Source organism: Polyodon spathula, chromosome 1, assembly GCF_017654505.1.
Source record: "Polyodon spathula isolate WHYD16114869_AA chromosome 1, ASM1765450v1, whole genome shotgun sequence".
Lineage (NCBI taxonomy): Eukaryota > Metazoa > Chordata > Actinopteri > Acipenseriformes > Polyodontidae > Polyodon > Polyodon spathula.
Window position 1 is genome coordinate 61309867 of NC_054534.1, and position 144179 is coordinate 61454045.

The 144179-nt window shown below is 38.4% G+C and overlaps 2 protein-coding genes across 4 annotated transcripts; both read right to left on the reverse strand.

Annotated features, from left to right (window-relative positions):
• Positions 1-476: 476 nt before the first annotated feature.
• On the reverse strand, positions 477-91540 carry LOC121320546 (storkhead-box protein 2-like). 3 transcript variants are annotated; one of them, XM_041258960.1, is made up of 4 exons: positions 90537-91540; positions 22089-22241; positions 7030-9319; positions 477-956 (listed from the first exon to the last, which is right to left on the reverse strand). In XM_041258960.1, the coding sequence occupies exons 1-4, from the start codon at positions 90877-90879 to the stop codon at positions 758-760; spliced, it is 2985 nt and encodes a 994-aa protein (XP_041114894.1). In that variant the 5' UTR covers positions 90880-91540; the 3' UTR covers positions 477-757. The 3 variants fall into 3 exon arrangements, with proteins under 3 accessions (XP_041114894.1, XP_041114903.1, XP_041114912.1); XM_041258969.1 differs by lacking the exon at positions 90537-91540 and adding an exon at positions 53112-54347 and having other exon boundaries at positions 478-956; XM_041258978.1 differs by lacking the exon at positions 90537-91540 and adding an exon at positions 29688-29764 and having other exon boundaries at positions 478-956.
• Positions 91541-105552: 14012 nt separating this feature from the next.
• Positions 105553-132906, reverse strand: LOC121322301 (solute carrier family 22 member 5-like). The gene is made up of 12 exons (XM_041262127.1): positions 132086-132906; positions 131152-131319; positions 130141-130145; positions 129410-129536; positions 127461-127602; positions 125946-126046; positions 122689-122903; positions 122180-122362; positions 118851-118986; positions 118111-118184; positions 113935-113957; positions 105553-106318 (listed from the first exon to the last, which is right to left on the reverse strand). Exons 1-12 carry the CDS (start codon positions 132475-132477, stop codon positions 106268-106270), a joined length of 1617 nt encoding a protein of 538 aa, XP_041118061.1. The 5' UTR covers positions 132478-132906; the 3' UTR covers positions 105553-106267.
• Positions 132907-144179: the final 11273 nt, after the last annotated feature.

Below are 144179 nucleotides of genomic sequence, written 5' to 3' on the forward strand. Positions count from 1 at the left end.
ATCAAGTAATTCAGGCAACCTCGGCAGCAACTAGGCTGCTTTTAGCAACATGCATAGAAGCAAACCACCGATCAAACAAAAATGCCCCAGGGAGCTCATTTTAACTTTCAATGATGCATACAGATCTGTAATTTCGAGACAGCTGTCTATGGGTGCTGTAACAACAGTGAAACCACAGGAACAAAAATTCTGTGTTAAGATGCTTTTGCCTGTACTGGTCAAGGACAGTACAGTATACACAGTTGGTGTATCTTGGTCAAACTAAACTGCTACATATAGTAACCACTTGAGACCGGAGATTGCTTTTCGTTTGGTTGCGTTAAATTATATATATATAATATATATTATATATATATATATATATATATATATATATATATATATATATATATATATATATATATATATATATATATATAAAAAAAAAGGAAGCTGATTTCAGGTCCCAAAAGGTTGTTGTACATTTGCTGTACATGAAAAAAAAAAAAAAAAAAAGTTGGATCACAGTGGGTAGTGAATATGAACATTTTTCCACCAGTCTAAATGGTTTGGCATGGTTTATGAAAAACAGCTATGCTTCTATTTTATTTTTTGTTAAATCTAGGAACCTCCATCAGTTTTAGTGAGTGTGAAGATTTACCTATAACATGCTTTTCCCATACAAAAGACTTGAAGTCCTCAGTCATGTCTGGAGTAACAGTCTGCATTGTGTATGACTTAGCTTGGGTGCAACATGAATCTTGGCTGATGTCAGCTTTCAAACACTGGTAATAGAAGCTAAACAGTTTGAAGGTTTCTGCAGTTTCTCCGGTTCGGTGGTGGGAGGGTCTGCAGTGGATCGGAAGTTAAAAGCTTTAGTGCTGCTGCTTACACCGTGACCAGGGCTCAAAGCTGGATTCTGACGCCTGTTGCTTTCGACAATACTTGAGGTGTTGGAAGCCAAGCTTTCACGAGTGCTATAGGGAGATAGAAAGAAAGAAATAAAGAAAAAAAAACAGACGAAAGAAAACAACATATTTTATATCCTGAATATGTACGCCATGTCATATCAGCAAAGCTTCAGTTCTGATTGTTCACATATGTTCCGTGTAATGCTTTCCAGACACAAGGGAGATTTAAATACTCTACTCATGCACAACAGAAACCTAACTCTTCCCTTCTGGCCAAAAATGTAATAATTACACATTAGTGAAAATAAGAAAAAGTAATAACCACAGTCAGACAGTCTGTATCTTTCAATCTCACAATCTGATTACTACCATAATAGGACATAATAGAGACTTTAAATGTTTTGACCTCTGTATTAATTGTAGGCTGAAAAACCACAATGACCTGTGGTATGAGGATCTGACTAGCCCAGGGATGAGTTCTGGAAGTTTGCATTGTGTGTGAGGGCTGCTGTCTCCCTGGTGAATGCATAAGAGTGTCTCTCTCTCTCTCTCTCTCTCTCTCTCTCCTCTCTCTCTCTCTCTCTCTCTCTCTCTCTCTCTCTCTCTCTCTCTCTCTCTCTCTCTCTCTCTCTCTCTCTCTCTCTCTCTCTCTTCTCTCTCTCTCTCTCTCTCTCTCTCTCTCTCTCTCTCTCTCTCTCTCTCTCTCTCTCTCTCTCTCTCTCTCTCTCTGAATTACAAGCTGTGCAGTTTTGATAATTTACAACTGCATATTTGTGTGGTATTGCAGACTAAAACCCTGTTTTGTTTTTGTTTTTTAACTCTGAGAGGCAGAAGTCTGGTTACAGAACAGAATGAAATTGGAAATGCATTCAGTGACTTCAACCAAGTGGTAAATGAAAATCGCTGTCAGTGTCAGCAAATTTGGTCGTTTTGCCTTTAACCATAACTGTGCCTAACAAAACAGTTGTTTAGTCTTTTTGTTTACATTTGTCTTGGCGCCAATGTCAATAAATATAATATAGCTCATATTGGCTTGCATTCAATGTATTCTGTAATGGTCTTACCTTAATTAGAAAATATTTACACAAAAAATAACTTGGTCAACTAAATTGGTCCTGATCATTTACATATATTTGTTATACAGACTGAGCCACTGACTGTATTATTATAATATATATAGATAGATAGATAGATAGATAGATAGATAGATAGATAGATAGATAGATAGATAGATAGATAGATAGATAGATAGATAGATAAGGCTCCCCTATTAGAATTAAGCAGAAAGTTAGTTTTTTGTTTTTTGTCTGCATTGATGGAAGATAAACATCCTAGCATAAACACTTGCTTGCAGAAGTGACCATGTTTTTTGCACTGGAGAAAGTAAAGCCTACACATTCTGCCATCTGTTACAGTCAATATACTTTGCTGAGATATGTTTTTTCTCATAAAAGAGCCTTGTTATTTTGATGTCTTCAATACACTTGTAATATTTAGAACGTGTAGAATTTTACCTAAGCTACACTGAAGAGCTGCACTCATTTCCAGTGGGGTTCTGTATCCCCGAGTTTCATTTGGGAGGGCTGAAACCCAAAGATGTCAAACCAGGACGAAAATAAGACTCCTATTGCATAGCAGTTTCACCCATTCCAGATTTTACTACAAGCCCGCTTAGACCCAGTATATTAGTAACAAGTTCAAGTGTGTCTTATTAAACTCTAAAACCAGGAATGGATTAGGATGCTTTGCAACGGGAGTCATATTTCCATCTCTGCAGCGAGTTGGCTTAACTGGGATTTAACCCTATGAATTTTCAAGGTTCTTTGGTCTAACACATGTATTTATGCTACAAACTATGTACTGGTACACTACTTCTCAAAACAAATGTACATTCTTACCTAAATAGTAAAGGCACTTCCCAACCAGCAAATGAACCAACTGAAGTGGTGTGCGAAACTATTAAAACCAGTGATGGATTTAAGATGGATGCACATGGATGCACAAACTATGGCAGTGCCTAAATTCATTTTGAAATGCCTCACTCCCACCCAGTGGTAATTCAACAGGACCCCGCTAGAAATAAGCTGACTTTTGGGCTGTCCGAAACAAAGGGAATCAAAGAGCAAAAAAAAAAAAAAAAAAAAAAAAAAAGCATATGCAGTCTCAATAAAGCAAAGTAATGTGCAAAAGTTGATGGGTTTAAGTCATGAACAGCAAAGAAGTCAAAGCACACAAAATGTAAGCTCCCCCCCCCCCCCGAAAAAAAAAAAAAAAAACAAAAAAAACAAAAAAAAACAGACAATGGTGATCACTGATCTTCAGGTAGTAACATAGCAGTGCAAAGGTAAAAGAAGCCTACCGCAATCTAGAAATGAAATGATATCAAATTGAAGTCTAAGATCATTTTGCAAGGCAAAAATGGAAAAAGGCTATGTTACCAACCAATTGGTAATTTTTATAAAACATGGGTGGAAATAATACAAATGAGATAAATATAGCAAAATATTATTACACATGATTATTACACATAATACTGAAGCCAACCGGGTGATCACTGATCACAAGACACCGAAAAATCCAATTAACCTTGTAAGAGAAATAAACAGTTTACAAGCCAAACATTTAACATCTACAAGGTGCAAATCTAAACTTTTAAAACACCCAGTATGTTTGAATCTCCATTCAAAATAAGACTAAATTGGAACATTTCTAGAAACCAAGCAATGACATCATTAGTGTCATGCGTCACCTGGGAAACAATGAACGCTTATGTGGAAGTTAAAATTAGAAGCTTATTTTAATATGCTCAGAAGTCATCTCAGCTTATTAATTAAGCTCCTCACTTAGATAATAGCACTGCATGCTGCAATCTTTGGGAAATTTGGGAAGCGTTTTTGGCAATGGAGAAACATCCATTGCCAAAACATATACAGTAGACATGCATAATACATACTATATATTAGCTGCTTAAGGTTGTACTGTTAAACCAACATTACAACCTATTGAAGTGGTCACTGCTAGTACTAACCACTATAGCTCTAACTTTAGGATGTTAAAGAAGGTCCTTTTCAGAGTGTAGGGCCTGCTTTAGAAATTGACCAAACCCAGACACACTTCAAAATGCAGGTAAATTCATATTAAATAAATAAATAAATTTTTTATATACAAATATATATATAATATATATATATATATATATATATATATATCTATATATATAGTGTGTACCTGTGGTAAAACATTGCTATTCATGCTTTACGTTCCTTGAAAGTTTGTGTGTTTAAACAGTATCTGCGAGTCAACCCTCATTCGAACGTACCTCTCAACCTCCTGACCGGGCAAACTAGCACACCCAGAATATAATGAGCTCGCAGAATAGAACAACACACTCAGCAGACACGACACTGGGGAGAAGGTGAGGCTTAGAGAATACCTTGTTTTCATGTGTCAAAGATTCAAACAAACACATGACGAATTCCTAAATTGTCTGCAGAAGGCAGTTTTCATCACTGCTCCCACATGAATGTATGCAACCTTGATGATGTTTCGGGAAGGGGGGGGGGGGGGGGGGGGGGGGGGGGGGATGCTGGAACTGGTCTTATCCTTCAGCTGCAATAAGCTAACTAAAGGCCTGTAAGCAAGATGGCAATGTAGTGTTAGAGATCAACTAGTCAGGTGTATTTTAAATCTGTTATTATTCTAAAGTTGTACAGCAAATTGATTTTAAAATAATGTTGCTGAAAAATGTGATTCAGTAAATGTTGATACAAATCCAAACCTCCTACCCCCTCACCCTGCACACACATCTATATACTTATATCTATATACAGTCATGCATACAATTGCCACAAATAGCATTTACCGCTTTTCCAGAGTGAATAACATTTGAGGTTAATTATTGTTTCACAGTAGTCTGTTTTATGGGGAGGGAAAAAAAAAACAAAAAACAAAACACAAATTTTAGTATTTACTGAACTATTTTAAAAGAAATGTATTTATTTTGCATAGCACACAATTTAGAAATAGTTTTTACTATGAGTGTAGCTTGGAATGGAAACAGTTCAGAGGTTTTTAATATGGTGCCTCAATGTGAAGTTATAGGTCTTCTGATGTGACCACAGCAAAATTGCTCCCTGAAAACACTTAATATATATTTACTTTCAATTTCCTCAGTCTGACTTTAGGGTATTGAGTTTCAGAAGAGCCTGCATATTTAAACCATTCCATATTGGTTTTTAGTTAGTTTTCTCTTGGCTATACATCTATATTCTTCATTGTGAGGAGTGAAATCTTTAGTCAGAGCCTTTTAGTTTGAATGAAAAAAAGGATAAACCTGCAAATAAATAGGGCAGTGGTTCTGTTATTCATGTACAGAGATATGAATAAAAATGCATCAGCAACACAAAATGAAATGTTGTTGCAATGTCCGACAAAGGATTTTCGAAGCTGAGGGACTTGAGTTATTATGGATGGCTAATGCTGAACACTAGGGTTTTAGAAACCTGGAATGTATTTTATTTTTATTAGCTGCAGCAGACAGAATGTGTTTTTACCATCTTGAAGGCAGATTTAAATATCTTCCCTTGGTCTGATGTGCTGATATGCCCTATGGAACCCATTAGATGTGTTCAGCTGCATTTTTTTTTTTTTTTTTTTTTTTTTCTTACTGTGTTCAGAAATTAGGAGAGCCTTGGTTCAGATATCCCTTCTGTATTTTTGTTGTTGTTCATTGTTAACGCTAGTGTTCAACTCATAATTAAACAGTCCATTATCCTGTAATTCCGTTGTCATTCATGAGCATCAAAATTCATAACAGAACCAGGATAACTGCATTTGGGCTTTAGCATAGCACACTTTATACTCATACTGTGTGATACTCTAAATGCTAGAACTGAAACAGAAAAAAAAAGTCCTCTGTATTTTTACTTTAAAAACTAGACCCTTGGGCACTGCTTGGGTTAATGTTTGCAAAGGAAGTAAACACTGGGCATGGAAAAAGAACAGCTCATGCAGTCGTTTCTAAGGGGAAGTCTACTACATTATGGAAAGGTGCTGATCAGGTTTACTATAAAATAGGTGAGACAAACACTGTACAGGTAATTGCTAAATGTAAAAACATAGTTTTAATAGGCAGCAGTTAAACACACACTTCAAACATGTAACAGTTCACACAGTCACAAACGACATGAATATGATTCCTAGATACAAGCTAGTACTAGCAAAGTAATTACATTTTTTGTTTGTTTGTTTACATTTTCGGACAACTGTTTCCTTTTACTGTTTCCTTTTACCTCCATTTAAATAATAATAAAAAAAAAAGTTTTGGAGTCACTCCCAATGCATTTTCTTCACTAACAAATTGATCTGAGACGAATTTCCCCGTACAACTATTCTTCACACAATATACGCCACACAGAACTGAAAGCATCTGCTGAGTCGTCCCCCCCCCCAGCACAACAATGCATATTTCACTGAATGAGAGTAGCCTGACGGGCAGGTCATAAAGACCTGATAATTTTTGTAATGCCACAACTTCTGTTAACTTTTCACTTTTTCTCCATAGCAAATAATGTGTTTATCTAGTTTGCTGTGAATGGTCTGCCGTCAAAGATTTCATGCAACAGCACAAATTTGTACTGTATAGAACCTTGTGCCAGCAGGAAGAGCACTTAATAAAAAATGTTTAATAAACAAATACTAGGTTTACATGAATGGTTGAATGCTTTCGGTTCGAACTATAAAATGAATAATTAAAAAAATATATAGTAAAAATGACCTTTTCCTCCTTATTAATGTACTTGAAAACCAGAAATTGGGCTGTAGGTGATTGTATAGGGGGCTAGGGGTGTAGGTGCAAAGGAACCACCCATTTAAGAAACAATCTATGTCAACACCTGTGCAGCGCACTTAATTACTAACGCAGTAGCACTAATTAAAGATTGTGGAGCTTACTGCTTTATATAGGGCTAATTTTAAATGTGCCCTATAGGGATAACGCAACCACTCTATAATTCTTCGACTCCAACCGTTTTGTTTTATATAGAACATGAATTTTGCAGTGAAGCAGTTTCTAAGGAGGAACGTGTTTTAGTGACAGACCCCCCTTTCATGTAAACATAGTTGACTGTACTCGTCTTACCGTGGAGAGTTAAATCCACTGTCTACCGTAATGCTGCTGCTGTCCATGCTGTCCAGGCGGGCAGAATGTGCAGACTTTTGGCTGTTATTGTTGTCATTTTCCTTTGGGCTTAGAAGGGTGAGGTTCTTCTCAAACTTTCGCTGTAAATCTCTCTCTTTTTCTCGCTCAAGTAACCACTGCATTGTCCCGCCATCCTCCCTGGTCTTCTCCTCCTCTGTGTTTTTCTGCGTCGCCTCATCCGAGTCATCATCGTCCGACACGTTGTAATAGTCAAAATTGGCTTCCTGGCCCCCAGGTGGCTGCTTAGGTCCCTGTGGTGCCGAGGTGCTGGGTGAAACGGAGAGCTGACTAGGCTGCTCAAAGTGCTCACAGTTGTTGAGAACCTCTGCTGATTTCATGAGCTTAGATTTCCGCAATGTACCAGATTTCTGGTAGCTGTTCTCTACAAAACCGACAGTCAATACATTGTGTGGAGGTTTGAACAAAGTGTCCTTGCTAAAAATCTCTTTCCTTTTGTCACTGGTGGTGGGCTCAGCATTGTGTTGGTGTGTCAAATGGCCATTTGGTATTGGTTCTGGCATCGGGCTGGGCACCTGTAAACTGATGCCGTTTTGTCCCTTTGTAGTAGTGACATCTTGGAACTCACAGGAGTCTCTGGTGGGGATGGGGCTGTGACGATCAACTGGATAAACTTTTTTGACTCCATCTGACAAGGTCAAGGTGTCATGGTCATGTTTCCTTAAAGGAGAGGGAGCGGTGAGGACGGTTTCATTTGATGTATTGCACTGAAAGGAATTGTCTGCTGCTGGCTTTGGGGAGCAAGGTTTGAGCTTGCTGTTAGCCAGTAAACCGTCTCTGGGTTTGCTGTGTTCCAGCGGACTATGGACGGCAGGATCTTCCATGTTCCCCTTAACTGTATCAGGCACACATGCCTCAGCATTAATGTTAACAGCAGACAGCAAAATTCTTTGATAGCGGTGAGCCTGGGAAGGTCTCAATGTGCCATCATCAACATGGTAATGATCCTGTCCCCGATCGTCTGGGCTGCAGCCTTCTAGGTCCTCTGCTGTATCTACAGAAGCAGCCTCAAGTGGGCCCTTGGAGTTGTCCATCGAGCGCGACCTTTCCTTGGCTTTGCCCGACCTTTCATTCCGAGACTTTCTGTCCTGGGTGTGACTGTGGCTTCGATGGACCTTGGAGTGCGAAGTTCCCCTGGACGGTTCAGGGAAGGGCATTTCAGTCCTCCTTTTTGCAAGCTCTCCTGACACATCCCATTCAGGTGTGACTGGGAAGTGAGACTCAACAATATTGGGGTTGCTGTGCACAATAACATTCTCCCGGTTACGCTCCACCGAAAAGCTTCGTTCACGCGGGGATCTAACGAGGGAGGAGCTGTAAAATTCATAATCCCGTTCACCTACTAGGTCCCAATGAGAGCCCTCTGAGGGATCTCCTTTGGATGCGCGGGTTTTACTGTGTGACCGGGACTTACCGTAGGCTTTCCGGTGGCCCCGGCTTCTCTTGCTTCTGCCGCTGTGCTGAGCTGAGGATCCTGCTTTGCTTTTCTGTGCCTTCTCCTCCTCCAGTCTCTTCATCAGTGCCGTGTGCCTCATGACATTCTCCACAGTTAGGTCTGGGTTGATGCGACGGATGATCTCCATCTCCACATCCCTGGGAACTGTGGTAGGTGTATCCTCGTCTCTCAGGGGCCACTCCTCTGGGGGGAACTGTGCCGAAAAGGTGGCCAGGTGTTTCGTCTTGTCTTTTTTGAAACTCAGCCTGAACAACTTTAGACCAAACTTCTTGGGTTGCTTCTCCCCGCCGTTGCCACCTTCCTTGTGTTTTCTCAGAGTGTCAGTCTTATACGAGAAGTTCATTGTGCTCTTGCTCTTTTCTGTAGCAGGAGGTTGATACGCGGATGGAGGGCAGTAAGAGTCTTTGCAGTCCTTGGGGGACTTTCTCTGGAGGGTGGAGGCATGCATGCTGTTCATGTCGTCCCGGTAACAGTTGTAGGAGTCGCAATGGTTTTTGTGGTGAACCCGCTCCCTCACACAGCCTGAGGTGGATGGTGTAACAGTTCCAGATTGGGGAGAGGTACACTGCTGCGGTCGTTCAGGTATCCGCTCGTCCAAATGATACCATTTACTATTGGTTCTTATAAGAGAAGGAGTTATAAAATAAGTCTGTGGAGTAACAATGAAGTAACCTTCTGGAGTCGGGTAAATCTTTCTTTCCCTGACTAGCATGTTCAGCGTATGTCGTAGAATTTCTGGGCTGGGCGTGGGTACACCTGAAACAAAGGGCAAAGTTGTTAGTCTAGTAATCATACAGCACAATACAGTAATACTTAAATACCACCTTTGTACAAGTAACAAAGTCATTCATTTGCAATATTGATCAAAACAAATATATAATCCTAAAGTACTGAATAGCAACATATATATGTGTGTGTGTGTGTGTGTGTGTGTGTGTGTGTGTGTGTGTGTGTGTGTGTGTGTGTGTGTGTGTGTGTGTGTGTATAAAATTGATAAAAAATTATTTACAAGAATAAATGTAACACTGAACTTGTACTTTAACATATATCACAAACTGCATAATGCCTGGACTTGGTAGCAAAATATGTGATTTGTGTTCTGACTATACTAACTGTTGGATAGTAGGAGCTTGGTAGTGAGTAATCACATCTCACCAAAGTAAACCATGCATAGTAGACCATTAAACAACACAAGAGTGAAAAAGTTACAAATTATTTGCATGTCTAGATTTACAGCCAAGATAAATGAGAATACAACTGAGAAGTGATGGGATACAAGTATTTTTTTCTGTGAAGTCAATGCTTTCGAGATAATAGGTACAACACTATTTACAACATACAAATGTGAGCAGTTGTACAATTATTATGTACCTGAATTGACAGTTTATAAAAATCTATTCTGTGAATGTAACATTTTAATAAGTCAGCGATACCTGCTTCCAGCTGATGTTTAGGAGCAGGGTTGGTTCAAATGTCTCTCTGTCAGTTGACTTAATACAAACTAAATTTTTTGTGGTAATTCAGGATATCTGAAAGAGGCCTTTATTTTATAAAGGGATCGGGTGGGATTCATAAAGCTGAGGCCAGTCAGTGAGATTAACTAAAATTCAATTTAGAATATATCAAATTCTCTTTCGGCAGCTTAGTGTAATTAAGAATCCTGAACAGTCATATTGTAGGGAATGAAGTCTTACTGCTACCTCCTTTCTTATAGTCACCTCTGAGAACTTGCTGGCTTGTCTCCTACTATGCTAACCAAGCCTATCTGGAGGATAACATAGTGGGATAGTGATAGGAACTGGGCTATGTTAGGATTTTGCCTCAGACCAATTCAACCCTACCTTTAAAAAACAAACATTCCATTGTCCACTCTTGCCCAAACAAGCATGGATGTAGTATTACTTGCCATTACATCATAATGTCCTACTAGCTATACAAGCGTGATGCAATACTGAAAATCAGACAGCGACTTTTAGCAGACTGCTATGTAGTCTGTGTGAAGAGCAATCTCAAAAGCGATGAACCAACTTTGATGTTGATGGATTTTCACCCCAAACTTTTCTGGAGGAATTATAGACCAAAGTCACTGAGTAATGATATGTCCCCCAAAACAATGTGAACTTCTTAAATGGCCATGGTGTTCTACCTCCTATTAACAATGTTATGGCAGGTGCTCCTATTTTGTTCATTGTCCAACCTATTGTTGTAAAACTTGACGAATAATGTAAGCACTTTGATCCTGCTCAAAATGTGTAGTTTTATCTTTTTTATGACATATCCAAACAAAATACATTTACATGATACCTAGCATGTGAAGATGGTGTAGTCACTGTAGTGTATAATAAGCTTTAGCATAGAATATGTGTTAATAGAGCGGCCATTTGTGGATGTTGTTGGTACTAATTTGACGAGTACACAGTTTTAAGAAGAAAAATAAAAACACATTCAGAGTCTTCTAATAATGCAAATTCTAATAAAAAGAAAACATACTAATACTGGACATAGTACTGTTACTGCAGCGAATTAATACACATTTTCATTCAGCCCATTACACATAGATTAGGCTGCATAGAGAAGCACCAAGGGACTGGTCAGAAATGATGACAATAAGCAGAGTTGTCTAGTTCTCTAACAACCTGGCATAATAAGTATTTCTGGTTACCAATAGCAAAAATAAATAAATAAATAAAATTAATAAATTCACTTTTTTATTATTACAAAGTTGCAGTATGGTGTGCATTTACTATATTTCACTGATTCTTGAGAGCTGGGACAAAACACGCTTGCCAAATTTAAGTTTCAATTATTCTTACACGAATAATACTTGTGCAGATAACTGTATTTAAGAAAAAAAGGTATAAATACGTGTCACAGTGTATTACCATAGGTTAAAAAAAATAATAGAGCTGTTTTTAAAGGAAAACAACAACCATTCATCATTAGTATAGCTTCAGTTTTACTAGATATTTTTTGCAATGTTCATAACTCATAACTCTGTCCTAGGATCTGTGTCAACTCCATCAGATTTACAAAAATAATAATAATAATCTGTTTAAATGAGGCATCAATAGACAGATATGTTCCAAAGGTCTTTTCTGCACTTCTGGTGTTTTCTTTCTACGGCAGGACAGCACATGACCTTTTAAGTATTTTATTTTTCTTTAAAATTAACCAAGCTAACTTTTTCTGAACATTGTCATAACCATAACATCTTTCAGACTAAAACTAGAACATGATTAAGTATCATTTTATTTGCATTTTGTGTTAACCTTAAAACTCTGATAAAACAAGATGGCTGCTTTGTCTGGTGCTTTGATAAGATGTACAAATGTTTTATTTTGTCTACTCCATAAGACATCAACTCCATCAGATTCCCAATGTACCAATGGCCTGACAGAGTTGGCATCTATACTTAACGAAGTTGATAAACACTTATATGCTTTCCTGTAATCTATCCTTAATTGTTGTCATGTATTTACTCTAGCAGGTACAATATCAGAAATACACACTATTTAAATTACTTCAGTGAAATAACCACTTTTTTGCAAACTCTTATTTTTGTAATATTTGTATCTGAACCATCTAAAACCTGCACACATAATTCTTATTAGAAAACCCAACTATGACTCTGTTGTTCTTCATTCTGTGCTCTGAAGCCCTTTTATGTAACAGCACTCAAAACCACAGACCGACACATTTTTGTGTCAGTACCATGAAAATGCAGCTTTAATGATTGAGGATCTTAAATCATCTGGATCTGTGCATTCAACTAGATTAGAAGACAGCTTTCATTTAGTGTGTTGCTCTACAGCAAGTGAAGCATGTCATCTTCAAACATGTCAACATTGCTTAAACAAAGAGATGATTTTAGACCCAGAATGTGACATGGAAACAGTGGGAGAATTGAGGGAATGACACCAGAAAGACTATCAGTTAAACTCATTACAATGGTGACACACAAGGGAAGCCTTTCAAAACACATCAGGGGGTATGAGAAAAAAGCTGAAAAATGAAACACCACACTCTCAGCGTAAAGAATACAGAAATTTGCTGCAAGACTGCAATGAAGATACTGTAATTATACACGACTTTTCAGAATCATGGCAATGTAAATATGAATCTGAAATTTAGGCAGCTCATTTTGGACACAACCGGCCTCAATTAAACTTGCACACTGGGATGTACTACACAAAGAATGAGAAGAAGTCAGGTTTTTGTACAGCTATAGAATCCAAACATCAGGATGCAGCATCAATCTGGGAATATATGGAATCGTTATTAAAAAGCATCTGCGGTAAACATCCAAATATTGAAACAGTGAATTTCTGGTCATATGGTCCAAGTAAGCAATACAAGAATAAGAACAATGTCTGTTTTCTTTCTCTTGTTCCACCTACATTGGGGTTTAAAACAGCCACTTGGAATTTTTTCCAACTGCAAAAAGGAAAAGGAGCTCCTTATGGATTTGGAGGGACCATGAAAAGAACAGCTGACAGCCTTGTTCTTAAGAAGAATGCTGTGTCAAGTGCGAAAGTCTTATTTGAAAGGTCTCAATCAGTCTGCGATCTATTCAACTCTACTATGTTAAGGAAAGTGCCATTTATACATTTGACTGACTTCTGCCTTCAAATCTTCAAACTTTGCCATCAACCAAGAAAGTTCACCAAGTTGTCCCTGATGGAAATCTGTTAGACCACAGAATACTGTCATGTTTCTGCCACAAGCAATCTCTCTGCCATTGTTTAAATCCAGGTTGCACAAGTTTGCAAGTATACTCAGAGGACATCAGAATTAAACCAAGTTTAACTACAGATGCGTCTCTTTGTATGACTGAAAATAAGGAAGTCTCTGAGGCCAAGAAAGTGAGCCCTTTGGCTCAGCTGATGGAGGAAGTAGATGAAAACCCTCTGAATGGTCCAGATAGAAGAACCACAGAACTGACTCTCAACAGCCTGCAATCTGAAGACTGGCTAGCACTCATTTATGACAGTCACTGGTGGTTAGCTAAAGTCATCATGATAGATGTCGAACATCAAGACCTGAAAGGGTTATTTCTACACCCCCATGGCCCACATCCTACCTTTCAGCAAAGGAAAGGTAGAAGATGTTGTTTCTGTCCTCTCATAGACATGCTTGTTGACTGGAAATTCCTCTCCTATTCTTGCAAGCAGAGATACACAAGAGAGATATACAGCATCTCTCCAGAAGTAATGGATTTTATAGAAGATTTTATACATTGTGACAGCCACGTACCTGCTCGAGCGTGCTTGTCACGCCACGGACTTTCTCCTGGTCAGCACGGATAGTAACCACACAGAACCAAGGTTATCAATTTGAAAACAGGGCAGTATCTGTACCTTCATTACAAAATTTGTTTTCATAGGTATTATCATGATCTTGTTCACAATGAAAACAATACCACACACAAACAAACAAAACAACACCTGTGTCACTTCGGATAATACTGTTTCCCTCGCTCACCCACTGGGTAGCTAAGCTACTTATCAGTTTTTTTTTTTTTAAATCTCTTTTAGGAGGCTGTGTGGTCCAGTGGTTAAAGAAACAGGTTTATAACCAGAAGCTGCCCGGTTCAAATCCCAGTGGAGCCACTCATTGTGTGACCCTGAGCAAATCATTTAACCTTCTTGTGCTCTGTCTTTCAGGTGAGTTGTAAGTTATTGTCAACCAGCACAGCCATTTACAAAACTAACACCTGTTAATCACTTGTGGCTGTGCTGGTTTACTTTAACTGAATCCCTTGTGCTCCTGGCACTTGTAGTTTTACCTGGCGGCAGCCATTTTTGTAGGCCTGTGGCAAAGTGCCCGCCCCTGTGTGTATTTTGTGTTATCTGTTGTGTGTTAATATTGGTGTATAGTCATTGGTACACGAGGATATAAAACGGGTCTGTGTAACACGAGTGTTTAAAATGTATATTTGTATTTAGGCACGAGGATTGCACAGCACTTCACGTGCAAGTAAAATGTAATATGTGAGCACAGGGAATTGCGCTTTATTAATTCACGTGCAGTTGTACCGTGACTCCAATTGAATGATTGATCAGCAATCGAGTCTCGGTACAGCTGCATGAAAGCTGCATGTTTTCACCCACTTGGGGTGGTGTGTTCGGCGAGTGGAGAACGGGATTGGAGACAAAGTTAATAATAATAATAATAATAATAATAATAATAATAATAATAATAATAATAATCGTTAAATAGAAGCTCACCGTGTTTTGTCTGTATAGTCCGTTTTGTTTGTCTTTTTGTTTTGGCGAATGTGCTGTCTCCTGTCTCTTTGTCTTTGCAACCTTTTATTTTCTGCTTGTATAAATTATTAAATGCTGAGTGAGACCATTCGCTCAGCTCCACCAAACTCCACCCCTCTCTCTGTTTATTTTCCTGTTTCTGGTCGGACGTCACCCACTCCGGCTGTCTTTGTGACAAGGCCTTATAAACTACAACTCCCGCATGGTCTCTTGGGAGATGCAGTCTTTTGCCGTTGCAGTCTTGTATATCGTAGTATGCTAGGACCCACATATTTACTGTTCGTGACCAGACCACGTCTAGGGTCACAACATCTGCAACATGGCTTTGATAGGTTTGTCCATTTTTTGAGCTGTCATGTTTTTTTTTCCTCGTCTCTTGATTTGTATAAGACAGCAGACACCAACACACTGATCTAGATCCATTCAAACATTTTTTTCTTTGGCATTTTTGGTTTACACCAAAGTTGACGACTAGTTTAGCATTTTTTAAAAATGTATTACTCTCTATAGAAACAATAACTTTACTCTTCCAAAACTATAGCTTACCTATTTTAAAATATAAAGAAGCTTCTGAACCACAGTTGTGGCCTTATTGAATAAGAAATAACACTAATTGTAATGTTTGACTTTCTCCTTTGTTCATCTCATTTTTATAAGCTTGATCTAAACTTTCTTAATAAACTACAGTTTTAAGTGTTAATGAGAAAGTGTTCCTGCATAGTTACCTCCACTAGACATTGTGTCAATTCTGTCAAGTACATGTCAACACAGTCGTACTGCTATTAAGCAGATTTTTAGACAAAATAATTTGAAAATGTCCATTAAAATTCTGAGGTCCTGTTAATATGGTTCTTTTTTATATGCATTTTTCTGGTTTGAAAAAAAAAGCCAAAATAATATATCACACTTTTTTTTTTTTCAGCTGATTGAAAAAATAACAAAATGACATGCTTTTTATATTGTCTGAAGGAGTAGATAAAAATTTCTGTTATCAAATACATTAACTGTTTTTTATGAAAAAATACCATGGTCAGTTGGTTGAACTTTTACATAAATTATTAATTCATACTATTGTCTACTTAAAAAGCATGATCAAATTTGATCAATTTCAACTTGGTTTTAAGAAAAAACAAATCCCATTTTGTCCCTACTTTCAAGAATCAGTGATTTATTACCATAAATCAGCAAAAAACCATGTAAGCTGTTTTATTTTTTATGTTTTTTTGTTAAACGCAAAAAGCAAGATAAGTTTTAATTGTCTCACGATACTGTACCATACAAAAAGACGTTATTTTAAGCCCATACTGCACACGAACCTGCCTCGAGTTCTGCCACAGCCTTTCCAGGACCCAGTGATTAAGGCCCTGTCCACACTACATAACCGGTTTCGAGAACCGTACTCAAAAATGTTTTAATTAATCCAGCTCAGTGCGTCTGCACTAAAGTAGCATGAACATTATAGCTGTGTCTTAAAAACACAAGGTACATTTCATCATAATGTATGCGTTTTGTATGCCTTGATTTTGGCATCTGATCACGTCGCTCCATGATCCACCATTTTTACAACAAGCCTCAGAAGTTGTATACGGTACAGGAGTAATCATTCTCAACCTGTTGAGGTGCCTGTTCTTTGTATTCCAGTGTCCACACTACTGACAAACCACACTATGATGCAATCTAATTTTGAACTGGACTACACCATGAGGTGATCTCGAGGCTGGTTCTCCACTACGGTATTAAACGCTATGTATTGTGGACACTAACTGTATTTAGCACTTTTAAGCCGGTTTAAAGGGAACTAATATGGTTTAAAGGCATAGTGTGGACAGGACCTTATACGCAACTTCAAAACCAGAATGATAAACAAAAAATAATAGCCTGCAAGGATCCATTACATTTTTGTAAACAATTTCAGAATGTTCAATTTAAAACTAAATGGCTGCACAACTAAAATATCACCATCATTATTTTTCAAACTCTAAATAGTGTATAGTACAATTTTGCAATCCAAAGGAATATTACTGTGCTTATAAGCATCAGCCATATCAGGGGTGCAGTTTTGAAAATTGGTGCTACATTTTTTAAAGTTTAGCACCAGAGAGTATACTGATGCTAAATGATCAAACCCAGTGTTCTGCTGGTAACTGTGGGTGCAGGAGTGCCCCCAGAAATCTTTTGTGGTACACAAAGCCGAACCACACCAATATCCCATCTCATGCCGATAACGACTCTGCATCACCATGCTGTAAAGTGTTTCAGCCAATGAGAGTGCTGCATTGCTGTTCTTTCCTGAGTTTCACAGCACCTACACTGTCACATTAGAAAACTGCAATCAAACTGCGTCACTGTTTCCCTTTCTAAAAATGAATAAATAAAGCAAACTGTCATCAAGACAGAAAAGAAACTACAGTGACAGCCAAACAGTCCACAACAATAATAAAAGCTACAAATAAACCTATTTGAAATACAGACTTAAAAACTAGGGGGAAAACTAGCTCACAAATCTTTTATTTAAAAATCTTAAAACTAGGGGGAAAACAAGCTCACAAACCTCAATAATCTCAATAATAATAATAATAATAATAATAATAATAATAATAATATCAAGGGCTTCTGGTGGCAAGATGAATGACGAGACCAAATGTACAATTACATGCTTTTTTTTGTACACTTTGGTATACTTTATTTGTTATTTTTTTTTTTTTTAAATGCTTTTGTTTCGTCACTAAACTTTCTTTTGTTTTGGTGAATTCCTTTTGGTTACCTTAGTAAATTGAACTTTTATATTTGTGTCTCTTTAAAATACCTGTCTATGCTTCCCAGTATACCACGGAAGGTGTGCTGTTCAAATTGACAAGATACATTTTGCAGGTAATGTTGTCGAGTTGCTGTAATGGTATTTGATGAATTGTCCTGTTTTCACCATTTTCTTCTAGGTATGCGATTATATCCCTCAACATCTTTTTTTCCTGTGGCAGCATTTTAAACTTACATGTCTCTACTTCATCAGTAATATTTTTAAATCTGGCCATCATTTTCAGTTAAGATGCCCGCGCTACATGTACATAATAAACCTTATACTAACAGTACAATTCTACAATTCTGTTTCGCTTCAACTAATTGCACGAGATTACATGCGAGTCCACTTATGAAGACAGCATTTTGCAAACCAAAGGTACGCACAGTGCATACAGCTGCGGGCACCAATGGACATTTGACCCAATTGTATTAATTAAACATGTCTATTGCCGCCAGAATTGAATGTTGCTGGTGCTATACAAGGTACCCTGGTGCTAGCATCTAGAGCCATAGTGACACATTTGTACCCCTGCACATGTATCCTTGTTTAAAACGACAAATGTAGGAAGAGTAAGGCAGATATACAGCCAAAACTGTGACGTAATCCTCATGGTGGCTTTTTTTTTTTGCCGTCTACCGAGTCATTCTGAAGAAGTTTTCTGAAGTTTTTTTGTCCTAAATTCCACTGTTGATTTATCACCAATATTCAGTATGTGAATAACAATATAAAACAATTGATATGTTGAAAAATATATTTCAGCAATACGTTAGCACAGGAGACATCAATGGTAAGTAGTGTGTTTGTTGTAAACGCTAAAGCAGTGGTGTACAACTCAGGCCACGGAGGGACGGTTTCCATCCTGGTTTTTGTTCTAACCATACCCCAGATTAGTTAATTCGACCAATTAAGCTTCTAATTAGGTCCAATAAAGTACTTTAGGGTGCAGATGGAATAAAAACCTGCAGGGACTCTGGTCCTCCACTGCGCTAAAGGGTACCCTGTAACACTTTAAGACTTACTTTATTTCACTCCATTACTAAGAACGCTGTGTACTTGCCTGCAGTTAACTTTTTTTTACCCAGACAGTTAAATCAAGTAACAAATAGCTCATCTTCCCATTTAAAACATGTACATTCCTGCTGGAATTAAAATAAAAATACACAGTATAATTTACCATCAGTATCAACCAAAGTTGTATTGCATCAGCCATCCAAATTGACCGTCAGTGAAGCACATCCAGCTTTTTTTGCTACTTGACAGTTCATGGAAATCCCTCACCACCAGCCCCCCTGCCACAGACAGGCTACTCCTGCTGGGACAAGCAAAACCCAGACTGTGCTAGTCCTGGTGACAAGCACCGTGGTTGGTTAAATGTTACTTACCATTACATCATACTGTTCTAGTTGCCATGCCCACATGATGCCATTCTACAATTTGTACTGCACTTTACAACATGATGTTTTCACTAGTAATTTACTTATTACCCTCGATATAACAGACTGCTTTAATTCACATGCTGAAATATTACAAACTTCATCGTGTAGATTTGCCATACGACCCCACCTGTTATTAAAATCTCATTAAAATCAATATTATAAAGTAAAAAAATTGCAAGAATTGCATGTCCACATAGACAGGTTATGATTTATAATATAAAAAGCTTTGAACCCCAAGCCTGGAGATCTTCTGCAACACCCTGACTAAACTACGAAGAAAGACCCAGGACATAAACATGCCAGCTGTCAGCATAGGGACTCAATGTGCACAGGAAGCTGAGCAGACATGTTTACTAGGAAGGACAGGACAGCTGGGTTTCTAATAACACATGCAAAGTAGGTGCACCAGTCATTCCAAGACAGGCTTTCCTGATTTATACTCTTGTACTCTGTTTCACTGTTTAATTGAACTTTTTAATATCTGATGCATTACACGAATATCGTCTTGGATTTTAAATGCAATTTTTAGGGTTATAGATTTTCTATTCTGGGGAATAGCAGATTCCGTTCTTTCAAAAATGACCAATTCCGTTTTCCCTACTTTTTATCAATGTATTGATATTTAAACATGGCATTTGAGCATAAATATAATGAGATAGTTAGTTAGTACCCCCCCAAAGTCAAGATTTTCAATCCAACTCTTGTTGCTGGAAGACACTTACATGTCATAATGTTTAAAACCTCACTTGACTCATTGCTAGCATTAAAATAAGCAGGAACACTTAATCATATTACAACAGTTCAGAAAACAAATGTCCAGCACTAATCCTATGTACAATACCTATTTACAGTAGGAGTGTGAAATGACTCATTGCTACACAAGTTAATTGCTGTGCATCAGCCGATTGTAATTTAAATAGTTCTGCCTTGTTATTTTTGTGAAATTTAACAAGATGTCTGTCTCCAGACAGAATGGTCCTGAATATCAAAGCCTTTCCAAACGTCGAGGAAGGCTTTTGTGGGTTTTAACTTTGACTGTTTTTTGTGTTCAAAACAAAAATAAAAATGTCCAGGAAGGATAAGAACAGTCGCAAAACCCCAATTCCGACAGTATGAGGAATGTTATGCAAATTTAGTGGGTACCTAATTAACATACCTCCCATGTAAAAATCGAAAGCGTTGATGTGGTCGGAGTGAGTATTTACCATCTAAAGTGGATCAGCCTGTAGACAAGAGAGCAGACGAGAGACGTCTTGAGATAGCAAAACCGGTTAGCGGTGCAAGCGTGCAACCTTAAGGACCCTTGTGCCTAATGAAGGCATAGAGGGAAGGATCTGCCACATTAAGTCGGTAGAACCTGGTGAAAGTATGCAGGGTAGCCCAGCTAGCCACAGTACATATGTCATGCAATGAGGCTCCTCTAAAGAGGGCCCATGATGTAGCCACTCCTCTGGTAGAGTGCTCGGCCACCTGTCCATGTGGGGGTAGGCAGGCATTAGTATATGCAGTCGAAACTGTGTCCACAATCCAGTGAGACAGCCACTGCTTTGACAGCGCCTGACCCAGGGTCCATACACCATGACAGATGAACAATACATCTCAATGCCAGAACCGGGCAGAGGGAGTTTAGTCTTTGATCCTCCTCCAAAGGAAAGGGAGGGGGATGGAAAGCCTCTACCTCCATCAACTGATTTAAGTAGAAAGCTGTAACCACCTTAGGGAGGAATGCGGGGTTCATATGTAACGATACCGTTTCCGTCGTCCCAGACGCGCATACAGAGGCTGTACACAGACACAGCCTGTAGCTCACTGACCTGCTTGGTGGAGGTCATGGCTAACAAAAAGTCTGCCTTCATAGAGAGGTATTTCAGCTCTATGGAATGTATAGGCTCAAACAGGGCCTTAGTAAGAGCCTCCAGTAAAGGGCACCTAACGCCTGAATACTGAAGTGCCAGGGCAGGGAAGCACAGAGGGCACCGAAGCACTGAGGCTCTGAGGAAGCTGAGCACAGAGGACTCCGAGCATCGAGGGCGCAACCACAGAGGACAGGCGCTTAGCCTTACCCGCATGCAGTTAAACAACCCAGGGTACTGCGCAGCATATGCCGGGTGGATTCACAGGCTCGAGTGGCTGTGGTTAGGCAACAGGAGAGCAGTACAGAGAGAAGTGCACAGTGCTGCACCGGGGCGCAGCGCGGGCATTAGCCTGACCTGGACTGCATGCAGCCGCACTACCGGTGCAGCAGCATACACCAGAGTAGAGCACAGGCTCAAAGAGATGCGGTAGGCGTGGGCTAAACTGCTAAGGAAAAAAAGTACTCCCATTTTATTTATTTATTTATTTGAAGGCCCAACGCACCAAGACAGCCGGCAAAGTCTACTTAGCAATGGGGCAAGGTAGAACCAGGCCCCTGTGAAGGAAGCAAATGTTGTCTAGTTGTTGTTGTTATTATTATTATTATTATTATTTATTATTATTATTATTATTATTATTATTATTATTTATTATTCATTGGTGCAGTCATCATGTTGAGTTAAGTCACATGATGAATTGTCAAACTGGAGTTGCAAGGAGAAAACATAACACTGCAAAATTCCATCCCTAAAATACCTAATTCCATTCCCAATGCCTAATTCTGTGATAGCAGAACTTCATGGCCCACAATATCCCTAAGAGTGTGCCTTTAACAGAAGGCCTTGTACTAAAATGAACCTTTTTAATACAAACTTGAACCTACTACTGCTTTGGATAACAATAAGAACTAAAAATGTGTGCATGCCACAGAACATGCATTATGTGTGCTTTGCTCTATAATAGCTACAATAACTACAATTTCTAATTCATTTAAAAATGTTTTGTGAGGAAGACTGCAGTTAATCCCACAGTAAAGTGTTCATTATACTACATACAACTTACTGCAGTACATACTGTAGTCAACTTTGAAGGTAATATTGTAGCAAAGTGCTTATATACTACAGTACAACTGTGTATTACATTTTTTATAAGTGAATTAAGAGCAGTACCTGGAAAAGTGGTTGCTAGGTGTTCCATCAGTGCCTCTTGTGTGACCGGTTTCCTTGCAGAGTTCATTGCTGAGATGGCCAAGCAAAGGATCTCCCCCAGTGGGATAAACTGTGACTGGCTGATCGGAGACATACTGATGGGTGACACATCACCTGTAGGGAAGCAAAGATATTGCTATTTAAATGACTGTTGCTTAGGTACCTGTCACACAAACTTGCCATAATTAGCTGCTTCAGTCATTTCTGGGTTACAGCTTGTCTCATGCACTCAAGTGTCAAAAAGAAAACATACATCCTAATACAACAGAATTATACAATTGCTACATAACAATAATACAGTTGTAAGTGAAAAGGCATGTTGACATGAAATTCATTCAGAGGGAAGAAAGTAAAAGGTAAAGTATTCATAAGGTTTTGCATACTGTATGCATGTTTTGTTACAATACTTTCCAGTTTTGTAAGTGCTTACTGTAAACTTTTATAAGCAAAACCACCATTTTCTTTTTACATAATCTGTTTCTCTTCTCCTTAGCAAAACTTGCGGATGACCTCTGGTGCTGCAGGGAGTTGCATGAATGCTAACTGTAATTCACAGATTGACAACCAGGCTTGCTCCAAAGAGGGAGGAAGCTTGAGTGCCAGCAGCTGAAATTACCTTTATTGAATGTGAAGAAACTGGCATTGAATGCGAAGAAACTGGCATTCAAATTATGTGCACTGAGGGGTATGTTACGGAATGTAGTGTAGTCAGCGAACATTTTTGCTGACTCATAATGGAATTTCCTCTGTTATATGTATTGCATTTAAATTGCTCTGTTTAGGTCTTAGAGAGCAAACAGAGATGTTTGACTTACAATTCTGCTGAGGGGTGCAAGCAGTTACTAGATTCCGTTGAATAGTTTTTAAAAAATTCAAAGAGGCGAGCACACTGCCATTCATGCTTTTATTTATTTTATTTTTACCCTTTAACCCTATAGCTGTCCCTTGAAAAATGTATAACAAAAAGTCTGGCAGAAAAACAAAACAATCCTCCTTTTTAAATCTTTGCTTTGTTTCCCTGAGTTATAACAGTGCTTGAAGATATATTAATGCAGGTAATAGCAGGAGAATGTCCCAGAGCGAAGCATTCTGGTATTCTGGTTTGTGGGTGGAGCTTCATCTTGTTTAAATGTACCTTTGAGAAATATAACAAGATAAAGTAGAAACCTCAGAAGGATAAACTATAGAAATGTAGTAGAGACACAAAGTAAATAAATTGAAGTATAAAATGTAACCTGATCGTGGCACCCTGATTTTATACACCCTCTATATACTTGTATTACGTAGAAGCACATCACATTCAACACCGTCTTAAGTGTCTACAGCCGTGCACAATCACCAAAGACATAAGTGAAGCACAGGCAATTGAAAATCGCAGCAGCATATAGCTCTTGCCCACTCTAACAGTAACTGCAAGCCCTGGCAGTTATCAATGCAGAAACCCATTTTTGAGGGATGATTAAGAACAAATATCTGATTAAGAACAAATATTCTAGTAGCAGATGGATATTTTATTAAATCTTGTACCTGTTTTTGAAGATGGGGTGATTATCTACTCATAGCAATATTGACCAATATATTTAGTAAGCAAGTGGTCTGAGTGGTGTACCAGGGAATAAAGCACCACAAACCAACAAGGGTGGTCCAAAACCTTTTCCAGGACACTATAGGCTACACTTTTTCTCTCAGAAGCTTTCCATTTTTCACATGGTAGTGATTGTATTCCTCCATGTTTAAGCCCACCCCTTGGACTATGAGTAAGGGTCCCCTACTGGGCTGAGCTGTTAAGGCTCGCCGTCCTGCACTGTGGGGTACCGTAGCAATGCGTTACAGAGAATCAGGCATCTCCCGCAACAGAGGGCTCAGCTTAAGATTGAGGTGCCGCATTCTGTTGCAGGAGGAGCAAGATGACGTCCCACAATGTAGATTCAGCCATAACAAAGCAGCACAATGGGAAAACTTGAACTGTGAACTGTGAGGACTGAATTACACTTTGGAAATGATAAGGTGAACACTGTAAACCATCCCATACAGCACTACTGCATACATAAAGCACGTCTTAAAATTGCTAAGAAAAAGTTGTTTTCCATCGCTAGTTTAAAAGTCAATACTCTTCTGAAGCTTATAGTAAATCTCAACCCAATAACACTCTCCTCTCCCCATTTTCAGAACAACCCATTAACACAAGTGTGAACAGATTGTTTCTTCTCTGCAAAACACCCTGAAATCACTGCTTATGAAAAGTTGCCTGCTTTTATTTTTATATCAAGTAGAGTGTAAGCATTGCTGATCAATTCATCTGTGTTCAAAAACGAAATACATGTACAGTAAGATAGTTAGCATAGTTATAGAGGAGGAACTTTTATCTGAATGTGCCACAAGGATAGTACGTTCGCCAAAAGGTCCTTTGAATTGATGCACGTAGTATCCGTTTGGTTTCATTCCACAGTTTATAAATGGCCCAGCATATGCAAATTAAGAATAAAATCATACCAAAGAAATTCTTTGCGAACAAAAGTACAACAGATAAACAGCTTCTAGAGTTCAAAACCAGGATGAAAATTTTGCCAACATTTTGTCCAAAGAGTGCAAAAGAAAAGAATACAATAAATTAATTGGGGTACTATTTTGCTTTCAATAGGCAATTTTGCTCAGCAAATATATATATTATATATATATATACTATATTATATATATATATAATATATATATATATATATATATATATATATATATAATTGACATTGTACATGCCCATATTTGGGGCATATAAAAATAGCATTTGTTGATACAGTGTAAACATTTTTGTGTACAACTCAAGTATTGAGTTACACCAATGCCTATAACTTGTTTTGTACATCTCTCATGCCTTGCTGAGAAAATAACAATAATTAAAAAAATTTAAAAAAAGATTTCTATAAACATCAGTAGCTACCTCCTAGTTTAATTGGAGAAGATCTGGAAGTAATTGTACATTGTTACTGGCACACTGGTTCATCTCCAAACTTGTTGTACTGACATTGGAATGCTTGAATGACACAGTCACAGGTGTACTTACTTTGTTTAATTCTATACTATCACATCAAGAATGACTTAACCCTAATGACTTGTGTGTTGTGCATTTACAGCAAAGCCAACAGCAAACTTTGAGATTTGTGCACATATCTTTTGTGAATTGGAAAAAAGGTAGCATCAGATTTTAAATATATATCAGTCTGTTATTATATTATATATATATATATATATATATATATATATATATATATAATATATAATATATATATATAAAGCAACTTAATATGTCATGTCCACTAGAAACACAATGACAATTATCAGTATATGCTTACTCCTCCACCCCCTTCCCCACACACACTTGTGTAAATATTTTACTAAATTACACCTAATAAATTGCTGCCGAGTCACCTGACCAAATGAAGTCAAAAGAAGGTGAACTTAGGTGGGTTGGACAATGAAACTGCGGGTTAGAAAAACGCACTAGAGGCTCATGTGCATGGTTAGATGTTTGAATTTTATGACTTTAGTTCATAAATTCTAATAATTCCAGGCACAGTATTTAGATTCAAATTCCCTGTTTACAATTTTTGCTCTACTGAATGGTACCACAGTTGCAATAAAAGGTAGAAAAATGTGATTAACAAATACATGTTTCCCTGTTTACATAATATATAATTTCTGTCACAACAGCTTTGGACTGACAAACTGCTGGTTTAGGACAGAACATCCAAGTCTTTAGATGCACAGAATCAAACTTTGGAATCTTTTCGGAAACATACATATTCGCTTTCTGTTCGGCAAAGTTACCATAAATAATCCAAAATAGTTTCACTTTTACCATGCTACCATTTACTTCCCATCTCAGCATAATTATGTGTGCCATTTAAAATGTTTACAACATCAAAAACATTAACCTTAAGAAAAAAACATAACAGTTAACAATGATAAACTCTTTATAAAAGCCAACGTAAAAATTATTAAAAAAGGGACTCTGTATAACTGTCCGTCGCGTTGCTCTTCCTGTAATTTTTGATGCTTTCTTCCTTTGTTTTTCTTTTGCAGGTAAGAAATGTCTCAATTTCTGACTTGAGAAACAACACCAGGATAATCTGTATGTACAATACTAAACACTGAAAACAAATTCAACATAAATGCAGCCTCACCTAATAAATAACACAAAAACTGTCAAAGTATCAGTACTGTGATTGTTATTTATGTTTACCGGAACATTTACACTTGTTGTAAAAATTGTAAAGATTGTGATTCACTGATTAACGAGCTGAAAACTGCCAAGTTCTTGAGTGGCACACGGCACACTGAGCAGAGCTCTCCATAGGCAGACGTCTGCTTCATCCACCCTAATATCAGAGTGGAAATCCGCTCAGTGGAAATCATGCATGCGTACAGATGGATGATAATTTTGAAACTACAGACTGTAACCTTTGAGCTGCTAAACAAAAATGTTATATTTATTTACGGGGCTTTAGCGATAATATTTAATCCCGTAAAAAAAATCAATTCAAGATCATTATTTTATTTTACTTTAATTTTTATTTTTTCCTGCTTACCTCCTATGACCCTTAGAAGTACCTCCAGGTGTATTTATACCACCGGTTGAAAACCCCTGCTGTAATCAATCGATTTAATACACTTTAACATAATACTATGTAATTTGCTTACCTAATGACATCTACGTCTTAAATACTGCTTAACTAATTTTCATTTTACAATTCATTGTCATTTCTTATTTTATACTGTTCAGAATATATATAACTCGGCCTTGGTTAACTCGACATCCCACTAGGATGCTATTTAGTGTTGACTTATCCGAGGTTACATGAGCCATGGCATTAACCTGCATCTAAGTAACAGAACTCACACGTTTACAGTATTACAGTATTTACACTTATTTTTTATGAAAACAGTTGAAATAACTGCAGTGAACCAATCAACTACAGTACAAACTCAGTACAACTCGTATAGTTCGACTGAAATATTAATTAATAAAATACCTACAGTGTTATTTTTTACGAAAACAATCCAACCAACTGTGCACAAACTAGTGACTAAACTTTTAGTTATTGTCTTGTACACCTGAACCGTGTTCAGTGCAGTGATGGCTTTATCCAGTTTGATAGGAGGCTCTAGAAGTTCAGGTGTCGACTTATCCACTAGTCTTTTTAATAGTTTTTATCCCTTCAGTACCGGTAATAAGTGCGAAGTTACGAGTAAAGCATGCTGTCAAATTAAAAAATGAAAAGAGGCAGGATGCATATATTTTATATGGAGAAAATCTGGGACCAAGACTGTCTGTCGAATTAAGCAAAGGTGTCGAATTATCCACCAATCGAGTTACCCGATATATATATATGTGTGTGTGTGTGTGTGTGTGTGTGTGTGTGTGTGTGTCATGGTCATCTAAATCCAATCAATGGCTCTTGGTTGATTTGGTCCTGTATGTCATGGCACCTGATGACCTCTGATAACCTGACAGATGTGTTGAACCTTCTTTGCTTGTTTAACTCCCTTGCTCCAGCGATGCCTCTTTTTTTTTTTTTGCATTCCAACTGGTCACTCTTGTGGTATTCTCCTTTAGTAACTCCAGATTTCACTAGAATTTCCTGCCCACGGTTATTGCAGTGTGCGAAAATTAGTTAATTAAATTTAATTAGTTTAAGCATGTTTTTTTGTTTTCAAAGAGTAAGTAGTGGGGTTCCGAAAATTATAGCATTATATGTCCCCACGTTTTGCTACAGCTGTTTAAATAACACACCTGTAATTTTTATTTTCATTGTTAACATCTTGACAACTTTTTACACTTATAACTTTAAAGCCTGTTGCAAGGCTCCTTTAAAAATGGCCTCTCTAGTGCACTGATAGTGTAAGGATTATTGCCCACACCATCAGATAAGTAACACAGCTATCCCTGATGTGGTGGAACAGAAAAGCCAGAGCACTTGTTGTGATGTTTTTATTTTATTTTATTTATCCTGCAGTGATTTAGAGTGGACACTTTGAAAAAAAACCTTTGAAACAGACTTTAAGGTTATAAGTAGAAACATTGTCAGGATGTTAACAATGAAAAGAAAAATGACAGGTATGATAAATAGTTGTAGCGACATGCGGGGACGTTTAACACTGTATCCCGAGGATCCCTTGTGTTTGGTTTTTGTGGTCTATTTCGGACACACACACCTGAAACGCTGCTGAAATTTATTTTAGTACAGTGATCATATGGAGGTGATGTGTATTTATGGTATAGAGATTGTGTGAATACTGTATTTATAGTTAATTGAATAGTTCAAATTGTAATAAAGAGAAACAGAAGTTGATAGATCACAGTAAAACAAATCACAACCGTATTGAACTACAGGTACTGACCTGGGCTATATGGGTTATGATAATAGGGGTTATTTCTATGCAATACAGTAAACATGTCTGCAGTGACCTAACTGGGTCACAGTTCATGGGGACTATGTTTATGGATTGCCATACACACTAAAACACTAAAGGCCTTGTTTGTCTTTTAATATTTGCCCTAGTCCTATCCCATTAAAATAGCTCACTAAATGTTACAAAAGGTGCACACAATACTTATATTTATAGTACCCCTTCATTTAAAGCATTTAGATTTGTACAGCGTCAGATTCTAAGATTTAGAAAAATAGATAGGCAAGAAAAGCCTTTGCTTAAAGTCACACATACTTCATGTGAATGCCATCTGATGATGAGTGGTAGCAAACTGACTGACTTCAGAATCTCATTACAGATTTGGGTTTGCTGTGAACATGGCATGAGAATCACAAAACCAACCTGCCTTACACCGAGCGATATGCAAGCTCTTATTTTTTAAGTTGTTTCAATGAAGACATTTAAAGAGGCAGAGCACCGATCTGAAAGTGTCACAAGTTTCCTGCCACAGTGGCACAACAACATGAATAAACATCCAGAAACAGGTGAACGTATTTTTAGCATAAACGAGCTAAACTCTGCAGACAAGCACATAGAAATCACAAACAATTGTGGCCACAGCATAAATGTACATTTGCAACCTTTGCAACCACCAAACACAATTTTTTAAAAAAACATTCCTCTAACATTGTTTGAAACTTCACCCCATGCACGCACACCCACACATATATATATATATATTATATATTCTATATATATATATATATATATATATATATATATCCGTTACCGTCCTACATCTAAAATTAGAAAAAACAAGAAAATGAAGGCTGCAGATTCTTCTTCAAAAAAAAAAAAAAAAAATTTAAATGGCAGCATACTGGTTAAAAAAAGCAGCTGGTTATTTGAAATAACAGCTATCTTTATTTCATAAACATGCACCCTAAAGCAGTGAACAACTGTCTGCACAAATACTGTCTGACAGAAAAACATTTTTAAAAAGCTCTGGCCTTTGTCAGAGAACCTACAAACCCATTCCCCCTCCACCAACCCCTTTATATTTTGTAATTCATTCAGCTAGAGCTGTGTTATAGTTGCTTAATTAATGCAAAATAGAAATAAGATATTCAGTACCTTGGCCTTTTCACAGACGCCTTTGCTAATCCCAGCAGATTCAACAGCAGTTTGTTAGCTGCAGCCTTCAGACAAACTGAGCATTCACTCCTGGGTCTTACCCAGCATGCTCTACTCTACACAAAGACAACAGAGGTGTGACCAATCACATTGTGATTCTGTATGCACTGTTTTTGAAAGCTCCCTCCTAGTAGTAGTAATGCCCACTGACACACTAGCTAGTGGGCGGCCTGCTGAACTTGTTGTTATGGCAACGCATCCCAGTTGCTTTCTGCTGCAGCTTGTTACACTAGTTTTTTTCTTTCTTCACCACTCACAGCTAATTAAAAATTAAGGCCTTTGCATACTAAACTCAGCAAATGCTGCTCTTGTCATGTGCTAAAAAGTCTGACAAGCAAATGAGTGTGTACATACATTTGTTTGTGAGGCAGGGGAGTGGGGGGGGGGGGGGGGTCTATTATTATTCAATTAGGTTGAGGCCCAGCATGTGGATTCGAAACAAACAAAAAGGAAGACAGGGAAAACCAATTTCTTCTCATTATGAAATGTCAAATCCTCAAATTACACTTTATTAAACACAGTTTATAACACACTTTATTATTATTATTATTATTATTATTATTATTATTATTATTATTATTATTTATTATTATTATTATTATGTTGTGAAAAGTGCTTTTCCAAGTTATGTCCCACAGTTGCTCACAGAGCCTGCCTAGAGCTTGTGTTGAAGCAAACAATACGACAAGTGTATTAGAGTGGCTAGTCCTTAGCTGGGGGAGGGGGAGCTTTTTTCAGGACTGTTTCACAACCCAAATATTTTCTTAATTACCCAAGTTTATGCTGTTTCAATAAGTTCAGCTTTTTAATGAACCATAAAACTGATGATCCCAAGAGAATTATAGCCTGCAAACATATACAAAGCTTTATTTATCTAACAAGATTGAGGCTATAGATAAGTTTACATATATATATATATATATATATATATATATATATATATATATATATATATATATATATATATATATATATATATATATATACACACACATACAGTCACAGAAAAAAGTTGAGAAAAAAATGCAGAGATTTCTATAATTTCAAATTGCTGTATTGAAAGATATAGATTGAAGTAGAGATTCAGCTTTATAATAAAATGACAAATGTATACCATGAAAAATGACATGCAAAAACTAATTTCATACTTTTTCATATGTATCTGGGCAATCAACATATTTTGTATTAAAACCACTCATTGCTTATTATTGACAGTCAACTCTTTATACCACCAGGTAAGGGCATGGGCAAAAACAGGCAATACGAGAGTACGTACCAAGTTTTTTTAATTTTGTACTGTACTGGTCATGTGTTTGTGGCACGACTGTAAGCCTGCTGAATGATTCCATATATTAATTTTACAAAGCAATTTAAGCTCAACAGCACTCTTTTTAAAGCATTTTTAAAAAAAAATTGAATATGTACAGTCAAACACTTTTTTTTTAAATTAAAAAAATAAAAAATAAATTCTGCTGTTTACAAAACTGCAGCTTTAGTTTAACTGAGCTTTAATTCGTGCAAAATTTGCATGTAAACAAACAAATCTCTTACCATAATTTTTTTTTTTAACATTTACTGTGGTTTATAAAAGTCACTTATTTTAGATGAGCCTTTTTCAGGTTAAACAAATCGACCCGTTCCATCAAGGTATTTGTTTTTATCCATGGCAATGTTTCCAATTGTGCTTTGATTAACAGTATATGCCTCATGCAAGCGAGAAAATATTTGCAATGTCTTCCTTTCTTATTTTCAGATGCATACATGCAGATTTGTTTCTTTTGCTCTGGTGTTAAATGTAGGGTCGAGTCGCCATTTTGTACTTTCTGTTTTGCTTTGGGAGTGGGATGATGACATTGGTATGAATGTTCAGTTAACAATGAATTAGGAAAGTGAATCAAAGGGTAACTGCATAACTTTGTTGTTTTAATTGGCCATGAATATTTTACTGGCTCTACAATGAGGGAAACTACAATGCTTATATTTACGTTTGCTTGGCTGGTGAACTTGGCGGGTGGCGGACAGTGGGGTGGTGATATAACAGGTAAAAATAGCACTGTTTTTATATTGGTGACATTTGTTCAGAGAGAATAGTTGGTGGTATGCGAGGGTGGTGTTATAAAGGGTGGCGGTATAACGAGGGGCAACCGGACACAACTGAAAACCTATATAATCATCAAGTGCTGAAAAATAAACTGGACATTTGTGATTAAAAAAAAAGCAACAAAAATGGTTAAAAATAAAGAGTACATCAACAATCTCAAAATGGCAGTGATACAACTAAATGAAAAAGGAGAAACTACCAGAAAAATAGCAGAAACACTCGGTTTACCAAAAAACACTGTGTGGTCTATTATTGACAAACACAGGAGAACAGGAACTACTGCAACTAGCTCCAGGTGTGGAAGACCAAGAAAGATTTTTGCAAAATCTGAAAGAAGAATGAATCACTTGAGTAGTCTGACAAAAGATTTGACTGCAAAAGATTTGACACAAGAAGATGGTCAAGAAATTCACGAGCGAACAATTCAACGACACTTTAACAAGATGAATGTCCATGGGCGAAAACCAAGATGCAAACCTTTGTTAAAAACAATACACAAAGAAAGTGATTGGAGTTTTCCAATAAGCCTAATGATTTCTTCAACCAAAGTTTATGGTCAGACAAATACAAAATACTTTTTTTTTTCACCAATAAAGCAACAATATGTTTGGAGGAAGAGAGGAGAATTTAAAGAAAAGTTAATCATGCCAAGTGTTAAACATGGTGGAGGTTGTGTGATGGTATGGGCTTGTTTTTCTTCCTCATGCACTGGCCACCTTTGTATTGAAGAAGGATCAACAAATGCTGCAAAATATCAAGAAATTTTGCACTCTCATTTGTTACCCAATGCTAGAAGTGTTATTGGATCTAAGTTTGTATTCCAACAGGATAATGACCCTAAGCGTGAAGTCTACAAAGGAATTTCTGAAAAAAAGGATGACTACAGTTAGACTTGAATCCCATCAGAATGTTGTGGATTGACTTGAAGGCTGCTGTTGAAAAAAAGAAACCAAAGTCAAATGCAGAACTCAAAGAAGAATGGGAAAAATATCTCTGGAAAGGTGCCAGGAACTGGTTTCAAAATACAAAAAAGTCTGCAAGCTGTAAAGGAAGCAAAGGATGGGTGCACAAAGTACTAATGTTAGGGTATGAAATTAGTTTTTGCATGTTATTTTTCATTCATGTATGCTATGTAATAATTGGTTGTTTTATTATAAAGCTGAATCGCTACTTTAATTTATATTGCTCTGAACGCAGGGAGAGGGGGAAGTGGCCATGGCCCTGTGTGTGTGCCTTTATTTTACAGCAAGACCTTACAATATGTAACACGTTAAAATAGAAAAATATCCCAGGCGTAAAGAATAAGTTGTGTTGGAGTTTGTGGCAAAGTGCCCCGCCCCTAGGCTATTTGTGTTGTGTTGTACGTTACGTGTAGTGTGTTAATGTTGGTGTATAGTAATTGGTACACAGAATATAAATGGGTCTGTGTTAAATGAGTGTTTCAAATGTATATCCTTATTTAGGCACGCGGATTGCGCAGCACTTCACTATAAAATGTAATAATATGTGAGCACGGGGAATTGCACTTTATTAATTCACGTGCAGTTGTACCGAGACTCCAATTGAATGATTGTTTAGCAATCGAGTCTCGGTACAGCTGCATAAAAGCAGCATGTTTTCACTCACTCGGTGTTCGGTGAGTGGAGAATGGGTGTGGAGAGGAGAGAATTTAAAACGATAACTAAACGTAAATATATAACCGTTGTTCTGACTCACCTTGTTTGTCTGTTAGTCCACTGTTTGTTTAAGTGTTAGTCCGTTTTGTTTGTCTATTTATTTTGACGTCAGGTGCTGTGTCCTTTTTTTTGTACTGTCTTATTTTATAATAATAAACCGCGCAGCAGCGCATCCATTTATCATTTCCTCTCGCAGTACTGTGTGTTTCTTCTGGTGTGATGTCCCCGCTACAGCCGTCTTTGTCACATGTGGTGTCAGAACCAGGACAACAGCGCCTCCAAAACCTGCAAGCCAGCTTGTCCTGACTTCCTTCACGTCTTCACCCAAGGATGCCTGCCTGGCTTCGCCCAAGGATGGTTGCCAGCCGCTCTGCATCGCCTGGGGTTGCCTGACACTCTGAATTGCCAGGGGCTGCCTCTGTCTCTTGTGGAGCCACCAGTGGCAGGGTACGAGGGAGAAGCGGAGCTCCCGCTACAACCTCTATGGCCAGGGGCTCCCCTCCTGAGTTCATCTCCCGAGAGTCCGCTGCTGCCTTCGCCTGGGGCTGCCAGCAATACTTCGCCTGAGATCACCGGAACTGCTTGGCCAGGAGTCGCCGTCAGCTCTGCTTGGCCGCAGGGGTCAGTGTGGCTGGAGCCCCACCAGAGGGAGCTGCCAGCTATGAAGAAGGAGGGAGAGGTCAGGAGACCACCTTCCTCAGCAGCCTTTCCGCTGCCAGGACTGCAGCTGACAGCATTGCCCCTGGCAGTTTTACCGCTGCCAGGGGTGCAACGGAAAAGAGCAGCTTTTCCGCTGCGGGAGTGGACCACCATGCTGTCAGCCGTGGCTCTACCGGCAGGGGAGCTGACAGCATTTTCAGCCATGGGCCCAGTGAAGCCTCCTTCCCGGCCCAAGACTTTGACCTGGACTGCTGGGTTTTTAAGGGGGAAGGTGGCCGTTGAGTCCAAGTGTGCTTTGCACAAGGGGGGGGTGGGTATATGTGGCAAAGTGCCCCGCCCCTGGGCTATTTGTGTTGTGTTGTATGTTACGTGTAGTGTGTTAATGTTGGTGTATAGTAATTGGTACACGGAATATAAATGGGTCTGTGTAACACAAGTGTTTCAAATGTATATTTATATTTAGGCACGAGGATTTCTTCTGGTCTGACGTCTCCACTACAGCCATCTTTGTCACAGACTTACATTACCCCAGTGAATTAACTATAAAACAAAGGATGCCAAATAACAGTTCAAGCTAAATGTTTTGTTTATTTCTGAAATAAATAGTACATAAAGAAACTGCATTTTATTTTATTTACTTTTTTATTTTCATTCCTTGCCATTGTCGTTTCTTCACAGTAAACAGTGGCCATAAGTTACTAACATGAGGTATATTTGTGCCTTTTTGTAGCTGAACAAAACCGAACAAAAACTGAAATTTAAACACTTCAAATAAAACAAACATGGAAATGGTGTTGTAAAAGGAAGGGGGACAAAAGTCACCCTTTTGGTTCTTGTTTATTACATTCCACATGACAGAAAGTCACAACAAAAAATATATAATATGTACAAGTGAGGCATTTCAGAATGATGTGCTCACCTTTTTTCTGTGCCATGAGATTCTGCCTTGCTCTTAGGCAGCCCAATGTGTTTTTGTCCCTGACTGCTTTACATAGAGGTCACTATGCGTGCGTGCACATAATGGGGTTTGTTTACTTTTTGCTGTCTAAAACTTTTAAATAGAGGCTCAGAAGCTGCTGTGTTGGTCATGTGCTGTGGTGATCAGAGCAATATAATGGTTTTTATTACTTTTTGAAAATAAATGTTGAGTAAAAGACAAACCAAAGTCCACTTGTTTGTTGTTTGCAGAGACTGGGTGGGTCGCACGCTCAAAATGGCTCAATTGTGTCATTAATTCATTTTAGACTTGATATTCAAGAGAGTAAAAAGCAAGCAGCAATATTTTACATTTTAAAAAACTATTTTTTATTATTAAAAACACGGAACACACGAAACACAACACAACTTGACAATACGTGTCTCCATCAGATGTAGAGATTTTTGAAGACACGTATTGTCAAAAAGCAGTGTTTCCTGTTTATAATAATAAATTATTATTTTTTAGATGTAAAACATTGCTGCTCGCTTTTTAAAGATAAAAGTACTGAAAATAAAAGATTTCTTAATCTTTTAAACCTTTTGTGTACATACATTTATATATATATATATATATTCTATATATTTATATTTCTATATATATATATATATATATATATATATATATTAACTCAGAGCCAGCTGCCGAAAGTTTCGATATGTTGTACATATCTTTCTCAAGGGAGCATGTTTGAATCAAAACATTGGAGATATTTATAGATTTTTGACGGCATGACGACTTGTTTTTGTTTATATTCAAATCCATGATTTATTCTTCCATGATGTAATGGTGTTCTATATACAGCATATACTTTTCATTTAATTAAATTTCTAGTAGCAAATCCTTTAAATGTTTTTACCATCTAAAGAATAAAATGTAATCTTATATTTTAAACACAGTATGTATCAAAGAAAACAGACATGCTCTTATTTATTTACATGTTATGCTGTTCTGGCATCTAATAGTAACTAGAAATGAAAATATCACTGAATAATATATTGTCTGCAATGTACAGTGCAATACCAATATTGTAAACATTTCTAAATTAACATGTGAAAGGATTATTATGAAACATTATCATATTGCTCGTCAAATATTTTTCCCTAATTCTGTTCACTACCAAGATGTGTTTTTGGTTGCAATTGTTGATAGATTATTATCATAACTGCAAGATAAAAAAATGGATACAGACATATCAAGCAATAACAAACCCGGCTGAAATAATGGAACAGAAAATCAACAAGCAGTCCTTTTGTTTACTATTCAATTTCACTTTGGTCATCAGATCCTCACTAAACAGTACTGCAGCGCATCTCAGTAGGTAACTGGTAAAACTGACAATTACAGTATCTCTCGCAATGTTATTAACCCTTGTGTCAAGTGCTAGAAGTAAAAACACTGTATGTACCTCTAAGCTCTACATGTGTGCTTTTCAAGCACTTTCAAATGAGACTTTGGACCATATAATGCTAATGGTACACTATAATTAACTACTATATGTTCTTTGAAGTGCAAAACTATGCCTTGCGTATCGAAGATATTAAGAGGGTGTTGGGAATTTGTGTTGCTATACAGAGTAACAATGTCTAACAAGTTAGTCAAGAAAATAATTATTGCTAGGTTTTTTAAAAGTTAAAAATATTTTTGTGGTTTACTTTGCTGGCAATGCAATGAAAGTGCCATTTTGGAGGAAGCCAAAACACTAGTCACTGAAACATGCTGTTTAGATTACTATAAAAATGCAGTAACATCCTTAGAATTATTGCAATTTAGAAGAAAATAATACTTGAGTCAGCAAGTTACAGGAATACATTTACTGCAGTGTAGTAAGGTAAGAAATGCATTTTGTTCAGTTAATTGGAAAAATAAATAATATACCAAAATGTTTAGATAAGAATTAGTTGTCAGATGGGCTCCCAAGTGGCGCATCTGGTAAAGGTGCTCCGTGTGGATTGCAGGATGCACCCTATAGCCTGGAGGTCGTTAGTTTGAGTCCAGGCTATTCCACTGCCAATCGTGGACGGGAGCTCCCAGGGGGCGGCGCACAATTGGCCGAGCGCCGCCCAGGGGGGAGGGCTTAGGTTGGCCAGGGTGTCCTCGGCTCACCATGCACCAGCGACCCCTGTAGATTGGCCGGGCGCCTGCGGGCTTGCCTGTAAGCTGCCCAGGGCTGCGTTGTCCTCCGATGCTGTAGCTCTGGGTTGGCTAGATGGCAGGCCTGCAGAGTGAAAAGAAGCGGTCGGCTGACGGCACACTTTTCGGAGGACAGCATGTGTTCGTCTTTGCCACTCCCGAGTGCAGGGGTGGTAGCGGTGAGCCGAACTTAAAATACAATTATCTATTTTAAATTGGGAGAAAAAAATAAATTGGCGACTACTAAATAAAAAAAAAAATAATAATTGTTTGTCAAAGAATCTCAATATGAAAATGTATATTTGTCATGAGTGTGCGTATTAACTGGGATCACATCCTTGTGTAACATGAAAGTTAGAGCATCATAATAATTATCAGTTTGCTGGCATTGTGGTGCTTACTGTGACTCGTTTTGCTTGTTTGAACTTTGAATAACACCTTGGTGCCAACAAGCACTATAATGCTGCCAGAAAGTGATTCTACTACAATATTATAGTCTATAGGTTTTCAGATGATCATATGAACCGTGCTTTGTCTTGAGGTTTATGAAGTCTTGGAAACTCCAATCCAAAAGTTCGAAATCCCCAGAACTTAGATACACATCTCATCTCAAACATCTAGACTGGTCCATTATGGATTCCCTAAAATAAAAACAAATTCTAGCCAGATCAGTCCAAAGAAAACAATGCACTGAAAAACAAAGACAGAACAATAGATAGGGTGCGGTGAATTACAAGGTTCTGGTAACTAGAGTACATTTTCACAACGGCTTTATTTAGTGATTTGTTGTTAGGTATAATATATGGAATGCCTTTGTTAAAATGAATAGGTTTGCATTTTAAAAATCTATTCATTTTAAAGCAGGAAGCCTTTCATACTTGTTTTATATACTGGTATGTCAAAAGATTTAGATCAAAGGCAGTTTTCTTTGTTATATTTTGTTTTTCTATTTCAACAATGACTGTTTCTCTGGCATTTGAGAATCAGCCAGTACTGCCAGCAGTTTAAAAGACACACTGAAAATTTAAAAAACTGTGTTGGCAAAGTAATAATTACTTCATGTGACCATTCATCAAGAATTTACGACTTTTTGACAATAACTATGATTGGGCTTATATGATAACTTTATAAACATAACTTTATATGGTATTATAACCTTAGGGATTATAAAACTATAAAGTGAGCAAGCTGAAATACTTCTAAGTGAAAAATAAACTGTGGTATGCCTATTTCTTCTACTGTAAGATCTATTTCCTTCATATACTACTAAAATGTATAATTTAATTCCACGAATACACTACCACATGCAATCAAGAGCATATGGAAAATTGATAAAAATGTCAAAGTCCTCAAAGGTTTTCAACTATGATCTTCAAACTCTAACCAAAAGACAGCTGGCATTCATTATTACATAGGCTCATATTCTGTATCATACGCAAACCAAAAATAACATCATCTTTCATTTTTTTATCAGCATTTTCTCTATGACAAAGCACAAAAGTCTCCAGTGCTGACTGAGTTACAAAACAAATATCCAACTGAAAGTCAAAGATAATTTAGAGAAATTATCTGCGATTCCTTTATACATAAATCAACAAAACAAAATCTTCTAATTACAATTTCCAGCGTCCCAAGGTTCAAAAGTGGAGGGGGGGGAGCATCTGGCAGAGCTCATTTTAGATTCCGCCGAGATAAAAGTAACTTTATAAAACTTTATTGTGATTAAAGCTACATGACTTATGTTAGAGAAGGAGTTGAAAAAAACAGCCTCCTTGATATTTGAAAGCTGATCATTTACCTTAGGCCTCTTTAATTGCAAACCATTTGCTAACTATTTGGGCCTCTTGCCCTGAACTAAACATACCAATCTGAATTGTATTTCGCAGGCCTCCCTTGAAGACTGAGTTGGGTTTTCAGCATGCAATAAATACAAGAGTGACAAGGGCATTCTCGCTAACAAATTGGGTCATAATTTCAAAGCAATAAAACACAACAGAGACCAGCAAAGTAAGCTTAATGTTTACAGCCGAGTAATGCAGCATTAAATGAGGTAAGAGCCTTTCCTTTTTTGATACACTTTTCTAGCACTGGGGCGGATCTTTGCGCTTTGGCACACGAGGCATGTCAACTCTAGGGGATGTTGTTTCTAATTTAGTAAATCTTGCTCCCTCATCAATCAAAACAAGCCCTAACACTGCATCTCTCTTCACACACATAACAAAGCTATACACTTAACTCCTGCTTCTTTTTCTTTAGCAGATTACAATGTAATAATTTGTGAATTTAGATCAGCTCTGACAAATGACCAATTCGGGATTAATTAGCTTAACTAAATCCAACAAAATCAGAGCAGGCTGCCAGCAATTGCTGCCTGCGCCACCTTGTTCTCTTGCTTATTTAATGGAATGCATACTAAGTACAACACATCTGCCTCAGTATTATCCATATTTAATAAGGCTGTGCTTTCACAGTATGTGCTGCCATAACTTGTTTTCACAGACTGTGGTTTACTGCATGTACTAGTACCTTAATCTTAATTCTGAGGCTTCCCGGTTTGCCATGAATGTATTAATAAATATTATTAGTTATTACTTTAATATTAACACATACATTACTTCCTAAGCACATAGTTACCAGGCTTTTAGTCTATATACCAATAGAATAATTGAAATACAAATGATGTAGTAAGATATGCAAGTTTGAAAATCGTGTAGGGTGCTGTATGATACACACAACAAGATTAGGAGTGGCTGCCCAAGAATGGACTTACAGGCCGCTCTGCCCTTGAGCAGGTGAAAATCTGCTTATATTTTACACAGAACCTTATCCTATATATTTTTTTAGAATATACTGTAGAGTTAAAAAATTATAAACAGCATCATGATCTATGATATATTACCTATCAATATTTTAGCTGAACACTTTTTCAACATGTGCAATGTGAAAATATGCAGACCTCTTAAAATCAAAACACTGACAGCTATATACATTCCCAACAACAATTCTGCACAAACCTCAATATAATCAGCAAACTCAAGCAATTTACTCAAGGTCATTCACCAAGGTGTACCTCGTTTCCACTATTAAATATTCTACCTAATCCCTGTTCTGTCAAGTGTGCTCCCCTTGTTCTTGGCATGTTCATCCATCTCATTTGAGCTTCTACTAACTGCAAGTTAATCCAGTGCTTGGAAATAGAAACAATATTTGGTAGTGCAGAAAAATCCATAATAAACCATTTTCTACAGAGACAGGAGCACTGCTATATCTTTTGGATATGATGGAAGTAAAGTGGTTCTTTCACAGTTGGTTCAGATTGGTAGATTCAGCAGATTCAAGAACCACAGATTCGAATACCCATCCCCAAAAGGCTCATCATGCTCTGGTTTCCAATTCATAAACAGATAACAAATGTACTTTATCTCATGAGCTTTTTCTCACCAATTCACTGAGCTTCAAGCTACATGGATCATCTATAGATGCTATTCAATTCCCTGTCGTAGTTACTGTGAAATATAATACATCATTTAAAATTGTTTGTATTTAACGTATAAATTATCCAAACATCTTGAGCCCATTAGAGCAACTGTATTTATGTAAGCTACAGAAAACTAAGTATAACATGCAACACACGCACCTAAAAATAAATCAGTCAAACAAGCAGACAAAACAACTACGACATAAATATGCAGAGCAACATATTACTTAGGTCTAATTTGCATGGCTTGTGCTGAAAAAGACTTGTCCCGCTAAACCAGTAAATGAATAATGACAGACACCACATACCACCACCCCCATCTCCCCGGGGTGGGGGGGGGAAAAAAAAAAATTAAATTTTAAAAAATCTTTACTCACACAATGAAGCTTCGGAGGGAAGATACAGCTAGCCTGAAATCTGAATGATTTATTCGACAGCACATGCTTTTAAAAATGTAAACTGTAAGAAGGTAGATCTAAGCCTTAGCCACGTTCTCCCCGGTGACCTGCATAATCAGCTACCTGCATGTCTTCATCAGGCTGACATTAAATCAATATGTATACATTATTTTCCGTGCCTTTTTTTGGTACCTTTTTCTCCGACTGCTGTTCTGCACTAAAGCGCGAGAAACATTGAAAGAATAAGGACACAAGTCCTTCAGAAAACATTATTAATAAAACATTTTCTGTAAAACATGGTTCCCAGTTGCTTTATACTTGGACTGAACTAACTCTTTTCTTTATTCCAGCCCAAAACAAACTGAAATAGAAAGGATTATCCTGTTGAAGAATCCAGCAACTGCTGTTGAGCTGCTGACCAGCAAGAGCTGGGAATCCTGCCATATAGCTACTGGTTACATACTGTATACCCAGCTAGTAAATCAAAATGTACACAGGTTTACAACAATTACATTAATGAAAGGGTGTAAATAACAATAAATTGATTTTTGGTATTACAGTAAAGGGACTTTAAATTGATAGTTTTGAAAATTTGTATTTTTGTTGTGACAATTCGCAAGATATACATTTTTTGCAGTATGTACTAAGGGAAAATATGTTACTGAAGACAGCCGTAATATTCGAATTTAAATAACTGTTGTGTCATCTCGGTGAGATCTCTACCATTGCGAGAGTCGTGCAACATTTTTTCTAATAAATAGCGGGAAGGGAGTTGTGGTTTGCTACAGCAGAGGGTCCCAACAGTGGACACCGATGAAGATGGGAGGCAAAGAGGTGTTCAAGTGATCTGCATTTTCTTTAATAAACAGTGATGTTTAATTAACTGTTAGCCTGTTTACAAGTAAAAACAAAGTGTCCTCTGTTAGGTGTGGTGAGACAGGTGGCTCCAATTCAGTCCCCTCTATGATGTCCATAGGCATCCCGCCACATATGGCTAAATTACAGCGTATACAGCACACCACAATTATACTTCATACTGTGCTGGGCCTGTATTGAAGCACTCCTCCACTACATATATCTGCCTCATTATAACGCTCCTCCATCGGTTGGACTTAGTACAGGTGTCAGTATCCACACCTTTAAATGGTAGCCAGTGTCGCCTTAAAACAAATACATATAATCATAATCAATAATATTAAGAATGCTAATTTTTATAGCGTCTTTTATGCATCACAGTAACACATACAAATACATAAGCAAGTAATTATGCTGAAATGCCAGTGTAAAAAAATATGTTTAGTCTTGTTTTAAAAATAGTTGTTTTAGTCACCATCACAAACGCAGTATTTGAATTTAGTCAAATTAAGCCCTACATCTCAGTTTTCCTTTTCCATAAGAATGTTATAAATGCGGCTTTTTAAAAAATTTGAAAGTCATGAACTGACCCAGGATGTCACAGAAATTTGTTTTCAAGGCTTGTACATGCACACTGCTTTTAGAGAAAAATAGATATTTGGGGGTTTGCCTCAAAAATGCATTGAGCGCAACTGGCAATGCATGAGAAAAAGTGGACTGGGATGCCTGCAACAGCTGTCACAGTCCCCTGAAAGGACCCAGAGGCAGGATAATGCAGGGTGGACAATAGTTTGACCACTGCAGGGATAGCATGGCTTCTCTGGGGGACAGGCTCCAGGTCATCTTTTAAATCAGACAGCAGCTCAAGAATTATGTGGCTGCCTAGACTGCATCTTAATTTGGTCTTCATTTAAACTGAAGAGGGCAATGCGGGTACAAAATACACTTTCTCTTCTCATCCTACAAATCACTCATTCTTGCTGAAGACAATGTCTCCTTGCTGCAATCACAGTGGCCACGGGATAGTGTTTTTCATACTGCCTTTTAAAGGTCTGCTAATTATGACTGTTTAAAACATGCTTTCAAAAGTTCTTAAATTGATGCAATTGTAAGTGTTGCAATTGCCGGCAGCTTTCATACATCTCATTATAATATTTGAGAACCCTCATTTGTATTACTTCTACCCCATTTTTGGGAATTTGTGTAGGAACGCCCATAATTACATATTCATCTGAGGCTAAACTGCAAAGAAAAACTGTTGCCGCAAAGCATTCCCTAAAAAGTTGCTAACAGCAGTGTGCTTGTTTAGTATATTTCACCCTAGACTTCCGACTTGTTTCCAACTGGTTTACTACTATTTTGGCAGATGCAACACTTTAGCTGTTGCTTCAAATTGAAGGGGACACTATTCTACAGTATGTAGAAATTGTAGCTAGAATGTTGATGGTCAACACAGACAAGACAATATATAGAAGATATTTCCTATCAAAAAGTTTATTGGTGTCCATGTAATTTATCAGCATTTTTTTCAATATAATAAAATAAAGTTTATTCTTAAATATGTATTGGATTGTATTCATAATATTTACCATTATCCTCATAATTTTTGTTGGAAATGTGTTATTTTTGGCTTGAATATTTTTCTATTTTATGTGTGTGAATAAACGTGTAAATAAAACTAATTGCAAATAGAGAGAAGTTGAAATGTGATTTTGTTACAGTTTTTATATTATTTTGAACAAAATTCCTAATTGTCAGGTGATTTTTTTTCACCTTCTACAAATCAGATATCAGTAACTGTGTAACAATATTGCAAGTTGCATCTGCTGAACTGCAATGTTCAAACAGCTTTAAATAAAAAGTAAGACTCACTTTATCCATTAATATTAAGTTGTATCAAATGAAAGCCTTTATTTGAGAAAAACGATACTGAAAACACAACTTGGGAACTTAAACTTAACACACTGCTGCAGTTTAGCATGAACGCTGTAATGCTTCAGCATCGGTAACAAACCGGCTTTTTTTTTTTTTTTTTTTTTTTTTTTTTTGTAATTTCTAATTTTAGACTATACTGCCAATTGATCATTAACTACCAGGAATGGAGCGATTAACACTTATTTACTTGCCTATAAAAAAAATAATTCTGAAAAGAACCGATAAGGAGAATCTCCTTCACAATATCCCACACCGGGTCCACATTTATTTTCGCCGCATTTTTCAAAGATTTTTTCGCCAACAAAGAAGCTGGTCACATGACTTTTTACATCACTTTCATTGGCTGATTTATTCTATGACGTAATGTAACTTCTACAAAATTGATACAGTTGCTTGCAACAAAGTTGCCTGAAACTTGTAGCTTGCACATCACTTTATACAAAAAAGTAAACCTTTCTACATTTTTCTAGCAACATGTAGACTAGTGTCCCCTCAGCTTAAGCCTCTTGAGCCACCATTACAAGATAAATAGGATAACAGTCTCACAAGCCCCATTGTTTTACTGTTTCTGTTATTGTTTTTTTTTTACTTTATTTTTACTTTGCAGAGGAAGCCCATCTGCAACGCAACTGTTCCTCTGTCTATTCACTTCCTGGGTTAAAGGTAATATGAACCCACATGGCCTCACATTGTTTATCTACTGTATAGCACCCACAACACACATTATAGTGACAGTAGAAAGCTAAAGTGAGGTCTCACTACCTGTAATACAGGAAGACATATCTTTGACCTGGTTTAACAAAACCCGATTAACACTAATCTTGGACTGCCTTACCTATGATAACATTTGGCCTTCCAAGATTAGAACTAAGCATGTGAAACCAGCTATTAGTTTTGCGACAGGAAAATTGAGTCAAAGTAAAAAAATAAAGACTGGTGAAGAAAAAGTCTGACAGCAACACAGTAAGGGACTTGAACATTAGTTCTATGCTTAGTATTGGTTTTCACACCTTTCTACAGTTTCCAGATGTACAAAAATATCTCCATAGTGATATATCTGCATACCATTTATTTTTCTTTTAAATCAGTGACTAATTAAGTCTTATGTCATACTTACAACGTTCCTGCGTCAAGCTAAATTTGTTGTACTTTTCCAAAGCTAGGCTATTTCAATTATATTTCTTCTCCTCACTGCAGCAAGTCCCCACACAGCACAGACGTTCTGAGGGCGTGCGGGCATCCTCTGATCTCACATGCCTAAAACCAGAATCGCTTTCACGCCAAGCAAGCCAGAGCAGAGGTGGGCGGGCTACTGATCCCGGAGAACAGAGATCAGCCCTGCTTTTTAGCCAATCTGAATGTGCCTGGTGTCTGGCCAGTAGGGTTCACTGTTGCACGATTTCCCATCCCCCAACCCAGGAGCATCAGAGCCAATGTGATGCCCCCTTCAGACTCCCTAGCAATGTTCAGCCTCTTTGCACAGCCTGGACGCAAACCGAGGCCGACTCATCCTGCGCTCCCAGCGGCAGCACTTTAACTGGATGAGCCACTTATGAACCAGATATACACATTTTAGTCTAAATGAATACACTCAAGTCAATGAATATGCCTATGCCTTAAGGCATAACTTTGGTATTCCAGTTGCTGTTGCTGTTTGATGACTGACATGCTAAACAATTAAAAAAAAGACTTTGAAAAGTACTTGAAAGTAATGCATTCTGGGATTCAACTTTCACATGTATATTATACTAAAGTGTAGCGACATGTTAGGTATATAGCTCCTGTGTTTTTAATCATACAGCATTGTCTGATTTCTTTTACATGTCAAATGTTTGATTCAGTATTAAAAGGAGAGCTTATCAAAATCATTTCTTACCTCTTATTAACCCAAGCAATACTGTCACAGCCCCAGCCCCTCCATTTTCTTCAGTTTAAGTTCTTTGCTTGTGTTTTGTACTTCAATTTGGAATATGCATATATTTCAAAAGACACTGGACAACACTAGACCAAAGGTTGCTTCTGCTTCCTTGTACCTAATCCCTTCATGTGTTGCAATCCAGACACACTCCAATGGCATGATTGCAATCAAACCATGTGACCTACTGTACAGCAAAGACAAAACAGTTCACCTACAAGGCTATATCTGAAATATTAACCTGTCCTGGAACGTGTTAAAACCTGCAAATAACCAATCACAATAGAAGAGAGTAATAATGTTAATAAATCTAATAAAAGGTCATTGATCTAAAGGCATTGGCTAGATAAAATACACAAGAGCAGAAGTGCATGACAGACACGATTTATGTAATTATTTCACAAGCAATAACCCCCTTTAAGAATGCAGCATTAGACCAAATGAGGCCCATGAGGTCTAAAGTACAGACACTATCATCACTTTAGAGATGTTAATAAACTCCTTCTCCCCGGTCTTGTGTCTGCGGGTAACCTGTAAATACTGTATGCAAAGATGGGTTAGTGATTTCAACAGCTGGGATGTCCACAATGTGTGAAGTTATTTTTAGCCGGTACAGTAGAATGCAGCCCACAACAGCTTAAAGGCACTGCTGCAGCAATGTGTTTTTACAACTGTTACAGCAGATCAGAGCTACAGATCATGTTCTTATTCACATGCTGTCGTTCAACTAGTGCGGTTTCAGGTGCAGAAAGCCTAGTTCAGTTTGTCGTAATATGCTAGAGTGTTGCACAAAAGTGAGCTGGGAAAAGATTTTTAAATATAGCAATGATTGTTAAGTACAGTATGTGAATTTAAAACTTATGTTTCAAAATTATATTGAGGCCCTTTTTTTGTTGCTATCTGCAAGGATTCTGCAGGATATGCAGAGTTCTGAGAGATGTCCACACATTTGATGTTGCTGGTTTATTGTTCTACTCTGTGCAAGAATGTTTGGGTTGTTCTGTTCTAACCGTCTTTGTCTTTGACTTCTTTATTCCTATTAGAATCACCAAATACACACAGTAAAGGCTAGACAAACTAAATGGTCTGTACACTGGTAGGATCAAGAGCTATCTAGAGCATATCTGCTGTAAATCAGGTTTCCTTCAGTACATTTCTTCTATTGCTAGCAATGCAGTGCATGGCTCTGACCACTCTACAGACCTGTTGGCCGTTATTAAAAGTCTCAGGAGATAACAGGATCAAGAAAGTCATAGAAACTTAAAGCGTTCACAGTTCCCCCCCAAAAATGATAAAAAAAGAAAAAAAAAAACTGTTAATGTAATAAATGTAATATGGTGTTTATTTTCTCTGCGTAATCTCTTTTGGGGTTTAAGTTTTGTGTGTGGGGAGTTGGTGCTAAAGGGAGCTTTCACAAAGCCTAAAGAAAAGTGCAAGACAAACACAAGTAAGGCCACACATTAAAAGCGATTGTACAACAACTGTGCTCATTATTATTAATGAGAACAAGTCGGTTTCAGGTTTGCATGTTATTAGATACAAATCTAAGGTATAATGTTTATTTGTAAAAGTTAACCTGTTTCTCTCAGTGCATTAGACAATGGTTGCAGTTTTTTTTTTTGTCCCTCTGCCTTTTCCTGACACTGGTGTTTGTTCGATCCTGCATTTCCCTCACAGTCCAACACTCGGAAACATGTGGGTGCGGAAATTGATTCTTACACCTGGAGGTGCTTGTGGTGGTAGGGTGTTCTGGCCAAATGGCTGCTTTCTTCAAGGTATTGTCAACAGCTGTAATTGTGGGGTAAAGCTGGGGAGTGTACTTGAATTTCATGCATAGTGACATTTAAATCAGCCAAGTGAGTATACTGGGGTCTAAACTGTTACCCCCCACCCCCCTGCCAAATGGTGATTTGGTGTATTCGCCTCATTTTTCTGATGTAAAAACAGGTTTTGTTCACAGTTATGAACTTATACCCTATTACCTGTATGTGATTAATGGTCGATACAAGTGGCATTCATTGAACCAGTTTGTCAATACTTTTAATGTGTTTCGCTTTTCTACGGGCTAAGTGTACAGTTATGGTTTAGATTTCCATCGCTCGACATCCCACCCATTTTTAGATTTTTGTTTCTGTATAGCAATATTTATTTATTACAAAAAGCACTGTAACTTCTGAAAGACACCAACTGTATGTAAAGGGATGTTTTTTTTAATGTTTTTATTGTCTCATTTCAGCCTTTATATTACTTCATTTTAATGCTTTAGTTGTATATTGCTTGCGGTCCTTGACTGTTTAGTGGATTGTGTACACCTGTCTGATGTGGTGACTTCAGACTTTCAGTGTCAGTCACTAAACTTTCCAGTTAAACCTGTCTGCAACAAATAAAGCAAGCCAGCAAGCCAGCAGATAAGCAAACACCTATATGAGATAATAATACACACCATGTTTTCTAGCAGTGATGCAGTGAGCCAACTGATTCAGCTTCGACCATAAACAAAATAAATTGACCAGCATGGGTGGGAGAAAATACAACACCACCCCTGACTATTCATAAAACAAGTGCTGATTCCTTGCAGGACTACATGACACAGTAGAACCAGAGGTAAGTGCAGATGTTGACAAAGTGTCATCCACAGTAATCACGGAAGAACATAACGTGCCACCATTACTGGACAACTCTTTCTTTAGCTGTATGCAAATTAAAAGCTGCAATAATTCTGCTTGGACTGAAGTGTAATCAATACCTGCAGCAAAATACACTCCTATTGTCCATAACAATGTCCCAATTTTGGACACCTCTCCCTTACCGTGACGCATTCCCATCGTTATCGTTAAAATATATCGGATAAAAGTCAAATGCAATCGGAAATCTCTATATGAGGCTAGGAGTGTATAATTAATGCTAGTGACGCATAAGGATCCTAATTATTTAAATGAGGACCCTCAACAATCATCATGACCTACAATAACTGGTCACAAAACTGGAAAGATCAGTAGAATTAGAAAAAAAGTGTTTTTCTGCAAATATAACCTGCGTGCTGTGTGCAACTATTCAGCAACAATCATAGGAAAGCAGAGGGATCTCAGTGTCTTCACCAGAGGCCTGACAGTGACAGAGATTGACATTGAAACACACATAAAAGTGATATTAAACAGCCAGACAAATTAAAAGCAATAAACAGTGGCACCTTATAAGCAACCCTTTACTGTATGAGCTATCTCAAGATATTACCATCCAACATTGGTACCCATTATCAACCAACATTTTAGAATCTTGCCTTGTTTTGTTCCTGCACACTAAACTGCTCTTACACACTCCTCTAACCCATTGCCGGTTCATTTTGTAAATCTATGTCTCGTGTGCTGCTTATACAGAGTGTTTGGTTCATACGAGTAAAAGTGCACTATATGTATTAAAACAACACCATTGATTCGACTTTTGGCAGGGAAGGGGGTGATCTGGGGACCAGCCACAAAACAGGCCTGGCGGTTTATAATTTCAGAGGACCCTTACAATCCCCAGTATCAACCAATTGATTAAACTGTACCAGCATATCTAATCACAAGTACAGCCACATTTAAAAGGCTGTCTATAAAACGTTTAGCCTGTTAAGCCCACGTTAAAACAATAACAGGAGCGCAGTCGGTTCCTTCACTAGCTTCCTAAGCCTTTCACTTTAATAGGATTCATATCTGGCTCAGGTAAGAACTTAAATGAGTTCAGTGGCTTCAGCTCAGCCACAAGTGGACATTTGTTCACATCACAAAACCACCGCACAATCTGGCACAATCTGGCAATTTGAGTGATGCCAAGGACAGGGTAGCAGGGAGTGTTCAGGGCAGGATTTACATGCTCTTCCTGGTACTCTCCTGGGATTTTTCTAACATCATGTCTATACCATTGTCTCTCACAAATACAGTACATTAGTAATGTCATGTTTTTTCTTGTAAAATGTTATCAGTCCCCGTTTTACACAGCTTTGCTTCCTGAAAATATAGCTTGAATGTGAGTTACCTATTTGACTCACTTAGTGACAAATCTGAATGCAGGTTTCAAGTGAAGGTCGGGGAGGGGGGGGCTTTAGTTACTATAGCGTAATACCTTTACACAATGTAAACTTTATGCACAATAACTTTACAGTATAAACTTTACATGTCAACATGGCCACAGCCGAGTGCACGGAATGCTTAAGTATGGAAAAATGTAGCAAAAAGACACCAAGGAATTCCATTTCCATTTAAAATTGTACATTACTGTGAGGCACAACTTTAAGTCTATAACTATAGTATATTAAATCTTGAGAACCCAATTACATTAAGTTAAAATCAGGAGTTATGGATTATGGTTCAATACTGCCATTTGATTCTTCTGGAAAAAAAAACAAAAAAAAAAACAACATTCTTGCAAAATTAAACATCAGAAACTCTTTTGTGTGCATTTGAAAGCATGAAAGCATTCAGATGAACCACACTGTAAAAATCTGTTTTACAAACAGTTCAAATATTGAACCAAATCTAGTACTTGAAACATACATTTGCAATGACTCATCTTCAACAACACATGTTTTATTGCATGAATATAATGTTGCGTTATCCCTCTAAACATATTTAGATTTCAGAGAGGAGCTGGTGAAATAATATTCCTTTTTTAAATAAAAGATTTAATCTTTAGACATCACAGCCTTCTCATAGTGCAGTAGGGAATGGAATAGACTCAGGCTTGCTTGTCCTATGCTTACAAATAGCTTTTTTCCAGATCTGTGCCTGAATGTATATTCATTCAGCACAATGGCCACATCATTCAACCTCTGAACCCGGGAGTTGCTAGGAAACGTGAATAAACCCTGAACCAATGCAGATTTGGCGGTGCATACTGTGAGGCCATTCAACAACCTCTCTGTGGTGTCTTCAGGCTTAAAATATTCAGGATTTATTTTCTTTTTCCTTTTCTTCTTTCTTTTTTTAAGTAAACCGATTGTCCCAATTCTAATCTCTTGCAGCCCATCTCTCCTGCCCTGATTTCTAGCTGTTATCCAGCCACAGCCCATACACTTTATTTTATTTTGCAACTGAAAAGTCAGAAAGGTCAGGAAAATAAGCACTAAGGTTTCACCTGACACTTAAAAAGCACTTATGAAACTGAAATGAAATCTCTGTTTTAATGAAAAGTGCTCTAGGGTTGCATACTGCTGGGGTATCATATCCTGCATATGATTGAAAAAACCTGGAAGGTTATGATTGCACTTTGTTTCCCTAAAAACATCCAAGCCCCAAAAAAAAACAGTCCTTTCTTTTACAAAGCATACAGCTCCTCCATCCCACCCTTTTCATTTCGAGAAGCAACTCTGACCATACTAATGACAGTAAGACTTAAACCATTAGGCAGTGAGACACAGAAAGTTCTGAAAAGCCCCCTTGAGTTTGAAGACGCTGTGGCCTATTTTACACTTGCTGTTCTTTCAGAAAGTCAGTCATTCACAGCAGGGTTTTGGAAGTATAAAAACTAAACTTTTTCAAGATTTCTAAAAGATCTAGTATATACAAAAATAATTTAAAAAAATTATGACTGAAATGTGATTGACAGCTGTTAAGTGAATGGACTGATTCCAATTTAAAGCTATTTCAAACAATGACATTATAGCATTCAGTAAACTAAAACTATACGCATGGTTTAAATGCTATTAAACCGGTGTTATAACAAAAGCATATGATACTGTATTTTCATTGAGCTGCTTTAATAAACGACAAGTCAGAGCGTAAAAAGATTGGGAGAGATTGAGGAGTCTATAAACTGTAACTACCTTTCCATGAATTTAAAAGTCTACATGTTTCCCTAAAAGAGGCACTGCTCTACCCTGCAAAGAGGCTGTTCTGAAGACAAATCACCACCTGGTCATTTGAGTATGTGGATACATGATACCTGCGCTTCATCTGATTAGAGTGTTTGAACACAAAAAATGTGAATGCTGTTGTTACATATGTAGGGAGTATACATTAGGAACTACAGACCCATCTGCAAGTGGACACTGTAATCAATTTGTTCACCATAAATGCAGGAGCAAAAAAAAAAAAAAAAAAAAAAAACAGTTGAGCTTTTCTTCGCCAACCTGACTTTTAAATTATGCATGCCATGCAAAATAACTACATTTCAGAAATATGAATTCATTGCTTTAGTTTTACAGAAACTTGCCACTAAGGAAACAGATGCCAGATTTTTTTTTTTTTCTTTTTTTTCTAAAAGAGTAACATTTCACCTTGTTTCTAAATGTTGGCATGGCACACAGAAAATCAGCATGCGGTCGTGCATGTTCATTAGTCATCTGGATTAAGCTGCCAGGTTTTTTTTTTTGTGCTGAGAGGGACCATAATATTAATGTACTCACTGGCTAAAGCTATATTTCTGTGGCACCTTAAGACATTTTTCTGCAGTAATAATTATACTATCACATTTACAGATATGCTATTTTTTATCCATCTTTGTAGTATGACTATTATATAGCTGTGCTTGGTCTGAAAAGGGGTTTTCCCGTAACCATCTGCTTAGCAGTTTAAAAAGACATAAACAAAGACTGGCAAGCCAATGAAGGAAGAAGGGTATCCTAAAAACCTCATTGATATTTGACACCATTTAAATAAATATCCCACACAACATTAGCATGGCCTGTGAGGGGTTTAGCCCTAACAATGTTTTTGGGTACCTACACACAAGGGAGCTTCCTGCCTTCCCAGTCTAATGTCGTTCACTCTCTTTTTTGATTATGGTATATATACATATTTCTAGGTAAATGAGCACCCTCTCATTAATTATGGTATTCCCATTATCTCTACCCAGGAAAGACAAACCCAGAAACCTGCTGCTAGCCAGTTAACAATCAATGCATTTATTAATGCAAGAGGAAAGAAAGAATGGATGCGCTACAGAATTGGTTTCAGAACCCTAGAGATTAATTTTGTCTACTGCAAAGAAAACGTCTGATGATAATGGTTTGGATCTTACTGACAAATGTGCTACAAATACCGCGTTGAAAGGCCCTACTGGGAAACTTGCTGGGTCTAAAATGGAGGATGTATGTTTCTTTTTTTTTTTTTTTGCATTAGCCACATTTAGCCAAATTGATCCCTACCTTTTCTCATTGTCTCTGAACCCACCACACAAAATTCCACTTAAATAAAGACACCACCTTCAACACATACAAGCAGAACTTTCCCATAAAGCAGAATAACATCGAACCAACCTGATGTCATGTATCCTCGAGACCCCTGGGATATAAAAGCCGGTGGGAAATGTTTGTGCAGACGGTAGTCCTTCTCGCTGCGGGACCTCATGCGGTCAGAGGCCCGGTCAGAGAAATCAGAGCTAGGCCAGGCTCGGCGCAGGGTCGTACTCCGCGTCTTCTTCATTGTGACAGAGAGGGGCTACCTGCAGCTTAATCCCTTCGCAGCATTAGCCAGGCCCCACAGCTTTATGCTATGTTAGCCCTGGAAGATCAGAATAGAGGCATGGCGGTAGGGAAATCAAACTGGCACTCACACACACACACACACACACACACACACACACACACACACACACACACACACACACACACACACACACTACAAACACACTACGGCTGCTGGTGCTGCAACTGCATTAGACACAGAGAGAGCCGGTTTTGGATCCCCTTCCTTTTTCAATTTTACACACGTCCCACAATGCATTACACTTCATTTGCAATAAGTCCAGCTTGTGGCTTCCAGATTCATATGCAAGAGGTAAAAAAGAGGGGGGGTGGGGGGGTGGGGGGGTCCAGAGATTTGCAGCGTGAAAAGCCCAGGGATTCAAACAATAGCCCGATTCAGCACAGGAGCGTTTAGCCAACTGTGAGCTGCAACACAAAAGGCCCAAACAAATTAAAAATAAACTCAGCCTTTTGGCTTTGACCTAAAACTAGGCTCTCCAGGCCGCTGAAGGGAGGCAATGTCAATCTTTGTCGCTGTGGGATCAAGGATAAGGCTTCTTTCTGGATGCAGAGGGGTAAAAATAAAAATCCTCTTCTTCACCTGTCAAAATCCAATCAAAGAATCAATGATGCACGCTGAGCCAAGACACATTAGTCAGGAGGCAATCTTCGTTTTAACTGCCATGCAGCTGCTGCTCTTAGCACACACACAGGGTGGATGTACACTTGTGTGTGTGTGTGTGTTGGTGAGTGTGAGAGAGAGGCTCAGAAAACATGTCCTGGAAGCAATTTATTCCTGTGAGATCCAGAGCTAATGAAGTCTGGGAGCCATGGCTGAATGTTTTCTCTGCTGTCATTCGCCCTCCTCTCCTTTCAAGATATTTCTCAGACACTGGCTCTTGCTTCTGCAGGCACAGGGAAGGGCCGGATTTGAAGTGGTTACAAATGCTTGGATTAGCTCAACCGATAGGCTCCTCCGCTGCTTGCTTCTACTGCCTCTGCTGCTTCTTTTTTTTCCTGAATGACTCCCCTGCCTCTGAATACAGCGAGCAGCTAGTGAAAGGGGGCAGGAAATGAGTCAGCCACCCAGTCCCATGCTAATCAAGAAGCTGTCTTATGTTAGACACACTGATCCTGTCAGGCTTTGCATTTTTATGTAAAACACCCTTAGGCTCACTCAACCCTTGGTTGTGCCCCAGCCTATAAGCAGCATTGGTATATTTACATACAACGCTGTACACTTTTTGAACAGTCCCGCCTCCCGCTTCAAAACAAACCCTCTTATCTCCTCATTCAGAGATACACACAGCCTTTCTGTTTCTATTTTTTAGATACACGCAATCCATGTTCACACAGTCCCCAACGAAGAAAGGCAAAGTAAGGGTCACCTGGTGTAGCAGCTGCAAAGAAAATTCCACTAGAAGTCAATTAAACTGCTCCTTCCACAACAGAAAACCAGAAATAGTTTGCTGGCTACTACCAACTGGCTCTGCTACAGCCAAGGTCTGCATACTCCCTGCGGATCAAGTCTCCATAGAGCTGTTACCATCCTCATAGCCACTCATTCCGCGACAACAATGCATCATAGTGAGAAAGTGGGAACAGATGTTTTTTCAGGCTAGGCCACATACTAGCAATTTAAATAAAAAATAAAAAAAGGGGGGAGGGGGCAGTGAGATTAGGATTGTACCGTACTGCCCAGGCTGAACATGACTTAAAATGTGAAGTTTATATAAGTAACGTGTGTCAAATGGAAACAAAAAAATGTAACATAGACCATAGTACAGTAAAGTCGATATGTGCACAGTGTATGGATATATGAATGGCTTGTTGTTACATGATTTTTACTGCTTTTGAGTAGCTGTTTATAGAAATGTTTTTGTATCAAATCAAACTATATATATATATATATATATATATATAAGTATATATATATATATATATATATATATATATATATATATATCCAAAAAAAACATATTGAGTTTTTACCTACCTGCTTCATTCTAAATGTACGTTCTCTTGACGTACCCTGCTTAAAAAATAAATGTAAAAAAAAAAACATGCCTGAGGCACCTCTCCATTTAACTGCAAAGTCAAAACTCTGAGTAAAAAAACAAATCAAATATGTGGGGAGATACAATGCTACATATACTGACACTCACGTGCAGGGTAGCCACGTTCATTCAGCCCTGCTTGTATACCGTTTACTACACGGGTGAACTGCGTAGCACACAGTAATTGAGTGGCTGGTCTGAGAGTTGAATCCAGTATCTCCTGATTCCCTATCCTTATTTGTAACGTTAAGGCCACACTGTGACCATCTTCAGGCAGTGTCTTGCAAATCGTGACCTGTAATGATTAATGCTGATCAGGCATTGCTCTTCATTGAAGCAAGTGTCTATGATTCACTGAGCAAAGTAAACGTCTATCAAAGAGTTACAAATGTTAGAATGCAGCGGAACGTTTTTTCAGCTTTAAGAGGTCAGGGCTCACCAAGCTTTGATAATGTAGACCCCCACCCACGTTGCATTTTCCCACCAATTTCTTCTTCACAATGGACTTAAAAGTAAAAGTGAAGTTTAAAAGTAAAAAAAAAACAACAAAAAAAAAACTTATTTTTTGGTGGGTGTGGTGTGACTATCCATTCTACAATTGTTACGAATGGATAAACTTTCCAGCATTTTCAGATTAAGAGCCATCATTTAAAACTGGTCACTAGCAGAATGTACAATTTGGCTACCAGAAAAAAACAACCCAAGAGTTCTACAGAAGCCTTTATTGGGTGGGAGAGGTTTATCTGCTGTTCTGATTCAATACTTTATAAACTAGTCATATTCTGGTTATTAAATTAATAAATGAATGAACTCTAAACTTTGTACACACACAAACAACACATTTGGTTAACGCTATAAACACTCAAAAGTGTTACTTTCGAAATTCAAAGATTCAATGACAAATGTTCTAACTAGTCTTCTTAATTCCTTAAAAGAAACGCTTCTGATTCAATTTTGCAATGTTTCTTTTAGTAAACTGCTATAGATCATTCAATCCCTCTGTGGCAGGCTGGCGAGTGGATAGAGGCCCAGAGACAGACTGCAGTTCAAAAAAATAACTATTTTATTATAAATAAACAAAAATAAAGTGCACACGGGCAAAATAACAAATACTCAAACACAAATAAAGCAAAAACAAAACTCACAAAAATAAAGTTTCCAGGCTGGGCAATGCCTTCACTGGATTCAAGAAACACAACCAAAAAAACCAACCTGCTTCCTCAGCTCCCTCTCCCCAAATGAGAAGCTGAGGCCTCCTTTTATATCAGGTGGCTGGGCGCTGATTGATCGTTAATCAACCTAATCAACTAATCAACCCCAGCCACCTGAACATAATAAACCCAGGCAGGCAGGGGAAGTTAACCCCATCCCTGCCAATTTAAAAAGGGCAGAGCTTTGCTCTGCCACACCCTCCTTCTGATATTTAACTGGTTTTCAGAAACATTTTTAACAGGCAAGTTTAAGGTTTTAAGTGGTGTAAATTACAGACAAAAAGCAGGCTTGCACACAGAAACATATTTGTTGTGCTGAAAACTGTGCTCCTTATACATTGTTAGAAGATACAACCTGGAGTATATACTGTACCCCCCTCCCTCCCTGCTCTGCCCCAGTACTTGTTGGAGGGTAGTGTATAATTTTGGATTCCCAAATTTAAAATTAAGTAATAGTATCACTGGTTTATTTAGTTGTAGTCGAGACAGACAGGCGACGTTAAATAACTTTATAGGAAGTTGTTTTTATATAAAAAAAGGAATAAAGTCAATAGAAGTGCTGTGTAAGACATCTTATTTTGATTTACATTTACTGAAGTTAAGCTTACCAAATATTTAAATGCACACAGTTTATCACGAATTAGATTTTTTTTTTTTTTTATTGTAAGCTTGCAGAATAACTATTGTTGGACATATTTTTCTTTTGATAAACCCAATTATTTATTAAAGGTTTGACTTTATTCACAGGGGTTGGGCAGTTAATGGAGGTAATGTTGACACCAGAGATGATAAGATTAGAGCCCATGAAGTGTATTACACATTGTTAAAAACGCAAGAGCCTCTGCTTCGTTATTCAACCCCCAAAACTACTCTCTGTAGAGTCTTCTATTTTTCAATTGCAACAAGTCCTTTCAGATTTCTTCAATTTAAAAAAAAAAAAGTCTACAGGAAGTGGTAACCAAGGGGCGAAAGCAGAGGATGGGTATTTATGCGGGATAATTCAATTTTAAAGTCAAAGCACTTACATATAACAAAAAAAACAATTACAGTTTAAAATAACCTGGTACAACTGCAAACAATGTTGCATAAACCTACTTCACATAAAAAAAAAATTCCAACTGCAATCTTTATAAATCCATTCACAGGCTACATCCGAAAAGGTGTTTCTTTTTACTGCAGAACGGAAGCATGGTGGTCATTTCCAAGCAGGACTGCGGTTCCTCCTAAGATAGTTTCAGATCATATTTCTCCAGGTCATGTTTTGACACGGTAGTGAGTGACGGCAGAAGTGTTATGCTTTTGCACACCTGCTTTATTTCACAGGCAAAGATGTCCATGAGCCTGCCGCTAATGAACATCATTTTGAAAACAATCCAATAAGAGATAGAATTCTCGATTATTTAGCATCAGCCACATGTTAAATAATCCAGTGTCCATTCTTCTCTGGCGTTGCCAATTTACAATTTGAAGTCCAACTGTAAAAACAAAGTTTACTCTCTTTAGGGACAGCAGTGGGTATTTTGGAAACCAAGCTGGTTACATATATGACCTAAATGGAGATTGACCACAGGACCCCTGGTCCTAATCTGAGGGCTTTGCCTATTTTGACAGCATGGCAGCTGTTGAAATATAAGAACATTAAAAAGCATTTTAACATCCAGTTTAACAAGATGAAGTAAAGTAATGGAAACTCAAAATGGTGACAGATTTTATATACCAGGGAGGAAGGAACATCATGTTTTGTTTTCCATAAAACTGGAGACTTTGAATAACTAGTAGATTTTACTGCCTATCCAATAAATCAGTAGCTTTTGCAGTCCTCATTTTTTTGTATATGGTGTTCAGTCAAGTAAATATAATATAAAATATTTTTATTGAACTAAAAACATGAAACTTCACTTCCCCTTTGTTCTTGTCTTGGACTCAAATGTAAGAGTTGTAGCCAAACAGTCCAGTTCAGAGTTATTAATTAAGGTAACAACTAAGATTATCATTCCATTTAGTTGATTCCATAAAAGAGTAAAAATAAAATAATACAAACAATTGCCAAGATCATTCCTTACATCTGCGTATTGAAATACCAAGCTGTATAACTATTTTTGCCCCCAAATGAAACACTTCTGTGTTTTAACTGCTGTTTGAACATAACTACAGATAAGCTGTGCAAAAGCAACACAGTAATTATCATATTGCTGTATATCTGTCTGTTTTTGTATATAAATTGTGTATCTAGGCAATTACATATTTGAAAAAGACCCCTATATTTGTCTGTCTTGAAGTCCTAAACAAATCCTTAAAATTTAAATATGTATATGTGCTGCATATTTTAATTAAAATCATTTTGTCACAAAAGTATACTGTTGACATACTAAAGTTTAAACCACCAGAAAATCTATGACCTGCTTGTAACACAGCTGCTATGAGATTCCCATCTCTTTGTGGTAAACAATGCAGTTAGCGTAGAGTGGAGGAATATCATAATATTAAAAAAAACAAAAAAAAAAACATTATACAGACACATTCCCTGATATAGTGCTCATTTGCTTATTGTTTTAGGTGAGTTCTGTCAAACTCGTTAGCATTTTTGAGTGGTGTGTATTACAAAACGTGAAGGCTAGTTCATACTTCAGATGTCATCATTTCTGGCCGGAGTTGAGGGTCTCCGACCCTGTACAACAAGTCGGAATTATGTCATCTACATGCGTCTTTTTTGGAAAGTCATACAGCCTTTTCTCATGCATCTGAAAGCTGAAATTGCATGGGTCAGATGATGTGAAAAATGTCAACATTTGCTGCATGGTCGTATGTTGGTAACCATCTGGAGCGAGACTTTGAGGAAGTTTTCGCTATATCCAATTATTATTATTATTATTATTATTATTATTATTATTATTATTATTATTATTATTATTATTTATTTATTTATTTCTTAGCAGATGCTCTTATCGAGTGACTTACATTTGTTCGAAGGGAGCAGAAAGGTCAAGACAGCTGTAGGCGAGTTTTGAGTTGGATGCAAGCAGTGATAGGGAGCCAGTGCAGAGAGTGGAGCAGCGGTGTAGCGTAGGAGAAACTAGGAAGGGAAAGGAGCGGACGGATGGCAGAGGCAGGGAGGCTGGCCAGGAGGGAGTTGCAGTAGTCAAGGTCGAACAGCACCAGGGCCTGAACTAGGAGCTGAGTGAAGTAGTCGGTGAGGAAGGGGCGAATTCTGTGTATGTTGCTGAGGAAGAAGCAACAGGAGTTTGCCAGAGTAGAGATGAGGAGATGGAGGAGTAGAGGGTGACACACAGGTTCTTGGTGGATGAGGAGGGAGAGAGGGTGGTGGATTCAAGAGTAATAGACATAAGAGAGATCAGCAGTGGGGAAGGAGGAGGGGGGAAGAAAAGGATGTCTGACTTGAAGAGGTTGAGTTTGAGATGATGTGAGTGCATCAAGAAGGAGATGGCCGAGAGGCAGATTGAGATACAGGAAGAAATGTCAGGGTCAGAGGGGGGAAAGGAGAGGAAGATCTTGGTATCATCAGCACAAAGATGATACGAGAAGCCATGGGAGATGAGGAGACCGAGGGAGCGGGTGTAGAGAGAAAACAGGAGGGGTCCTAGGACTGAGCTTTAGGGGACACCTGTCGAAACAGAGCAAGAGGCTGAGGGTGAGCCACGTAAGGACACCTGGTACGTGCGATCAGCAATGGTCAAACCTTTTAACTGTCATTCTAAAATGCCTAAAATGTCTCACACTGTCACATACCCGCATCTCTCTAACTAATGTATAAAAAAATTCTCCCTTTCGGATTCTCTGCCTGTTGAGAGGACGGATACACCAACAACGTCGTTTTTGATTTTTTTTTAAACCTCTTGTATAGAGATACAAATTCAGCACATCTACTTAAATGACAATTTAGGGACCTTCAGAAAAACTCCTGTAAGACACTTGGAGGAGATATCTAGACTGAAACCCACTGGTAAAAATAAAATTCTAAAGTAGTAATGACGAACATACTTTAGCCAATTACCTACATAACAAATATATTTTAATTACAATTTTAACCCTGGGTCCCCACTTACAGTTTCACCCTGAGCTGAAGCTTTTTTTTTTTATCTGTGAGTTCTTTTCAGCTACAGTTCTTTCATTCCATTTGCACTGGGGATTGGTGATGGGGGCCAGGTTTTGAACTATGTAGCAATCTTTTCTGATTTTATCACTTGTGCTTCCTGTTTTGTTAGTAATGTGATCCCACGGTCTTCTGTACATTGTTATGATACATATGGAGCAGTGTTCACCTCAGCAACATATCAGAGCTATGTGTTTATAGTTTCATGCAGTATTTGATCCCCAGGATCAGTTTTTTCCAAAAACTATAATAATCCACACAGCTTAAGTATATGGAAACAACAAAAGCACTAGATCTTAGTGTCTCAATAGTCTCCTAGACCAGGGTTAATGTTTTTTGTTTTTTTTTTTTTTTTTTTTTTTTTTTTTTTTTTTTTATGTTCTATTTTTATATTTTTTTTTTTTTATATTTCAATCATATATATATATATATATTATATATATATATATATATATATATATATATATATATATATATATATATATATATATTATATATATATATATATATATCCTCCATTTTCAAAACACATTATAAATGAAAGGCTTTAGTGTCTCTTTTAAAGACTTGTTCCTTAAGGTGCTATTGCATGGAAGGCAGGGTCCCAGTCATGCCGAGTTGCCAATTTCCCACAGGCTGAGGAGTAATGGTCTGAGTTTGGCTGGTTCACATTTACATTCCTTCATCTGACCCTTGTGGTCATGCGTCTCGTCAAGGCCTGATAGAGACAAGTCAAGCTGAACTCTCGTCTCTAGAGTTCCGAAGCTTGGCAACATCCACTGCTGAGGTTCATCGAGTGAAAACTGGAGAAGTGTGTTACAAAGGTGACACTCACATTGAACATTTCAAATTGAGGAGAAAAAAGGAGGGGGCACTAAAGAAAATGTAGGCCTACGTGTAATACTATTCATCTACAAATACAGAAACACCATATACCAAGGAGGAGTGACTGTAAACAAATAGTATGGGCTTTCATGATGCCAACATAAAAAGATGCAAATTACAATGCAGTAGCTCAGCCTATCAGTGACCATTGTCCATACAAATGTTTAAGCAAAGTAAAGTTTCCCAAAGCTTTCATGCCAAGCCTCAACCAATAGTAAGTTAACCATTGAACAGTTCTCAGTATATGCCTAAAATACATACAGGTACTTCCACTTTATCAGTGCAGTGAGATAAGTCAAGGCTGACTAGGACTCAGTGGAGCGCTTGTTAAGCTACCATGCACTAAACCAACCTCTCAATACAGCGTGGTCAAAGGGAATCTTTAATCTGATTAGTGAAATCCTGGCTTGGCTACAGTCAAGCAATCAAAGACATGCTCATTTAATACACTGTGACGTGCTAATGGGAAATTTAAAACAAACTTTATTAAATGCACTCAGATGTGTTTTACATTTTGGGATGGGCAAGTATTAGAAGTATTAGAAGTGTCATATGCACAGTACATCGCCTGACAGATTGGTCAATGGTGATAAAAGTGGTCTGTTTAGTCTGGAAGTGCTCTGTCTATACTGAGGCCCATGAAATCATGTTAAAAGGTCACTGTCTTTGAACACAATCCAAATCATCTTTTATCAAAACGAAATAAAAACAACAGCGAGGCCATCCATTCTGTTAAATACTCAATACACAGCTGTACTAAAATAAACTTTCTGTAGTCTTCAGATTTCAACATTACAAAAGGTTTAAGAAAAATATTTGTTTTGTGGGGTCCATTCTGTTTTTTTTTATATAAAAAAGATACTCCATGACAGGATCTGCTTCTTTCGTGAACCTAGTCATGCAGCTTTGTGATTTGAGCAACGCTTCTACTGGACAACCAGCAAGGCAACTGAGCAGTCATAACTGCAATGCACTCATTTTTGATACCATATTAAAATCAGAAGCTGTAAAGGAGTCTCTGTTAATTTATAGCATCCTCCCCTCACATATGGTTTTTGTTTAAAAGCTGAGCTAAAACCTGATAAGTGTAACACATAAATTTAACCTGAGGTTTTAAAGTATACATTTAGAAGACATTTTGTTTTATGAGGCTGTAACTCAAGTGTGGAGGTGGCAGAGTTTTAATGTATACAAGTTTCACTCATGGATTACTTATATATTAGGGAAACACAGAGAAGGACAAATCACTGTTGTGACACACAGGAAACGTGTGAATTACTCCTACGAATTTGACACTGTCAACTGTTTTCTAGTATCATAGATCTCTCATCAGTCAATCTGGCTTCAATTGTAAAACCTATCAATAAAATTACAAAGTTTGTTTTAGATTTCCCATTAGCACTTCACAGTGCATTAAACAGGCATGTCTTTGATTGCTTGACTGCATATAGAAATTGTATATAGAAATATAATATAAATGCCTTGCTCTACATTACATATGTCTTTAGTAATCCAAGGCATTTATCAAGATTTTAGCACCTGTGTGCTGGAGCTTAAGCACCGATGCGATCTCTTTTCGGGGATGTGTCACGGCAATAATAAGCCGTGGGGCAATCAAATCAGTCTTTCTGAGCCTTGTCATTGAATAAGACTAGCACTAGGAACAAAAAAAATGTTATCACTACATGCCAATTTAAATGATACACTTAAAAAAACACAGACAGGAAATGTGTCTACCAGCACGTATTTTGAAGTGGAAGAGGGCAAGATGAAGAGGAGGCTTATACTTGACAGTACGTACACCACACTACATCTATTTTATTTATTTGTTTGTTTGTTTGTTTGTTTGTTTGTTTGTTTGTTTGTTTGCTTGCTTGTTTACAGTGGGGGCACATTTATTGCATCACCCCGATTACTGCTTTATGATCTCCATAGTAGTTAGTTAGTAGTTAGTACAGTAGTTGGTTGTTCTAGACATTTTATTGTTGTTATTGTTGATTTGCTGTCCGTAGTTTGTATATAAATATGATTTTTCTCTTCCTAATGCTGGATGAAGTACTTCCTGCACCTTAAAAGCGAAATCCAAACAAACAAACTAAACCAGATGCGTAGATCTCCAAATGCATGAAGTAATTAAAAGTCCAAAATAATCCACATAATGCAATATTATTGAATACTTTAATAAAAAGTTTGTTATTCTGTTGTTTATTCATATATTTCATGATTAAAAGGTTTTACATATGATTTGACAATGTACTTTGTGATATTTTGCTTAGTCTGGACTACTTCCGTAAAACAGCTGACAGTGCCTGGAAATAGGGCCGTTTTCTCATACAGACCATGGCTCGGACAAACTCTTGTAGCTCCTCAATGGCAGAAGATATTTGAAATCAGATTTTGTATTTTAAATCTTCACATTTTGCAACTGCAACTGATATTGCAACTTTCTATATTTAACTTCAAAAGGGGTCAAAATCATAACATTGCAATTATTACAACATTTACCTTGAAATCACACAGAATTTTCAACTTTCTTAATTATCAAAAAACAAATCAGGGAGAAGCCCTTGAAACCCTTCAGTTCTCTTTGTAGCACGGTGTAACTAAATGTGCCTCAACGCGATTGAAATGAACTACAATATAAAAAAACAACAGCACCAGTATCTTGAACAATAATACAAAAAAAAAAATGAACAGACTAAATTGGTATTCACTGTAATAGGTTGCCAAACCCAACAGCATGTTGGCAACAAAAGTATTAATTAAACAGTATAATTATTCTTTAATCAGCTAGTAAAATACTTTTAAATAGAGAGTTGCTGGGCTACCTCTTTTGTTTCCAAGGGAGTGGGTGTGTAACTCGTAGCAGCCTGGTACCAAGTAAACACTCCAATTCTGTTTGGCTACCTGCCATTCACACAATAATAAAACATGCACGCCTATACAGGACCAGTTTTGCATTGATCAAACACAACCAAAAAGCCCACGACAAGCCACTCAACTTACAAAAGCTCTCGATTCCCAGTACTAAATTTCATCTGCTCAAGGTTCTGTTTATAACGTTTCAAGAGAACAGACAATTAGTTGCTGTAAAACATGTACTTTGTCAAAATAAATTTTGATCACCCACAAATGTTGTTTTTTTTTTTTCATGTCAAGCTACAGTCGAAAGTGCTATATATATATATATATATATATATATATATATATATATATATATATATATATATATATATATATATAGACACACACACACACACACACACACACACACACTGAACACAGCTTGTGTCTGTACATATAAATATGACATTAAATATGCCAGTACCAACTATCTAAGCAGCTGCAACATTTGTAATACTGTTTCTGTTAAGGGTCAAGGACTCAACAGTTGCTAAATTTGACCAGACTAAACTAATATGAGTTTGATTTATTTTTTCTTTTTATGTCTTGTGTTGCGAACAACACACTGGGGTGCTGAAGTTGTATGATGTCACATTTTGTAGAGTGATGTGACACTGAACATTCAGAATCGCTGTAAATAAAATAACTGCCCACGGCAAGTTTTAAAAGGTTGTATTCGTCGATAATGCTATGTAATGCTTTGAGGCTGATGTGTGGTATTTGAAATCTAAAGCTATTGTTTTTCTAATTTTCAACACCTTGGAGCAAAGAAGATTCTTTGCTAAGTAAAATCTAAAAAACATAGCACTACTGGAAAAGTGTTGATTATTTGTAGGTGTCAGAAACAGACTGTTTTCGGCGCACAGCTGACAGAATGATAATGAGTCATGGGGAGATGTGTCAAGATCTTCAGTGCTGAAGCACTACAACTTAGGCAGTAGCTTTGAACTCTTTGCATACTTTAAAATTGAATAACAAAGTATACTGAAGTTCATACACATTACTACTAATAATGTGTGAAAAAAAGTAAAAATCACTAGTGTTGTGAGGGAATTTGAAAAGTTTTACCGTGAAATAATACCCACCTTATAAACCTTAGCATCGAGTACAGGTGACTTAGTGCTGTACAGAAGTCACTGGCAACGATAGCACTCATATAAGTGTAAGACAATCCTGACAGCTGAGTATTTAAGTAGCACAAATGCCAGCCAAGTGGTCAAATCCAGGCACAACCTTTCACTCGTTGATGTTTTAATATTCATTTTAAAGCATACTGCTCAACAGATTTACAGAAGCTTCCATATACATTCTTCAAATTCTCATCTGTTTGTAGGTTTCGTGCTTTGTTGTTGGGGTTAGTACCCGCACACCGACTTTTGTCAGTACCAGTGGCTTGCCAACTAATCTGATAAACAGGAGCGACGACATCATTTTTAAGGGCGCTATTTTTGGGGGCGTTTTGTTGTTTCGGGGTGTAAAAAATTACTCATAGATGTTGCATCCTAAAATATATCATTCACAGATTTGATTTACTCATTCAAGAGAAACTGATTAAAGTAATGCAAAGAACTCTGAGTCAGACTAATAAGACTTACTTCCATAATGCCCAGTAATACTACACATGTTAGTAGGGTTCTGTTTTTCACCTAAATGACTGTTATTAGCTATATATTATAGGCGTTGTTCAGTATTGTCCACTAGGGAGAGCACTCTCCTTATAAACCTTCTGTTTCCACACTTACATACCTGATGTTAGAAAAATAAATGCTGGTAGTACTCTTTTAAATAAATCAAGTAATTGATTTATGTATGAATTTATTATCAATATTTTGAAATGACATTTAAACACGTATTTAGAAACCTTCTTTCCAACTTACCCCAACCTGATGTGTAGCTTACCTGATTGTAAAAAACATGTTTAGTACTTTTTAAATAAATCAAGTAATTGATTTTGTATGAATTAATATTTTTGGAAATGTGACATTTACACCAAAATGTGTGTGTGAGTGTGTGTGTGTGTATATATATATATATATATATATATATATATATATATATATATATATATATATATATATAAACCCATTTAAATTAAAATCTGTTCAACATTCTGGACCACTGGATAGCACAACATTTTTAGCAAATTATTTTATATTACAAGACCACATGTACAACCAATATTACTATACACCACTATTACCGTTGACCGAGCATCAAACTACAAACTCTCCAGCCAGGGTGTTAGCAGGGCTTACCCTAGATGCAACCAAAATGTTTCTAATGTTCAAATATGCTAGTTTTACACTTTACACTATTAAAACCACACGCTGTACAGTAAGGAACACCATGCAGACAAAAATAACGTGCTGTTTTACTGCAGTGAACTCCAGAATAATTTATATTTCGCACCCTGTGAATCAAGTGCAAAGCTTGCCTTTATTTTTCTTAATTTATAAAAGTAAAATAGTTTAATTAAAAACAATAAAGTGCAAACTTTAGCTGGTTGCAGTCTAGCAGAGTATAAAATGCTGTAGTTTTTATACAGCACTGTTTTTTTGATTTTTTGAAGATTTGCTCAGTCACACATTGAACTTGTCACAACAATGACGTAGGTGTAACACATTTTTTTTGGTTTATTAAAACAGCCAGTAACTCGCTATAGTTTGTACAAAGGTTTTGAACACTATTTAACAGTTTATCAAGGCATATTCATTTATGAAAGGGCACTAAACTTCATGGTGCACGATAATTACAATTACTGTGCACATTAGTGATTTCCGTACTTACTATTGCAATTGTATTCATTATCACGCAAAACAGTGGTCATATTATGGTGCACACTAAATGTATTGTGCCATGCTATGGTAATCAGAATGAATATGTGATTTGTATGGTAATGCATGACAATGTATTTAAATGAGCATGATGAGCTGCATTCACTTGGTAATTACAAAAGAAAATGTCAATATCAGAAACGTAATATAATGGAGGAAGATTTCAATGGAAATCTCAAACAGTAAAAAAAAAGATGTCAGAGTATATAATGCTAAGCCTCAATATTTAACTTGTATTACAAAATATAACGTTTTTAACTGCACTGAAAAATAAAAGATGCTGACAAGCTGTTAAAATGTGAACTAGTAAACAGTACCGCTATGAAATGTATCTTTTTATGACTTCTGTCCAGACACTTGATAACAATGCTCGTTAGGTGTTCTAATTCTGCAACTTTTCCACATAATGCCTGTTGATGCAGAATCCAGCGTAAGAAAATTGGTACGTCTGCATTGCTTTCTTTAATTTTTTTTCCAGCACTCTATCCAATCCACCCTTTTGTCCAGTCACCCTCTGTTGTAATCCCAGTTAGTTTCTTCCAAGGTATTTCTACACTATTCATGGCTAATTGAAGTTAAAAAAAAATGTCATTTCCTGTGGTTGTGTTGTTCATGGAATCCACAACACTTTCATTTTTTCTTCTCATTTTCAGAAAAACCTTTAGTTGAGGGTCCATAACTTCTTTCATTTCCACTAAACTCAAAATACATTGCTTTGTGCAACATGTCATAGTGACGTTGTATGTTTTAATCGTTCATAATTGCAACTGTTGCTCTGCAAATCAGACATATTGCCTTGCCGTCAAAATTATCCATTGAACAAATAATCATCTGGCTAACGATTTTGGAATCTTCTGTGTTCCGCCTCCACCTTTCGTTTCCGTGTCATCTCCTCCAACTACCTTTTGGCTACTGATTTGAAATTTTACACAAAGTTAAATAAATAGCTTAAACAAGCCTTCACTTAGCTATCCTAATCAAAATGATGAGTGCTGTGTGCATGAGGAAACTGTGTGCTATTTGATTGGCTATTTTACTACCTCGGTGAGCTGCGATTGGCTGAATGGGAATGTCACATGCAATGCAGACTGCACATGTTGAATAGGCATGTTATATTAAAGAGATGGGATGTTTTAAAGAATTCCAAAAGGATACAGTACATCAGTGCAATTTTAGGGGCGGGCAGTATGCATTAAATGCGAAAGGAAAAGCCCTTTTTTTGTTTTGTTATACTCCAGACATATTCAAATTAAAAGGTAGTGCAGTTTCACTTTATGATGCCTCTGCCTGTATTCTGTGTGCTGTGTCTGCTGATTGATCATTTTCAGTCAAAGTAAGCCCCCTCCACCTTCACAATAAGCTACTCACCATTAGACACGTCTGGACTGCAGGGGCTTTTGATATCACGGTGGTCACGGGTAAGTCTCTGACATTATAGTGCACATTAAATTATCGCTCACTGTATACGTAGTGTGCACGGTATGGTATGTAAATTATCCAGATACCGTGTATGTAAATTAATGTGTTCTGTGTTTGTAAATGGGGCAGTAAATTTAAATTTATGTGTGCACTAACTCCTTTCATAAATGAGGCCTATAGTTTGAAGCAATAGCTCAACAGCAAGCCCCAGACATTGCAATGTAGGCTCTGTGCACTCATGCTAAATATATAGGTATTCTGTTGAATTTTTAGCAGGCGTGTGACTTAGATATTATTGAGTTCAAATATTGCAGCACTGCTACATAAGAAAGCGTGTGTGTGTGTGTGTCTGTCTCAAGGTGGATGTACATTTTGTAGAAGTATTGCTGTCTCTGTCTGTCATAGAAGCTGTACCTTGCAAATCATTCAACTCACAGATCTTTCCTATTTGAAAAACAAATGCAGATGGCATGATTTATGAGGGAAGTTTAAAAGAAATACATCTCTTTAACCTAGGAAAAAAAAAGAAAGGATTTCACAGTTTATAAAACCCTAAATGGCATAGATAAAGTTAACCCAGGCCACTGCTTCAAATTTAGCACAGCGAGTAAAATGAGAGGGTATAAATGAAGCTGAGTAAAAGTAAGTTTAGAACAAAAGGTAAAAAGCACATTTTTTACAAAGAGTTATAAATGAACAGAATAGCCTGCAGGTGAAGTAGCAGGATCTAAAACACTGGGAACATCTAAAAAATGACTAGATTATGTCCTATCAAATTACATTCCCCTAGTAGGGGTCAATGGTACGCTAAGAAAGAATAAGCTTCAATGGGCCGACGAAATACGCCAAACAAGATATACACTGTTAATCGTTTAATTTGTGTGATTAAATCTATGGCTCAAGTGACAGACCAGTCTACAGCCACACTGCTGTTTTTAATACACATTTGCAATTCTGTCCTTGCATTGTAAACACTGTAGGTTAAAGCCTTACCAATGCCAGTGCTGCACTGTTACAAACCAGCGAAAAGTACACTGTACGCTTACTCCAAACGGTCCATCTACACAATGCTCAAAAGGAAATAAAAAGCAACAGCACAACTCTGTGCTCTTTACATGTTAAGCAACATCTTTACTTTTTCAGCAAAGTCAACTTTCTGCCCAGTTCATAGCACTTTACAAAATGTTTGTTTAAGTTACCCACAGAGAAGCAGAGTGTTGGTACAAGGTTATGTCTTGGTACCATACATCCAGTTTTCTATGCCAGCTGGCCTGCAACCCACCCATCACTGCATTTTTTGGGTCTGCTGCATACTTGAGTGGGAGCCCCTGGCTGTACTCCTTCAATGCTTTAATGCTGTTCATAAACACTCTACACACTCCACAGGGCTCAAATTTACCACCAAGTCAACATTTTTTTATTTATGAAAGTTTTTTACAACTGTGTCAAGCTCAAAACCAAGTTATTTAATTATGGCCTGTGGTTAGATGGAGTATTTTAGCATTTATGAGGCAAAGCCAGCAAGTGAAGTATGCAAACAATACAGGAAAAACAGTATCCAATATACAGTAAACAAGTATTGTGACATGCAAATCTGTGGAAGTTAAGTTGGACCTTGGAGTTCAATGGAACATCTAAGGATCAACATTTGGCTGCACTTTGTAATACACTCATGGAAGCAATTAAGTCATAGTGTAGTAACCTTTACTTTTTAAATATATATATTTTTCATATGGTAGAACTTACAAGGAATGTCTTAATTAATACACAATTACTATCAGGGTTTATTATTTTTTTAGTTTTCTATTTTTCAGTTATTGACATTATCTGCAATGTTGAATTATATGAAAGCATTATGAAACTGTGACTTTTAAAGGTTTCCAGCAGGTGGCAGCAGACTACAAAAAAAATCAATTGCGGAAGTGTAGCTGTTCTAGTCACATTGAAATCAGTAGGGAAGACTAGTGCACCACTTGAGAAGATAATACTCATGTTTAAATGATAGAAATTACACAACAGCAGTAAAAAGGTATATAGTCAATATACAGTTTTCTAACTACATTTTTTTTTTTTTTGGTAATACAGTAGATAGCACTACAAGAAAAATGAAGTTCAACTTTATGAATCATGAAGTACATCTGTGTTAACTACACAGAGATGTAGTTAGTTTTAGTTTATGTTTTTTGTTTTTTATTGTTAAGGAAAGTCTTGGCTACAATTGCATGCATTGTTTTTATCCTTCGTATTGTAATTTACTGTAATGTTAAATATTTCCACAAGGGGGTGCTATTTCTACTTTTCAATTCAAATGAACCATGTTGCAACTTTTGTACATCAGATGAACACAGAGACTTAGAAAGTAGCATGGTCACATGTGGAAATCAATGCGGTGAAAGCATGGCACAGTAATAACCTATTTCATCCCATTATGAATTACTTGTATCATTTCATACAAAGCTGCTACTAACATGCCTCATATGAACAACTTCAAGTATGTGTTGGCAGACACACCTTGGGAGTTTCAGGGTGTCTTGCCAACAAGCAACAACTTGTACACATCACAAGGTCAATATTTAGCATACAGGTTTCATATCAGAAGTAGGAATTCGGTGACAGCTTTGTGGTCCACTGCCAACCCAGACTGCTCAAACAGCGGCTTGGATCTGATGGAACGAAAGTTAAAACTTTGGTTCATTTTAAAAGCTGCCCTAAGTATTGCTATACATTCTACCATGGAGTGTTTTATAACTGTGGGTGAACATTTACAAGTAAGATAGATTAATAGCAGCAATGGAGTCATGGTAACATATGCGTACTATAACCTTTCATTCTCTCACTCGCTTGTGTATCTGCATTCAGTTTTGTATGCAGATGGAGCAGCCTCACATTACTTTCTTAAGTGAGGACGTCAAACTTGGGCACTTGGCATTTCAATTGCAACAATAAAAAAATAAATAAAACCTTCCAGGAGACATTATCACTCAAAAGGCTAGATTCTCAAAACTCCAATTCGTCATTAGCACAAAAACATTACAATTCTAAAACAAAACTTAACACTACGGAAAATTCCCAACTTAAAAGCCTTAGTTGTTATTACCTGTTTAGTAATTTTATTACGATTTGGAGTAAATAGCTTTATAGTGATGGTACTGGTACAGTACTCTGGAAATACAAACCAATTTAATTCCCCACCCTCCAAGAACAAGCCACCATGCATTGCCTAACATTTCTTTTTTTTTGTGGTATGTTGGTATTCTCTTTTTATGTGTCTTATGTAATCTCCCTGTAACTTCCTTCCAAACATGACTAATGATTCTAAATATAAGATACAATTTGTTTTAATAGAGGTATTTATCATAATCTTACAGAGATTTTTGTACATGGATGTCAAAGGTGTTTAATCATCATTAGAATAATTAGACACCAGGGGGTGGCATGCCAGTTGTTAGATGAGTGTGTGCATGTTTTCACAAGAACAGCCGAGCCGCAGCTTCTCATGGCTCTGTTCAATTAATAAACGACCCGATGTACAAGCATATACAGGTATGTATTCTCTCACACGTGCAATTAGAAATGTATCAAACTATAACCAACTACATTTCTAATATTTTTGCTCCAGTGCAAATGTGCACCATTTGATTTCTAAAAGGCCACAAAAGCAACAACAGCTGGTAATAAGTGGGTCATATCAGCGTCAGATCTATATACCGGGGGTCAAGAAGAGCTACTTCCTTGTAATGACCCCTGGGCAACATCTCTGACAGCAAAAAACTCTTCAAATCGAACTTACCATGCAATGCTTAAGCAAAGCAATGTTGGGCTTGGTTAGTACTTGGATGGGAGACCACCTGGGAATGCTGAGTGCTGTAGGCTGCATGTTAAGCTCATACGAATATATATCTATATACTGAAAATGTAAATAGGGCCCTTTGTAGCAAAACCACTAGGGGGCAGCTGCTGTGCCCCCACAGTGTAAAGTAATATCCCCTAGAAAGTGCCCTAAGGGCATCAGATGATTCTTGCCAAGCACTCCCACCTTTCATTTCCAGAGCTCGGCAACTCTACAAAAACAAGCCACTCTGTCTCTAACCCAACCCCAACCCTAACCTTAAGCAACCCCATCCCTAAAACCCAAGCCATCACAATGCTTCCAGTTTAGAGGACAGCTTCCCGTCCTGTATTTGTGATACATGCTGCACAAAGTAAAGCCTGAAAAAGCATTCCTGAATAGGCAGACTGATTGGTTACTTGACCTTTTGCTTACTTCATCCACCGTGGAGCAGCTTCGTGGTTAGGGAAACGATGTGATGAATTAAAGTGGCTGCATGATAAATCAAGTTTAAAAGTCATCTTGGGCTGGCAATGCTATTAAAAAGCACATTAACAGAATCCTATGCAGAAACACATTCAGCTGACATGATCATAAAGGCAACTGCCTAATATTTACTGACTACTTAGACACCCCTCCTTGCCTGTTGGTGGGTTGAAAATAATTAAAAACAAAAACACAAAATGTTGAACTCACAAGCCTTTGTAAAAAACATAAACTATTCAGAATTGCAATCATCCAGTAACAAAACAGGTCATGAACTTAAACACAACTTACACAGAAGGATCATCATCAAAAACATAGCAAAGCAAAGTAAACAAACTCATCTCTCAACATCAGAGGAGTGAAGCTTGTTTCTTCATGGCCTTCATCCTATATTAAAGTTAATTTGAACCTTCTGATAATGACTTTGCAGTCAGAAAGTGACTATGAGTCCTCCTGGTTGTGACAGCTAAACAGGAGGGGGAAGCATTCAATGTGGCTTCACAGCTGAAAAGCAACTAAAAATGCAGCTTTAGTATGAAAAGAAACGATTCCAAAAAGACTTCAGCGTTCGACAGCAGTTCCAATAGACCGCTGAATATGCTTTACACCCCAAACTCTCTGGTGGTCTATTAGCCGCAACAGCACCTCCCATCACACTTCTCTGCCTTGTGCAATCACATGCTGCTGCAAGAGGTGCCACTTTGTTATACCTAGTGTCGAAACACAGGCGTGTATCGAAGGACATGCAACGACATGCATCGTCGTCTTTAATTGTCCTCCAATTATAATGTAGTTTGGTATGTTCCCTCTTTCTGCATTATGCTGGTGTCCCCCGGGAAAGAACAAATAACTGCCTCCAGCTTCAATCAGCCTACAAGCTGCAGTCACCGTCTTTGCTGTGAGACAAAACCTTACCACAACATTGTTAAACCTTTGAAGCTCGAACGACCGCTCAAGGGGCCCTCTTAGAGAGACTTCTCTATATACAGCTGATTTAACAATGGAAATATACAGTGGTTTGAAAAGCATGTGCTTCATATTGCTGCTGTTCTTATATTATTAAACTGCAGGTAGAAATCCTGCAAGCTAACCATTCAACAGGCCTAAACTTTACAATAAGAAGAAAGATAATGGGGTCAATTGAACTGATCTGAACAATGGCAATCTTCGTGGCCTCAGGCCTCATTGCTTTTAAAGTAGCTACCCTCAGTAGAGAAAAAAGGTGTGCTTACAAGGGAAGAGTCTTGATGGGCTGAAGTTTATGGAATGTGGTTCTTCAGGAAAATATCATGAACAATGTGTGCCTGGTTTAACCAAAACAGATAAATGTCTTATAATGAAGCCATTAGAATGTGACACGTTCCCTGGGAAGACAGGGACAGCTCACTTGTATTTTACAGTGAGTTAGTTACAAGCAATCCAGTGATATGTAGCACAAACATACAAATTACACACAAACAAAAAAATCATTTGGGGCACTTAACTGTCAATTGCATAGCAGGAACATTATTATTATTATTATTATTATTATTATTATTATTATTGCCAAGGTATTAACACCCTAGACTTGGAATTATATCAACATATTTGTTGTTTTCAGATTTAAGCATTAATCACGTCTTTAGAGTGGCACGGAGAGGAGGTGGAGAAGTTAGCCACACTTTAGCGGAATATGAGCTTGATCCCATGGAAATAGTCATTAAAGCAGTGCTAATCCCATACTGAATTTAATTAGCTGGGAATCAGTCGTTCATCGGTAAAGCACCTTTTGAAAAGGCACATTGTTAGTTTAGGAAAGGCAAGCGATGCTGAGGTTTTTGAGAAATGCCACAAAAAAATGTCAGAAATTAAACCAGCACTTTAAATAATCCACTCGCAAGTTTTAATCGACGAGACCCAAATCATTTTTTTAAACTAGCCTAGTTGCTTCCTATTGGCAAGGTATGTACTGTATCTCCTGTAAACAATGAGCTTTCTTTCTGGCAGCTTTGACCTTAAGTTGGCTGAAAATAAGCTTGAATCTTACAGAAACAGTAGTATAGTTCTTAAAATATCTAGGATAACAAGGATAATGAAAGTATGATATTTTTATGTCATGTTTAAGGGTCTTTTAAGGGCTCCTCATTAGAAAATAATTATTTCCATACCAAAAATGTGTACACAAAGTATAACCATGTACAGTGTAGCCGATGCGCCTATTTGACCGTGTTTAATTCAAATTTTGTTTCAGTCTTATGATATAATTGACAGAACAAGATCAAACATATGTTGTTGATGGATAGAGACTAACAGTACCACTGAGGGCTATCACTGGGGCCTTGATTAACTCCAAAGAAAACTTGTAGATTGTTATGTTAAATATTAAGGTAATTTAGGAAGTAAAGAAATATTTAATAATTGCTGAAAGTTAATTACTTGAGATAACATTTTCCTCAAGTTAACACGTGTCTTTTTTTATAGTCTTTTTCAGAAAGATGTAATCTCTGTAGATTATTACAGAAGTGGTGGTGGCAGAATGAGAAATTCTTCCCATGCTGAATTAATTAATATATTTGTCAGAATGCGTAAAAATATTTTTACTGTGGGGGCATTTAATAGTGTTAAACCGTAACAATAGTACAGCTTATTTGTACCATATTCATGGTAAAGTCAAGCAGACACAAAGTACATATACTGTATTTTAAAACTAATACGCTGGTGTATGGCCCTTTAGTCAGTGCCTGGATCAAAGACTGCTTCTGAGGGAACCAAACATATGGCAATAATAAACAATGCAAAGGCTATAAATGCAGACTTAGAGCTATCAGTATCATGAAAAAATACAGTAAAAATGCAAGTGTGACAGATGGACAGATCCCAACACCCTACCTATATCTCTAGTCTTAATAACCCTATATCTCTAGTCTTAACATCTTGTGGGAAAGAATGTGGTAACTACGTTTTATCTAATTTGGATAAGCGGTTCTCTAAAGCCCCTTTCACACTGGCTTGCTCTACCTGGGTCTGGACCCGGAGTCACATGGGTGGGCTACGTGATTTCACGCTGCTTTTTGAAGACGCTGGGTCGACTTGGATGACAGACTCAGGTACACAACATGCGTGTCAATGCCCTGGGAGCAGCCTGTTAAGGACGCTTCCATCTATAAGCTTCTCTGGATTGAACCATCGGCCAAAATGTTGATTAGAGCGGAGGTATCTTCATCCCTGCTGCAATACGGCTCATGGTGTGACTCCATCAACAAAAACAGGGCTAAACAGAATAAACAGAAATTTTTCCTACAGAAGTGAAAACTTCACACAAACATACAAACTAAAAGTAAGATTTATTACAACCAAGTTGCTGGCTCCTTTTCTTCAAACACAGCTCTGTCTCTCATCAGCTGAAAGGTCCCCAGGTCCCCAGTCCAATAATTAACACACAGCATGTCAAAAGTGTGCTGAAAGGTTAATTGCAAGAGTCCTGCAAAAACAATAATCCTCTTAAATATCACAGTTTCATTACTGCTCCTGCATGTAAGAAACAGATGCCCACTAATAGGCTTTTATAAAGAAAGAAAAAAACACCTATTCTATAGAACAGGCTCTGCCACTACAGATTTTAGCTGGAGTTTCTCTGACCTGAAAGCTGATAGGTATGACTTTGTTACCTTACACCACATTTGTAGAAACCATACCTGCTACACAACACATTCCAGTCCTGCTCTCTTCAATGGCCTTGGATGCCAACAAAAGATATGTATTGTTGAGAAGTCAAAAGGAAAAACGTACAGTAAGTAATTAAAAATCCTAAATAAACCATAACATATTCTGGTTTATGTATAGTGTACAAACATCCCTGTATTGGGACAGAAGATTTTTACTGCTGTAACAGTATAAAACAATTCTGTCCTTCCTCAGACTTCTCCATGTATAAGATATTTTCTCATGTATGGGACTGCTTGTATTCCTGGAGTATTTTTATTTGCTTTGCAAGGTTTCCGTACAGGTCTGCGCTCCTCAAATGTTCATTTGAGGGCCTTTATATGCACACACAACATGTTTCTTAAATATCAAACTGAAAAAAAAAAACATTCTTTAAATCACCCATGAGCCAAAGCTTTATGAATAGATCACATGTAGGGCTAGACAAGCAAGTCAGTAAAATTCATACCATGCCTTGGCTGTAAAATTAGAGCAAACCTTACTATGAAAAAGTAAATCAACCTCACTGACATCCATTGCATGTCCATGTAGAAAAACAGCAAAATCATTCAGATAAGAGAGCTCAGTAGAGTTGTCTTCAATTAAAAACATACACGCCCAGGAACTTTAAGAGCAAGATTAAAATGAGGCATCGCTATCCTAAAGAACACTGAAAAAAGTACATTTTAACTTATAGAGCATACAGTGGACTGAGAAAAACAGCAGCAAATCTGAAGCACCCACTTTTGCAAATGCGATTTTAATCCAATAAGACTTCCTGGTTAGATCAAGAAATAGAAGGCAAAAAGGCTGTAGAAGAAAAATGGACTCAAGTAGTTTGCAGAAGACACTAAATGCCTATTTAGGAATGTCTTACCCAAACATTAGGCCTACGTACAGGTAGCTCTTTGATTCCCTAATTGTGAAAAAGCTCACTTGATAGTAGTTTTGTCATGAGAAGAGAAATTATTATACTTGGATTTAAAGAAAAAAGGTTTTTAGACCATTAAAATAAATACACCCACACTATTTACTTTAAACTAAAGTATGTTTTCCCTTTATTAGCAGTCAACTTGAGATAAGATTTATTATTAGAAATTCACACAATATAAAGGAGCTGATGAATGGATAGGTGCAAAGTGATTTGCAGCAAAACACCCATATTGAGGTTCATAATCAGCATTTTGTATGTGCAAATCGTGTTTAGCGGCCATAAAGTGGGACTTCAGCAGCCATAAAAAATGCTGTGCATGTAAAGAATGTTTTTCACCTGCCATTCTGCACCCGCTATCAAATTTGCACTTTGCTATCATTAATCCATTTAAATGATATTGAAATGTATTCAAATGAAGAGAAGAGCATGGAATTGAGCAGGACTTGGATACTAAACGGATGCAGACATTACAATGAGATGTAAGGATTTTGCCTCGCACTTGGGCAATTGCTGACCCACCAAAAACTTTGCACCTCCTCTTACAAACTGTTGTAGAAGTGAGTAATTAAGAGCTGTATAAAAGCACACACCTTCAAGACCTTCAAAAGCACAAGACCTGTCACTGGCCTCAGGGTGGCTGCTGTGGTACACTTCCTGATGCAGTGTCCTTATTGAGGACAGGTAGGAAAACCTTTGGAAGAGAAGGGCAAGATGCAGAAGACCCCACATATTCAAACCCAGGGTCACTTTGTTTGAGATGCTGGAGGATGCGGCGGTAAGGCATTACATCGCACTCTGTGGGTCATCTTAGATTTAATTTCAATTATCATGATTGCAGCTCTTTATTTGTGCATGTTGAGCAATTTGCATTGCTCTTAAGCTTACAAAGGCCGCTGTGCAAAATAATTGCCTAGCCGCTGGGCAATTTGGATTTTGCATCCACAATTGTTTGCACTACACCTATCCTTAAGTCAGCCACAAAATATCATATTTTGCTAAATCTTCAAAACTGGTTGCAGGCGTTTCCACCTGCAAGATCCTTTATTGTCTTGTCAGACCTAAAATGTAGCAATAGCATCGCTCATAATGTAAGTATATTCCATGGAGTATAATACTTGGCTGTGACAGCAGAAAATATATGGTCTCACCAGCCTTCTTGAATTAAAGATGACAGGAAATATCTTCACGGTGTGTTGTGCCTTACTCTGCATTAGACAAGATTTATATACCCTCATGACAGCAGATACACTTGTACAGCTTGCGGAGGCACAGCCAAGGAATCCAAAAGGCATGCAGTGAATTTGAAAATGCATAGATCATTATTGTTCACAACAGAACCCAAGCATGCTTGGTTGATATTAACCCTTCAGGTGATGAAGGAATGTACAGCAACTGAGAGGGCTGTTTTTGCTGTCCGCGGAAAGTACTAGATTGACAGCATTGGGGAATGAAGTCCTCTCTATGTTTGCACAGAGCAGGGACACCACAAGCAGAGACAATGTGAGCTTTCCCAAATGCCTCAAGTGAGTCCCTTTTAGTAGATGAGTGAGCAGTTAGTTCCTGACCTGTCTTTCAGTGAATTTATACTGAATTGTGTGCTTGAAATAGACTGCATTCAGCCAGGCTTCCAGTGGTGAAAGGTGAGTACATCTATTGCACCACTGCCTGCCCCCACTACATCGAGTTGTAAAATAAATCAGAAAAAATGTAATTCCTGTTACTCTCGGAATTGCAAAGCAATAATCTACTTTAACTCTTTGCGGTCCTGCGTCGGACCAGGTCCGGCATTATAACTTTCCCTTTCCAGTCCGATGTCAGACCCTGTCCGACATCATCAAGAAGTAGTAAAGCACAGGTCTCTAGTCGTTTTTGCTCCAGAAAAAGCCCCGAAAACCTTTCAATGGCCAAGTGAGACTGATAGGAGACGAATGAAGCTTGAAAAAAAAGGCTGTATCTGACCAATACAGATAGCCCTTGCACCACAGAGATAACACGGACATAAACAAAGACAAAGCTTCCGCATCCAGCGCTCAGAGAATATCACAGACACTTGCAGAGCTTTTTGATAAAATACAGGTGAACCTCGACGTACAACTCTTCAACTTACGACGCACGGCACTTCCGACTATTTGGCATTATTACCCTGCTTCGACTTTACGACATCGAGGCGGCATTTACGGCACGGCGAGACCTGAGCCATGCGTCATGTGCGTATGCTTGGTGTCCGAACTGCAGTATCTGCCGTGGTCGCCCTGACTTAGTGTAGCATTGTTTTTTTTTTTTTTTTTTTTTTTTTATGCATGTAACTGTTTTTTGCATTTTTTTTTATTTATTTGCCGTTAACAATGTCTGATAATGTCTGACTCAAAATGAAACCTAAGCTGTGAACTCTGTCACATGACGAGGGGCTTAACTTCAGGCGATCGTATTTTCTGCTAGGAGTACCACATACACACACTGAATACGTCATTGGAAAGCCCCGAGTCTGTACTTTTAAACAAGCCAGGTAGTTGTCTGAGTAATATGTCCGTAACCACCGAGCTGAGTGTAAAGAGTTAAATAAATATTTGCATAAGTACAATATAACGGGTCTTTTTTGTAAAACGATATTATCTGGCTAAAGAGTCAGGAACGTAACCCCAATTTATAACATTGTTCCTTTGGGAAAATGTGCTTTGACTTCCGACGCTTCGAATTGCAATGCGACTTTTAGGAACCAATTGTGTCATAAGTGCGAGGACTGCCTGTAATGACTTGGATCGCATTATTGAGGAGTTTGGTGATAAAACAAGTGACCAGGAGAGGATTTATCAGTATGCACGTCTATAAAGAGGTATGTGAAAAATACAGCGAACAAGGGGTGGGGCTTGGCTGGATATGCAGTACTGACGTCTTTTGCAATGCAGGGCTTTTTAAACCTGTTTTATTCTGAAAAAAAAAAAAAATTAAACAGCGCACGTAAAATAAACAGCGTGTGTGAAAATAAATTGGACAAGCGCTGAAAAAGTGGACTGCAAAGAGTTAAAGATACAAGGTACTAAGCAAAGTTAAGCTTTTTGAGTGAGCCCATTACAAGTATTTACTGTACATCTAATATCATTCTGCTTCCCCGTTATGAAGTCTATAGACATCATTTTACCATTTTATAACACCTGCTTTATAGTGTCCATTGTGCTAATGACAAGAGACCTCACCAAGCATTTTTATTAGAGACATATTATACAGACAGCAAAAAGGAATTGCTTACGTGCAACCACTTGATAGACAAAAACAAACAAGAAAATGTGTCCTAGAGCACTGATACCTTGTAGTTACTGCAATATTTAGTAATTGCAACTCACATGTTACAAATCTAAACAAATCAAATCATACCAAAACAGTATCTTAGACAATTGTGTTTTAGGGAATAAAAGATCTAAACAATGATGCGCCTCCGTCTCTTTCTCCTTTTGTTTTCATAGAACGCTTTTCAAACTTATCTTTCATAGGGGGTTGGAACACATTATTCCCACCACCTGCTATATGGTATAGGCACAGTGGGTAGTAAATCTGAGGGCTGGAGCTTTCACTGGAGGCTTTATCACTGCCCCTCGCTTTCTCTTCCCCCATCTAATACTCATCATTGTGAGCTACAACAGCAAGGCTATAAAAAGCCTGCTGACCAAGTTCAAAGGCCCATTTTTTTTCACTAAAGAAACTCTTGGTGGTCCTACATTAACAAGAGCATATTCAATTTCCCTCAATTATCTGCAGATCTCACACCCTTTCCTCCCAGTTCTGAGAAAAAAAAAAAAAACTGGGCTGGACTTTCCTTGACAACAAAACCTTCCTGAAATCGATGGCCCGTTTCCTTCCCTGTGGAAACTTTCCACCACAACACACTTCCACAGGGAACCTGCAGAGCTTGAACTGAAACACCAAACCCTGCTTTGAAACTCAGAAGTTTAAATAATTTGTTGGCCTAAGTATTTTCTGAATGCATACAAAATGAAGTTGTGCATTACTGCCAGGCATTACTTTGTGCGTGTTTTTATTAGCTCAGTTATGCCACTTACAAAGCTAAGGAAGTTTTCTAAGGAATGTGTGTCAAGTTCTTGTGCAACAGAGCATAGCCAGGGACCAGAGAAGGGAGTGGCATTTGGTTAGCTATGAGTGTTTTCAAAGGTAATGCAGATAAGCAAGTAAACTGTCCACTTATCAATGTCAAAGATTTTACTGAAATAGCTACAGTATATAAAACACAATATTAGGGTTCAGGATTGACCAGTACAAACAAAGTACTTGTAGAGGTGATAGAATTGAAACCAAGTTTGAATCATATCAGAATATTATTCATTTTCTAGTAACCTAAGGCACTCACAAGTACCAGAAACACCAGGCTATTGTTATCATTACACATTTTTTTAAGAACAGTTCAGTCTGTATCAACAGGATGGGCTTAACACTGCAGCACATCTGGGTTTAAGACAAAACAGCTATGGTTCCATTTCACTTGTTTTTCTCGTTTAGCTACATTGAAGGTGTCGGCTTTAGTACTTGTTTAAGATACAGACTGTTCTCAAAGTTTAAGCAGCAGTAATGCATTGATTTTGAATTAAATCAGTAACCAATCCATATCTACACAGCTGCACTCATATACAACATGTGCTCTGTAGCACTGAAGCAAACAGTATGTAATTATTTAAAGACCATGCTGTTACTTACAAGCTAGCAGCCATTGGAAAGGCAGTATTTCATTTTTTACTTTGTACGTTTGCCAGCTTTTCAAAATATTTAGACGCTACCCAAGTTACTGTTTTTTTCTTTTGCTGGCTGTATTTTTTGACACCCCTGCACTCATTTAAGAAGTTATAAGTTATACAGTATAATAGGCAAGACTATTACCTAAATGACTTAATCAGACATAAATTTAACAAAAAAGTTATAGGTTAATAATAAAAATAATTATACTGAGAAAATATCAAATCTGAAGTTATTGGTAGTAAATTAAATCCACAAAGAAATATCAGAGTTGGTTTGTTTGAGATGAGTTATCACTCCAAAATTGAATGGCAAAGATGGTAACCACTAAAAATAAGCTCAAAGGATATGACTTGCTTCAGTGGTTCTTAATAAAGTGAGTGTCCTATCAATAACAGACAGGATTCCTGTTGCATGTCAATTTGACCACTCTAGACAATACACCTTGGCCTGTGACTTAGAGTTTGACTAAAGTTCAGATGTGACTAATGTAATTAGGCTTGGTTGTAAATCCTGAAAATCTGGAAGTGGGATTCTTATCTCAATCCCTGAATAACTGTTTCAGCTGGAAATAAGTCTTTCCAGAAACTCCCACACATGTTGAATTCTGGTGAGCCCAATGACCAGTTCATGCACTCAATCCATATTAAGTTTTAAGGCTTCAATATACAAATCTGTAGGCATGTCTGTTTACAATAAATGGAATGTATTAACCAAAAACAACTCAACTGAGATCGAAAATCAGATTTGCATTCCAATTTTGAGAATCTTTAAGGGTTTTCCAAAGTAAGTTCATTTTGTTTAGCTCCTAAATGCAACTTTTTGTTATCAGACAGCCCAAGGGTTTTCTGACTGTACTCAACAATATAAAGTAATAATACCTTTTAGGCTTGTCCCATCATGATATCCTTTATTGTATTCTATGTTTTGACCTTAAAGACATTATCTTGCACCCCCCAGTGATTTCTGAGTCACAACATCGACAACATAAGTGTCTCTAATGTTTGGTCATGGGAGTAAGCTACTATTACAACACAACTGGTGATATTTCAAAAAACATCACTTAACAAAGGGAAGTTCCCAGATAGGAACCAAAGAAAAACATAAAGAGACCATCAGTGCATGCTGTTTGCATGGTCTTCAGAAGATCCATCCATTATTATTAACCTCTTAATCCTTTACAGGGTTGTGGTCAGCTGGAGCCTAATCCAGTATTCACAGAGTGCAAGGTTGGACTACACCCTGGATGGGATGCCAGTCCAACACAGGTCACCACACACACAGGGCAATTTAGAATGACCAATCAACCTGAATATCAGGTCTGGACTGTGGGAGGAAACTGGAATACCTGAAGGAATACCTGCTCTGATAATTGCTAACAACATGTGAGGAAACCTACAGGAACATGGGGAAAACATGCAAACTCCACACAGACAGACCCCTAGGCCAGAATCAAACCCAGGACACTGGCACTGTGAGGCAGCAGCACTTACCACCACGCCACGTGCCGTCCCTCTTCAGAAGATGTCACTGCAAATGTATTCATTAAGATAGCATGCTCTGATAATTGCTAACAACATGTGAGAAAATTGTTCACACAGACACTTAAACACTAGAAGGTCATACTTGATTTGTTCAGTCCTCTTGGGTTATTATTCTTAATTGAAGAACAATTTGTGAAAGTAAATGAACAGTAAAGGGATTCTCGAAACTCTAAAATACATTTTTCATCAATACTGTGTGCCATGTCAAATAATGCCATACACTTTGTTTTAGTAATTTCCACCTCTTCCACTTCTTGTATACTCAACAAACCTATTCAGAACTGGACACCTCAGTAAAGAACTGTTACCTTTCTAGACAGACCTCTTTGCTGGTACAACAACCCCTACATAGACAGCCTAGCCAGTGAATAAATCCTTATTAATCATTTGTATCTCTCCATTTTGCACAATAAAATATTTTTTTGTGCTCGACACAAATGGCAACATAAAATCTCTCTCTCCAATCTTTTAGTCATCCACCAGGTTGTGAAAAAGGTAACAAAAAAGTATAACCGTGCAAATTCACGTATATAGTATATATATATATATATATATATATATATATATATATATATATATATATATATATATATATATATATATATATATATAGGTACCCAATTAAGCTTCTACCCCCTGTACCTTGATAACTGGCCAGATACATTGCAACATTAAATTAAATGCAGATTGTCATGTTCCTAATACTGCAACCACAGCTGTTGTTTAGAAGCACAAAAAGCATTAAAAAAAAATAGTTCAGAAATGCCAGGACTTCAAAGTGCTGCTTAATCACAAAGGGACTTGTGCATTCCGCTTAATTAAGTGTCTATGCAGGCTTTTCTTATTAGTAATTCTGCCTAGTCTCGCTCATCGTATATGGAGAATATAGTAGCATAGTAGCCATGGCTTTTAGGGTTCATATAAAAGTCTCAATGCAAAAATAACCAGACCCAAGAAATTTTAACAGTCTGGAGGCCATAAGCGGACCTAAGCACTGTTCTAAACTATGAAGTTACTTCTAAAGTCTGAAAAAAATGTAACTAGTTACAGTTACAGTTACAAACAGTTACTTCTCAAGCAAAGTTTACATTTTACAGAGGTATTTTTTCAGTCTGGTCAAGCTGCAGCTTGAAATATTCTTTGAAGATCCAGTTATTGAACATAATCGTTTCCTTCTGTGACACCATTTTCTGTGTTCCATAAAATAACTTTCCCCTGCTCAAGATCTAAACATGGACAGATCAGAGAGTAGCATTCGTAACTCTCCCATTAATTAAAGTTTGTTCTATTTTTTGTTTTCAGAAAACTGACAAACATGGTAAGTGCTTCATGTAGAGCCGTTCTTGGAGCCAAAATATGACACTTCACTAGATCTGAAAATACATGTTATAGCTCGTTAAGTAAAAATAATTAAAAAGGAGTTTAACGGCAAATGATGTAATCTAAAACATAACGTTCACAATTACCAGATTCCCATTTCAGACTGCTTGCCAGTGTAAAGAACTTCAAGCGTTCTACATCTAGTCTTTATGTGCCACATGGGGTGAGGCCTTTACTAGCAACCAACTTCAAATTACTTTTTGACATAAAAGACTGTGTATGTTAGTTATAATAGTATTAAGCTACTGAATATGTAGCATTTATGAAAAACGTTCCTGAAGAGTCATTCCATGTAACTTTTGCAAAAGTGGTGGCTCACGGATCACTCTGAAAACATTTTTTGTCATACAAATATAGTAACCCATACTGGAATTGCAAATAGGGACTGAAAAAATGTAATTTGGCTACCGGTTCAAGCCAGCACAAATCACATCTGGCCAGATTTACAATGAAGTGGATTCCTTCATCTGTTGAGCTCTGCCTGCTGAACTTGTGATGTTTGCTGCCTTGTCCAACTTGCTGGTTCTCTCCATTGCAGATCGATACTTTCAAATAATCTACAGCTGTACTGCAGTATTTAACTTCTTACCTGTATATTATATTATATATATATATATATATATATATATATATATATATATATATATATATATATATATAGTGTATCTTGTATCATTCTTGATTGTTGTTTCAGCCTAATTCAATTTGTACCACTGTGTGTGCTTCTAAAATAACCTCCTTAAAGCTGAATTTTTGAAAAGAGGGGAAAGCATATTAGTGATGCACTATTCTCTGAAGCCTGGAGAGGTGAACAGCATTGTGCTCTGACACTTTGTAGTGTTGATATTGTTCACCTCGGATTAGTGCTGGAATGGTTAGTATGCATGACAATAATAATGAATGCAGAACCAGAAACTTTACTAGGATATAAGGCATTACACAGGTAATAAATGTAGTAGAATAAACTGGCGGTACTAAAAAGTTTGATGTGTTAATTAAAACTAAATAGTCTTACAATATATTTTCAACATATCAATCAATCCCTCAACAAGTAGACATATTTAAAGCAAATCAATTTAATAGCTGGCACAAAAGGAAAAAGGAAACAAAAGTTAAGCTTTTATTCAAGTTTATAAGTGCTGGAATTTACCACTTTTCTTTTGAAAGTCAAGGATGCATGCTATACTTTTTTTTTTTTTTAAACAAACCACAGAAATGCCTGGGATTACTGTAGAGTACCAAGTTGCTGATAAAGACTGTTGCCAAGACCTTAACCATTACCACGGCAACAAGGAGGGTCACACAAAGGTATATAGGAGCTTGGCAAACTCTTCTTAGGAGGCTTTATTACCATGAAAAGCAATATGCATTCACTGGGGGTTGGATGGTGGGGTGAACACATTCTCTCCATGGAATCAAATCAAGATTTTCTGATCAGAAAACAATGTAAAAGTTATAGGTAGCTGTAAATTAATTTAAAAGCACTCCTGAAGGGCAGCATTCATACAGAAATGACAGAAAATTGCAGAGAATAAGAAGTAATAATTATAGAAATATCCTTTCTCAGAGTACTAAAGCAGCTTTTGATTTACCCCAATCTTCATGAGACTGCACCTTCACTGTTACGCACGGCATCCTACAGACAATGGGAAACTCTACAGTAACACAGCCTTACGCAAAACGGAATTTACAACTGGTAACAAACACCACCTCATCTCTTTAGAGAGTGCACTGGCATAGAAGAGCACCTAAAGCAGGGCGCTGTCTGTTTCAAACATATACTACTGTATACTGTACCCCTGTTATGCTATAAACTGAAAACTCTATAGATTTCAACCCCAGTAAAACATACTGTACACAATATGTTACCTTGGGTTACAACAGGTTGTAAGCTGCATAGAGATAGAGTTGATCTGTTCCATAGTCCACTAACAAAGTCATAATAATAAACATTTCTGCTCTGATTGATGAGAATAAAAGCAAGTTCAACTAAGCCTTCATAGAAGCCTATGCATTTTGTCAGGAACAGTTGCTGGACTACCTGCGATTCAAGAGTTTAAAAGATTTCTGAGTTCCCACACAAACATGGTTTAGAATGATGTAATATATGTTCAAGGTATATGATCTTTTCAAAGTTTCTTTCATACAGAAAGAAGTAATGAACCAATGTGTTAATGATCTGGCCAGTAGAAAGGCTGTGCGAGTAGTGGCCTGCACATATCCCCGTTTGCTATCTCTGGTAACACACTCTCCTGCCAGATGGGAGTGAATTACAAATATGACACATTAAATCTGGCATTTACCACAGGGGATGTTGGCTGTCTGATCTGAATATGAACAGGCTATGCATTTAAAACAAAATAAAAAAAGAAAGCTTTTCATGCTTTACTTATCCATTACTTTTGTTTATCAACAAGGATGTTTAATGACAGTCTGACAAAAGAATATCTGCCTTTGAAAGTAACATTATTTGGGCAACAGGTTTGTCAATTATACTATCCGTAAGATTGAAGTACCAGTCTGTTAAAAAACAATGTCCATTTAGTTTGGTCTATTTATACAAAAAACGGTAACAATGGTGTACTAGTACATGTGTACAAACCCAAATAGCATTAGCTTGATTATATTGTCAATAAAGAAAATGCTGAGGAATTTAGGGCCTACGTTGACAACAACATCCTCGTTTTGATTTGAAAAACCTAACCCTAATTCATTACCTTTCCAGGCTAAAAACAAACAGTAAGTAGGGGCAAGTGCTAGCTTTAACAAAGCCAGACATATTTATATTAATCATTTTATCTTAAGGATATGGTATGAATACTTTCGTTTCCGGTTTACAGATAAAAATATACAATGGAATTTATTTTGTAGCTTTCATGTGGTAATTGTTATCACCTTAAACCAAGAACTTAGCACTCTGTAATATGAAATAATTGCTCTTGTAAAGCTGGTGGCATGCTTTTAAGGACAATACTCTACCACCAATAAAAGAGTCCGTGTTTGTGTCGCTGCTTGTATTTCAGTGACCGTTTAACGCCTTGCTCTAAATGTATCCATCGCACAACTTCAAAGAGGAAACATCAAAAGGGTGTAAAACTTATATCTCTTGGTGCTGTCAGTATTCCCACGGCATACATTGATTCTAAATTTACCTTTTTTTAACATTTTAATCTGAGAATGCTTTCCTCTCAAAAAAACACCAAATCCAAAAGTTGCTTATATTCTAGTTAGCACCATAAGAAAGAGAACGTTATTGTCATTTTAGTTTCCAAGGTACCCCGTCTGTTTAAAGTTGCGAACTTTTCCCTTGTTAATACCATAGACAACACAATTGCTAAGGTGCATGGTTGTATGGAGTGCTGTAAACTGTTCATTTTACTGAGGGCTTGTTGTGCTTTAACTAGATCAAAACACAACCTATTTAAACATTTTGAACCTCTAACAAGTATGTGGTGGGTTGAATTGGGCTAGCCCTGGTTGGTATGTCCAGAGTATATGTGTTACCATGTTATTCACAGTGGTTATAAAGTCACTTGGGGGCTAAACAATAATACTGGAGAAAAGGCACAGCATTAGTGACAGATGTACTCCACATGGTTACAACAAGCTTCTACTGTGTCTATAAGGGATACTGTGCTTCCATGATTGAATGGCATAAAACTGTTCCCCTAAGAGCCACTGTGTTATTTGGTTGTAACAATCTGGATCCTATCATGTCGCAACTCCACACACGTTGTGGATTCGTCCAGAACCAAAAGCTCCAGAGACATCCATGCCAATTTCACATTTTATACATTGCTTAAATCACAGTTAATTTATGTTTTTGTTTGTTTCAGTCTTGTATCAAACATATCACCCAGCTTGAACCTTTACTCTTTGGTTATAGATTAGAATCTCTCTATGTAAAAGCTCCAGTGTCTCCCACAATAACCATTGTTTCCTGTTTAAGAAACAGTTCCAGCTCTAGGCAACCGTTTTCAGCAGACAGACACCTGAAACTGTTCCATTTAAACTATTCATTCCACACTGACAAATGCCAAAATTAAAAGCAAAAAAAACTCTTGTCTGAATGCATTAATAAAAGGCCATATTTTATTACAGTGACTCTCAGGTTGATACTTCATAGTACAGTGAAGTCCACTGTTTACTGTTTACATAACCCTGTTTAAACAAAGAATTCAAAGGTTGAGCTATGCATTAACTCCAGCTTCTTCTAGGCAACAGCGCTTGAACTGTTTGCTCGCAAAAAAGTAGTGCTTTGTACATTGCTTCAGACTCTATAAAAAGCAAGGCCCTTTCATTTCAATAGAGCCTGGTCTCATTGGAGTTCATTAGTCCACATATCAAATACACCCAGGCTATAGTTCACTGAATCTCTTTGCCACATACTGTTTTGAGTCTTTTTAGTTTTAATTACTCAGGAATTTTATGCATGCATCACTTGATAACCAAAAGTTACAAAGAAATTCCAAATGACCATCCTGAAAAGATCGGCACCAGGGAGTACCACTATTGCTGCTACACCAGCAGAGTAAGAAAAGCCAGTAGCCACAAATGAGTTTACAAAGTGTAACAATGCCTTGGCATTCCATTAGTGGATACACATTAAAATCACCTAGTCCTTTAACTAAACGGAATGCTATTTCTCTACAGAACTATTGGGTCCTGTGTTTGTTAACTTAGTAGGTCACTACCTTTGCTAAGCTGGTAGCCCTGTTAGATGTGACTTAAGTACTACCAACTCATCACCTTGTAGAAGTGTCATTCCATGAAAATGTAATGCCCCTTTCACACTGGCATGATTTTACCGGGTCAGAACCTACCCAGGCAGCACCCGGTATCATGTGGGTTCTGGTATGCGATTTCACACTGCTTTTAATAAAGAAGGGTTGATCTGGATGACATATGCAAGTACACAATGCGCCTATCAATGCCCTGCAAGCAACTTGTTACTGATGCTCCCATCCAAGCTTGTCTGGATTGAACCGCTGGCCACATTTTTTATTAAAGCAAATGTTTCTATATGCCTGCTGCAATCTAACTCATGGTGTGTCTCAATCAACAAAAATATGGCTAAACGCAATTAACAGAAATATTACTATAACAAATCTAATTTTTAAAAAAGTGTAGTTAATGTTATCATAACAAATCTAATAAAATAAAAAAATAAATAAAAGTGTAGTTAAATGCTTGTAATCCTCACCTAGATATTTGATGTCGAAGCCTCTAGGCGGTTTAAGCGATCTCCTCATCCAGCCCTCCCTCAACACCTCTAGGTGATCGTCTTTGCCCTGGATGAGCAGGATATGCTCATCGATCCAACCCAAGAAAAACGTTTCCGTGACAGCATCGGTAACTTTTTTGTTCCAAAAATGCTGCATGTTTTCTGCTTTGAAGTCCGCAAAAATCTCGTAGCCTGTGTGGTGGTGCTGGAGTTTCTCACTCACAACAGGCAAGTCATCGGCACCAGTCCGGGACAACACTATAGCCAAGGAATGGGGGGCTATCTGTAAAAACTGATCTATTTTCTGAAGCATCGTAGACATAATTATAGGATGTTTATTGCATTAGAGTAAATCGTATTTATTACAATGGTTTATTAGTCACCCCGTGGCATTTCCAAAGCAAATGCATGATGCTAATAATCTTGATCAGATGGTTTCAGTGCATTCAGCAGGTAGCATAAACGCGTTGCTTTGTTAGATATTACCCTGAATTATTCCATGGAATTTCTTTTGTATCGGGGGAGGTAAGTCAAGTTACCAGAAATAAACCGTCCACTCTCGTTTGGCTAAATATGACAATATGGCATGATTATCAATGTTCACCCTTGTTATTTCAGTCCTTCAAATACTTTTTTGATACTTTCTCACCTTTTCATGCAGCAAAAAATGCATTTCGTGTCAGTGACGTGCTTCTTCGGCACCTTTGTAAAGTAGGTAGTTTTGTATTAGGAGTAATGGTTAGCAGCATGCGATGACTGCATCGGTTTCTGTTGGCTGTATTTCCCATGCATTCCTTTGAAATTCGTCTTCTTCCTTTGCAACAAACAATGTCAGGCTTTATAACATCCCTTTATTGAAGTGCTGGTCGGTGAATTTTAATTACAAATGTCGGAGAGGCACGAATTTACAGCTGCTAAACCGCTCGCCACCGTTCTCTTGTTTCCAGTGTCGATTCAGGTAACCTTTTTCACTGTACAGTAGCCCACATATCGGCGACTTTGGAACTGCACTTCTGCAGGTTCATCCACTGAGAAACAGGCTATCTCAGATGTATTGAATGACTCCACCTACAGGCAGAAAGGCATCAAACATCGCGAGTTCAGAAGGCAGAGCGCAACAGATGAAGGAATCCACATCATTGTAAACCTGGCCAGATGTGATTCGTGCTGGCTTGTTCAAGTAGTAGCCTACTCTGCCAAATTACATTTTTTAAGCCCTATTTGCAAGTCTGTTAAGGAATTCCAGTACATCCAGTACATATATGATCATATATATATATATATATATATATATATATATATATATATATATATATATATATATATATATATGCAAAAGTTTTAGGCAGGTGTGAAAAAATGCTGTAAAGTAAGAATGCTTTCAAAAATAGACATGTTAATAGATTATATTTATCAATTAACTAAATGCAAAGTGAGTGAACAGAAGAAAAATCTAAATCAAATCCATATTTGGTGTAACCACCCTTTGCCTTCAAAACAGCATCAATTTTTCTAGGTACACTTGCACAAAGTCAGGGATTTTGTAGGCATATAGTCAGGTGTATGATTAAACAATTATACCAAACAGGTGCCAATGATCATTAATTCAATAAGTTGGTTGAAACACAATCATTAACTGAAACAGAAACAGCTGTGTAGGAGGAATAAAACTCGGTGAGGAACAGCCAAACTCAGCTAACAAGGTGAGGTTGCTGAAGACAGTTTACTGTCAAAAGTCATACACCATGGCAAGACTGAGCACAGCAACAAGACACAAGGTAGTTATACTGCATCAGCAAGGTCTCTCCCAGGCAGAAATTTCAAGCAGATGTGCTGTCCAAGCTCTTTTGAAGAAGCACAAAGAAATGAGCAAAGTTGAGGACCATAGACGCAGTGGTCCGCCAAGGAAACTTACTGCAACAGATGAAAGACACATCATGCTTACTTCCCTTCACAATCGGAAGATGTCCAGCAGTGCCATCAGCTCAGAATTGGTAGAAAACAGTGGGACCCTGGTACACCCATCTACTGTCCGAGGAAGTCTTGTCAGAAGTGACCTTCATGGAAGACTTGCGGCCAAAAAGCCATACCTCCAAAGTGGAAACAAGGCCAAGCGACTCAACTATGCAAGAAAACAAGGGAACTGGGGTGCAGAAAAATGGCAGCAGGTGCTCTGGATTGATGAGTCAAAATTTGAAATATTTGGCTGTAGCAGAAGGCAGTTTATTCGCCGAAGGGCTGGACAGCGGTACACAAATGAGTGTCTGCAGGCAACAGTGAAGCATGGTGGAGGTTCCTTGCAAGTTGGGGGCTGCATTTCTGCAAATGGAGTTGGGGATTTGGTCAGAATTAATGGTCTCCTCAATGCTGAGAAGTACAGGCAGATACTTATCCATCATGCAATACCATCAGGGAGGTATCTGATTGGCCCCAAATTTATTCTGCAGCATGACAACGACCCTAAACATACAGCAAAAGTCATTAAGAACTATCTTCAGCGTAAAGAAAAACAAGGAGTCCTGGAAGTGATGGTATGGCCCCCACAGAGCCCTGATCTCAACATCATCAAGTCTGTCTGGGATTACATGAAGCGAGAGAAACAACTGAGGCTGCCTAAATCCACAGAAGAACTCCAAGATGTTTGGGCCAACCTACCTGCCGAGTTCCTTCAAAAACTGTGTGCAAGTGTACCTAGAAGAATTGATGCTGTTTTGAAGGCAAAGGGTGGTCACACCAAATACTGATTTGATGTAGATTTTTCTTCTATTCACTCACTTTGCATTTTGTTAATTGATAAATATAAACTATGAACATGTCTATTTTTGAAAGCATTCTTTCTTTACAGCATTTTTTCACATCTGCCTAAAACTTTTGCACAGTACTGTATATATATATATATATATATATATATATATATATATATATATATATATATATATATTTATATATATATGATATATATATATCTAGCAAACCTCAGTTTCACATGAATATTTTTTTTTTTTACTATTGTCCTTTCTCAAGCTTTTCTGAAAAAGTACCCTGATGTATTACCGTGGGAAAGTCTCAATGCTTATATTGTGCATGTATTATAAATTGCTATAGGAAACAACAAATCAGCAGCTTTGTATATTGGGGGCACCATTTAACATGCTGTTCATTACTTTTTAGATCTAAATTAAGCTCAGTTGGAATCTTATTGTAACTGTATGTAAATGCATATGCTGTAATAATGTACATACCCAATAACACCATAGTACTTGCTGTAAGATTTATGCTAGGGAACCATAATAGGATTTCATTTTTAAAAAACCAACAAAAAAAACAAAAAACGGGTTGTATTGTACTGAGGAGTTTACAAATAATTGTGATGTATTCCCCCTGTGTCCAAAAATGTTCTCAAGAGACAGTTACTTGCTCTGTAATGCAGTATTTTTTATTTTCTTCGGTGTACTCTGCACTGGCACGGAATCTAGAACAATCCCACACCCTGACGATCTGTTAATGACACAGGAACTTTGGTTGCTATCCAAACACATAGACCAGCCTGTGTGGAGGTGAGTACATAATATATTTGTACAAAACCTAACATTTTTCCATTAAACATTATCAAAGCTTTTACTTTGTGTGAGAAAACAGAGCAGGGTTATTATAAGTTGTATTTTATTAAACAGAATTAGACTTTATGTTCAAATCTCTCACCTTTCACTATTATAAGCACTGATTTTTAAGGCTACTGATCACCAGGTCCTAATTTTAATGGCTATTCACCCACTAAAATGCTTAACAATGCACCATTTTACACAGATTCTTAAGAATGATGCTAGCAGCCCCCTACTATATATTATACCCTTCTGTCCCATTGTAACCCAGTTTTACTATTTAGAAATAGAATGCCACGATGTGCTTATAAATGAAATGTCCATATCAAGTCACCTATGCTTATATATATAATAATAAACATATATTAAAAAAAGAGACTGTGACAAAGTGCCCCTGTGTATATTATGTTATGTTGCGTGTGGTTTGTTAAATGCTGATGTATAGTCATTGGTACACGGGATATAAACAGGTCTAACACAAGTGTTTAAAATGTATATTTGTATTTAGGCACGGGATTTTACATCACTTCACGTACATTTAAAGTAGTTAATATGTGAGCACTAGGTTGAACATAATTAATTCACGTGCTGGGATTCAAGTGAATAATTAATTGGTAATTGAATCCCAGCACAACAGTATATATAGAGTATGTTTTCACATACTCGCGGTTGGGTGTTCGGTGAGTGGAGAACGGGAGCGAGAGGAGGATAAAGAGTTAGATATTTCAATTGCTATTACGTGCTGGTGGGACCAGCACGATACTTGTTTATTTAAAACTCACCTTATTTGTTAGTGTTTATCTATCTGCTCACCGTGTTTGTCTAGTATTGTCTGTTTTGTGTGTCTATTTATTTTGGCGTGAAGTGTCGTGTCCTGTCTTTTGTTTGTTCAACCCTTTTATTTTACAATAAACCTGCGCAAGCAAGCGCCAATCATCATTTCATTTCATCCATCCTCTCTGTGTATTTCATTCCTTCTTGGTTCTGACGCCGTCCACTTCGGCCGTCTCTGTGACAGAGACCCAGAGAAATGGACAAAGCACCACTTTCCACAACCTGATCTGATTTTGCTATCCAAATTTTCAGATGCTAATCAAGTTATAAATCCTGTGTCCTTGGATAGATTTAGAACCCTATTCAGTGCTCATGGTAATAATTTCAGGCCATCATACTTACCATATACTATCTGGGAACTGACATATGGTATATCTGCTAGATAACTTTCATTTTATTTGGTTTTCTTTGCATTATTAGAGAAGCACAACAAACTGTTGCACGCCAGATATAAACTCTGTTAATGATATAGATGTGCCAGCTGACAGGTTCCCATGAAATGAAAGTCCAAAAAGACAGTGTCAAAGTGTTTGGTGCCCCTGGCTGATTATTATCTAATTGGATATACTTCTGAAGCCAATAACAAGTCACCCTTCTGTGGAAGCAAAGATTACTGGTCAACGGAATATACAACAGGACTATTATTGTACCTTGAGACCCAGAAACATGTTTACCTTTGTTTATGGTCATTTGTTTTAATTGACAGAGGATCCAAAGGAAGAAAGAGACCTGCACACTGTATATGTAGACCCTTTTAAAGTTTATCTTAAGTTAATCAAGAAATTATAACTTACTCATAAACTCTTGTTTAAATTATGGTATTTTTGCATTTATTCAGAAAACTTTCAGATAAATGCACACTGAAGCAATCAAAATGTGTTAACCAGTGCAAGCTATTCCTAAAAGTCTTTGCATGAACTTGTCAGGCACCTGACCACTAACCTAACCCTACAGGACAAAGGCCACTGCAATGCGGCCACACAAAGATTCCTAACTGGGAGAGATTAAGATTGCAACCACTCTGGCCTGACTCACCCTCCACTCCAAAACTAACTACTCAAATTGAAAATATTGCTGATATACAGTACCAGTCAAAAGTTTGAGTACACTTGCTGGAAACTGGGTTTTTTTCATAATTGACAATGTTTTATGTCGTATACGTTTCTGTAAATAGTTGAAAATGAAATCACATGTTACACTATACAAAACAAAACATAAGGAGTATCAAAGCAATGTTCAAGAAAATTGAAAATTGTCTCTAAATCTTGGATTCCTCAAAATAGCCACCCTTTGCCTAATAACAGCCTCACAAACACAAGGCATTTGGTTAACAAGTTTCAGCAGGAAATCACCTGACATGTCTTCCCAGCTCTTCTGCAGCAATTCCCAGAGACGTACAGCACTTGTTGGTAGCTTTGCTTTGACTCTTTTGTAACCCCAGACCATGACACTGCCTTCTCCATGCTTGACAATGGGAACCACACATGCAGAACTCATGCACTAACCCGCTCTGCGTCTTACAACTACTTGGTGATTGGACCCAAATATTTCAAATTTTGAGTCATCGGTCCATAATACCGACTTCCACTCCTCAAACATCCAGTTTCTGTGTTTTTATGGCCCAGGCAAGTCTCTTCCTCTTATTCTGCACTCTTAACAATGGTTTCTTTGCAGCAATTTTTCCAGTTAGGCCAGCTTCACGCAATCTCCTCTGAACAGTTGATGTTGAAACATCTGTACTTCTAGTAGCATTTAGCTGAGCTTGTATTTCAGGGGCAGTTAATCGTCGGTTTCGCAGACTTGTGACTCGAATGAACTCATGGTGCCAGTTTCTTCAAATCGTTTGATGGTCTTGGCCAAAGCAGTTACAGACACTTGCAATGTTCTTGCGATTTGTCTTAAAGATTGACCTTCATTTCTTAAAGTAATTACAGTCTTTTTTCTTTGATTAATTGAGCGTATTTTGCCATTTTCTGCTCCCTTACATTCAGGAATGATAAACATGTGCCTATGCTACCTATATTTATAGCAATCATGGACCCTCATCTGTTAACAATAATTGGTGACAAAAGGTTAATTAGGTAACATGCTAGTTAACTCAGAGAACATCTAACAAAGACACTTTTATACTTAGGCCAGTGTTCTAACACCGTGTTATACACATTTCAGACTTTTAACTGACTTGGGCTTCAGACTGAAATCCCCTTGCTTTGGGTGACCATTTCATTGAAATTGTCAAGATTTACATTTTAATTTAAAAATTAAATTTCTGAATGCAATTCACTTATGATTATCAGCTTATATAAGTACACATATCATATAATGAAATATTAAGTGTTTATAGACAAGTTTATACAGTTAAAAGCATAGATAATCACGAAAAACCTGGTTTCAAGCAGGTGTACTCAAACTTTTGACTGGTACGGTATATACTGTACATATCTTGAGGTTCAAATGCTGGCCATGGAGTGTATTTGTGTTGCTCAATAATTACCCACAGCATTGAATAGTTTATGTCCCTTATAATTTGGACAGATTGATTTTATCAATCAATCAATCAAACCTTATTTTACATAGCGCCTTTCATAGTGGACCACCATCACAAAGCACTTTACAAGATACAGAAACAAATATAATACATTAAATAAATGTGAAGATTCTAACATTGTGGATGCAGACATCAGGCTTAAAGAGCAAGGAAAGCAAGAGAGAACAAGTGGTTCTTGAGAGTTCATTTAAAGATAGCGACGGTGGGAGCATCACGTACCAAAGCTGGGAGAAAGTTCCAGAGAGTCGGAGCCATGAAGCTAAATGAGAGTTTTGCAAGTGTGGTGCACTTTTGCTTGGGGATAACAAGCAGGCCAGAGTTGGAGGACCTCAGCTTGCAGGCATTTATGCACATGCAATTAATAGGTTTGACCTATAGGAAAAAACACCACTTTTCTCCAACATAATATCTTATCTGTACGTCAGAAATGTCAAGTCCCACAATTCCAACCATTAATTCTAAAATTGCATTTCCTTCAGCCACTACTTTCAGTAGCAGTTTTGCAAGGGCTTTGCAACAAAGGCCAATCAGAAGCCAACTGGAACGAATTGCAGCAGCTTGTTAAAAATTGTCATTATGGATTGCAAATGACTATAATAAGGCAGAATCTGACATACAGTGCAGTATAAAAGCTAAGCAACTATAACAATTGTTTATATATGTTCAATGTTTCAAACAGCAATAAAGGTACTATTAAACGGTTTCTAATTGCAAAAAAAGTCCCCACACTATATTAACAGTATCATTATTTTTGTCCAACAACTGTATATCCAATACATGTATAAAAATAATGTATTCTGTACAAATTCACAGTATGAAAGATGTATTGTATTTGTGTGTAATCAAACAGTATACAGTTTGCATTACACTGGTTAAGGGGCACTTTTCCTAACAATGCTGTGGTTTTGAAAAGTTGTCATGACGAGAATTATTTGCAGTTCTCTTATCTTCCAAACCCATGTCAGGAGTTGAGTCAATGAGGTAGTTTACATACTGTAATCATGCTACACAAGTACGACCAGGTAAGGGATGTTGTTTCATGTTGTTGCTTAAGCCTAATTTTCTTTGTAAACAGCCAAATATATAGTATTATATGCTGATACATTTAGAGTCCATTTAATTTATAAGTGTCAATGTATTATATTTGAATGTATGTCCCGCAAAACTACTTAGTTCCCTTAATGCTAATATCGGCTATCATTACTATCTCACTAAACTTTACAGTGACAAGTTAACAAGGTGTAATGTCAGAAACACTTTCTTTATCAGTTTGTATGCATACGTCTGATTAAACTCATTCAGAAACAATATTGCTCACTTCCAATTATAATGTATAAAAGTGGGTGACTGCTGAGTTGTGCAGTATTCCATGTGGATGACACCAGTGTTGTGTATATGTCGGTTAGGCAGAGCAGGCTCCTGCCTGCTTTGTGGTGGGAATGTTAAGATGCTTAATACAATATTTTCAAGACTAGCAAGGAGGTATGTGGAGGGAGTTACAATGCCTTCCAGGCAGGTCCACACCCAGCTCTAACATTTCCACCATGACAACAGACAGGTCAATAGTCTGACTCTGTTTGATGAACACAGCCATTAGCAAATCAAGATAAAAGTGGTGTGATGAACACATTAATGATATGATCTTAATGGGGTCAGATACCATGACCCCTTGCTTTACAGTTTCACATAAGTTTATTTTGTTTAGTTTTTTTTTTGTTTAGTTTTTTTTACTGTAAAATAATACTACAGTATGAACATTAACTATATATTTTAATTCTACAAACACCATACAAAAAGTGTTTTTTGGTTACTTTGATTAAAAATTTATTTGATTAATATTAATTTCATGTTAAAATCATCAGTAGTTTAAGCATGGTCACTGGATATTGGCAATCTGCATTCATTTGTTTTTCACAAATGTGGGCAAGAGCAAGTGGGATTCACAAGCATGAGAAAAATAACTACCGGCATTCTATTAGTTCATGCCCTGTCTATCCTTGATCTCTGTTTGTCCTGGGCAACAGCTATCTTATGGACTTTGTCCTAAAAAGGTTGTTTTTTAAATTAATTTTCCCCTAAAAACACTCAGATATAAGGGACATGTTTTGTTAGCTTGTGTTTATGATCTGGAATTTTTTTTTAATGAAGTATAGCAAACAAATAATAATAATAATAATAATAATAATAATAATAATAATAATAATAATAATAATAATAATATAAAATAATAATAAAACACACTAAAAAAAGTTTTAAAAAAGACAGAAAAAGGACTGCTGATGCCATTAAGTTTAGCTCCATGAATCCTTAATAGCCGCTAGTGGGTTTTTTTTTTTTTTTTTTTTTTTTTTAAAACACTTCAGTTGGTCTCAGCTTTCTGTATTTAGTTATTGATTACATTACAAATTCCTGCTACAGAAAACACAGTATGCAATATCATTAACTCCTGGAAGTCAGTAATAGTGGCTTTGCAGTCTGACCTTGTCTACATTTGTTATCTATTGTACCAACAGCTGTTGTTCATATATTAGTCAGATGCTGCTGAAGGGCAAACTCTTTTTTCTTGTTGCTTCTTCTCAAGTTCAGATGACATACTGACTGAGTTTTCTCAGGATGTGTCTGGCTTTTCAGACATGCAGACATAACAGCCCACCTCATCAATAAATTGGTAACATAGATGCCAAATAGCAAACCTGGTGTCTGGTCTTGGTATTACAGACATTGAAGGATGATACATAGGAAAGCATTGTGTATTGCTTACAGATGATTGCTGTGCAGACAGAACACGCAACAGTCAGTTATAGTAACAACAGACTGAGGTATGCAGACTTTATAGTGCAGATGGAAATGCATTAAAATTAAGCTTGAAAATTACACAAACACAATTTGATCACTGATTAGGATCGAGATTAAATCTAAATTATAGGGCGGTGTGACACAGCGAATGAATCTGAGTCAACAATCTCCCTCCCGACCTGTGAGGGCACTGTATAACAGGAACAGTGTTCCCCGGACTGGATGGTTTGACGGTTCATTCCAGGGTCAGTCAGAAGTCGGCCATCCAAAAGGGGGGTGAAGCCACAATACTAAAAGTCAGCGCCTTATAGTGATAGGCAATGTGTCAGTTATCGATCGGAGGAGTCGTGATTGCATTAGCTAATGAAGGGGGTGTGACTGAAGATATATCAGGGAATGTGGCCATGTGCTCTGTTCCTTTGTTACGGTTGTGAAAGACCTGCAAAGGACAGTAAAAGCAGAAAGTAACCATGAGTTTTGTAACTGTCTGTGTATTAATTGTCACGCATTCATAGAAGACTAAATCTAGGAGGTATTGCTATTCAGTCAGCTTCAACACTGGACTGCACTGCTGTGTCACTGTTGCTGTATAATTCACCACTTGCACAAGGAGCACTCACTGTTGGGATTCATGACCGTGTCTGTGTATAGTGGGTGTTATTTCAGGACTGAACCCCATGGTTTTGACTGGCTTTACACATTGCTGTGTATAGTCAGTCATATTATTTAAAGCAACAAATAAAGCTTTGTTTTCCCCATTGGAACTGATATTAACCACTGCATCACCTCTACACCTGTGCAGTATAAACCACTTTGCCACAGGCTGTTATATGCATTAAGGTGTACTATTAAAGTGCACTAATTGCTCTGATATTGCTATAATTTGAATGTCATTCCTGTTTAATTTGTTGCCTGTTTAGTATACTCATATGTGTTGAGTATTATTCTCTGGGACAGGTTATAACCCAGGCAAAAAGTTATCTATATGTACTACAAATACATTATCACAGACTCTTTTGGAACTCTAGGGAAGTTATCACAATAACCTTTCAAAGAAACACAGGTTTTATAAAAAATACAGATAAACATTGGTTTTATTTCAGTCACAGCTGTACCAGGAGGGGTGGGTGGCTGGAGATGCAACTCTGCTTAACCCACAGAAAAAAAAAAGTGCAAAAGAAACCATATAACATGCAAAATAGTTAACAAAACCAAAATCTAATTCTAATGCAATACACATCTGTCAAATAAACCAAGCAACGCAGAACTCGACTAAATAATTGAAAATACAGTAGAAATACTGTACTGTGAATTTGGCATGGGCGTAGTACCAGGAGGTACAGCCTTCAAGAGGAGCTGTTGTCAAATAAAAGTAGATTTAAACTTTAAACGGTACCTACATAGAAAAAGCTATTCTATATATGGGGCAGTTTACAATGTTGAATTTAAGTTTTAGATGAAGAAGAAATAACCAAGTAGGCAAGAAAGGTATAAACACAAGCGTACTTCAGTCAACCAGCAATTACACAGACTATACAGGTTGACGTCACTGCAGTGAATTAACCTAATTAGCAATACAGAAACACAAAAGTGTGAAAAAACCAACAAAGCAATGCAAACATAATCAATATTCTCACTTTCTTTCCATAGACTCCAATAAGCGCCGCATTTACTTCCCGACCCCACCCCTCTAGGTTATAACAACGCACATATATCGCGAAAAGACAAACATGGTCATTAGTTGCCAATTACATGATTTAAGCTATCAACCACATAGTTTAAGTAGAAATAATTAACAACGTGCAGTGCCTAAGAAAGTACCTACTAAAAAAGCATCTACTTAAAAAAGTAGCGGTTATATGACTACAATACAGTACACACTTGTTACAAAAGTCTGCAACACTTATATGATTTGTAGGTATGCTATTAGCCTACATCTTAGGAGAATGCAGATGAAATCGCGCATACATTAAATCAATTAAAGAGTAAGTAGGTTCTAAAAAATATAGCGCTATAACGTCCCCACGTGTTACTACAACTGTTTAAATAATGTACCTGTAATCTTTCTTTTCATTGTTAACATCCTGACAACCTCAAAGTCCGTGTCACAGTTCTTCAAAAAGGCCGCTCTAGTGCACTGGGGTTTGAGATCTGTCCTCTAAGTCACTGCCTAGGCTTTTCTGTTCCGTATACATTATCGATCGTTCTTGCTGTGTTACCTATTTGACAATGTGGGCAATAATCCTTACACTAACAGTGCACTAGAGAGGCCATTTTAAAAAGAGCTTTGAAACAAGTTGTAAGTATAAAAAGTTGTCATGATATTACCAAAGAAAAGAAACGCTATATTTTTCGGAACCCCTCTACCTTTTAATTAAGAAATATTGTGTTTGGGGTAGTAACCGACTTAGACATTTTTCTGAATTGTACTTCTTTCTTTAACAACAGTCTAGAAAAATGTAAAACAATCCAAAACCTTATTCAGTTGATTAAGACAGACTTATCTATCCTGTTTTTACTGGTGCACCTATCTCTGTATTACAGATACGTTAAAATCAGTTACATGTATTTAGGTAAGGTGAAGATCTATTTTGTTTTACCATATGATTCTCACAATGAGGTACGCCCTGTTAGTGCAGAGCTTATCGACCAGAAGTATCACTCTCAGTGAGTGGAAGAAGGACATTTAGAAAAGAATAATGGTAACACTTTAAAATAATTAATTTATTTTAAACTTAGTCCTGTTAATTCATGTGGATTTAATTACCCGTATTCCTTCCATGTTGTCTTGTAACAAACGATGTTCATCACATGTATAAGGCGTGCAATCATGCATGAATGAACACTTCTCACAATCCCTTGGTGGGCGGGTAAGAAGTTATTAATTAGTAAAGAATAAACAGTGAATTAATTAGGACCGGATGGAGGAGAAAGGGTAATCTAAATGTTTTTAAATCATGATGCGTTGAAGGCGCTAAATTCATAACGAATTACTTCAGAACTAGAGGAAGTGATAAAACATGCAGGTGTTAATCCTGTGGCATTCAGCCAGAATTAATTATGAATTTGCGGTCATTGTTTTAAAGTGTTACCACAATGCTATAATCTACCACTGGCTTCAATATACTGTAGTCCAGAACAGCATTTTGTTTCCCAAGCTGTGTGCTGGATGCACAGAGGAAAGTTTAGTATGGAGGTTTTTATCATATTTGATAAAAAAAAAATTTAAAAAAATTACAGTATTTGGAGGGTTAATGATTGGTCTTGACCAATATCAAAATGCATTATTATTTGCACCCCCACATTGTGGTCCACAATCCTGCCTTCAGCATGGCACTGTTTATTATTACAGACACCAACATGACAACTACAAAAATGGCACTAGTGCAGTCACATGATGCTGCTATGGAATTTAAACTAGAGATGACTCTTTTTTTCCACCCACTCCAAGACAGTATACATTTGTTGTACTAGATAATCAACATGCAGAGCGATAGCACATTGTACTTTAAATCATGTTGCTAAAAAACAGTGTGGTTGTTAAGATCCTGACACAACATGATTGTACATATTGCAAACTGAACCATCAGGTTTAAATACATACCATATCTAATTTATATGTGAGACTTACCTCGTACCCACCCACACATAAATCTTTACAATGCAAAACACTATTTTTAAATGTCATAATAATAGTAGTATGATAATTAAATAATATATATATATATATATATATATATATATATATATATATATAATATATATATATATATATCCATCCACTGGTCAGGTACCTACAAGTTATTTTATGGTTCCTTTCACATAAGCACCTTTAGTAGCAGCATTAATTTGGTTTGATTCCTGTGCAATTTATGTTGTTTTCAAAAGCATTTCACTCATTCTAAAGTGTGCAAAGTGAAAAATTCTAATTTCTATAAATACAATTTCTACAGGACTTCAGCCAAACACTCCGATAAACAGGGGTGGAGGGGATGCCCAGTTATGGGTTCTGTTGTGGGGCAGCTGTCAGGAAATCTGGTAAAATGGCAGAATGTTTTGATGAGCAACTTGGTATGGCTTCAGAAATCTAAACTAGTTACTTTGTGTTTCAATTATTATTATTATTATTATTATTATTATTATTATTATTATTATTATTATTACAATAAATGAAAATAAAAGATAACAAATGTTATTTTTTGCTCACAAGATAAAAACAAATGAAAAGGTTGTAATGGTTGTGTTTTTGTAACAGTTTACAAAAAAAAAATAACTTGTTCACCACATTTTAGAACAATGTCATAAGGTTGTTTTTTGTGCAAGTTTAAAAACAAGTGATACAGTAATATTTCATGATGTCTCCTAACCCAGGGCTGAACCCAGTGTTCTTTTCTTTCTACTCTCCACCTCTTCCTCATCTAAAATTGCTATTAATGGAGGCTGTGTGGTCCAGTGGTTAAAGAAACAGGCTTGTAACCAGCAGATCCCTGGATCAAATCCCAGCTCAGCCACTGATTCACTGTGTGACCCTGAACAAGTCACTTAACCTCCTTGTGCTCCATCTTTGGGGTGCAACATTGTTGTAAGTGACTCAGCTCCTGATGCATAGTTCACACACCCTAGAGTCATATCTTATAAAGTGCTTTATGATGGTGGTCCACTATAAAAGACACTATATAAAGATTATTATTGTTAAAGCTGCGGCAGCAGCCTTCCTTCATAAAAACATGCATTATGATTGCTTTGCTTTAACATGTGAATGTTGCCAGCTTGTCTCCCATGTGACCACTGATAAAACTGCAAGGCAACACGCAGGCAACAAATGTGTTACACTTGTTGCTGTCAACAAAAGTCGCCTGTTTGACCAGGCCTTAAGGTTTACAGCAATACTTATAGGAAACTGTCATAAAGTCAAATAGTTCTGCACTCAGCATTCACAACTATGGTTTGGTTTATTAACAGTGCATGCTGTGATAACAAGTTTTTATCACACAGGTGAGGTTTTTTTTTTTTTACGTCAGGCCATCTCCACATGTGTGTAAAATGTAGTGTAATGGTGAGCGCAGATGGAACCTTTGCAGCTGCTCTGTGTTGCATTGTGGAGCTGTCAGGATGCACCCTGAACTTTGCAAGACCCTGAGCTCTTGCTTGTGGTTTCGCGGGAGCTGCCCCTGTGTCAGTATACATGAGTGAGCACCTGGACTTGTTGCAGACTGGCTCCCCCATAGGAGTATATGGGTGCAACTTTGCACTGAATCTGACCTCTCTAACGCGGGAAAGGGCCAGGGGGGAAGAAGGCTGAAACCAGTAACATGTGAAAAAGAAGCACACGTATTACTCAAAGGCAAAGGAGATGTTTCTTTAGGAGGCAGAATGTGGATTATATTATAACTTCACAATAGTAACCGATATTATCACATACAGTATATTTTTTTCTCCACTGTAAATGCTAAGCTTGATTTATCAGATAAAATGGATATAAGGCGTGTGTTGCTTTAGATCTTTCAACAAAATCATTCAAACAATAAAAACACTGTTGAAATGCTTGTCAACCTCAAGTTTATTTTAAGTGAGCGATTATAATAACCTAACAGCCACAGATGAAAGAATGTTCATACAGGCAAAAAAAACCATGTTTTCCTCCTCCACTCACATATTTTGATTGTTTGAATAGCTTTGCTGAAATAGTCTGGATTCTTTACCAGCTGATATGAATACAGAGAGCCGCCCAGACGGGCAGATAATGACAGACCACGTGGGACTCAAACAATGGCTGGAAATGGACCAGCAGGTTGCAGCAAAGAATTTGCAGTACTGATGAAGGCGATGTATGGAGAGATGATGCTGCGGATCCTAGATTCCACGGAGCTCTCACCTCCATGTTCCAAATGTCTATGGGAAAGAGCTCTGCTGAGTATACATAGAAAAGGCTACAGTGTGGTTCCAAATGGTTCTATCACTGCCAGTACTATGCTCGAAATCTGAAAGATAAACATACATTTCATTATTTATTTTTATCTAGGGAATAACAGCTGAGAAATCGTTAACTTATTTCATCAAACAGAATTCACAAAGTACACAGTCACAGGAAACCATACACTATTTGTATATATTTATATGCATTACCACTATGGCTTAACGTTTAAAGAATGCATTTTTTTTTACGTAGGGCTAGTATGATGCTAAGAGGCAGACCTGACACGACAAAAGATTATTTTATATTGTTTTACAGTGCTTTGTCATGCATTCTTTGTATGCAGGGCACACAATGCCAAAGGCATCAAAAATGGCTTCTGAAATACAGTATGATGTATTGAAAATGTAAATGCAACAAGAAAAAAAATACAGAACAAAGTTAGTTAAACGGCAGTGGACTAGTATTCTGTAATGCTTGTGTCTATTCATAACTTAATGCATATATATGTGTATATTGTCTTTCCTATTGTATATTATATATATATATATATATATATATATATATTTTTTTTTTTTTTTTTTTTTTTTTATATCATTGTTTAAATGTTGCCATGGAGCTGCTCTGTTTTTGTTCCCAAGGAGATGTAGCTTAAAACTTCTTACACACTCCAAAACAAACAGCAACAGTTTAATCAACAATAAAACATTACTGGCTCAATTAAAACAGGTGCTTGGGTGTTGTGAAAACATAATAAGGGTAGTAAAAAAAAAAAAATTGCTTCTTCGATGGCCACTTGAATCAAATCTCTTATTTTCTGTTTTATATTTGTAATTAATTTAGAACAATTTGTAGATTTTATTTTTCACTTTGACATTATGGACTTTTTTTATGTTGATCAGTGGCAAAAACTCCTGATTAAATCCATTTTGACTCCATGTTGTAACACAATAAAATGTGGAAAGGTCCAAGAGGGGTGAATTCTTTTGACAGCCAATGTATGTGGCTGATTAAGCAACCCTTTTATGTTGACACCTTCAGAACTCTCAGCCCTTGCATTAGGATCGGCAGTTTACTCAGAGAATCATTTGCAAACACTGGAAGCCGTGAACATTGCACATATTCAAATGTTGCACCAAACAGGATTCACCCGCTTTAGATCCTAACAGTGATATTTAGAGGTGGACTGGCGTTATCCTTGAAAAGTATGGCAGCAAAAACTAATTGTTGCCAGGAGTCCTAAAATGGCATCCTGTTCTAATCCAGGTTCTCTTTAAAAAAAATAAAAATAAATAAAAAAGGGCAAAAGCAACATTTGTACATGTTAGCACACATAATTCTATCTAATACATCATTAGACTGTATCAGAAGAGCTTGCAAAAAGGTCTTGATCTGCCAGGATACCAACAAGAAGTTCCTCAGCCTCTGATTTAAAGCAGTTACCAGCACTGATGAAGCCTGCTGAAATTACGATACAGCTCTAACTTAACTTGCCAGTGATGCACTATTATTACATGATTTCTGAGGCACGGTGTACAGTACACATCATCAGAAGAACATGCTTGTTTTCTCCTCAGCACTTTATGAGTGTCTTTGCTGAGGTGTAAAATCTCATCTTGACACCTGTTTACAAACTTGGCTCTACTTTGTTACTGTACATCTTTGTTTGCAAGATGTGTAAGTTAAACTACCCAATTTATCTTAATTCATTTCTCTAATTAAAAAAAAAGAGTTCCAGGCAACATAGTTAGAAGCCAAATAGGTTGGCCGGTAGTGCAATGCAATTTTTCTTGGCACTTGTTCGAATGATTGCTTCTGCATCATCTACCCAGCCTTGAAACAACCTTGAAGACTCAGGTATTAACCTGTAATTTAGGGCATCACAAACAAGGTTTCCACCACAAGCAACTTTGGGCAGCTTTTTCTGGCAAAACATCACTGACTTGTTTTAGGTAACATTTTTACGCAAGTTATCTAAACAATCTAGATTTGACATACTTAGTGAACAATTCCTATCCCCCGCAACATGTTGCTCGAAAAGTTTCCAGAAAAATTTGTTTTATGTTCCAAGACTTTTCGTATTACTTATGAGCAGACATTACATTTATTAGACTATGACAGGGGAAGACCTGTTGCTAGCTTCTCAGAGCACACGTGTCAATGCAGGATATGCTCAGCCGCTTCGCAAGACGCATTGCCAGGCAACCGGTTGTTTGGGAGGGATGGTCAGGGCCAGAATGACTGAGCTTCCCTGATTGGCTGGTGGTGGGGGAATCAAGAACAGAGCATGATTTCTTCCTGTCTGTGAAGAGCTGACCAACAAAGTAAACTAACCCTGTTTCACCGACTGGGGATGATTAGATGGTGTAATGCTAGGGTCGGTTTAGGGCAGGGGTCTCCAACCCTGCTCCTGGAGAGCCCCAAATCGTCAGATTTTATAGTTATCTATGTCATCAATGGCTAAAGATCTGGAACACCTGTTAATCTAATTAAGCCTCTAATTGGTGCAATTAAGTAAACAAGCGCTTGGGTAGAAGTTGGAACAAAGACCAGAAGGCCCAGTAGCTCTCCAGGACGAGGGTTGTAGACCCCTGCTTTAGGGGAACGATCCCAAATCGGTTTAATGCTCTGATACTTTTTTAAAGACAACAGATGAAACACACCACAAACTTGCACAGGTATTTACTTTTTTAGTAGGGTAGCCAAGCACATTATAAAGAAATAGTTATCGCTGTCCGTAACCTCCTCATTTCAGTATACAAATAGTGTTTCTGGAATTTCTGCAAGCCACACAATATCACAAATCAAGTGACATTAGAGGACAAAGGCATTTGTTACAAGAGATACTAAAGCATAAACAATGTGTGTGACAGTATAAAGTTAATTCAATATACTTTAACCTCACATTTGTATAACATCACACCAAACTGCCACATGACTTAAAGTAGTCTGTTTTTCAGTACACGCAATGAGAAATATTTAAGCTTTTTAAAGACTGACTGTTAAGATACTGCCATATTCCTGATTTCAGGATTCCTCGATCACCAGTGTCTAACAGCGACACCTGCTGGCGGTGGTGGTGATGATTGGGGGGCCCCCCCTGGGGGGGGTGTGGGGGACTGCTTATTGTTCGACCTACAACCGTGCCTAACCGTGACCATTTATAAATGAAGAACATTCACATCACAAGTCAATTAATAAAAAGGTCAAATATTTCCCTTTTCACTGGGATAAAACATGCTTGTTCACGTGGAATCTCCCAGGTGCTAAACACTTCTTTATTTCATATCCACAGTACTGACCACATATACTGGAGTCCAATAAGAGATAGCAGAACTACCCTCCAACCGTGAATTAAACAAGTAGACAAGGAAAGAATGAGGTAGCCTAATGCATTAAATAAATACATACCAATGGTTGAATTTGTCATTCGTAGCTTTTATTTTTTATAATTTGTACTATACCTTCTTTTATAGAAGAGGGATAAAGTCATGTTGATTTAATTAGGTCAGATAAGAAATCTACTGGCACATGAAATGTAATACCCTTTTAACATCGATCTATTTTTTGAGCCACAGATTTTACTAATCCATAACCTGACTATACTTAGACAGTAGCATGCTATGGCTTTAAAATGGTTGTATGTGCTCTATGTAGCCTTGAAGCACATGTAAACTATTTAAAAAGATGAATTATTAATATGTCAGCAAGCCACCTGTTAAGACATGCATTTAATTCTAAATTTACCATCCAATGTGGGCGTGCAATCCCCACTGAACCAGAACCTGCCTTCAGTCAGGAAGGTACTGTCCATATAACATGTTGGTCATTCTGAGATTTGAACACTCAGTCCCATTAAGTATTTGTAGATATGTTTGCTAGTTATTTGCTATTGCTATTCAAACATCATGCTCCTCACAGTAGGAAGCAAATCCATTTTTTCAAAGTTTAAATTATTACATTTGCAGGTTTGCACTTAGCACACAGAGTTAGGAAAATATATATACTTGGTCAAACAAAAACTAACTTGGTCTAACAAATAACTAAACCTTTTTTTTTTATATGTAAAGTTTTTTTAAAACATAATTTGTTTAATTGGACATGCACAATTGATTTCCTTTCTCTAAATACAGTTCCTAGTAGAGCAGAAGACCTCTTCTGGAAGAGGACAATGAAGTGACACAACAGACTCTACCACCCTTCCAGAAGACACAAAGGAATGCACCCGGAAACCATCGCATGATATCCAAAAAAAAAACCCCACACATCTAAACATTGTACTTGTATTCTGGTTTAATTTTTTTTTTTTTTTTTTTTTTTTTTTTTTTTTTTTTTTTTTTTTTTTTTTAATTTAGAATCTCAAATTATTTTACCCGATTTTCTCACAATTTGGTTCATTGTCTCAACAAGACCTTGAAAAGGATGTTAAATTCTGTCAGCTATTTCATTCAGTAGCAACACTTACCTATTTCCTACACCAGGTGGCAATGTTTCATAATAATAAAAGGTAGGTTTTTTTGTTTGTTTGTTTGTTTTTGATATTTTGGTATCTTCCCTTCTTCTTGCTCACTTGTTCAGTAAAGAGGGCAAAACAGCAATTCTAAAATGATTTTTTTTTTTTTTTTTTTAAATGCAAAAAGAGATTAAAAAAGACTACCAGAAACCTGCTTATTTTCTTATTTATTGCATCGCATTGTATCGACTGGCCTTTCGTTAGACTGGTACATTTAATAAACAAATGAAATCCAGTAAGCTTAAAACGTAATGATTTGGCAAGTTGTGAAAATGCTGCACTATAACACAACATGCACAGAAGTGAATATGTACAGGGTGTTTTCTGGAAAAAAGGGTGTGTCATGATGCTTTACTTGTCTTAGAGCTGGAGCTGGCCACATTCAAGGTAGCCTCTGAGCACCAGAAAAAGAGTGGTAGTAAAAGGCACTTTCCATTGCTCTTCATATGCGGGATTCCACAGTGCAAACACAGAACATACATAATAGTTCACCATCAGCTTACAAATTACATTGATATTTTGTATGCACAATTATTAACAAACTGAATTTCTCTGGCTGGAAATAATACCAGTTACGATTTGCACAAATTAAGAATTGAATCCAAATGGGTTGTGTAAATCATAGACTATTCACTGTTATTAAAGCATTTGTAGTCTGTTGAGCAGAATTAATACATTTCTGCTATGGATAAGATTGCACGGTCCCGTTCACAAAGCTACTGCAGCTGTTTGTTAATGTCTTGTGTGACATTCCTTAATTGATGTTAAAGATCCTGATGTATGGATATGGTCAACTACACAATAGCATTCTAATTTCCATACAAGAGATGGAACCTCAAAAAAATCTTTTAAAAGAAAGGGCATTTTTGGCTGTTAGTTGGTAGTTTTTACAATCTCAAAAAGAGCTATCAATTATTACGATTATTATTTAATTATTTAGCAGACGCTTTTATCCAAAGCGACTGACAGAAAATTAAACAAAATATAAAAGTATATAAATTACAGGCAATAAATATGCAAAACAAACACACGTATACAATATATACAAAATTATTACACATCAAGGAAAATACAAAAAGATATATAAAATAGGAATTTACAACTAAAGATTGAATAAGTGGGTTTTGAGAAGACGGCTGAAAGCAGTTAGACTGAACAGTCCTGAGGAGAAACCTGGTTCCACCACAGGGGGACAAGGGAAGAGATGGAGCGAGCACGGGAGGAAGGAGAGTGAAGAGAAGACATAACAAGTCGGTCAGTAGAGGATGAACAGAGGGTGAGAAGGAATAGAAGCAGACACGAGGGACTGGAGATAAAGGCGCAGTATGATGACTAGAGAGATAGGCAAGAGCAAGGGTCTTAAATTGGATGCAGAAATAGATAGGTAGCCGGTTGAGAGTGTGAAGCCGAGGGGTAGCGTGTAGTGGGGTTGGGAGAATACCAGAAGAGCAGCAAAATTTTGAAGAAGCTGAAGAGGGTGAATAGCCGAAGCAGGGAAACCAGCGAGGAGAGTTACAATCATCCAATCTAGAAAGAACAAGACCAGGAGTTGAGTGGAATAAGTAGATAGAAAAATGGCAGATTCTATAGATGTTAAGAAAGAAACAACATGTATGTGTTAGTGAAAAGATGTGTCGAGAATAGAAGAAGGAATGGTCCAAAATACACCTAGGTTTCTAGCAGGAGAAAGATTGATAGGACCAAGGAAGAATGAGATGGAGGTCAGAGGACAAGTGGAAGGAAAGTAAGAAGTTGGATTTAGAACTGTTGACTTTGAGGTGATGTGAATGTGTCCAAGATGAGATTGCTGAGAGACAATCTGAAATGCAGGAGATATGGAGATAAAGGAATGAAACGTGAGAAAGATATAAGTATCATCAGCATATACAGTGCCGTGAAAAAGTATTTGCCCTGTCTGATTTTCTGCATTTTTGCACATTTTTCACATTGAATTTGGTCAGATCTTTTTGTGGGTTGTAGTAGTATATAGAGGGAGTCTGAGAGAAAAAATGACACCAAAGTTTGGTGCTTCTTTCATTTGTTAGGTGTGCAAGGTAATCAAACACGCAATCTTCAGGTGTGAAAAAGTTATTGCCTCCCCCCTAGTTAACTCAACCCAAAGGGACAATTAGGGTCAGCTGTTTGAATACTTTGGTTAACAATCAGGCCTGATTTGGGCCAGCCCTGCCCAATATAAATCTGACTAACTTTGGCCCTTACCATCAGAATTAAGTTGTCAGCACACAGGTTCTAGAGGCACATCATGCCACAATTAAAAGAAATTCCTGAAGACCTCCGGGGAAAAAAAAGTTGTTGATGCCTATCAGTCTAGAAAGGGTTACAAAGCCATTTCTAACTGTGGGGCTCCACCAAACCCGTTGGAGCAATATTGTCCAAATAGAGAAAATTTGGGACAGTAGTGAATCTTCCCCCAGGAGTGGCTGACCTGCCAAAATTTCTCCAAGAGCAAGGAGTAAAATCGTCCAGGAAGTCACAAAGAACCTTAAAACAACATCCAGGGATCTGCAGGCCTCTCATTCGGGCAAGTTAGAAAGTTTAAAAAATCCTTGTTCACTTAACTGCCGCAGCATTATTTGAGCTGTATGGTTAATTGTGTTAATTTCCATTGAAGTTAAAGTCAAAACGTGTCTGCTAAAAATATTCAAAGTTTATTACCTATTTTTAGGTGGTTACGAACCTTCTTGGTTAAAGCTTACTGAACATATTATGAGAAGGAAAACACTGTAGGCTTGCTTGAAAAAATTGTAAATTAATACCACCAACAACAGAAAGAAACAGGATTAAATATTAAAGACAAATGTCAAATACGAACCAGGATACATTCACTAGACTAATTTAGTATGCATAATAAAACAATCACAAATATAAAAAGATTACAGCATGTGAACTTGCAGGAATTGCACATGTAACATGTGAAATGGAAAACTCCCTTGAAACATTTTTATGCAGTCCTAGTTTATTGCACATAGGTTAAAATAATATCAGACAAAGAAGAATGTTACAGTACATTGAGTTTTGTTGTGTGAAAAAGAAAGTTTGTTTTGAACAGATAAGGTTAGTTGTGAGTTGTTTGTTTTGCATAACTTTAATGTAATAAATAGACTATAAAATGTTTTTAGAACACATACAGGTTACAAATCTGTACTCACCAGAAATACAGAAGTGCATGCTTCTGGAAAGAAAATAAATGATGGAATTAATAAAAGAATCTTGGGACTTTTATTCATTTATTTATTTTTTGATAATGAGTTAGATATAATACAAAATTTTACATAGGTCCATCTCAAGATTTGAGTGCGAGATAAGTGTTTCAGGTTTTGTAAATGTTCTGCTTTAGACATCTTGCCAACCTTCTAGGTAGTAGGCTATCATAAAATTAAATTTTCAGGGCTAAGCTGTGCATGCCTGTTTGTATAAATGTGTATATCTCTATGCATATTTATATGAGCAGGAATATAGTTTTCCTTGCTGTTTCCATTCTGTATTGTACTGTTTTTTGCATTAAAAAAAACAGTGATATCTGCTGTGCAAACATAATAGTTAGTTCACCTACATTAAGAAACGTTGTATTGATAATCTGTTCAATAAATAGAATATGTCCTACTCGTGATACAACTGACCAAGAATGAAAATTTGGCCCATTTTTAAAAGAAACTAACAGAAATGTGTGTGTGCAATTTTCTCAAACGCTGACTGCATCACATCAGGGTCTTATTGAGAGTGCTTCACATGGTGTGAGTATTATGAAGAAACTGAAAGCTTGTGTTTTTTTTTTATATTAATTTTTTTTTCTTATTTCCATATCACCAGCATCCAAAAAAAACCTGTCTCTGTAAGTCGCCCTATATAAAGGCTTCTGCTAACAACTAACATTATTATTAATAATAATAACAACAAAACAAAAAACAGGCATCAAATTAAGTTTAAAAGATTATTAAATACATTAAAATGGTTTAGAGCGCTTAAGTCTGACAAAATTACTGTGTTTATAAAACATATTCATCATTTACCAGTTTTCACTAAGAAAATAATGTAAAACTGACAAAACTGTTCAAGTTATTAGAAAGAAATAAATGTTTCCTTCAAGAACCAATGCTTAAATCATTCCTTTGTAAATATACTCCAATAAAATATTGTACTGTTCACTTAACACATGCAACTTTACTCCTGCAGTAAAAACAGAGTCTGGGGTCTAATGTTTCTACTATTTAAGCTTGTATTAAAGTAATATCAACATTCTCAATGTATTTATAAAATATGTGAATGGATGTACTGTTATTCTGTACTATTGTACTGTATTTGTTAATTTTAAATTTGATTGAAATTAGATTTTGTTTAACACAGAAAAACATTTTAAAACGTTGGATTAATATCATAACCATGGTCCCCTGAAATAGAAATGTAATCATTACCGAAAGGGGGGTTTACCTGTAAAGATCCTGGAACCTGACTCGAATACCAAAGCTGTGTGCAAACGCCTGCCACCTAGCCATGCTCGCCCTCAAGAGCATAAGAGGGCTACAGACACAGGTATTAGTATCATTTTTCCCTCAAACATGCTGCAATCATGGACGCAGCAACCTTGAAGGTTAATGGTTACATTTCTATTTCAGGGAACCAAGGTTATAATAACCCAACATTCCCTATCAAGTACGAAATGTAACCATTACCAAATGGGCAAGTGTACCAAAGCCATCGCAAGGCAATATTGCATAACGACTGCCACTGCTACTGCACCTTGTGCGTTACCATTCGAAACCCCAGAAACGAGTAGCTAGGGCTAAACAACTGAGGGAGAACTCACTTCTATGTTCTGTTGTAAGGGTTGACCCTGAAGCCGCCCTCAACACTCTAGTTCCAAAGCCAGGCTTTTGTGGATCCGTGGCATTCACTTGATAGCATCTTGTAAAGGTATGGAGAGTAGCCTGGAACAAAGCCCACGAAGTTGCCATGCCCCTGGTGGAATGGGCAGTGACTTTTTCTGAAGGGGGCAAGATGGCTTGCCCATAAGCCGTCCTGACTGTGTCTTATTTATTTTGACAGCCACTGTTTAGACGGGCCTTGCCAATGGGATTTAGCCCCATAAGACAAAACAAACCACATAACAGTGGGTCGATTCCTGGGAGGCAAAGAGATCTATTTACCACATTGGGCAGGTGTACCGCCCGCAGTGAAAGGAGGTGTTTGTGTGCCACAGCAATAGCTTGCGAGCCACGTGACGGAGACTGAGAGACCTGAGGCCACCCTGGTGGTTTATATAAGCCACCACGGTAGTGTTGTCTGTCCAGTCAAGCATGTGTCTACCTTGAACCACCTGTAAAAAAATTCTGCAGGGCCAGATAAATCTTTTGGAGCTGCAGGCAGTTTATGTGGCGACCCATGCCCCCTGTGCACCCCTGCCGTGATGACCTCTCTTCTGGTAACGCTGCCCAGTGTTATGCCTAGACGTAGATGTGCAGGCTGTGTTCACCAGAAGCGCGCCTTTAAACAGTGGTGAGACATTGTCACTAGGCAGCCTGGGTTCAACACAGGCTGAAAAACCCTGTTGTTGAACCAGGCTTGGAGAGGGCGCATGTGCAGGAGACCCAAAGGCAGGGTCTGGGAAGTTGCTGGCATCGAGCCCAGAAGTTCTGGAACGTTACTACTGTAAGTGCTGTATTGAGCTGAAAAAACTTTAAAACAGGTGCTATTGTCTGCACTCTATTGTCCGATAGTGTAGACAGCATGGACTTGGGAGTCCAATTGCACAGGAGGCTATCTGCATAGGTGTGAGCTGGCTCTGCACGATTCACCGTCAGGCCCAACCAATGAAGGTGGCCAGTGACGAGTTCCGTGTGGGCCTCTGCCTGTGCTGGAGACTGGGCACAAATGAGCCAGTTGTCCAGCTATTTGAGCACTCTAATACCTCTGAGTCTCAATGAGGCCAGGATAGCTTCCATGCACTTTGAGAAGACACAGTGTCTACAGGAGGAAAGCGAGTCAATCCCAGTTTTTTTGCGTCATGCTGGCTGTATAATGAGCCCATTGACCTGGAAGCAGCCAAAGCTATAGCAGGATGATTCCATTACGATTGGACTTCAAAAAGAAAATCCGGGTGCACGGAGGGGGGGGGGGGGGCTAGGGTACGGTAGGGCTGTCAGAGTCTACCGTCTCCTTCTGGTACACTGCCCTTGGTACAGAATACGTGCGATGACTTGCACCGGGTCGGTACGGTACCCTTGGCCTCAGTATGGTACACGTGTGGTGATTTGCACCGGGTCAGAACGGTACTTGTGTGGTAACCTTGCCCTGTGTTACCGCAAGAAGCTGTATGCAGGGACTGTTTATCTTCTGGCAAACCCACAGTTGCAACAACTGAAGAAAGTCTGCTGTTAGCCTAAACAGCCTTAGTAACGGTGCTGCAAGCAGCCACCAAGACGGCAGACACACTGCTGCGGAGCACAACAGCTGTAACCGTGTTATTTTGTATTTATTTTAAAACAAAAATACACACACAAGAAATAGAAACTCTCACACTAAACAGTTACCACAATAATTGAATTTCCATTAATAAGAAACCCGTACGCAACAAATCAGTTCATGCAGAGCTGATGAGCCCAGCAGCTGTCCTCGATTCTGTGCAAGACAGAAAAAAACACACATACAAGAAATATTTTCTCACAAAACAGTAATAACAATTACATTTCACAAATAAGAATATTGTTCCTAAAAGAAACACTTCTATTTTTTTTTTCTTTTAACTCCAGCCGGAGTTATTAGCACCTGTAGGAGAACACAAAGGAGATCCCTGGAAGGGGCAGCAGAAGGTGCCAGCTCCACGCGGTGCACAAGACCACTATGGGAAGTCACAAGCAACAGGCTGTGTGCAAAAATTACGTGTAATTAGTAAACAAAAAATACAAAGTTTCAAAAATAATTATCACGTTAGTAGCGAAATATATGCAGATAAAAGTAACGGGTACTTATCTGTATGCTCTCCCCTCAGGATCTGAATGGTACTAGTATCTATGTCTGTAGCCGTCTTATGCTCTAGGGGGCGAGCATGGCTATGTCACAGGCGTATGTGCACAGCTTTGCTATTCTATTCAGGTTCCAGGATCTTTACAGGTAAACACTCATTCGGTAATGGTTACATTTCATACTTGATAGAGAACTAGATCTATAGTGAAATTATTCTACTATAAAATACGCATTTAGGTAACACTTAACATAATGTGCACTCATAATTGCAAAAAAAAGCCTATACATTATCAAAACTAATTTATGTAAAGAAGTATTAAACTGGATTTAAGGTACTTAACAGCCCTGTGAAGAGTTGTGCTGACCAGAATATTTTCCATTTCTTATACTGTTATCTTCCAAATCAATTTCAAGAGTTGGGTCTCTTCTGTGGCAGCAGCTGGGAATCAAAAACATATGTCAATATAAATTATATTGATACGGAGAGGGTACTCTTATAATTACAGTATAGTACATACCAAAATGTTTCTTGGCATTATTTAGGAATACCACTCAACCAAGTAATGCTCCAAGTCGTAGATGCAGTGGGACACTCTGTATACTAGTTATATGGATGGTATACAGGAGATGGTTCTCAGTAACATCACTTTGAAATGCCCTTAGTCCATGAAAATGTGGGTTAAAGATCCACCGATATATAGGATGTAAGACCCTGGGTAGTTTATTGGCCTATCTTTCAATCCCAAAAGTGTGTTACATCACTGTCATCATTTGTGATCTGATACACTTATTACAAGTATTAGATTCTCTGATAACAACAGCCTTTTAGTTGAACGCAAGGGAGTCTACTGGCTTGCTAATGCGATTTGACTATGCCCAGTGACCTTCAGTTCTCTTAAACCGTTGTGGGAGTTGCAACAGTGAGGGAACATAACTCCACGTGAATTGATTTGAGTTGGGTGAGATCTGTGTGACATTCATTGCCCATTTAACCCCAATCAACCCCTTTGTTCACTAAATATATTGATATCCCCTATTAAAAAAAAAAAAAAGGACAATGCTTTAAAGTTGTTGTTTTTTGGCAAACTTTATCACTGAAACTAACCAGTGAAGTGGCGGTACTTGACTGATTTTCTCAGGAAGAGGCTGTCCCTGTGTTTCTGGTAGTAACAGACTCAGAAGGCCTACAACTACAGTGATGGATCCCATCAGGATATAGGGAAGGATCTTGTTATATGTCCCTGAAAAAAAAACAAGAATAAAATCACAAGTATGTACAAACATAGAGCAAAGAGATTGTTACAGACAGGAAATTCTTCCTGTTTTTTAGATTCACTTTGTGTCAGTCTGAAGTTAAAAGCACCCCTGAGGCCTCAATAGAGATCTCAGAATCACTGATAAGCTAAGAGTACTGAAATGATTAACGTTCACTGGACACCATCTGTAATATATGCTTAGAAGTGTCTGGTTGCTGCTTTTAATCAAGTTAAGAGTGCTGCACATTCTGCACTGTATTAGGCCCAATATTAACATATTTATTATGTTTAAAGCAATGCAAAAAAAGATTGATAAAGTTTTACAGCACAACACTGGTACTGGAACTTAAGGAAGTAACAAGAATACAGCTATGTACTGTCTCTGTGCATCTGCCAGTCAATTTAGCATGAAGTGTTTATATAATCCTGAAAATTATGCAGTCATTACCTGAAATCGCTTCTGAGATACATACATGGCTTTGTGGTTGCAGCAGCTTTACAAAAAGCAGGCAGGAAAGTGTTCATTTTTTTGTATGACACCCACGATCAAACCTGACCTACAGAATGCGCCTATGTATCGATATATATATATATATATATATATATATATATATATATATATATATATATATATATATATATTAAATTTATTTATTTATTTATTTATTTATTTATTTTAAGCATTTTGTTAGCATCTTGGGTCATAGGCCAACATGAAGGGTGCCATTACATTTTATTTACAAAATATAATGACTGAAAAAGTGAAGTTACTTAAAACGGTTTACGAGATAGTAGCAGTGCTAGGTGCGACGGCAGCCAAATTCATACAAGCTCCCCTTCTGGAACGGATTTACAATGTGTGTACTGGTAGTAGCTTTGTTTAAAAAAAAAAAAAAAAAAAAAAATTTATTGCAGGGGAATTTGTGTTAACGGTTGTACTCTTACGTACCTGGTTTAGACATCATACTGACAAGTGCCCCCTTGCTGACTAACCTTGTCTGTCTCTGTGCTTCTGATCTTGCTCCATCCAACGTGCACACTCTCAACCTGTCCCTGGACTCTAGCTGAGTTCCTGCTGCCCTTAAGCTTGCCCAAGTTACGCCGGTAATCAAAAAGCCCTCCCTCGACCCGGCTGACTTACCTAATCTCCCTTTTCTCTCAAATTCTCGAAAGGGCTGTAGCCGGTCAGCTGATGAAACATCTCATGGACAACAATCTGCTTGAACCACTACAGTCTGGCTTCCGGCCGCATCACAGTACTGAAACTGCTCTGCTCTGGATTGTGAATGATCTCCTGCTCAATGCTGATGCTGGTGCTCCCTCTGTGCTTGTCCTCCTTGACATAAGTCACTTTTGACACCACAGATCACGGCATTCTTCTTGACCGCCTTCAGAAGTATGCTGGGATCTCTGGAACCTGTCTCCCCTAGATGTCCTCTTACCTATCTGGACTCGTGCAGTCTGTTTTCTATGCTGGATGCAGTGGTGTTGCAAACCCGGTCACTTGTGGTGTCCCCCAAGGATCTGTTCTTGGGCCCTTTCTCTTCAATATCTACATGCTTCCCTTGGGTCACCTCATCCGCCAGCACAGCCTCATGTTTCACTCCTATGCTGACAGCACCCAGCTCTACTTAAAACTCGACCCTGAAAGCCCCTCTGCCATGGCCCGGCTCTCGCTTGCATTCAAGACATAGAGGCCTGGATGTCTGCCAATTTTCTTCAGCTGAATACTGCAAATCTGGACTCCTAGCAGGATCTAAAACAACTTAAGAATCCTCAATATAGCAGCCCTGAACCTCAGAAACTGTCTGCTGCTGCCTTCTCCCACAGTACAAATCTTTCTTCTACCATCTTCAAAACATCTCCAAAGTCCGTCCCTACCTTTCCCTCCCAGATGCAGAGATACTTTGTCATACATTTGTCTCCTCGGCTATTGCAACTCTCTGTATCAGTGGTTTTCAAACTGTGGGGCGCGATGAGGTTATTAAAGGGACACTAATATCTTACTGTAAAATACTTTTTTCTGACGACTGTAAAAGCTCTGCGGTAAGTGGCAGACTCGGTGGGCCCGCCTCTAGGATGACTGACTGATCAACTACCCAGACAGGGATCATGTTTAATCTGACCAACCCCCTGTGAAATCTGTCCAATCCCCGTCCACATAGTTTGTGTTTTTCAGACCTATTGCAGCTCACCGGTTCTATGGTTGAGCCCAGCTCAACTTGATATGAAAGTTGTGGGGCTAATCATGGAAATTGTTCCTACAAAGTGCAGCGACGCATTTTACGTTTTGTTCACAAAAAAAAACAAACATTTAGATAGACCTGCAGTTTATAAATAGGGTGGGTGGGGTCTTGGCTAAAGTTTTATTTGAATTTGTGGGTTTTGCTCCATGCAGAAAATGGACAAAGAGGGTGCAACATTTTATAACGTTATAATTTTTTTTTTTTTTTTTTTTTTAAATACGCTGGACAAATATTACAATTACTATTCGTAATCGCATTAACATTAATAGAGTAGTCACTTATTAAAATGCTGCATCCTCGTTTTCTCGTTCTTTATTCCACTTTTATCAAATGCGAAATAAAAGGTATACTGTAATAACAATACTACTAATAACAGTAGTGCGATCAGTTTGATTTATAGGGTTTGGCTGTGAAACAATTAAATGGGCTTTTAAATCCTCCACGTCCTTTCTCATTTAAATGTGGGATGAAGTACGTGAATAAGTGACTGTGTTGCTGTTAATACAATTACGAATAATGATTGTAATAAAGTGTATCCATCTTCAAAATATATATTATAACATTGTCCTGACACCATGCCCGGGATTGGTGAAGGTGGGTGGAGGGCACGGTTTAATGTGAAGAGATCAAACTGATCAAATCCCCAGCTGCACTGGCTACATGTAAAGTTTTGAAAGTAATCTTGAACTCTCCTGCTCACCTACAATGCCGTTCATCACACAAGTCCCGAGTACCTCCTCAACCTGCTGACCCGCTATGTCCCCGCCTGCAAGCTGAGGTCCTCCGACTCTGGCCTGCTTGTTATCCCCAAGCAAAAGTGCACCACACTTGGAGAACGCTCGTTTAGCTTCATGGCAAGTTCGCTGCCTGGGATTCCCACAATGTCTGAAAGTGGCCCAAGCAGTTGAACCAGTTTAACTAGCAGTACTCACCAATAAAGGCGATGTATGGAGAAAGTATACTACCAGTCCTGGATGCCATGGAGCATGCACCCACCCCCATGTTCCGAACGACTGTGGGAAAAAGCTCTGCTGCGAAGACGTAGACTATAGAAAAGGCTGCAGTGATTCCAAATTTTCCTGCCATCGCCAGTACAGTGCTCAGTATTTGAAGGTCTGAAAAAAACACACATTTACATTAAATAAAATAGTTATATTTATCAAGGAAAGAATGAGTGCAAGACATTTAACCTATTTCTAAAGGGATCCCTCTTCAATCACAAAAGGTCTCTCGACTGGTTCACAGTTACAGAACAGTATAAACCCAATAAAAACTCAAAATACTGAGCAGAGAAAAAGGTCAGCAGTTCAAATATGCTTGAAAAACCCTCCTCAAGAAGAAATCTAATAATATGCATTACATCGATTCTATAGTCCATCACTTAAAGGGTTTCAATCGACAAATAAAAAAAATGGAAGATCAGGACAAAGGAATGTCTTACTGGAAGGGACTAGTTGGATGGCCAGCAGCACAGCTCCACCAAGCAGCAATGGGAATGATAACGCAATGCGTCGTGGAGTATACTTTAGAGTGGCCCAGGCTGAAATGTAGGCTGCAATCTCTGTAGCAGCTGAAATGAAGCAGTTGACGTAGGGATCCCCAACCATGTTTGGAGTATTCAAAGATAAACCAAAGTAACCGATGGTAATAATCATCCTGCAAATACACACATATATATGTAACATTATAATACATATTTCTAAAGAGTACCTTCAAGCCTTCAAACTAAACTCCTTACATTAAAAAAATGCACTTGCTAATTCCCACCATTAATGTTAAAGAGTAAGTAGTGGGGTTTCCGAAAAATATAGCGTTATACGCCCCCACGTGTTCCTGTAACCGTTTAAATAATGTACCTGTAATTTCTTTTTATTGTTAACATCCTGACAACTTTCTGAACTGTTTCGTAGCTCTTTCCAAAACGGCCACTGTAGTGCACTGGGGTTTGACATCTGTCCTCTAACTAAATCACTGCAGGAAGTGCTCTGGCTTTTCTGTTCCGTATCACATCATGGATCATTATTGCTGTGTTCTCTGTCTGACAATGTGGGAAAGAATACTTACACTAACAGTGCACTAGAGCAGCCATTTTGAAAAGAAGTTTGAAACAAAATTGTCAGGATGTCAACAGCGAAAAGAAAACTACACCTGGTATGCGTAACACTATATACATTTTATTTATATACATCACACGGTTGGGCAAAATACTTAATTACAAAATACATTTAATAAACAAAACATATATATATATATATATATATATATATATATATATATATATATATATATATATATATATATATATATAGACAGATAGATAGATAGTTCATCACCCCCCAAAAAAACAATATTTTAGGCCTGATAATAATAATAAGGCCTGAACCTGAAAATTCTAGAATGCTTTTGGATGGTTGTTATAATTGTAACCCTTCAAAGTTGCTCTTCAGGAAATATGTGGGTTTTTTAGCATTTTGATAAAGGACTCTTCAGAGACAATCACTGTTCCAAGCACCTTTATTTTTTTGCTGTCAAGATGCAGTTTTAAAAATAAATACCAATTTTCAACACTAGAAAGTTTTAGAATGTTTTTTTTTTTTTTTTGGTGGGGGGTAGGAGAGCAATTCTATAGCAAGCAAAAACCTTTGAATATTCAAACAGTACTTATTTAATGTCTAACATTAGTGTAGTTTTCAGTACACACTGATGTACTAGACTGATGTGTAGCACTGTATAGTTCTCTATCAGTTCTCCTTCAGCAAAACAAGTTTCTGGAATAGGTCATCCGACAGTTGATTTCTTTGGGGGCTGAATATCAAGCCAGCAAAAGAGAATAGACGCTCAACAGGAGCAGAGGAAGGGAGAATGGTATTAATGCATATAAACAGCTTCTTATATTGCTCTAAAGATGCTACATCCTTCCTTGGGTCTTCAAGAAAATGAAGGATCTCCAGTTCAGCTTTGTTGCTGCTTGTTGAGGGAGTACTTATCTGGAAAAACACCTTTGTTATCTATGAAAACAAAGTCATCTTCTTCCTCTTCAAGAGGTCTCCCACTAGGAGATTCTGATACAAGACCCAGATCTTCAGTAGCCTGAAGCACTAGTTGATGGAATTTTCTGGTGTCTCCAGAACGACAATGTGATAGCGAGCGCACCATTGTTGATTTAAAGTTACTCCCAAGATGAACTGGCGCGTGCAATTTATTTATTTATTTATTGAATGCGCGATCACTATAATTAAATGTTATTCAGCTGCAGGTTAATATTTTAACTATTACTGACAATGCATTTTGGAGTATTTTGAAATTACAAAATACTCAGAAAATGTTCAATTCAAAATAATTCTAAATTGGCATTTGCATTATAAATTACAAACGTAATGAAAATACGTATTTTAATTACATGTATTTTCGATACTGCCCAACTATCTATGTGTGTGTGTGTGTATGTATGTATATATATACACATATATATTAATTACACCTGGGTATGTATAACACTTTTTCGGAACCCTGCTACTTACACTTTAACATGTAGTTTACTTTATATAATTTTGTTCTGTAATTTAGTTTTGAAAAAATCCTTATTTTAGCTACTGTAAGTACAATTTCCCAAGAGTAAATCTGCAGTGTCCCAAAATAATTTTCCATTTACAATGAATTGCAGTTCCTGGCAGCTTACTTTATCCTGGTAAGCTTGTGGGCACATATTACATTTTCATCATGGCCCAATAAGGAAACCGAGAAATTCAACAGCACGATGAAAGAAGGGTCTGTTTTTTAAAGACTTTACTAAATGCAAACCAACAAAACATGTTACATTCTTTTGTATTATTATCTTAAAAAATGAAAGTGCCCAGCCCTTGTGTGGCGGAGTGTCCCGCCCCTTTATGTTTATTAGTGTTTTATGTTGTATGTAGTGTGTTATTGTTGGTGTTTACGTATAAAATACACAGGATATAAATATGGGTTATGAGCACAAGTGTTTAAAAGGTAGGCACGGGGATTGCACAGCACTTCATGTGCAGGTAAAATAATATGTGAGCACGGGGAATTGCACTTTTATTCATTCACATGCAGTTGTACCGAGACTCCAATTGAATGACTGATTAGCAATAGAGTCTCGGTACAGTTGCATACAGGCTGCATGTTTTCACTCACTCTGGGTTGTGTGTTCGTGGGTGGAGAACAGGTGAGTGTTTGTGAGAGTGAGAGGACCTGTTTGGTAGAGGGGAGTGGGTGAAAGTGAATAAGCAGTGTTGCTGCAAGTTGTTTATTAGTTATTGTTTAGACTGTTTTGTGTCTTATTTGGCCATCACGCCCTTTTATTTTGTGTGTTGATTATTATTTAATTAAAAGTATTTTATTTGCTGCACTTTCCGTCTCCGAGTCTCCTCACTTTGGCTACCATGTCACACCTTGTCAATACATTTAGCTACAAATAAGTGCTTTCAAGTTTTTATATTCATATTAAACATAAAAGGCATTACAGCCAACAAGTGCCTTTATCAGTGTGTTCTCAGTGGAGGTGTCCCCCAAATGTGTAACATACAGTGTGGTTATAAACTACTTCAATCTACTTCATTAAAATATAGGCTTTTTAAATCAAACAACATACTTACTAGTATAAAAGTTGTTACAATACCAATTTCACAGTCACAATATTTTGGTGAGAATGAACACAATCTATTTTGAACTTACCAGACGATGAAGTTAATGATGCTCACATTCCTTATGTTAGTTGTTCTAATAAGATCTATGTAGGTGTATGAATGTTGGCTCTTCTCTTTAGAGGTTAGCTGCTGAAATTGGATCAAGAAAAAAGCAAGTTGCCATTTTCCTTTAGGAAGTTTTACAGTCAGTACACTACCAAAGAAAGCACAATCAAACAAAACAAAAACACAGTTCTCACAATTTAGTCACATTTTTGTAATATATAGCATGACCAAAACAGTTTTGCAATTTTTTTCTGCTTGATGAAATAAAATCTCAGTTCTGGTACACATTCTGCAAATGTTGTCTGTCAATGTACATTAAGTCAGCTTCCCTGCTGTCCTATGCACTCAATCTATCTATTTTAAATTTAGGCTGGGACCAAATCAAAACTTGACAACCCCCCAATCGCACTTAACAAAAGTGTATTTAATTTATGAGTAGAAGAAAAAAGATAATTACAAAATCACTATTAATAGTTTTGTTAAGTGCGATTAGAGGGTTTTCAAAGTTTTTATTGGTCTGGGCCTTTAAAAAGACAACAGTGTCAGCTGCAATACTGTAACCACAATAGCAACTAGTCCTTGGTCTGACAAGTTGAAGAAATCAAGCAACTGGATAGAGTCTGATTATTTTTAGCAACTTATTTCAGCATATCAGAACAGGTACTGGGCTCTGTTCTCTAACAAAGCCAAGACGAGTCTTTGAATAAAGTTTCTGAACACACTGTGAACAAGTTACTGAACAAACAGCAAGAACAGCATTAACACATAGACAACTTTTAAATTACTAAAACATTTCTATTTTTATTTCGCTAAAACATTTTGGGACCTAACGGCAGCTTAAACACTGAAATATAAAATCCCGAGAAACACAGAAACAATTTAAATGTTTTTTTTTTTTTTTTTTTTTTAAATATATCAATTTTCTAATAGCAACAGAACCCTCGTAAGACGACTTTACCATCTGGTAAGGCCCTTCTCGTTATGTTAAATGTCCTTGTTAGATGGTAAAGCCCTCTTCGGGTTCTATTGCTTAATTCAACCTTAACAGCATATTAATTTGAACAAGAAATACAGTAAGTTAATTATAATTAAGTGAATGACTCAGTACTGTGCAGTCATTTGTTCCAATGTATCGCGCTTGCATTGCAGCCTTATTTTATAAGGTTTGATAAAACTACTTCAAACTCATCTGGTTAAGTATATATTTCCCACATTAACATAACTATTACTAATTGAACAAAGTAATTCTGGGCATAATTAGTTTTCTTTACAACTACCTCTAAATAATTCTCTTGTGCACTTAACCATTTAAAACACAAAGTTAAATTATGAAAGTTGACCCATTTCCCATTATTTTATCATTTCATTTATTTGATTTCATGCAGCTGTCTTTCCACACAAGTGGCCAATAATGACCCCTGTGTGATCTGCTGCGGTTTAGATAATTAAAAATACCCCCCACCCCCAACCTCTCTATTAGCAATGCACAAAGCCTTACCATAAACGCAGTGATTTCCTCTCCCTTAAATAGATTCTCCGGTGGTGTAATGTCATTTTTCTTGGCAGCTGCTCGAATGATTGCTTCTGCTTCATCAACTCGGCCTTGAGAAAGCAGCCATCTTGGTGACTCGGGTATAAACCTGTAATAAGGACATCATAAACTGGGTTGGTAAACCTTTATTTAAATATAAATAAACAAAACCCATGCTCTAAAAAGCAAGCCCATTGGACAGTTCACTGAATCCTGTGCAACACTTATATCCTTCCCCACCACATTTCCTCACAATCTGGCTTGATGAATCATTGCAACTATCAGTAGATCTCTAAATAATCAAACTTTCTCATCAAGTTTCATCAAAACTGTAAAGGCGGTTCTCAAAATATATATAAAACTGAAAAATGTGAAATATGGATGTACCGACATGATTAGTCCTTTCACTTTCCCTGTCGATAGGAATATGCATTACAAGCGATGTTATGCAAACAGAGTTGAATTTGAAAAGCATTTTAACTTAATAATATTTATGTAATCAAAAAGGTCACACTGGCCAGAGTCAGGATCATGCAAAAACATGTGCATAGCTCAATTAAATGCACACTTTACACATTATTTAATCTTACTGTATAATAAATACAAAGTTTTTGTTCTCTAATGAAAATGTTTGTGGAATGCAGACAATAAAATAACACCAGAAATGAAATTACTTAACTGTAGCTATTCCTGCTCACAAACACTAAATCAAAGTACAGTGGACTCCGTTTATAAGAACCACATCCGTCCCGGATGACTTGATTCTTATAAGAGGTTAATTCTTAAAAGCGGACCAACATGATTATTTGTTGAGAATGAAAGCTTTGTTCCCTGCAGTGTAATGGGATGACCACTAGATGTCATGAGTTCCCGCATGCATGCATAGGGTAAGCAAGGTTTATTTTGTTTGTTTTCTTAGCGGTTGTTTCCCCACCACATCGTAAGAAAAACAAAAGCAATACCAGTTTAAAAATGTAAATCAAGACTCCAGCCTGATCATTTGCACTGCCCTCAGCCACGTCACATTACAATTAGCAAAAGCGCCTCAGCGCAACAGCAGTTTAAATGGTGCTCAATCACCGAGGACAATATATCAAAATAAGTCCTCGTGGGTAAGCAACTTGTTATATGATCACAATTATGTTTACTCAAGGCTGCAGAATCCTTTTTTTACTACAGTATACGATCGTCTCATGAGGGTGCATAGTTTAACTGCTGTGCAGTGTTGCGTGTAATGGCCTTTGAATTAAAATGACATTACAGTACAGTACTTTACTGTCAGGACTACAACTGCATTTAAGCATCTGTGCCTTGCTTAATTTCTGTTGTGAAGCAAATCTCACAGTTTTTCACTAAGCAGAGATGTAAAGTTCTGCAACCCCACTCCTTCTACATGCATATCACACAGTAACACTGCTGTACTTGGTATGTATTCAGTGAATGTGTATTCACTATATTTTATTTTATTTTTAATTTTCACTAACAGAGAACACAAAAAACATACCTGCACAATGCAGTGGTGCAGTCACATTTGATTATAAACAATGCAGCGTTTCCTGCATCATTGCACGATCCACACTGCGTATGTGTCTAATCACGCGAGATGTAATCAAATTCAAAATCATCTTTATTGGCTGTACTCGTCACTGTAGTTGATCACACGCAGTCAGTTTGATCCAAAATGATTCTTATAAGCGGACTGCTTGATTTTTACAAGCAGGTTATTTTATATTGAATAGTATAGGAATGATTTTGTCCCATTGTTTTTGATCACTATATGCGGTTGATTCTTACATCAGTGACTCTTATAAACGGAGTGCACTGTAACAGGAAATCAAATGACCATCACTCAGTTAGCAAAATGGTCAAGTTTTTTCTTTTGGGTGATAAAACACTGCGAGATTACCCACACTTACCACCACAAAGGTACATAAAACAATCCTGGAATGGAAATCACAAACAGCAACACCCTCCAGCTCCGAAAAAAATATGCAAATAGGTCACACAGCTTGATTGCAACAAGGCCATTACAGTGAAACTGAGCTACAGCACAGGGAGTGAGTTCTTAACAGGGTGTGATGTAGCAGCAATTTCTGCTTTTAAAGCACTGTCTTTGGAATATGTGCACATTACACATTAAAATACAAGTACAAAAACAACAGGATTTCAACTGTGAAACAGCGACTATACCAACAGCTATTGTACTTGAATCAATACTAAAAAAATGATAATGTATGTTTAACTTTTGAAATGTAGCTTTCAGGCCATACCTGTATGCGACAGCAGAATTAGGATTTGTATTTGCAATCATTTGTGTAAATTTAAAAAAAAAAACAAATACACATACATTCCTTACACACACACAATAGCTGCTTGAGAGGACAGATTGGCAGGAGGTATTCATGTGAAGATTCAGGTTCTTCACCAACAGTTATCTTTAAATGTAAAAAATATAATAAAAAGTTCCAGTCTCAAGTGACTCCGATTTAGCACTGACAGTAGATGCTCTGTTGTCAGTTACTTCTGTACCAATTACTGACGTTTCACAAAAGCTATGACTAAGGAGCTATTCTGGAGACCAGACCTTGCTCTCTGTTTCCAACTACAGCTTCCCCCTTCAGAAGAATTTAAGAATTGAACCCCTTACCATACCTAATGTATTTAAAATGCTCTGTTATACAGTACATATGATTATACATTGTGCTTTAGAGTGTATGTCGTTGTGCTATTTGATTGTCACGTGCTTTAATGCAATTGTGAGCCCTCTCTCCCTAACCTCAACCCTTACAAAAATTAACCACGGTAATTGTGCAATTTTACCATGCGTTTCCATGATTATACTATGCATTTACTAGTTTAACCTGATTTCCCAGAATGCTTTTCTGTGCTTTATTACACTTAGATAGGCTCATCTTTTTTCTTTCAACAATGGAAAAACACACACACACACACACACACACATATATATATATATATATATATATAATGTGTATGTAATAGTTCTATCCACTGCTGGTAGTGTATTGGGACTACAGACAATTAATAAAAAGTAATGTGTGTTTTTGAAAGTGTTCCGAAATGTGGTCATGCAAGAACACTCTTTGCAAAACAGAGAACTGTAAACTCAGTTATCTAACCGTTTCTATTTTTTGCCCAACTCCTGTAAATAGGCAATAGGTCTTTTTTGTATGTATAGAAAGAGATTAGAGTAATTTGGAACACAGCCAATTGGGACACCAAGACAGGCCAGTTTACATGTTGTGGGTTATTAAGTAAAGGTACTGAGACAGCATTATAGTGAAGGGCATTGATATGACCTTGTACATTACTGGAAGCCTGATAAACAGGGCGCAGACAAGGTATTGTTTACAGCAGCTTTGGTAGACAATTGCAGGAAACTATGGTAAGAAAAAATAGGGGTTGTATAATGTTAAAATGAATACTAAAGGTTATTAGCTTTTAAAGGTTATTTTCAATTGGAATAATATAATTGTTTTGTACATATGTTACTTATACAGAGAATTATTTTAGTTTGTGTATTACATTTTAAATGTATATCTCTGCACTTGGTTTGTTCCAGTGAGAAGTCTGCCTAAGATAGCATATAAAGCACTCAGTAGAGAGAGGTCAGTGGAGCGGTCAGGGTAGTAGCCATGACAGTTCAAATATACCTAAAACAAAAGCAGCAACATAATTTGAGATCTGTCCGAGTCCAACCACAAAGTAGAGCACACAAAACATCTCCCAGCTATTAGAGAAGACCTGAATGAGACTGAAGACAGTCTGCAGTGCCATGGTGAAAAAGAGGACCACCTTCCTGCCATATCTGAAAACAAATGGGAGGAATACACACAAAATTATATCTATGATACACAGTAGATTAGTTAAACAAACAGGACACATTTTTTAAAGCATGATTCACACAGGATTAAAGTCTAGTAGCCTTCCAGACGTGGATTAGTTTATCAAGAAAAGTCGGCAAATTCAAAATGAAATGCGATGTGGTGGCCAGGGAAGGCGCCTTCGTTTTGTACACAGTCAACCGATGTGGTGTTATTTGGACTTCAAAGTTCTTTTTTTTTTTTAAATATAATTCTTGTCATAATTCTGCAAATGTATGTGACTAACTCATTAGCAGCATTTTTTGTTTTTAAATTATTTTTAGGAGAGCATTCTATCTATACATTTATATGATTAACGCCCTCTGTCTGTAGTCATTTTTTTTTTCAATATCGTCTAAATTCATCATCTATAAAATGCCTGCTTTTCCCGTTTCCCTGATATATTAAATTATTATCTTTTCTCTTTCTCGTCTCCCTTCCTCTTTCCAAACAAGCTATTAATCCTTAGGTCATATATCCCGATGTTCATCAACTTCCTCTTCAAGTTCTTTCTTTGCTCTTCATATTTCTCACACATTGTTACATAATGCTCTTTTTCAGGAATCGTACACTTCTCTAAATTCACAAAAATGATAAACAATAGATAAATACATAATTAAGATACACTTCAAATCTATACTGTAGAAACCTTACATTTTGTAGTAGACCTATTTAACGGCATAAAGCACGCAGCCGGAACCTCTATTCTAATTCAAAAAACGCTCATTAACAGGAAACATTGTGCTTACCTCTGTAACTATGGTGGAGGTGTATCTTTCTGTGCTGTATTCCCAGCCATCCAGGCAGCTTTCCGTGTCATTTAAAAATCCTGTCCAAGAAGTATTGACCCATTTGTACCGAGAGCATCTGCTGTGAATAATTTCTCCATTTATCACTTGCATTGGTAAAGACTGATTCAAATCTACGCCGCTCTCCTTGAGGTATGGCAGTTTGCAGCGGTGTGATGGGATGTCAGCTAGAAATACCATGGACATCCCCACATAACCATTAGGGATAGTACTAATGCTTAATAAAAAGAAAACCGTCCGCTGGAAAGGGCCCCACTCACCCAAGAAAGACGTAATTTCATCATAATCTCTCATTTCCAAATTAATAAATATCCAGTCAATTATCACGTGTATATTCTTATTAATAAATAAGTTCCGTCACAAGCGTTGTTTTTATAGCATAAATATGGTATCACTATTCAGAAGAATGAATGCATAGCACCAGCTACACTTCCTCCAGTCAGATAGAGCAGGCTGGATGATACCAAAGCACATTTCAGTTTCCTACTGTCAAACTGTATATTCCGGTCTCCATTTGAAAAGTCAAGCACACCCTTTGAGCTGTTTACTTTCTGAGACTATGCTACACAGCCAGTGCGGAATCCTACCTTTCTCTAGTGCTAACCCGCCTCCAAGGGCGTGGACTGGGAAAGGTCATATAATATTACCACAAACTGACACCACAAAGCGCAGCGCACATTTTCTGACATGTGGCACAGGGTACTGATAGTGACATTTTGCTCGCTGTTGATTCTCTATGGGGACTTCCGTCACGCTACGCGCAAAGGATCATGGGACACACTGAGAGCTCGGAATATATGTCTAGTGCATACAGGTCATAGGCGAACAATGTTTCTGTGCATGCGGCACAAAACTGGACTGTTCAGAAAACAGTAATTTTCATAATAATCACGTACTGTCATAATTTGTCAGTGTTGCAGTTTTGTTCAAGAGACTTTTGCAAAAGTTACATTTACATCAAAAGTAAAGGCGGAGTTGAGGTTCTTCGTAGAATATATTTGGTACTATTCAAGATGATCAATATAAGCATTAGTGAATGCGTATGTGTACCAGACGTAGCACTAGAACAGCAATTGTCCCCGTTTTCAGCCTTCATTTTTATTGTTCAGTCAGAAACAGTAAACTTGTTTAATTGTCTAGGTTCTGCTAATGTATTCACATTATTTTAAAAGTACAAAACTGTATAGGTATGCTCATCATGTTAACAGCAGATTAATGTATTAGGTTGTGTTAAAGACTTAAAATAACAATCTTATTATAGATTATTTGAATTATAATTCAGAGTATGTGTTTTTTAATGTTATCTTGGCAGTGTCGCCAACCCAGCTAGCTACCTGGTGGCTTATTGTGCATTTAACATGTTTTGTTCATGTAACACGGTGTTCCCTTTCAGTTCGAAAATAACCATTAAAGTATGGGACATTGCCGTCAGGTAGCAAGGATTGGCTGAGCTTTATAGCAAAGCTGCCGATAGTCCTCTGTGCAAGCTGCCGTGTAAGCCCGCCCCCCTTCCCTGGGAGCTTACTATAGGCAGCGCGCAGACACTCGCTTTCTCTTTTGTCTTCAGCATTGGTAGCGGTGTTTATTAGAGGCTGTGACTCTCAGTACTCAAAAAGCTTAGGCTTGAGAAACTGGATTTGGCCATTTCTCCGAGTTTATTTCAGTTACGTTTATTATGGTAGCTGTACGGTTTGCCCTACAGCCAATCTACAGTACACCAAGCACTTGCTGCAGCGTTCCAGAATAATAATAATAAAAAAAAATCCCTTTCACCAGAAAAAGAAGACGACCACCAAGCACATTTTCCCCAGCACCAAGGTAAGTATATAAATACCATATAGACACCGTACCAGCACTAGCGTCTCCGCTCTGCGGGTCAGCTGACACTTAGGCATCATGTTCTAGTGTCTCCACGCTGGGTACTCGCTCTGCGGGGTGTCAGCGCTTCGGCGCTTGGTGCATCGCTTTACGCTTGGGGCTCGGTGTTCCGACGCTGGTTGCTCGGCGCCTCGACAATATACGCGTGGCGCTTCAACGCCACGCACTACACGTCATTCCATACGCATATATTTCGTAATCGTATATAGAATGTGCCCTATAGCCGCTCGGCACTTCGACGCACCGCTATACGCTCGACGCATCGGTGTCGACGCTCGTCAGCTCGACACTTTCGATCGCTCGGCGTATCTACGCTCGCCACATCGACACTCGACGTATCGACGCGCGGCGCTATACGCTCGACTACGCTCGCCACATCGACACTCGACGTATCACGCGCTATACGCTCGACGCATCGGTGTTCCACGCTCGTTGCTCGACACTTTCGATCAGAGCTCGGTCGATGTTTACTGTGCTGTGTTTGCCCAAAATGTCGGGCTTTCCAGCTCTCCACGAGCCCAGCCTCCCAGACTACAGCTGGTCAGAGGTCCCCCACCGGACACGCTTGGGCTAGCAGCCCCTCCCCCTCTAGGGCACACCCTCGTCGGGAGTCTAGATCGCCTCGGCGTAGGGGACGTTCTCGTTCCCCTCAGCGAGACAGGCGACACAGGGATAGATCCGAGGTGGCAGAGCTAACCTCCAAAATGTCCCAATTTATGGAGGTCATGATGGGACAACAGTCCCTGCTTATGTCCCTGGCTACAGCAGGACCTCGAGCCCCAGAGCAGCACGCCGGGCCCGTCTCCAGCCAACCAACGGCCCCTCCTGAACCTCCATTGGCTAGTTCCCTCCCAATGCAGTCGCAGAAGGACTGGGATATTGACGCCGTCTCCAGAGATGCTTCTGACATCCTGGAAGGAGACAGTGTAGAGGCTGAGGTAGCCTCCCAACACTCAGAACAGGATGTTGAGTCTGAGCTGTTGGACACTGATGACCCTATGTGGTCCGTGATTGACAGAGCAACCCGCCACTTGGGCATTGATTATCCCCAGACAGCTTCCCCGGCGATCTCTGTTCGAGTCGCCTTCAGCCCAGTCCCATCAGTCCAGGATGCTCCCAGCATTCCCGGACTTCATCAAGCAAGTGCAGTCTACCTGGGGGCTCCGGCCTCTGCTCCTGCGACGTCTCGCAAGGCTTCGGCCTTTACTATGCAGGGGGCCAGTGAGGCCGGCCTAGCGTCCTTTCCACCAGTGGACGCTGCGTTCGCCAAGTTGGTGAAGACGCCGACACTGGGCTTACCAAAGACCCAGCGTGTCCTAACAAGCAGTGCAGGACCACAGAAGCACACCTTAAAAAAGGGTACTCTGCGGCCACGGAGGCAGTCAGGCTGTCTAATATAGCCAGTCTACTGACGGTGTACCAGGCGGCACTGATAAGAGATTTACCTGAGTGCCCCTCTGCGGCCCTCAGAGGCGAGCTGGGTACTGTCAGCCAGCTGCTGGTAAGGCTGGCCCAGTTAAACGCGCGGCGCGAGGCAGGAGCATTGCTTCCTTGGTGGTGGCCAGGAGACAGCTCTGACTCTCGCAGGCGAGAGTGCAGGAGCCTGATAAGGCCCCCTTGCTGGACGCCCCAATCATTCCCGGACACACGTTCGGCCCGGCAGTGGAAGAGATGCTGCAACGCTCCGCCAAGGCACGGGAGGCATCACAGCAAATGGCCAAAATGTGGCCAAGTAAATAGTTCCAGCCAAAGCGGCCTCAGGAACAGTCTTGGCGAAAAACACCGCCACAGCAGCAGGTGCAACCTCGGGGTAGTAGGACTTCCCCCGCAGGTCCATCAGCACGCAGCCAGCCTGGTTTTCCAAGACCGCGGCGCGTGGAATGGCGCCCTAGAGGTGGTGGCAAGTCGCGTTCTCATGGCGCTAGCCATGCCCCTCGTGAGCGAGCCCAACCAAAGCAGCCCTGAGACATCCAGGCAGCTATTAGCTCACCCCTACACTGTTCCATAGACCCAGTTCTGGCAACAGTGCGCCAACGACATCTGGGTGCACAAGACCATCTCCACCGGGTACACCCTTCAGTTCTGGTTAAAGCCTCCCCCCTTCAGGGGGGTGGTTGTAACAGCAGTGAAGGACTCGGTTCAGTCCTCAGCTCTGAATGCGGAGATACAGGCACTGCTCAGGAAGCGTGCCATTCAACAAGTAAACCCTGCTCTGATCGACCAGGGGTTCTATTCAGAGTACTTCCTAGTGCCCAAAAAGGACGACGGGTTCTGTCCTAGTCTAGATCTGCGAGCACTGAACAGATACCTACGGCAGTTACCGTTCAGGATGCTTACGCACAGGCACATTATCCAGTCAGTTCGGGAGGGCGACTGGTTTATCACCGTGGACCTGACAGATGCGTACTTTCACGTTCCCATCTGCCCAGGTCATAGGAAGTATCTGCATTTCGCATTCCAGAGCAGGGTATACGAGTTTTGTGTTCTCCCATTCGGTCTGTCTCTAGCTCCTCGAACCTTTTCCAAATGTATGGATGCCATTTTAGCTCCTTTGCGGGCTCAAGGTGTCCGACTGCTGAACTACCTGGACGACTGGCTCGTCTGCACGCAGTCCAAGGAGCAGCTGGCACAGCACACAGTGATGGTTACGAACCATTTTCAGCGGCTGGGTCTGAAGGTCAATTCAGAGAAGAGCCGCCTCGTGCCAAGCCAACAGACCGAGTTTGTGGGGTTGCATCTGGACTCAGTGCCCATGGAAGCGACCCTGTCCACAGAAAGAGTTGCCTCGCTGGAACGGTGTCTCTCCCTGTTCAGGTTGAGAGAAACAATCAGCATGGAGCTGTGTCAGCGCATACTGGGGCTGATGGCTGCCGCCTCACAAGCCCTTCCTTGGGCTTATTACACCAGAGACCTCTACAGGCCTGGTTCAATGCCTTCGCATTACATCCGCGGAGTGACAAACATCGCAGGTTGACGGTATCCCGGACCTGCTGGGAAGCACTGTGCTGGTGGAAAGTTCCGGCAAACATCCGCCAGGGCGTTCGCCTGGGTCCCATCTTCCGGAGGGAAGTGGTTACGACCGATGCCTCCAACCAAGGTTGGGGAGCAGTCTGGAACGGCTCAGGGACCCACCGAGTGTGGTCAGGACCCTGGAGGTCAGCTCACATCAACGCTCTGGAACTCAGAGCAGTGGACCTCGCCCTTCAGTACTTCTTGCCAGTGCTTCTGGGCAAGCACGTGTTGGTGTGGTCGGACAACACCGCAGTTGTGGTGTATATCAACCGCCAGGGCGGCCTATGGTCCCCCCACCTTCACTGAATGGCAGCACGGCTGTTGCTATGGGCACAGCTGCGCTTGACATCTCTGCGTGCGGTTCACCTATCGGGCAGAGTCAATTACGCAGCGGACCTCCTATCCAGAGGAGGCCCTCTTGCAGGAGAATGGCGTCTCCATCCACAGGTGGTAGAGCGCAGGTAGATCTCTTCGCTTCGCAAGAGACCACGCACTAACCCCCTATGGTTCTCGGTGAGGAATCCCGACAGCCCCCTAGGAGTCGACGCACTGGCTCACGATTGGCCGCCAGTTCTCCTATATGCATTTCCACCGACTCCGATGCTCCCCGCCTTCTTAGAGAAGGTCAGGGTAGAGCGAGCGACAGTTTCACTTTCCTGGGTGCAGTCTCAGTCCTGCAATGCTGATTTTCTCCAGCTGAACCAGGACGATTCAGACCAGATTGATTGACTCGTTAATCCAGGACAGTGGGTAGGAATCTTTCCTGGTTGCTGCATTCAGGCGCCGGTAGTCCACACAAAAGAGCAGGCTGACATTTTTTTTTGATGACCAACACTAATGGTGCTGCCCACGAACTGTCAGGTGGCTAGATAACATCTGCATCTAACATCTCCTGTCGGAAAATGGGAAGCTGCAAGGTGGTTCCCAGCTTGGGGGGGGGGGTGCCCAGGTATCCAGGTGTCCAGGTGTCCAGGTGTCCAGCTGTGTTTTGTTTTCTTCAACTGTTTTATTTATTTATTAAAATGCAAGTAACACATTAATTTCACTCACAGTGCTGTGTGTTCTTCTGGGTCTGACATCACACTGCCACAGATTTACTGGGAGAGCCCTGATAAGGGCTCTGACCAGTCTCCTTCTTCCAACCCTACCAGTCCGATCACCGGGAGAGAACTGTGCACCCACCAACCTTACTGGAATCTCCAGCTGCAATGCCGGACTGTTGCCAAACTGCACCTTCCCCTTGGCCAGGTCTAGTCGCCCTCTCGTCTGCTGCAGGAAATCCACCCCAAGGATGCAGGGGTCCTGGATGTCAGCCACCCACACTGCTTTTCGAATGCCACTATCTCATTGTGACAGAGACAGAATGATTCTTGGTGATAAATCTCCCTCCTGAGGGTGCTGTGTAAAGGGAACAGAGTGCCCTGGACTGGATGGCCAGACAACTAATTCCCAGGGTTAGGCAGCAGTCGGCCATCTAGAAAGGGGACAAAGCTACGGAACACTAAATCAACTATCTGGAAGGGAAACATTGTGGCAGCCACGGATTGGAGGAGCAGTTGCAGTCGTTAACCAAGGGGTCATGTAGCAAGGTGATCTGTTCCTTTGTTATGGTTAACACTAAAGCTGAAGGAGACCCATATTGTAATCGTAAGTGTTTTGTTTGTTTTGTTGTGTCTAAAAAAAGTTTGTTTGTTGTTATTAGATGGCTAACATGATCTGGAGCTGTCGTTAAAAGACAGACACCACGCCGACAGTGGCAAGTCCAGCAGGGGAAAAGCTCCTGGGGTTGGTGGTCTCCAGACCTCCCCCAAGATCTCCGGCAGTGAAACTGCTGCAGGGAAAGGTGGTCTCCTGACCTCTCCTCCCTTTATAGCTGGCAGCTCCCTCTGGGGGTACTCCAGCCCCCAAAACTCCTGCAGCGAAATTGTTGCGGGGAAAGGTGGTCTCCTGACCTCTCCCCCATTTTTCATGGCCGGCAGCTCCCTCTGGTGGGGCTCTGGCCACACTGACCCCTGCGGCCAAGCAGAGCTGACTGCAACCCCTGGCAAAGCAATTCCAGCGACCCCAGGCGATGCGGAGTGGCTGGCAACCCCAGGTGATGTGGAGCAACAGGCAACTCCAGGCGATGCGGAACAGCTGGCAACCCCAGGCGATGCGGAGCGGCTAGCAATCTCAGGCGACGTGGAACGGCTGGCAACCCCAGGCGATGCGGAGCAAAAAGTAACCTCAGGTGAAGCGAGGCAGGCATCCTTGAGCAAAGCGAGGAGGGCATCTTTAGGCGAAGCGAGGCAGGCATCCTTGGACGAAGCGAGACAGGCATCCTTGGGGTAAGTGTGGCAGGCATCCTTGGGCGAAGTGTGGCAGGCATCTTTGGGCGAAGCGAGGCAGGCATCATTGGGCGAAGTGAGGCAGGCATCCTTGGGCAAAGCGAGGCAGGGAGTCAGGTCTCTGCTGGTGGAGGTGACGGAGGCAGAGGCAGCTCCTGGTGCTCTGCTCCTGCCGGTGGAGGTGACAGAGGCAGAGAAAGCTCCTGCTGCTAAACCAGAAGGAGACCCATATTGTAATCGTAAGTGTTTTGTTTGTTTTGTTGTGTCTAAAAACAGTTTGTTTGTTGTTACTAAATGGCTAATACGATCTGGAGCTGTCGCTAAAAGACAGCATCACATTTCACTTGTGTCATGATTAACTGTATTTGCATATTTGCACCATGAACACTATAACACTCACTATGGACTTTCGGGGCTAACCCGTTGATTACAACAGAGCAATACGTAGCCCATTGTGTATTGTCTGTTATCATTATTGTTTATTGTTTTGTCATCAAACTCTGGATTATAAAAATAAACATCAATTTTCACCAGTAATTTGTTGTCTGTCATTGTCTTGAGCACTGCAACAACTTTGCCACATTCCTCCATTACCTTAGTCAGCCCCAGTCCGCTTCCACCACTGCCCCCCCCCCCCACCCAGCTGCTCCAACAGCAGGTCGGCTCTGATGCCCATCCTCCTCTTTGGAGATGTCTTCCCACTCCTGTTCTAGTTGGAGGGCGTCTTGCAGGGACCGCGGCTTGGACAGCTGCAGGTGTTTGCGCAAAATGGAAGCACTATGTTCCTCTTGCTCTCGTGCTGGTGAATCTGCATGAATCTCTACATGAATCTCCTCCTCTTCCTTCTCACAGCCAGGGTCCAGTTTAATCCAGGGCTCCATCAGAATCACTTCTGACACCAGTGTAACAAGACAGGGGTAATGGATAGCCCTTACAGGGACTCCCTGGAAGCAATCTGTCATAAAGACGGCCGGAGTGGGGGACATCAGACCAGAAGCAGGAACAAGAAAATAAACAACAGAGAGGTGGAGTTTGGTGGAGCTGGGCAAATGGTCTCGCTCAGCATTTAATAAATGAACAGACAGGTTTGTAATAAAAACAGCAGATGGCACATGAGGCCAAAATAAATAGACAAACAAAACAAGTAGACACTAACAAAACAGGGTGGACGAACACTACACAAAACAAGTACGGTGCTGGTGCTTCCAGCACTAGTAGCAATTGATATTTATAATTACGCTTCTCCTCTCTCTCTCCCCTGTTCTCCACTCCTGAACACATAACCCCGAATGAGTGAAAACATGCAGCTTTTATGCAGCTGTACCGAAACTCGATTGCTAATCAATCATTCAGTTGGAGTTGTGGTACCACTGCACGTGAATCAATAAAGTGCAATTCCCCTTGCTCACATATTATTGAATGTGTTGTGCAATCCTCATGATGAAATACAAATATACATTTTAAACACTCGTGTTACACAGACCCGTTTATATCCTATGTACCAATTACTATACACCAACATTAATGTAACATACAACACAACACAAATAGTCCAGGGGCAGGGCAATTGTTCTGATCAAACAGTTAGTTAGGGTGTCTGAAGCTCCATGTTATTATATGGGTTTATTCAGCCAGGTTTAATATCTCACAAGTCTATATGCCAAAAGGAAATTCTCTTAACACTACTTCTGGAAATAATGTGCACAGTCTGTTCCCTTTCAATCCGAAGACGACCACCAACAATACTTTTGGGATATGCTTGCCACAGGCTAGGTATTCACTAAGCATTTTATGTCAGAGCTGCCAATAGGTCCTTCCGGGGAGTAACATCCTCAGTTCTGCCTCCCGAAGGAACGAACAGTTACTTGACAGAGCTCACATATCTGTATGAAAGAACTCTCACTCAAGGAGTTCCCCTGCTTTATTTTTAAGAGAATATTGCTGGAAGTCAGCTTCCCACTTCCCTGGAATCAGTAACTCGCTTTGCGTAGTAGACTGCTATCTAACCCCGCAGCATTTGCTGTTGTGTGTGCACCTGTCCTGCTATTTACAGCTAACTCTGGCATCTACCAGAGTCAGAGTCTACCCACCTGGTGTGGTGACTGTTCTACCCCCACAGCTTTGCTTGTGTGTGTGTGTGTGTGTGTGTGTTTTTTTTCTTCTACGGCTCTTGCAATTTAAAAAAATAATAATAATAATAACAACTAGACAGCGTGTGCTTCCTCCACTTGGGCCTTGAACTACCTTGACCCACTGTTGAGTAGACTTCACTGGCTGTCTCGGCCTGCCCACCTCGGTGTGTTGGGCCTTCAAAAAAAACTACAAAAAAAAACAAAAAAAAACGAGTACCTTCTTTTTTTTTTCTCTTAGCAGTTCAGTCCACGCCTACTTCAGTGCCCTCGGTGCTTCGGCATACTCGGTGCTTAGATGCTCCATGCCACGGTGCTTCAGCACCCCAGCACTTCAGTATTCAGGCGTTAGGTGCCCCCCCATACTTCAGCTCGCGTGGGACCTCGGACCCTCCATGCACTCAGTGTTTGGCGCCCCTGGTGCCCCGGTATTGCGTGCCCTTGGTGCTTGGCACTTCGGGGTCTCAGAGCTTCGGTGCACACAGTGCCCTTGGTGCCTCTGCGCTCCAGAGTTTAAACGCCCTCGGTGGTTGTTGCCCCTTAGTGCTTCGGCGCCTTCGAGGCCTCAGAGCCTCGGTGCACGTGGTGTCCTCAGTGCTTCAGCACCCTCTGTGCCTCGGTGCTCCAGAGTTTAGACACCCTCCGTGCTTGTGCTGCACTATGTGACCTCGGAGCTCCTGCACCCTTGGTGCCTGAGTGTTCCAATGTTTAGATGCCCTTGCTGCTTTGGTGCCTCGCTGCCTCAGCACTCCACTGGTTAACGCCCCCTGGTGCTTCAAACCCTCGGGCCTCAGAGCCTTAGACCGATGATACCTTTGGTACACCTGGTGCTTCACCAACCTCCTTGCCTCGGTGCTCTAGTTTAGGCCACCTTGGTGCTTTGGTGCCCCTGGGAACTCAGAGCTTTGGTGCCTCGTTAGATGCATTAGTTGATCAGTGCCCTCTGTGTTTTCAGCCCAAGATTATGTTTTTTGACTCTCTGCCAGCTATTACAGGGTCAGACCTGGGAGATCCCATGTCTGTATCTCCTCAGTCAGATGAGAGGCACTCTCTGACACCCAGACCTGGGCAACTCTAATTATAGGTTTAGCTCCTGAACAGGACCATCTGTCCGCTTTAGGACTCTTCAACGGGGTCATAGTTATATTGTAGAATGCTAAGGCCTCCTCCACAAGATCTTTGTACGTCAACAAATGGAGATATTTTCAAGATTTCTGACCTGGGGTCATGACCCTATCTCTTGCCCTGTAGCAACTGTTCTGGAATTCTTGCAAGAACTGCTGGAAGTGGATAAATCCTCATCTACGCTGAAAGTGTACCTAGCAGCCGTATCTGCATGCCATATCCCTGTTGACTCGATGTCCCCAGGCGCCCATTTCCTGGTGACCCATTTTTTGAAAGGCGCTTGGCGCTTACATCCACCCAGAAGAGGCGTCCTCCCCAAGTGGAGTCTAGATGTTGTACTGGAGGTTCTCACTAAGGCCCCGTTTGAGCCTATACATTCCATAGAGTTGAAATACCTCTCTATGAAGGCAGCCTTTTTGTTATCCATCACCTCATTGCATGCTTATACCACTAACCATGATTTTGCGGTCTTGAGACGCCCCTCGTCCGCTGTCTCCACTCACGCTCCCTTGAGACAGCTTAGGTATACCTTTCCCAAATGTATTGTTGACGGTCGTCTTCGAATTGAAATGGAACATTAGGTTACGGATGTAACCCTGGTTCCCTGAAGGAGAAGACGACTACCAACCTGCAAGGTCGCATCAGTCACCTTTCCTGGTTCAATGCAAAATAGGAAGTGAGCTCCGTGGAGTGACTATTTGTTCCCTGAGGAGGCAGAACCGAGGACGTCACTCCTCGGAGGGGCCTATCGGCAGCTCTGACATAAAGTGCTCAGTGAATACCTGACCTGTGGCAGGCATATCCCAAAAGTATTGTTAGTGGTCATCTTCTCTTTCAGGGAACCAGGGTCACATCCGTAACCTAACTTTCTTAATGCCCTCATATTTAACCAAAATGCTATAAATCCTATCGACTGTGTGCCATCAATCTCATTTAATTTACATATCACATCCCACCAGAAGCGGTATGTAACATCCTGTACGTTCTCCAATCCTTTTTTTATTTTTCAAATTGCTTTCCACCCACCTTGTCTCGTATTCCGGTGTGTTTTTTATATGTACATCCAGTGAAGTTGGCGACTCAGTGAGTGTAATAAATTGCAGGTACCAGCACTAGTATTCACATGTACTGGATCCAAGGACGACCCAAGTCCCAGTGTGCCTTTTATCAGGAGGTTTTGTCAAAGGAAACCCTTAAACCTGCAAAATTGAGACTCCATTTATCTACAAAGCTTTCAGAATGTGAAAAAAAGCTTTTAAATTAAAGAAACAGGAACTTTCTCCTTTCAATGCACAAAATTACATTATTTATTTATTTATTTCACTTTGTGCCCACAGAGCCAGCGCAGGTACGTTTCAATAGTACAGCATTAATACAAAGAGAGACCTAAGCAAAGGTTCAACCCTAGGGATCTCATTATGTTAGGTAAGTTATATAAATAATTTACGTTCTACATATACACATACAAATGCATTTCATATCATGAAAGTAAGGACCAATTAGTCATCAGAAACCTCTGTTTGAG

Excerpts from the sequence above, each read along its gene's own strand:
- LOC121320546 (XM_041258960.1), bottom strand. The coding sequence starts at position 90,879 with ATGTCTACGATGCTTCAGAAAATAGATCAGTTTTTACAGATAGCCCCC. Across the intron at positions 22,242-90,536 it reads CTTCGACATCAAATATCTAG|GTGATGTGTCACCCATCAGT; the intron begins GTGAGGATTACA and ends GCTTCCCTACAG. Across the intron at positions 957-7,029 it reads AGTGGATTTAACTCTCCACG|CACTCGTGAAAGCTTGGCTT; the intron begins GTAAGACGAGTA and ends ATCTCCCTATAG.
- LOC121322301 (XM_041262127.1), bottom strand. The coding sequence starts at position 132,477 with ATGAGAGATTATGATGAAATTACGTCTTTCTTGGGTGAGTGGGGCCCT. Across the intron at positions 113,958-118,110 it reads AAGAAATGGAAAATATTCTG|AAGCATGCACTTCTGTATTT; the intron begins GTCAGCACAACT and ends TTTTCTTTCCAG. Across the intron at positions 106,319-113,934 it reads CATGCACTTCTGTATTTCTG|ATTTCGAGCATAGTACTGGC; the intron begins GTGAGTACAGAT and ends TTTATCTTTCAG.